The 143,854-nt window shown below is 39.7% G+C and overlaps 9 protein-coding genes across 16 annotated transcripts; 5 read left to right on the top strand and 4 right to left on the bottom strand.

Annotated features, from left to right (window-relative positions):
• The first annotated feature begins 1,615 nt into the window (after positions 1-1,615).
• On the top strand, positions 1,616-4,175 carry LOC122045315 (rop guanine nucleotide exchange factor 7-like). 3 transcript variants are annotated; one of them, XM_042605485.1, is made up of 7 exons: positions 1,616-2,169; positions 2,241-2,357; positions 2,442-2,671; positions 2,741-3,031; positions 3,121-3,468; positions 3,547-3,794; positions 3,877-4,175. In XM_042605485.1, the coding sequence occupies exons 1-7, from the start codon at positions 2,058-2,060 to the stop codon at positions 3,929-3,931; spliced, it is 1,401 nt and encodes a 466-aa protein (XP_042461419.1). In that variant the 5' UTR covers positions 1,616-2,057; the 3' UTR covers positions 3,932-4,175. The 3 variants fall into 3 exon arrangements, with proteins under 3 accessions (XP_042461419.1, XP_042461417.1, XP_042461418.1); XM_042605483.1 differs by having other exon boundaries at positions 1,617-2,169; positions 3,547-4,175; XM_042605484.1 differs by having other exon boundaries at positions 1,618-2,157; positions 3,547-4,175.
• A 131-nt stretch (positions 4,176-4,306) lies between these two features.
• LOC122045317 (mitochondrial import inner membrane translocase subunit TIM10-like) lies at positions 4,307-11,563 on the bottom strand. The gene is made up of 6 exons (XM_042605487.1): positions 11,413-11,563; positions 10,998-11,061; positions 10,276-10,328; positions 5,550-5,588; positions 5,241-5,310; positions 4,307-4,559 (listed from the first exon to the last, which is right to left on the bottom strand). Exons 2-6 carry the CDS (start codon positions 11,037-11,039, stop codon positions 4,509-4,511), a joined length of 255 nt encoding a protein of 84 aa, XP_042461421.1. The 5' UTR covers positions 11,040-11,061; positions 11,413-11,563; the 3' UTR covers positions 4,307-4,508.
• Positions 11,564-15,665: 4,102 nt separating this feature from the next.
• Positions 15,666-20,009, bottom strand: LOC122045314 (protein SSUH2 homolog). 2 transcript variants are annotated; one of them, XM_042605481.1, is made up of 7 exons: positions 19,914-20,009; positions 19,613-19,825; positions 19,085-19,163; positions 18,303-18,634; positions 17,507-17,648; positions 17,296-17,421; positions 15,666-16,169 (listed from the first exon to the last, which is right to left on the bottom strand). In XM_042605481.1, exons 1-7 carry the CDS (start codon positions 19,939-19,941, stop codon positions 15,788-15,790), a joined length of 1,302 nt encoding a protein of 433 aa, XP_042461415.1. In that variant the 5' UTR covers positions 19,942-20,009; the 3' UTR covers positions 15,666-15,787. The 2 variants fall into 2 exon arrangements, with proteins under 2 accessions (XP_042461415.1, XP_042461416.1); XM_042605482.1 differs by having other exon boundaries at positions 19,613-19,819; positions 19,914-19,994.
• Positions 20,010-30,115: 10,106 nt separating this feature from the next.
• LOC122045312 (VPS35 endosomal protein sorting factor-like) lies at positions 30,116-75,365 on the top strand. Of its 5 annotated transcripts, none has more exons than XM_042605476.1 (23): positions 30,116-30,312; positions 30,996-31,205; positions 31,970-32,000; positions 32,120-32,301; positions 32,609-32,768; positions 33,638-33,734; positions 35,177-35,346; positions 35,602-35,771; positions 44,375-44,560; positions 44,647-44,736; positions 46,383-46,463; positions 61,509-61,652; positions 62,036-62,118; positions 64,101-64,239; positions 64,380-64,463; positions 66,195-66,356; positions 66,438-66,525; positions 67,200-67,277; positions 70,512-70,578; positions 70,658-70,757; positions 74,627-74,743; positions 74,828-74,884; positions 74,996-75,365. In XM_042605476.1, the coding sequence occupies exons 1-23, from the start codon at positions 30,199-30,201 to the stop codon at positions 75,125-75,127; spliced, it is 2,742 nt and encodes a 913-aa protein (XP_042461410.1). In that variant the 5' UTR covers positions 30,116-30,198; the 3' UTR covers positions 75,128-75,365. The 5 variants fall into 5 exon arrangements, with proteins under 5 accessions (XP_042461410.1, XP_042461411.1, XP_042461408.1 ...); XM_042605477.1 differs by having other exon boundaries at positions 70,503-70,578; positions 74,838-74,884; XM_042605474.1 differs by having other exon boundaries at positions 70,503-70,578.
• An 887-nt stretch (positions 75,366-76,252) lies between these two features.
• LOC122045311 (pyridoxal phosphate homeostasis protein-like) lies at positions 76,253-81,944 on the top strand. The gene is made up of 7 exons (XM_042605473.1): positions 76,253-76,630; positions 77,352-77,418; positions 80,308-80,354; positions 80,929-81,016; positions 81,205-81,338; positions 81,427-81,525; positions 81,716-81,944. The coding sequence occupies exons 1-7, from the start codon at positions 76,409-76,411 to the stop codon at positions 81,791-81,793; spliced, it is 735 nt and encodes a 244-aa protein (XP_042461407.1). The 5' UTR covers positions 76,253-76,408; the 3' UTR covers positions 81,794-81,944.
• A 2,735-nt stretch (positions 81,945-84,679) lies between these two features.
• LOC122045310 (GDP-L-galactose phosphorylase 2-like) lies at positions 84,680-86,925 on the top strand. Its single transcript, XM_042605472.1, has 7 exons — positions 84,680-84,897; positions 85,209-85,291; positions 85,359-85,418; positions 85,480-85,704; positions 85,771-85,956; positions 86,029-86,277; positions 86,349-86,925. Exons 1-7 carry the CDS (start codon positions 84,804-84,806, stop codon positions 86,583-86,585), a joined length of 1,134 nt encoding a protein of 377 aa, XP_042461406.1. The 5' UTR covers positions 84,680-84,803; the 3' UTR covers positions 86,586-86,925.
• Positions 86,926-89,179: 2,254 nt separating this feature from the next.
• LOC122045308 lies at positions 89,180-91,274 on the top strand. Its single transcript, XM_042605470.1, has one exon. The coding sequence runs from the start codon at positions 89,517-89,519 to the stop codon at positions 91,074-91,076; it is 1,560 nt and encodes a 519-aa protein (XP_042461404.1). The 5' UTR covers positions 89,180-89,516; the 3' UTR covers positions 91,077-91,274.
• Positions 91,275-91,361: 87 nt separating this feature from the next.
• Positions 91,362-102,899, bottom strand: LOC122048151. Its single transcript, XM_042609750.1, has 13 exons — positions 102,681-102,899; positions 100,147-102,036; positions 98,586-99,443; positions 96,618-97,436; positions 93,875-93,988; positions 93,419-93,485; positions 92,990-93,376; positions 92,665-92,917; positions 92,486-92,596; positions 92,162-92,412; positions 91,883-92,082; positions 91,619-91,801; positions 91,362-91,546 (listed from the first exon to the last, which is right to left on the bottom strand). The coding sequence occupies exons 2-13, from the start codon at positions 101,829-101,831 to the stop codon at positions 91,384-91,386; spliced, it is 5,091 nt and encodes a 1,696-aa protein (XP_042465684.1). The 5' UTR covers positions 101,832-102,036; positions 102,681-102,899; the 3' UTR covers positions 91,362-91,383.
• On the bottom strand, positions 96,419-97,288 carry LOC122045309 (dehydration-responsive element-binding protein 1F-like). The gene has a single exon (XM_042605471.1). The coding sequence runs from the start codon at positions 97,244-97,246 to the stop codon at positions 96,617-96,619; it is 630 nt and encodes a 209-aa protein (XP_042461405.1). The 5' UTR covers positions 97,247-97,288; the 3' UTR covers positions 96,419-96,616.
• Positions 102,900-143,854: the final 40,955 nt, after the last annotated feature.

The raw sequence follows: 143,854 nt of genomic DNA, 5'->3' as shown, positions 1-143,854 counted from the left end.
ACTTGTCCCTCACCCAACCTATCTATTTAGCCAAAGAGTTCAATTGGACCGAGCATCTATTCTATCCAATCAAACTATAGTTTCAATTGGCTGGACTATTAGATCAAGCTAGTTAATCGTGTTATCTTCAAGTCGCAAAAGAGTCTTGGCTCTAGAGAGTGCTGATTTAGTCTTGAGTTATTCTTCAATATTGAGGGACTCGATGTCCGACTGGCCCAATGGTCCGGTCGGATAACCTATCGGTCGTTATGATTGACTGCACTATTTTCAAAGATTGACCCTTCCTTGATTTTGATCGTCATATCAGTCGACCTCCTGGACTCTAACCTGACTCGGGGGGCCCCACCTCCATCGTCGAATCAAATACTATTTATTTCAGTATTGTTATAGTAGATACTGATAGTTGTTATAATATGTAGAAATTTTCGAGTAACTACTATAACATTATTCTTTATTCTCAATATTATTGTCCTTATAGGGATGCTCAGTTGATTAGAGGATGACAAAATTGTTACAATAGGATGAGGATCAATTCCTAACGATTACATATCCTCTAGGAAAAACTCCTTCTTTTAGTAACTTAGCAGTCGACTATAAACTGACCCTATAATTTATCACTCTTCGTATAATTTAGAAATAAACTAGAAGAGATATTTGGGATGAATGTATTTATCGTTTACTATAATTTATTCTCAACGTTTCTGTAACCATTAAAATTAAACTACTTTAGACACTATCCTATAGTTACTATAATCATTATATTATTTTAACTGTTATTTAGTATCTTCTACTATTATTTTAAAATAATTTTAATTAATTTAAAATAATTTTTATAAGATTTGAATGATTTTAATTAAAGAAAATTTGAATATAATAATATTTTATAGTTTAAAATTAAGAATTTAAAATTTTAAGATTTAAAATTTAACTATAAATATAATAGTTATCTATTATCGATAACTACTACAATGTATAACTGTTATAATCTAAAAAAATCATAAATTATAAACTCTAAGTCTTAAATAAATTTAGTAGTAACTTTTATATATTATAAAAAATTGATAACTTTAATTTTTTCATTAATTATCAGGATAAATCGAGAAGTGTTCAAGATGGACGATCTAAAATTTTAACATCCTTTAATTACGCATCTCATTTAAAAAAAAATTTCTTTCAAATTTATCATAATTAAAGATTGAAATATATATATATATATATATATATATATATATATATATAAATATTTTATCATTATATCATATCATAAGCCTGGGCAACTTTTATATAACTGCTTTTATATATAGTTATAGTAGTCGTAGGTTGTTACGACAATAATACGAGGTATTTTTTTGACATAAAATATTTGATTAGTCGTATTTTTATTTATATTTAAAAAGAGAGAGAGATGCTTTTAATATATGTATAAGCTGGTACGTTTTTTCGATTTTTACTCAATTAAATTATATTTTCTTAGCCAGACCCTATGAAAATCTCACTGTAGAAAAATATACAGCAGTGAGCTGAGAATCAAATATGAATGTTTAGGAGACTACGTGGCGTCCGCTGCACCGGAGGCGCTCAATTATATTATGTTGAACAAATAAATTGTGCGACTGGCAATCAATCAATCAATGGAAGTTGGAACAATTTCCACTGCAGAGACTGGTTGCTTTAGAACAGCCTTTCAAAAAAAACTCCAAACCTTTTTGCAGTAATCCACATTGCATCTTTAAGATATTTGCAAAGCCATGGACAGTCCCCCCCTAACCCCCTTCCTCTGCAATTTGCATGTAGCTTCCATCTCTGGGAATCATGGCCACCACCATCAACCGACTCTGAGATAGTCCCTCACACCACACACGTCCTCTCCCGTTTCTCAGCTTTTCTCCATCATTGCAGAAACTGTCACCTTCTGTCGACAAGCAGGACGCGAAGAGGGCCCGAGAGGAAGCACTTTAGAGTCCCCAACGCCAACCACCATGCACCCTTAATGATGCAACGAGGATCCACAATCCTTCTCGCCTTCCTCTGCACTCCTGATCCAGCATTGTCCCTCAATGGAGGACGCTGAGAGCAAATGTGGCGAAGCGTTCAGCTGTTCGACTGGAGATGAGCGCAGTGCAAACTGTTCCAGCTTTGAGAGCAAGCCGATGAAAGGTGGAGGTTCAGGTGAAGAATTTTTACAAGTTATGCAAATTTGAAGAGCTTCTTTTGTTTAACCTGCAGTTGCATTTGTTTAGAGATCGAGTTGATGAAGGAGCGGCTCTCCAAGTTGCTGCTGGGGGAAGACATGTCAGGCTGTGGCAAAGGGGTCTGCACTGCGCTGGCCATCTCCAATGCAGTCACCAATCTCTGTGGTGATTTATATTGTTCTAGTCCTTGAAAATTTTGGGGCATATTACAGATTAAGGTCAATCTCTGTGTTCTTGTGCTTCTACCAGCTACTGTGTTTGGCCAGCTCTGGAGATTGGAACCTCTGCCTCCTGAAAAGAAGTCCCTGTGGCGAAGGGAGATGGAATGGCTACTTTGTGTCAGCGATCACATTGTGGAATTCAAACCGACTTTGCAAACGTTTCCTGATGGAAGCAAGCTTGAGGCTACGAGTTGCAGACCAAGGCCAGATTTGTACATCAATCTGCCAGCACTCAGGAAATTGGACAATATGCTTCTTGTGAGACGATGTGAATTTGCACTTGTTCATTTCAGGTTTAAATACACTTGCTGATATTGATCTTTGCAGGAAATTCTAGACAGCTTCAGTGATCCAGAATTTTGGTACGTTGATCAAGGGACACTGGCATTAGATTCTGATAGTTTGGCATCTTTCAGAAGAAGAATTAACCAGCAGGATGAGAAATGGTGGCTTCCCGTTCCTCTAGTTCCTGCCGAAGGACTTCGGGAGAGCACTAGAAAGCAGTTGCAGCACCAAAGAGGCTGTGCAAATCAGATTTTGAAGGCTTCAGTTGCAATCAATAGCACTACTTTGGCAGAAATGGAAGTTCCTGACTCTTACTTTGATTCACTTCCAAAGGTGTGTTTTCTTTCCCTTGATCTTTCCAATGCAATCGACGGCATTTCGTTCGATCAATCGAATGATCATACAATCACCCTGGATTACAGAATCTAAGAGCAAGCATGGGTGAGACGGTGTACAGTTATATTACTTCTGAACAATTCTCACCTGAGTGCCTTCTGGATTGTCTCGATTTGTCCTCCGAACACCAAGCTCTCCAAATTGCAAACCGCGTCGAAGACTCAATTCATGTTTGGTGTAGCCAAAGATCGATAAGTAGTCACCGAAATGGCACTGCCAGATCGTCTTGGGGCATTGTGAGGGGCCTGGCCATGGATACTGAAAAAAGTAGAGTATTTGCCAATAGAGCCGAGACGATCTTGCTGTGCTTGAAGCAAAGGTTCCCTAGTCTAACACAAACCAATTTGGATGTCTGCAAGATCCAATTCAACAAGGTTTGTCTGACTTGCAATTCCATTACATATCTGAATGCTGATTCTTGTCTTCTCATATCTGAAAACAAAAACAAATAGGATGTCGGAAAATCCATCCTCGAAAGCTACTCTAGAGTATTGGAGACCCTCGCGTTCAATATCGTTGCTCGAATCGATGAATTGCTATATGTAGACGACCTCTGTAAGTGTCCGAAGATCAGCTTTGTCGACCACCAGCAAGCCTCGTTTCGACACTCAGTACCTGGTTTAGACACTGCTTGTCTGACTGCTTTCTCCACACCAAGTTTCTCACCTGCAGCAGTGATTAGTCCAGCAAGAGAAGAGAGGTTTGTCATCTTAAACAGCATGTCCCGCAATCGCGGGTCAGTCATGAAGAAAATCTTGACAAGTTATTTGAATGCACAACAGGCAAAGGGAAAGAACTCGAGTTATGTTATCAAAAGTGCAGAATTTCCATGCATGAAAACTGGAGCTCAAGGAAGTTGAGGTTAAGCAGAAAGGAAGTTTAACCTATATGAAATCATGGATTGAAATCAAGAGGAGGCGTATCGTACTTCCTTGAACGCTTGATCGAACTTGTAACTATGCTAGATTTATGAATGTTGGTGATTCATATTGTATTTACTTCTAAGACAATTATGATAAAAATAACAGTTTTATAAAAAACATAATTGAAATAAATGTAACAGCACTGGCAGGTGTTTTAACACTTTGATCAATTAGGTAAATCTCCTGCAATTAGCAAATCATTACTCTTAACAAGTGGATTGAGCGTATGCAATCTCAACTACAAGGCACGAGCAAGAAACGGCAGTGTAATAGCAAAAGTAAAAAATAGTTGGCCTCTCAAATGGCATTGAAACTTTATTTGATGCCATATTTGTGAATAATGTTAAGTGATAAGAAAGAGGGAATAATTATGTTTGAATTGCCTCCAAAGGTTAAGCAAAATCTCACAAAATAATCATGTTTCAACACAAAAATTTGAGTATATTTCCAATGGGTGAGATAGCATTTTGGTCTCAATCGCATCAGATGCTTCACATTGGAGGCCGGCTCGAACCTAGTAATTGCCCAACTAAATTTGTTGCCTGAAATTAGAATAATGGAAACAGTTATGAACTCGATAAAATTCGTCAGAGAAATTGTAGTTACACAGAAACATTAGGCAAAACCAACAAAACTAGAGTTTGGGTTCCTTTCTTCCCAAGTAAAACAACTATGCTATGATCTTGTGAACTGTTAGAAAGATTGCGGTTTTAAAGTTGATCTTGTGAACTAACTGTTAAAAAGACTGCATCACTAGTATTGTAAGACTAAGGATTGGTTGGACTTGTGATTTTCGTTGTGAAGAGTTTCAAATATAATCTATCAAATTTTTTTCTCCATGTGATTCGATTTGGAATGGTTGGTTTGTATTAGCAGATGCCAAGAAAAAATGACATACAACTGTTGTGGGTTCATTGTGGCAAAAGGCGAATACGCTCGCCCCCAGCACCCCCGCCAATCCGTCCCAAGACCAACAAAGAGGAGGTAAATCACGGGCGGCTACTAACCTTTGGAATAGTGGCTAGCACATAAGGGAGGTATTTACCTCGGCTTTGCCGAAATTCGAACCCAGACCTCATTATGGGTTCATGTTACTTATGGTCGTGGAGACCCACTAATTTTGATGTACTTATTCCTTTTCATTAAAGTGAATGATATGCAGCAAGGCTATTTAAGTATACAACATTGCAAAATATTCAATGATGATAACGTTAGTGTCTTGCCTGCCAATATTTCGAAACACAGCGGTCGATGCAACTGTTTTCACCCATGTTTAGCTCAGATTCCTTATACCTGACAAAATATCATCAATTTACTTACTCAGAATAACAACAATTGAAGGGGAAAAAATATTTCCATTTTGTGGCATAAAACAATACTCATCGAGTGAACATTTATTCATCAGTAAGAATCATAAATAACAGGCACAATATGATAATTACATTACTGGAAGTAGACAAAATTTGTAAAGAGAAAAAATAAACAAAACAAAAAGTGGGCAATGTGGATTAAATGACTGAGGCATGACATACCTTTTCTCGATACACTTGTCAAAACATATCTTTGTGAGCCTGTTTCAAAAATGAAGAAAGATTAGTCAGATGGTTATTTTTTAAAACCAAAATATTGTATAATTACATGGAATTAATTGATAGCATCATTTTGAACCCTTTAGCAACATTTACTTGTCCATTGAATTTTGTTTATAAACTTGCAAGCATTTTAGGTATAACTTTAATCAAATACCAATGACAATGGTTTGTTATAAATTCATGATAACAAAATTATTAGGGATGTGGCTGGCCCCGAGTACCAACTGTCAACCTCGGCGCCATTATAAGCCATACGGGCTGCTGGATCGATGCTGGGGCAGCTCCAGACCTAGAGGGACCCATACAAAGAATGATTATACCATGCAATCCACAACTTTGCTGGGAAGCAAACAGAACCTGTTTGGAGAATCCCAAAGGCCAAATTCAAGCTGAAAGATCTTCCAAAGCTGATACAATATGCAGTACAACAAGAAACTAATTTGGCCAGATTATTTCCAGACTCAGTCAGGCATGTATCAAGTCATATATGTACAGGACGAGCTTCACTTGTGATAATTCAAGCAAGTGTTTCAACTTGGATAGATGACTCAGGAACAAGGTCAGCAAAGGCAGGGTAGCATGGCACTAGAGAAAAGCCTGCTACCCAAAAGATAAAGGACTTTTAGCCACTACATATAAACACACATATAAAAGGTGTCTCTTCAGAGACATCTGATAAAATTGGAACACACAAAAAAGGTAAACAATTAAATTTGTAGTAATCATTATAATACATATATAAAAGGTAGAGTGGGAGCTCCGTAGGGTCCTGGCAAGAAATAATTCCCTTTAATCTTAACATAGTATCAAAGCCAGGCTCATGACCGCTATCCCACCCTGACGTCTGCCATCTTTGTTAGTCAACTATGCCATATGTGTGTGTGTGTCATTCCACGGTCTGTTAGTGCACTGACATTGTTCATCACACCCTCTGCCGGCGTCTTCTTCCAAGCTCCTGTTTGCACGATACCACTGCAGCCAGATTAATCACTGACATCGATCCTCTCTCTTGATTCCTCTCCTGCTCTCCTCTCAAATCAGAGTCCAACCCTTCCTGATCATAGCATTGGGTCTTCACAATCCACCCAACCCTTGAGAACAAGCAAAATTGCTAGACCTGTCCCAGTTGTTTGAGTGTTCCTCTTCTTAGCGTGAACCTCTATTTGATTTGTCCGCGTCATCATCTCCAATGGTTGTATATCTCCCTAACCGTGAACTTCCAGACTCAATGTGAGCCTTCAAATGTGACACATCTCCCTGTCAGTATTCCGACCAAAAAATCTGCCTGCATCAGAAATTGTGTGTGCTTCCTGCGCATCCAACGAGCACAATGAGCTTCATCCTCCAAACAGTCCTGTCCAACCCTCCCTCCAAACAACCACTTCTATATTGAAGCTCTTTCCTCAACCAAAGACTTGTGTGCACAAATGTTGCACATACCCCTTATTGCAGCTTCTCTTCTGCCCTAAGTCCGACCAATTTTTGAGCCATTCCAGAGCTCTTTTGTCCGAGCTCAACCCCAATATTCAAGGCTAGTAGTGGATCTGATCCATTACACCAGCAGCAGATCTAACCCATTGTTTCTTCACCATTTTATGTCAAAATCTTGAGGAGCTCAACAGTAAAATCGAAGAAGACTCATTGTACATGCAGCACGCTCTAATTCCAATATCATTCTTCAAGTCAAGGAGTTGTGGCTCTAGTGCTTCATCTCAACTAATCACCTAATATGCCCATGGAGCTCTCTCTATTGTTTGTCTATCTCAAACCTCTAGGCTGTCTTTGACGGTTCTAGACTCAAGTGTCTATGAGCATATTTCTAGTAACATCTCTTTCTCTACTATCACACCACCAACACGTTCTACAGATTCGTGTCACTATTTTCTTTCTCAAGGGTGTGATGTATACTCTATCTATCACCATGAATTTTTAGATGCACTTACTTTGTCCACCTAGTAAGTCCACCTAGTGTACTCTGGCTAGGATAAGTTATCTCTATGATCTATCAAGTGCATCTTCCTAGATTACAATACAACAACAACAACAACAACCAAGCCTTTTCCCACTAGGTGGGGTCGGCTGTATGAATCCTTTTACAGCCATTGAGCTCTATCTCCTATTATATCATCATCTATATTTAAATAAATTTTATCTTGTTTTATTGTTGCTAACCAAGTCTTTTTTGGTCTTCCTCTTCCTCGTTTTATATGCATGTTTATCATAGCTTCACATCGCCTAACTGGAGCATTTATTGGTCGTCTAAGTACATGTCCGTACCATCTTAAACGTGTCTCTCTGAGTTTTTCCTCAATAGATACAACTCCTACTTTCTCTCTAATGCTCTCATTTCTTATTTTGTCCATCCTCGTATGTCCACACATCCACCTTAACATCCTCATCTCTGCAACTCTCATCTTCTGCTCATGTGCTCGAGTCATAGCCCAACATTCAGCTCCATATAACATAGCATTATAGAACTTACCTTTAAGTTTAAGAGGTACTTTACGGTCACATAAAACACTCGACGCTCCCCTCCATTTCACCCATCCTGCTTGTATTCTATGTAAGACATCTCTCTCAATCCCTCCATCATTTTGTAAAAATGATCCTAAATATTTAAATTTCTCGGTTCCAGGCAACTTGTCCTCTCCTATCTTAACAATTGTTTCATTACTTCTAATATTGCTAAACTTAAATTCCATATATTCCGTCTTTAATCTACTAAGCTTAAAACCTTTCCCTTCTAGTGTTTCCCTCCAAGATTCTAGCTTAGCATTTACTCCTTCACGTGTCTCATCTACCAAAATAATATCATCTGCAAACAACATGCACCACGGTACTGTGTCTTGAATGTGTGCAGTGAGTTCGTCCATAATTAATGTAAAAAGATAGGGACTTAGAGCTGATCCTTGATGTAACCCTATCTTTATTGGAAATGCTTCAGTTACTCCGCCTGAAGTCTTTACTCTGGTCGTTACATCCTCATACATATCCTTAATTAGTTCAATATATGTTACGCTAACACCTCTCTTTTCTAAAATTCTCCATATAATTTCTCTTGGGACTCTATCATATGCCTTTTCTAAGTCAATGAATACCATGTGTAGATCTTGTTTTTGCTCTCGATATTTTTCAATTAATTGTCTAAGAAGATGTATAGCTTCTATTGTCGACCTTCCAGGCATGAACCCAAATTGATTTTCTGTCACTATGGTCTCCTTCCTTAATCTTTTTTCTATTACTTTTTCCCAAAGTTTCATAGTATGACTCATTAGTTTAATACCCCTATAGTTTGCACAATTTTGTACGTCTCCCTTATCTTCCTAGATTACAATCCTCTATGAAAAAGTTGTTATTCTCCATTGACACATTGGGTCATTATCTCTCCTAACATTTTTTGAATCAACTTCTTTCTTTCCTTTTACATATCTCTATTTGAGTCAATGCAGGAAGTACTTCACTTTCCTAACCAGCTATCTTTTCCACCTCTGCCTATGGACCTCCTTTGCCACCAATCCACCATACAAGGAACCTCCCTTTATACATGTGTAATCAACTGATTGTATCTCCTAGATTTTCTGACAACTCCCTGCGACTACCCCTTTCTCTAATCATCAATTCTTTATCACCCAAACACTTTGCCTTTATGTTATCTTTATACTAGAGTTAATTCCTAAGAATGTTCCAAGGGGACTTTTAGATCCAAGGTGGCAATAGGCTATGATTGATTAGATGGATTCTCTTCACTTTAATAGCACTTGGGAGCTAATTTTGCTTCCTTTGAGAAAATCCACCAAGGATGGCAAATGAATTTCTCTAATAAGTATTCACTATTCACCAAATGACATTGTTGATTAGCTTAAAACCTACCTAGTGGGCAAAGGGTCAACTTAAAGTTGTAGTGTTGATTATCTTAGTACATTTTGTCTCTGATGGCCAAGACCATTTCAATTCACCTCTTCCTCTAAGGAAGTGCACCATGGATTGTAAATGGAATTTCCCTCTTATGTGTTCCCCATATGGTGAAGGGGAGCCTTGGCGCAACGATAAAGTTGTTGTCATATGACCTTGAGGTCACGGGTTCGAGTAGCAAAAACATCCTATTGCAAAATGCAAGGTAAGACTACATATAATAGACCCAATGTGATCCAACCCTTCCCCGGGACTCCGCACCGACGGGAGCTTCGTACACTAGGCTGCCCTTTTTTTTTAAGTGTTCCCCCTACGGTATTGTTGATTGACTTGAGATTGTCTGGTGGCAAAAAAGCACACTCAAACTTATAGTGTTGACTACCTTGGTATATTCTCTCCAATAGCCAAGATCGCTTCAGTGTGTCTCTTCCTCACACTAGTTGTTATCTTTCATGGACTTGCTCATTAGCTTGAAATCAAGAATACTTTCCTTTATTGTGATCCTACAAAGGAGGTTTATATGAAGCACTCTTTGTTACTTACAGAGAGATTAGTTTAGTGTATAAGCTACAGAAATCTCTGTTCGAGCTAAAGCAATCTCCAAGTCTAGTTTGGGAAGTTTAATTTAACTATTCTATAGTGTGGCATGACTAAGAACATCAAAATCCCATAGATGAAACTTGCAAGCGAAGAGGAATTATATTGAGGGCATGTTGATGCAAAGTTACAAAGTATTTTTATCTGAAGATAATACCTGTTAAAAAGTTCCACCCTGTACTCCATTTCACTCTTTGCTATTTCAAGTATCTGCACAATTTTAAGGTTAGGTTGACACAGTAAGTCACTTGAGAAAAAGCATAAACATACATGATAACCAAATGCAGAAACATTTCACTAGCAAATGCAAATAAAGGTAAAATATAATATCTTAATCTTTTTTATAAGGGTAAACATGAATAATTAAGAAATGAACATCATGTTGATATAAAGACAAACTGAATATGTCTATGAAATTCTATCTTGGGTGGATAGTTACATGTGATTCACCATACATCCTGGAACCGGGGTTCCTAGAATCGAATTATCATGTAAAACTTTAACTTTTCCTAGTGTTGCATAATGCAGGATGCTTCATAAGCACAACCTTAAAATAAAGTCATATGACGGTTTTGAAAGTGCCAAAACTACAAAACTTGCACCAAATTGAAACAAAAGGGTTATGTTTCTACTATGAAAAAAAAAACTACAAGTAGCACAATTCGCACCAAATTGAAGGGGCAAGGGATAATATATTCAACAAAGATAATATATTCAGAAGAAACGAAGTTACAGAAAAAAAATATATAATATAATCAGAAGAGTGAAAAGCACAAAAAATTGTTTCCACTATGGCCGTGTCTAACAATAAGAATCTATTCATTTCACGGAAGAAAATGAGGAAAATATTAAGTAATCTTCAAGTCAAGATTTGCATACCTGCTCCTTCCCAATATTATTTGCGACATTGTTAGTGGCCATTGTGGAACTCTTGTGGAAGGTCCTGGGAGAAAGATCGCCAGATAATTTTACACGTTAATTATCCAGAAGCAAATGAACGACAAATCACAAGTACGCGAAAAAAATTAAAAAGATTCAAATATATAAATTGAATAAAGTAGCGCACTTCAGCAAGCACTGCATGGAAACCAAATCGAAACCGAATTAGAGATCCAAACACAAGAATATCGCTTAGAACCAACTAATAACAATTATGAGGAGTTTGATTCAGTTCACAAATCTTATTTAGATACTGTTGATGACGATCAACGAAGAAGGATCACTGTTGTTCTACCCCATTGCAAGCAAATGTTTATTCACTCGAGAAGAGAAACTCAGATTGAATCAGACTTACCGGAGAAGAAATTACTGTCGAAGGAAGAGCAATCGCAGAGGAGCGGGCTGGAGCGTAGCTAGCTAGGACGGCGGCTTCCAAGTATTCTAGGGCATCTAACGCAGAAAAAATAAATCACAAAAAAATTGCCACCAAATTTCATATCAACCCACATTATTTACCTTTATTTTGAAAATGCTCTCCTTCCAATTTCTTACCATTGACATAGTGATTTGGGCCCATTTTTTTTTAAATACCCTTTAATTTAGTATATCAAAAGTGGAACCAAATGTTTATATACTAATTTGATATTTAATTTAGTAAAAACTTATTTATTTATATTCTTTTAATATACATAATGTCAGTTAAATAGATAAATTTGAACAGTTTATTAAATTAAGCAAACAAGCTTGAATATATATATATTCAACTTATTCATGTTCATGAACAACGTTCATAAATAATGTTTACGAATCATGTTCATTAATAAAACTCATAACAATATGCTAAATAAATTTTAAAAAATAAAATAAATAAGTTTGAGTTATCAAGTTGAATAACAAATCAAATAAGTAAAAATTTTAAATAATCAAATAAGTTTGAATTGAGAGTTTGATAACATCTAAACTAATCCTGTCCGAAAGTCGAAAAGACGGAAAGCTGGGAATGTGGTGCTCACGCTGACCTCCTGTTGACTCCACGCGGATCTGCAACACAGACTACGTCAGTGCCGAGCCAAGAAAGAGATCTCCGGCATTGGCCCTTCGACGCTCAAGTCAGTCACCAACGATAAAGTGGAAAGCGGAGCAACAAGACTACTGTAGTGTAAACAATGAATATCACATACTTCCGTTGATGCTTGGACCCTCTTTATATAGAGCTCCGGTAGCATGTGTGCATGCTTCCCAAGGTGGCACGCTTCTCAAAGCTTTTCCTGAAAAGACTTGTCAGTAAAGTGTCCCTAACACAGTACCTTAACCGGCCGAGCATATCTCTGAAGTGATAGTGGAAACTTCCGTCATACAATATTCTAGCGGGCCATGCCTAGTGTCAATAGCACCAACTCCCAAAGGATATCACCGGATATCATCAAAAGTGTACTGCTAGGCCGAGCGGATTGGCCGCTCGGTCAGAACTTCGCCTCCCTGGTGCCTCGTCTGGCCGGCCAGAACCTCGCTATTCCTTTGTGCGTGTCTGCTTGACTGAAGGTCCACTGCGTTGTTGTCGAAGCCTGCTATCGGGCCGAGCGGGGTAGTCGCTCGGCTGAAGTCTGTTGCCAAGCCGAGCGGGATAGTCGCTCGGGCAAAGTTGAACTTTGCATATTTCCATTGTCTTGCGAAGCAGGGTAGCCGCTCGGCTCGACCTTTGCACATTGTTTATCTTGAGTGTCGATTGTTTGATTACTCCCCGTGTCGGAGGCCACGGTGGATCGAGGCCTTCTCTCCCGGTCGGGGCACACTTCTCCCGACCGGCCGATGGCATCTACACGTTGACTGTCTTGACTTTGACCTCCACCGCGGCAGGGGGGGTGGGGCCCTTCATCATCATTGCATCACAAGCCTCCCCTTGAAGTATAATCGAAGGAGGTTGTAAATCTGACTGACTGGACAAATGTCTAAGTAGGTTTCCTCCCGATCGGCCCCCGACACTGTGTGGTTTTTGATCGGGATAAGACCATTCCCTGTCGATCGGCCTGTTGAAACTTATCGTTCGGCCGTAAGTATACTCCTCAATCTGATCGACACGTCAAAGGTTTGCACTTGTGAAATCTCTACTTGGATTGTCTTGGGCGAGTGCGAGCCAAGCTGACATCACCCAGATTTATAGGAAATTATGCAAATCTCAGCTCATTAAGGCTGAGCACGCTCCCACGCCTTCGTTAAGGCTGACGTCACCCAAATGTCTTGGGGGAGGTTTGTGATGTGGTGATGCCACCTCGCTGCCACGGTGGAAGTTAAAGGAGGTCAAAGTCAAGACAGTCAACGCATAGATGGCATCGGTCGGTCGGGAGAAACTTGCCCCGATCGGGAGACAAGGCCCCGATCCACCGTCGCTCCCGACACGGGGAGTAATCAAACAATCGACGCTCAAGGTAGATAATGTGCAAAGACTGAGTCGAGTGGCTACCCCACTCGGCTAGACAACGGAAATATGCAATGTTCAACTTTAGTCGAGTGGCTATCTCGCTCGGCCCGGCAACAGACTTCAGCCGAGCGGCTACCCCGCTCGCCCCAGCAACAACGCAGTGGACCTTCGGTCAAGTAGACATGTACGGAGGAACAACGAGGTTCTGGCCGCCCAAATGAGGCACCAGGGCGGCAAAGTGCCGCCCGAGCGGCCAATCCGCTCGGCCTAGCAGTACACTTCTGATGATATCAGGTGATATCCTTTTGGGAGTTAGTGCCACTGATACTGGGCATTGGTCGCTAGAAGATCGTACGACAGAAGCTTCCACTATTACTTCAGAGATATGCTCGGCCGGTTAAGGTACTATGTCAGAGACACTTTACTGACAAGTTTTTTCAGGGAAAGCTTTGAGAAGCGTATGCGCCTTGGGAAGCATGCACGAGTACAATCAGAGATATATATAAAGGGGGTCCAAGCATTAGAGGAGGTATGCGATATTCACTGTTTACATTACAGTAGTCTTGTTGCTCCGCTTTCCACTTCATCGTGGTGACTGACTTGAGCATCGGAGGGCTAACGCCGGGGACTCCTTCCCTGGCTCGGTACTGACATAGTCTGTGTTGCATGTATGCGCGGAGTCTACGAAAAGTCAGCGTGAGCGCCACATCCCTCAGCTTTCCGTCTCTTCGACTTTCAGACAGAATTATAAACGAACAAAGTTCAAGCCAAACTTGAATTGAGCATTCGATAACATCTAAATAAATCAAGCTCAAGATAACTTTCAAACAAGTTCAAGCTCATAAAAATAAACTAAACTAAATATAAATGATTATTTTAAAAGTTTGATTCATTTTAAATTCGGCTTAACTTGGCTCGATTACCTTATTAAATAAGCTCTAACATCCCAAAACTCGATTCGATTCAGCTCAATTTATTTTCAATCCTAATCAAAAGAGCATTCCGTATAAAAAAATAATATCAAAAAGGATTTTTTTTATTTTATAAATATCTTTAATGTTGTAATAGTTTTTATTAAATCATAGTAATGTTAATTAAGTTAGAATAATTTTAGCTAAGTTAAAAAAATTACATATAGTAATTTTTATTTAAATTTAAGTAATTTTATATTGTCACATCTTTTAAATATTTTTTTAATATGGGATATTATAACAAAAAAAGAAGTTATTTTAATTCTATTTTTTTTACATGATAAAAATAAACAAGTGGGCGGTGTGATCTCGGTGAAACGTATCATAATATTTTCCAATGATCATAATTTTTTCCATAAATGCTCTATTATGTCTCATTAAATTATATTTAGTCCCTAGAATACTTCTCTCTCACAAAATTATATATTATTTATTTCATAAATATTCACCATCTCTCATAAAATATATATTATATATTATTTGTTTTTTATTTTAAAAATTAAAATTAAAATTAAAATATGCATACTTGAAATTGTGTTGACTTATCTAGATAATATTAAAGAGGTATATTTGCTTTAAGTTATGCGTGATTATAAGTAAGTTCGAGTGATAACATAAATAAATTAGTTGAAATTAAATAAACCAAATATTTTCAAACTAATCGATCAAACTGAATCGATAAGTTTATTTGAATAAACTTCCAGACGATGAGTGATTTATACGTCATTAAAGTAAACCACTGACCCCTAATTATAATCACATACTAAGGACATTAAAGTAAACCACTGACCCCTAATTATAATCACATACAGGACGAACGTATTCATTTTTTATCATCATAATTAAAATTATAAAAAATAACAGATATATTATTTAATTTAATCTTTAAAATACTCATTTTAAAAAAATAATTAATTTTTTTATATTAAATCTAGAATCACATCAAATCTCACACTTCTACTATAATAAGATTCCGAATTATAATTACTCATTACTTGAATCATGATTAAATAACAAACAATAGATAACAAGGTTATCAACGTGCCTTAAGTGGTGACTCTCATGTGACAAAAGACGATTCGCTCGCCCCCAGCGTCCCCGCCTTAAGTGGTGACTCTCATGTGACAAAAGACGATTCGCTCGCCCCCAGCGTCCCCGCCTTAAGTGGTGACTCTCGTTATTACATCTGCTAATTCGATGCACAGGCAATGGGACAAATTGCCAAAAAGATAATTATTATACTAGAAAAGCATGGATAATACAAACAGACTTAGTATTTCTTAAAATACATATATGCTCAACTTATATTCCTCATTAGATCATGTTCTGCTTTAGGAATTCTAAGCTTTAAGCCAGTCAAAGCAACAACACAGTCCCCAGCAAAACTTCTTCGGGTAGTCCCTTATGAAAACCTCCCTGCTGTACCCGATTATGTAAAAGCTGAAGGACCGATTGCGCTCAGCCATTGTAACACGAGTGACGGGTACGACGGAGATAATGTGCCTCTCACAGATGACCCTTGCTGAGGGAGGAACAGGCGACCGATTAGCAATAACTTCGGAGGAGAACCTGTTTAACTGATAGGAGTCGGCAAAGAAGGCAGGAGTGCATTGGTATGCCTGGATATTGCACAGCTGAACCCCCCTTGCTCTATGGAACACCTCATCTGGCACTGATGCAGCAGAGCTGGTGGCACTAACTTTCCGATTGGAGAGTGTTCTCCTGCATATGATACAACCAATACATAGTGAATTCATTACCAGTAAACAATTGTCATCTAATTCCGTGCATTCTTGGAGCATGATAACTGATACATCCTCCAAAATGCCTCCAAGGAACCACAGGGAAAAGATGATCGAGGCGATAGGTATGTGTTCAGAATCTTGGAAGCATAGGTTAATATGAAAAGGATATCAGTATGCATCTCTTTGTTGGATTAACAAATATATAGATGAAGTAAACAGTCCTCAATTTTGATCATTGAAGACTTTCCTTTTCGATAATAATGTCAAACAAAGCAGCAGGTTTTCAGCAAGATAATACTAGAACGGGCATGTAGGTGGGATTGAGCAATTGATGTGGAATGACTACAAGTTATAGGTGTTAATTGCTTGCAAAGGATGAAAGAGTGTATTTTACTAAAAGAAAAACTAGTTAAGTGAACCAAATAAAGAATGATTTGGTTTAGTTGTCATTCCTCTCACAAGGTTAGGGGCCTATCTTAAACTTCTTTAATCAGGGTATTTTTAATGCCAACATATCTTCATACTCCTACCAGCCAATTCAATGACTACGAGCATGATTCATCCCCAATCACTTATAGCTAATAATTATGATCTTTAGTCATATTAATTAGCATAGCTTGATTTGAAACCTGGTAATACAGCATAAGGAGAAACATGAAAACTAACTTTAGATGATATTGGTCTTCGAAGACTTTATCTTGACAAAGCAATTCCTCTTCTTTTCTTGAGGAGAAAAGAATACATAGGAACAGTAGCAACTGTTATCTCTTTCACAATTAGGATGTGGCAAATCAAGGACAAGTCTCGATGTTTTAGCTCTAATATATATCTGAAGCTACCATCACTCAAGTTGTTGAGGCAGCAGCAAAATTTACCAACCAGCGATGACTGCCTAAACAACTACTTGCTATGTCAATTATTAGCACCTTTTGCTGCAATGTTTTTAAGGAAAACAACTAAAGTAATTATAAAACCAAAATACAATCACTCATGACTTGTACCAAAATGAGAATGTGATCCTTTTCAAAGATGCTTTGAGCAACCTTCACTTGAAAAAAAGAAATATATGCATTCAGATCAATTAACATCAGGAGCAAACATACCATTTGACTAGTGCAATGTTGCGTGTGATGAGAGAACCTTGTCCTACACATAATTGGCATTTTACAAGCCCACGTGAACCACATGTTGCACATGGTAATTTTCCCTTACCAGAGCATTTTGTACATCTGTGGCAATTTTCATACTAGTAAGTATTCAAAGGCTATAAAACATTAATAGATACAAGATAAGAAGAGTTCTCAGAAAACTTACATTGTATCAGATCCATCTTGATGAGCAATTAGTCCCCTTCCATAACAAGAAGGGCATTCAATCATCTGATTTTCTACGTAAAGATCACTTTTTTGACCAGCATTGCAAATAGGGCAGGCAATGTGTCCTCGACCATCGCACTCTTCCAGTTTTAACAACACATTTTAAGAATGTTATGTGAGAATTAATGCAAGTCATATCATGTAAATAACTGGAACTAGATAACTATTTCAAAAAAGCTAATATCAAGAGGGCATTTAACTAAGTTTAGTAATCTGATAAGACTTTCGAAAAGTTTAACATAATGCTTTTAGCAAGAACAACAAAAATGGCAGGAGACTAGGATTGCAGAAATAGCAGTTTCCCTACACTTTAATTGTTCTCTGACATCTGGTGGAAGATCAGAGATATTTGATCATGCATTACCATACAAAAGAAGAGGTCCATCTAGACTCTGATGATAAGATGAAATACTTAGAACGGATTGGGTAGTAAAGCAAATCACTTAAATCAAAAGGTAAACTTTATAAGAAAACTTGGTGCAAAGCATGTACTGGTTAAAAAAGGTTGAAAACTTGGCATCAAAAGAATGTGCTTAAGAATAAACTGTAGTTAAAGGAATTAACAAAATGAATTTTGGGTTTGCTAACTATGGTCTATGGGCTAATATCTAATAAAAAACTGGTGGATTAATTTTGAATTTCAAAAATACACATCTATAGGTTTTGTTCTCAATATGAATATTGACTTTCTTTAAAAGAAACCCTTAGGGCACAAGTAATATTTCAAGACTTACCAGAGCATTTCTCAACAGCTTCAGAATGGGGTATATTAACTCTGGTTTCTTTATGTGGCACAAAAAGAATTGGAAATTCAGACCTCAAATCCAGTTCCCAAACCCCACTTTTGTGGTCTTTCTCTTTTCCATCAATTTTGCCTCCCAAGTATGGCTCTTTTTCTTTAATAGTCTCTCTCTCCTCTATAAAAGTTTCTAGCGTACCAACATATACATTACAGTCATCAATAGAGCATATTTTCCACTTTCTGGCAGGTTGGCTTCCCCAACAACAGCGATGCCCAACATGATCAATAAGCAATTGCCGCACTTCCACTTCATCAAGAATTTGCCTGTAAAATTAATTAGACAGTCAGAATATCATCTATTGCTAGCATACTTTAGACATTACAATAACCAGGAAGAGGTCATAAGATGGACTTGTCAAAAATCTTACTGTGAACATAAAAGGATAAAGGTGTAAATTCTTCAGAGATATTATTTGTGTTCAGAGCTTCGTACATCAACAATAGCATAACGAAAACAGAAATTTCTGTAGAGAATAAGTAAATCTGTTGGAGACAAATGGTTGTGTATATTGATATTAGCATGTGCTTGACTTTTGGTCTAAAGGAGCAAAAAATTGATGTTTTTTGTAAGTAAAAATTTTAAAGAGAAAACAAAACAACAAGGCGCATTGATTTCTGTCCCTATCAAGTACTGGATAAGATATGCAAAATATGAAAGAAAAACAGCAACGAAACATCCTGGAAATTCTAGGGAGAAAGGTTGATGAAACTGACCTGCCAAATTCTTTTGAGCTGTAGCCACCAGAGTACCCATCGTACCCTCCCTGGGGTACAAGAGCTTGAGCTGTGATAACTGCACCAAAGGAAATAGCAGAATTAAATTTGTTCCATTTAAAAGCTCCAAAGTACGTTGGTGATATATGAAAACATAACCTTGTATCAGAGATTTCAAACATAGGCTTAATGTAGTCTTAAACTAGGAATTGGTTATGCCTCAGTATAAGAAAACAACACAGGGTAAACTGGTCTAATAAAACAGAATTTGATTGAAATAAAAATACGATCAACCTTCTCTTGGAGGCTTTTTCCAAAGGCCTTCTTTTTGGTCTTTTGGAGTTTCATTGACGAAAAATAAATAAATATAGATACCTGAATGTTCAGAGCATCCAAAAGAGAACCACAAACCCTAATTCCTGGACAGCACTGACTAAAATCCCAATCAAGGGGTTTCAATACAATTTTCCGAAATCAATGAGAACGAAAAAGTAAACAACTCCCACGGAGAGAATTGCAAACAAGTACCTTGGGGATGATCAGGCTCGGGCGATCCCACGAGGGCGCCGTGGATTGAAGGCGGGTAATAATGATCGGAAGAGAAGATGGAGGCGGCACGAATCTCGTCGACGCTCAACTCCTCTCCGGCGGCGACGGACGTGGGAGGGGCGTGCAGGGAGGGGCTCCTCCCTACGGACTGGTACGACCTCCATGACTCCTCCCCCTTCCCAGCCTCTTCTCCTTCCGACGAAGATTTCGTTGATTACTGAAGGCGTAAGGAAAAAAAAACGATCTTTGATACGATAGAAGATGAGAGAAAGAGTTGTACCTGATGCAAGAAGAGGTTGTTGCTCCATTGATGAAATCGAAGAGTATATGCTGCGCGGAACGAAGCTTGGAAGATCGAGCTGAAGTCGAAGGTAAATGGCAGGCGATGGTCGAATTTATAGCTCGTCGTCGTCCACGATATTGCCACGTCTAATCTGTGGCCCACCATTTCCAGCCTGTGATAGTCAATACTTGAGACCATAAAAGTACCTAGTTTCGACCTCCAATAGAATACTGCCAAATAGGATGACAGAAGACACAGGTGGAATTTGGGCGTGGATTATTTGGGAGCGAGTTTTCATTTTTTTCTTATTGAGATTTTTGTAATTTTCTGTTTTCTTAGAGGCGAAGCAGAAGGATGATTGCAGTGGGGCCCTCGCACGCGGTGTCGGGTACGTGTTTATTCGGAACATATCGGATTAAACCGTTTGTACCCACTATTAATGTTAATACAATTTTAAATAAATTAAATTAAAATTTTATCAATTATTTTAAAAGGTAGACGAACAAGCTAATTCGTCTAAGCCCACGATCCACCCGGGTCAATTTACAATAAACCTAGTTGATCATGTGAATTAAGAAATTTTTTATTTAAATTAAAAAAAATAATGAGCTCATATATTTGATCCACATAATCCATGACATAAAATTAAAAATTTTAATTTAGTCTATATATTTTTAAATTTAAAATTTCTAATTCTTGATGTACTCGTGCGTTGAATGCACCTTGGATTAGAAATTTACCATTCCATCGAGATAACGAATCGGCCCGTTCCGCAATTACCAACTCGTTATCGATCAATCCACCTCCCTACGGGTCAATCCGTCAGATGACGAGACTTTCTCAGACCAACGGTCAATCAGATTATGTAGCAGTTAACAAATGTCTAATGGAGATATTCGTAACTCTATTTAATATTTTACTGTCTAAAATTTTAACTAAATCCTATTTATATGTAAATAGAATTATACTATTGACATATACGATCATTCTAATTAGCCTAGTTCATTATTTTATGAGGTGATAGGTCCAATCTTCCATAAGTTTAATTCCTACAAATATACTATAGTTGAGGATCGAACTATGGGTACTTAGGTGACAGCTTAAATATTCTACCATGGTATCATAGCTCCAGGGACATGTTCTTACATATTCGTGCATATCTATTGAGGCATTTTGGGTTTTTTTTTTTTAAATACCTGATTCTGTCTGAGAGTCGAGGTGACGAATACTGGAAATGTGGCGCTCCTGTTGACTGTGCATGGACTTCTGATGAGACTAGCCTACAAACACAAAAGTATTAGTGCCAAGCCAGGGAGTGGTTCCCCGACGATGACCCTCCGACACTCAAGTCAGATCTCCGGCGAAAGCAGCAAGCAAGCAAAGAAACAAAAGTGGCAGCGTAACTGTAGCTATAGTAGAATGAGCATACCTTCGACGAAGCTTGGGGCTCCTTATATAGGACCCCAAGAGTGTGCGTGCACTCTTCTCGATGCCTTCCCTGAAAGGACATGTCAGAAAAAGTACCTCTGACGTCATACCTCAATGACCCGAGCATATCCTGACAAGGCAATGAAAGCTTCCGTCGTACGATTCTCTGCCTGATCATGTCCCCGACCATGCTGTCTGTCGACGGTACGGGTCTCGAGGAGGATATCAGTCGATCCTACTTTTGTCTGCTAGTGGGCTGAGCGGATGACCGTTCGGCTATTTCCACTGTCTGGGGCGAGCAGGGTGGCCGCTCGGCTACTTCCACTATCTAGGTTTGCTGGGTCGGGTTTGCGCTTCATTGGCCGTGATCTGATCTGTGGGCGATCCGGATGTCCGCCTGACACATGCCCAGCCGCTCGGCACATGACTTGCTTGTTGGCGCCTGCTTTGGTGATAGTCTTTGAGTGTCGAAAGCTCGGTGCGAGATCGAGCTGTAATAACGTCGGACCGGCCATTCCTTAGTCCGACCGGCTGATGGGGTCGCCCGGTCGGATGCTAGCCTGGGGGCATTGCTCGCCTTAACTTTTACCTTCCACGTGGCGCTGACCTCCTGCGGGACGGGGCCCTACCTTACCACCGGATCAATACCGTTGAGGCTTTTAGATCAAATCCAAATGGCTCAATTCTTTATAATTTTTTTAATTTATTTTTTTGGTATATTATATATTTAAAATTTTAGAATTTAGGAGTTGAGTTATAATGAGTTTGAGTTAATAAAATTTTTACTCCATGATTCATATTTCTCTCTGGATTTATAGTATTCAAAATTAACAATTTTAGATACTTACAGTATGATCCTATCCGAGCGGTGAGTTGATGGACGCTGGGGACGTGGCGCTCTCCGCTATCCTCTGATGATGGTGTAAACCTCCGGCGAACCTGCAAAGAAGCCGAGCCGGGAGGGATTTCCCGGCGACGACCCTCCGACGCTCAAGTCGGGCAGTGAAGAAGAAGAGGAACATGTTGGGACCGAAATGTAGCTAGAGGGGGGGGTGAATAGCTCGTCGCGTGCTCGTGGTCGGCATTGCTTGTTTCTTCAAAGATGTGCAGCGGAAATATACAAGAAACAACACATACAACGCTAACAAGTAGATTTACTTGGTATCCAACTCCAAATGAGGTGACTAGTCCAAGGATCCACACACTCACACATACCTCCACTAATAAACATTCCTTTTCGGTAACTACCGAAGGCGGAGAAGCCCTACAAATTCACACTACAAGAAGAAAGGGAAAGGATACACAAATACAAGCAAAAACTTACAATGAGTATAGAAAACCCTAACCCTAGCTTTTTTCCTCTTGCTGTAGATCCGCCTCTTGACTTAGAAAAACCTCCAAGAGCTTCAAAAACTGGCGGTGAGAACCCTGTGGAGAAGCTCTGTGATCGCTGGTGAGGATCGGGAGAAGTGGCCGAGAGTTCTTCCGAAGGAATCGCACGCTTGTAGCCTTTATCTGCGCCAACGGTCGGATCCCGATCGATTAGATTGCTCCCAATCGATTAGATTGCTCCCAATCGATCGGGGAGGCTTTGGATCGATCCACTGATTGATCCAGAGCGCCTCTGTGCTCTCAGGAATAGCCTGGATCGATCGGCTGATCGATCCAGCCTTTATCGCGCGAAATCGCAGCTCCCCAATCTATCCACTAATCGATTGGGGGCTCTAGATCGATCAACGGATCGATCCAGCGCTATTATGTGCGATCACGCACTTGTCTCAATCGATCCACTGATCGATTGGGAGGAGGCTTGTCGCGAAGACTCGCCCAATCGATCGGCCGATCGATTGGGCATGAGCCAATCGATCGGCTGCCCAATCGATCGGCCGATCGATCCAACTCATGATTTCTCCCAAAATCAAGTATAAAGCCTCCTAAACCAACATCTAGTCAATCATGACTCGTTGGTACATAAAACCTAGCATCCGGTCACTCTTGACCAGTTAGGACTCTCTTACCAAGTGTCTGGTCAATCCCTTTGACCGACTTGGACTTTTATCCTCTTGCCAAGTATCCGGTCAATCCCTTTGACTTACTTGGACTTTTCTCCCTCGTGCCAAGTATCCGGTCAATCCCTTTGACCTACTTGGACTTTCACCAGATGTCTTGTCAACCTTGACCCATCTGGATTTCCTCGTGTCTGGCTTCACTCACCAGGACTTCCCTTCTGCCTAGCTTCACTCACTAGGACTTCTCTTCTGCCTGGCTTCACTCACCAGGTCTTTCACCTAGCTTCACTCACCAGGTCTTTCACCTAGCTTCACTCACTAAAATTTTCACTTGGCTTCACTCACCAGGATTTTCCTCTGCCTGGCTTCACTCACCAGGACTTTCACCTAGCTTCGCTCACTAGGATTTCCTCACTGCCTAGCTTCACTCACTAGGTCTTTCACCTGGCTTCACTCACCAGGACTTTCTTCTGCCTGGCTTCACTCACCAGGACTTCCTTTGCCTAACCTCCAAGTTAGGACTTTCACCTGGCTTCACTCACCAGGATTTTCCAGTCAAGTATCCGGTCAACCTTGACCTACTTGACTCTCCATCACAATCTCTACACTTGAACAATCGCACATGCAATCTTCAAGTGTTGTCTACATGTATTGTCAACATGTATTGTCAACATGTATTGTCAAACCATCAAAACATAAACATTAAGACTCGAGCTTGACCCAATTCAAGCTCAGTCAAACTAGGTCAACCTTGACCTAGGGAATGTTGCACCAACAATCTCTCAACAGAACAAAGTAACACTACTGTGGCTACAGTGATGAGAATCGCATACCTCCGTCGAAGTCTGGGGGTCCTTATATAGGACCCCGGGGAGGCGCGGGCACGCTTCTCGATGCGTACACGCTTCCCCAACCATACCTCAATAGGGTTGTGTCAGGAAAGCATGTCTGACGCCATTCCGTAATCCTCCGAGCATATCCCTGACATGACGGTGGAAACTTCCACCGTACGATACTCTGTCCGCTCCGGCTGCCAACCATACTGTTTGTCGGCGGCAGGTGTCTCGAGGACAATGTTACCAGCTGTCCCTTTTGTCCCTTTGCGCCTCTTGCCTATTCCCGGGCCGAGTGGACCGGTTGCTCGGCGCTCATGGCCTCGGGGAATGCGCATACCTTGGACCGGGCGGGGAAGCCCTGCTCATGTGCTCGGATGAGATTGCGCCTTATTGTCCTGTGGCTCAGCCGAGCGGTCTGTCCGCTCGGCCCAGAGACTCTTTCACCTTGAGTATCGGAAACCCGACCCCTGGTCGGACTGTCTTTCGTCCGGCCAGGGAGACTCCTGGCCGGATGTTCGGTCGGCTCGCCAGTCCGCTCGGCACGACCTCTATCCGCTCGGCACGACCTTGGGGTTGGCCCTCTTGACCATTGACCTCCACGTGTCGTTGACCTCCCGCCAACGAGGGTCCCCCATCCTTACCACCGGATCACATGCCTTCCCCTCAAGTCTAGTCGAAGGAGGCGCTAAGTTCGACTGACTGGACTATGAGTTTGGCCAAGCGACAGCCATCCTGCCACTCCCGAAAGTGTACCTCTGCTTGGCCACTATGGGGTCGAATAGTGTCGGTCGGCTAATTGCCGAGGGTTGCCCGACTGGCCTATCGATGGCCTGTGATGATGTCCGCGGGATCTTCTCGGAATGCGTGTAAATCTCTGCCATTATGGCTGAGCACGCGGGTTCTACCTCGTGATGGGGCTCATTAAATGCCCTCCTCTGACCGAGTGCCACGTGGTGCTGTTGACGTCATCGTACAGCCGCTGCCTTACGCCCGATGCGACGTTCATCGGTTTGAAATGGACAGTTGGATGCGGGCCTCGGGTCATGTGACCTGCATCCGACGGCTCGGGCGGCTCGAGCCCATCCTTATAAAGCTCTCGTCGCCTTCTTCCGCCGCACTTTCACCGTTGCGTGCTCAGAAGCCTTTTCCTGTGCTCCTTGCTCCGGTGACCTCGTTCCTCGGCACTCCGGCGACCCCTTGCCCTCTTCTTTCGATCCTCATCTTTTCTGTAAGGTTCTGTCTTTATCTCCCTTCGGTCCTCGTGTTTTCTTTGCGTTCCTTGCCGCGTTCTTGCCTTTCGGTCACTGTTCCGTTCGTCTTCCCTGAACCTTTGCGTTTTCTTCCGATCCCTGCCTCCTCCACTGTTCCGGCGATGGCTAGCTCTTCCCAGCCCGCGGACCTCGCTCTCGGCCCATGGTATACTACCATGGAGTCGCGGTTCGATCGACGTGATGCCGAGAGCCTGATAAACGCTTTTGACATCCCTTCTGATTTCGAATTGATTTTACCCTCGCCAGTCACTTTTGTATTGAGAAACGTGCCCGCGCCTCCCCGGGATCCTATATAAGGACCCCCGGACTTCGACGGAGGTATGCGATTCTCATTACTGTAGCCACAGTAGCATTACTTTATTCCTCTTCTTCTTCACTGCCTGACTTGAGCGTCGGAGGGTCGTCGCCGGGAAACCCCTCCCGGCTCGGCTTCTTTGCAGGTTCGCCGGAGGTCTACACCATTATCAGAGGATAGCGGAGAGCGCCACGTCCCCAGCGTCCATCGACTCAGCGCTCGGACAGGATCAAATTGGCGCCGTCTGTGGGAACGTTCTTGAATCTGAGCAAAGACGATGGAAGAAGCTGGACGCCAACTCATGGTGACACTCTCTCCCGAAGAACTAGACGCGCTCATCCAAGCGCGGGTGGCCAAGATAGTCGAGCAACAGCAGAAGACTCAAGCTGATCGGATAGCGCAACAGGCAACGTCGGCGTCAGGCGGTCGGGTGGCACCAGATGATCGGCCGGAGCAGCTCTCAATATGGGGCCAGAACAAAGGTCCGACTGACACTCAGGTGGAAGCCCCCCCCCCGCCCCGATACCTTTCCATAGGGCTCTGTTCCAAACGCCCTCGGAGGTCGCGCAAGCCAACCTCGACCGGGGCTCTTCGTCCGATGAAGCACCCCTCCGCGACGCAAGGAAGGGCAAGGCGCCACGGATAGACTCGTCCCCCGAGCGGATCAATAGGCAGTTCTCCGAGGCCATCCTGCGCGACCCACTACCAAGGCATTACGCGCCCCCCGGCGATCAGGGAATACAACGGGACCACCGACCCGGACGACCATCTGGGTAAGTTCGACAACACAGCCACTTTGCATCAATATACAGATGGTGTGAAGTGCGGGGTGTTCCTCACCACCCTTTCTGGATCGCGCAACGATGGTTCTGGAGGCTACCAAACGAATCCATCACGAGCTTCAAAGAGTTCCGCACGACCTTCCTCCATCACTTCGCGAGTAGCAGGCGCTACCAGAAGACCAGCGTCAGTCTGTTCGCCATCAAACAAGGCTCGAAGGAGTCGCTCCGAGCCTACATCCAGCGTTTCAACCAGGTGACCATGGATATCCCGACGGTCACTTCAGAAACTATGATGAACGCGTTCACACAGGGGCTTGTGGATGGTGATTTCTTCCGTTCGCTCATCAGAAAGTCGCCTCGCAGCTACGACCACATGTTGAACAAGGCCAACGAGTACATCAACGTGGAGGAAGCTCAGATGACGAGGAAAAAGGAAGCACCATCCGAGCCACCAGCTCATGCCGAGCGGAAGTCGCCTTCCAATTATCAACCACCGAGAGGACCCCGCGCAGAGGTAGCCCGTCCTCATCAGAGGCCACACACCGTCCAACAAGTAGCGGCCGATCGGCCTAAACCGAAAGGGAAGATATGGACTCCTATGTTTTGTTCGCTCTATCAGTCAGTAACTCACAACACCCGCGACTGTCGGAGCCTCCCCCCAATCACTCATCCTACACCAAGGAGCTATCGCCGTCGATCACCTTTGCCGAATCGACGACATCAACACCAAAGCCTTGCCCGGCGTACAGAAAGGAGATCTCCCGAGCGGCAACATAACCAGCAGCACAGGGTCATTCCTTGGGCATCGCATGAACGACCCCGACCATCCACTCGGGAGGAGGAGAATAGAGGCAATGCGTCGAGGGGTGAAATCAACATCATCGGTGGAGGGCTGACCGGAGGCGACTCCAACAGGGCAAGGAAGGCGCATGCAAGGCAGCTTACGATCTATAAGGTGGGCTGCAGTCAGGAGCGGGCGAACGGGCCCGAGATCAGCTTTGAGCCTAAGGGACCTCGAAGAAGTCGAAGTCTCGCATGATGACGCCCCTCATCATCCGAGCGGTAATAGCTAACTACACTATTCATCGCATCTTTATTGATACAGGCAGCTCGGTCAACATAATCTTCTGGAAGACATTCGACCAATTGCAAATCGACCGAGCCGAGTTGCTGCCGATGACAACCCCCCTCTACGAGTTCACCGGTAATGAAGTTTTGCCGGTCGGCCAAGTCCGACTGCCATCTCGCTGGGAGAGGAGCCACTCAGAAGAATGCAGACTGCTAACTTCATTGTAGTCGACGCTCCCTTCGCGTACAATGTGATCTTGGGGCGACCGACTCTCAGCGAGTTCTGAGTGGTCGTCTCCACCTTTTGCCAAAAGGTAAAATTCCCCGTGGAGATCAGGTGGGAGAAGTCCGAGGTGATCAGCTAGCAGCCCGACGCTGTTATGTAAAGATGGTCCGATCCGAAGCCAAGGCCGCCCGGAAGGCACCACGCGTCGAGGTAAATGCTATAACTGAAAAGCCACCTCCTTTAGTTTACGAAGAAAAGGAGGAGGTAAAGATCCACCCTGTCCGACAGGATACCACTACGTTCGTCGCATCCGACCTGGAGCCAAGCTAGAAGGAGAAGCTAATCAGATGTCTCCAGCAAAACTGTGACGTCTTCGCCTGGTCGACCCACGAGCTGCCAGGGGTCTTGCCGAGCGTAGCGCAGCATGAACTCCACGTCCGGCCAGACGCTCGGGCGGTGAAGTAGAGGAAGAGGGACTTCAGCGCCGAACAGAATGTCATCATCCGAGCTGAAGTTGAGAAACTTCTGGAGGACGGCCACATACGGGAGGTGCAATTCCCGAGCTGGCTCGTCAATGTGGTATTGGTCTCCAAGCCAGACAACAAATGGAGAGTCTGCATAGATTTCCGGGATCTAAATAAGGCATGCCCGAAGGATTTTTACCCTCTACCCCGGATCGACCAACTGATAGACTCTACTGCTGGATGCGAGCTGATATGCATGCTAGATGCATATCAGGGCTACCACCAAGTGCCACTCGCCCGGGAAGATCAAGACAAAGTGAGCTTCATTACTGCGGACGACACTTACTGTTACAACGTGATGCCGTTCGGACTAAAAAACGCCGGAGCCACATACCAGCGGCTAATGAACAAAGTGTTCCGGGAGCAGATCGGGCGCAACCTAGAAGTCTACATGGATGATATACTAATCAAGTCACTCCGAGCGGCGGATCTTTGTACAGATAGAGGAAATCTTCCGAACACTGAGGAGGTATGGAGTCAAGCTGAACCCCAAAAAATGTCTGTTCGGAGCAAAAAGGCGAGCGCTTCTTGGGATATATCGTGACCGAGCGGGGCATAGAGGTGAACCCTAACAAGGTGAAAGCATTGCAAGACATGCCATCTCCCAGGAATCTGAGGGAAGTACAACGTCTCACCGGCCGGATAACGGTATTGTCGAGATTCATCTCTAAGACAGCCGACCGGAGCTTGCCATTTTTCAAGATCTTACGCCGAGAAACCAAATTCCAATGGGATCAGGAGTGCGACCGGACGTTCGAGGAGCTGAAAGCCTATCTGAATTCATTACCCGTACTGGCTAAACCGAATGTAGGCGAGCCACTCCGTATATACCTGTCATCAACTGAGCATGCCGTCGGCTCGGCGCTGGTGAGGGGAGGCGGAGAAGAGCAGCCCGTGTATTTCTTGAGCCACATCTTAAAAGATGCCAAGTCCTACTATACTGGTCTCGAGAAGCTCGCCTTCGCCCTAGTCCTGGCCGCACGGAGGTTCCGTCCCTATTTGTTGGCGCATACTATCATCGTTATGACAAACAGCCCGCTAGGAAGAATACTCTTGAACCCTGAGGCGTTCAGGCGGCTCATTAAGTGGACAACGTAGCTCAATGAATTCGACATCCAGTATCAACCCCACTCGGGGATCAAGGCGCAGTCCTTGGCGGATTTCGTAACAGAGGTACAAACTCCTGAACCCGAAGCTTTGTGGAAGGTATTTGTGGACGGGTCGTCCACTCGGCTCGGGAGTGGGATCGACATCTTGCTGCTCTCTCCTCAAGAAGAACGGATGCTTCTGTCCGTCCGGCTGGATTACCGGGCAACAAATAATGAGGCGGAATATGAGACTCTCATAGCCGGCCTACAGACCGCTCGGCATGTGGGAGCCCACCGAGTGATACTGTACTCTGACTCCCAATTGGCCGCTTAACAACTCTCGGGGTCCTTCGAGATAAACAGCGCAAGATTCGGGTTCTACGCGGAGGCCTTTGAAAAGCTCAGAACTAATTTCATCGAGGTTGTCATACAGAAGATCCCCCTAGCCGAGAACCAGACAGCGGATGAATTAGCCAAGCTCGCTAGCTCAATATCATCGATCGTAATCCAACAGCCAATGGAGCAGGTGTCCTTGGTGGCGCACATCGACCGGATCAATAATAATAATAATAATAATAATTATTATTAAATTTATAAAATTGAGATTGTATTATGTGTATGATGTTACTGTTTAATTAATTAATTTAATAGACTTGGCCGGCTAAACAGGGACCTCATAATCTTATCGTACGATCGCCGGTCCGGTTTCCGACTTTGAGAGGTTGCGGGCGACAAGGCGGAGTGAGGCGGAGGCGATGGGCATGGTATTCCGATCTCGCGATTATGGATCGGAGGAGATCGCCTGCTCTCTCGCCCGCCGAGTCACAGACGATCACCCACTAGCCTTGCGCTCTTCGACGTCTTCCCAGGTGCTCTTTCTCCTCCTTGCGTTCTGTCCCTTTTACTGAAGTCGCTGTTCATAATCGTTTGTCCTTGCCATTTGCCATTTCTCTTTACATTCCGTATCACGTCTTGAGTTTGCGGAATACGGGAACCAAAATAATTATTCCTGTGCCTATGAGTTCAGAAAAACTACTTTACGGTTTCTCACTGCATTTCCCTTTGTTTGTGGAAACTGTGGTTGGAATTTCTCTCCGTTAATGAGATCAGTCAACGTGTACGACTGTAAATGAACCAAACATATTCGCTCTTAGTTATTTTTTTTGGATTAAGTTATTTTATTGTTAAATTCTTAGTCATATTTGTTAGTAAAAATCTTTCTTCTAACAGTTTGTAGGGACAGAGAACAGGAACCTTATTCATTGTCATTTGTGTGTGTGTTTAGGTAGGGGTGCTTTACCATGAGATTGTAAGAAGACCGAAAGAGAATTCTTTTTGAGAGAGTTCTTCCTCGACATTTATCTTATTAGGACAATGCCTGATGAAACTCAGTGTTCTTAATCATATACGCTAATATTAATCTTTATTCTTACAATTTGTAGAGACCAAGAAACATAAACTTTTCATTATTGCCTTCTTGATAATGAATGAGTGCTGACATTGCTGATTAGCATATTAAAGTAGTCTGAGCATTTTATGTGATCAAATATAGGTTATTCCTGATTCTGATGTCTCTTTTGATGATCCGCTAAGAGCAAATACCGCAGATCCATCAGAATCAATGAACTGGCAGAACAACTGTAGTACATTTAAAAATAGGTGTTCGAGTGAAGCTGATAATCTATTGAAGAAAGAGTGGATTTTACTTAAAGGTTCATTGACACAAAAGTTCACCAGCAGCAATACAATAGCAGTTTCCCAAGTGAGCTTCTCAGGCTTTTTCTTATTTTGTGACTGATTGTGAAGCAATTATGGTAATCACTGTATGCAATTCTTATTTATCATATGATGTTATTTCTAATTTTTAATTGTGATATGGTGTTTGGATCATCATAACCTAGTTAGATATATTCTATCACTTGCAATTAGGGTTTATTAAATCTTGATGTGTTTCTAATACAGGCCACCATAATCATCCTCATCCTTTAGCATTACTAAACTGTAATTACACCATCCCTTGGCCTTATATCGAAAGGTAAGAGTGCCTTGTTTGTGCTCATTAGCCTTATTGATACAGAGCTTATTAGTCAAAAGAAATTAGCCTTGTTTGTAAGTGGAGCCAGTATTGATATTTAAAGTAGACACAGTAATATATTATTAAAACAAAAAGCTTTAACAAAATTAAGATGTGTAGCTATATTAGTTAGGCACAATCAACGGTCAAGAGAAATTAGTCAAATGCTTTCAAAACCACTATTTTTTCAACCTACTGTGTTAATATAAGAATATAAGGGATTCATAAGTCATTTCTTTACTATTTTAAATTCATTAGTCATGGATTACTAAGTTTTTTGCGAGGTCAATTGCAATTTGTCTATTGTACTATCTAGGGTTCAAATTGCTGTATCATTGTCTCAAAAAGATGGCGTAGCATGGTTCTTTTCATATGTACAATGGTTCATTATTTGAATCTTTTGTAATTAGATACTGCAGTATGTGATCTCAATTTTTTTTTTTTTTTTGTAGATATCAGATATGATAGCAAGGAACAACAGAGGTATGTTGCCATTGTAAGCTTGTTAGTTGCAAAGCTATTGAGCAGTGAGGTTCTATAAATGAATAAATACTGGTATGTGACTTTTTCATATCTTCTTAATTTAATTTTCTAGTGTGCAGGGGACAAGTCACTAGCAGATATCCACTTAGAGGAACAAGATTACCTAGAAACTTCTTTGGAAGAAGAGAAAATAGAAATTTCACGAAAGGAGTATTTTTTACGCTTACAAGAACTTAAAGGTGAAATTAATTTGGCATGGAGATCGGAAGATCGCATCAGAGCCTTGAAGTTCTCCATCAAGGTAATTGTTTTGTGAGTGATGCTATGGCCTGGATTTTTGAAAGTATATTGTGAAGTACTAGGATAATCTGATTTGATACTTGTCTTTTTGCAGTCTATCCAATACACTTTTGTTAACTTTTATTGTCAAATTAATGCACAATATTTTGAATTGTCTTTGTGTAGTTGTTGAAGCTTAATAAATGCTAATAAGTTATTTGGCAAGTGGTTCTTAATAATGTTTGGCATGTTTACTCGATTTCGGGTTCTCTAAGATTATGTTTTAAAGAGGATTGGTTTTGTCATAACTATTTTTGTTTTCATATCAGGTTGCAAGGCTACTTATGGACACTTCTGTCTTGCAATTTTATCCTACATTGTTTACTTTAGTGGTAGATGTGATGGATATGTTTGGTACTTTGGTGTGGGAGCGCATTAAGAAGAGGGCTGAATATGCTAATGATGGCACATTGCTACGGTGTTTGCCAGGTATTGTTACATACACTAACCTTCATGGCCTAAGACAAGTTGTTTTGGTGAAAAATTATATTGAGTTTTCCTGAGAGTCTCAAGTAGAATTTTTTAGTGTTTGAGTTCAAAAGAACTACTTTTGAGTTGAATATGATCATCACAATCACGGTGTTTTTGGGAAAATACCTGATAGCTCAAAATAAATCATTTTGGCTTCAAAAACTTTATAATAGAGACTTCCTGGGAGCGTCAAGTGTAGTATTCTAGTGTTTTCAAGTGGAAACAAAATTTTTGTGTTAAAAATTTGGCTAAAAAATTATACTGGAGTGTGAAATTGTGAATTTCAATATTTTTCAGTTGAAAACTTGAATTGAACCATTTTGATTGCCCTTGAATATGCTTTGACACAAAACACCTTGTTGGTCCTTTCTAACTTGTTTCAATTCAAAAGCAGTTTATTTCCGTTGCTCTGACTCATCTCTCCCCTTTTTTTTGTGCAAAATGATTAACTTTACGGTAAAGAAAAGCAAAAAAAAAATCATAAAATCACTGAGAGGAAAATAGAAGGTGCTTGGTTTTGCATTAACAAAATAGTCTGTGTGATTTTAATAAAGAAGAAATTTAGGTGTTCCATTGGAATGTTTGCCAATATTTTGATAAAGAAAAAACTTAGGTGATCAAAACCATGGAATTTCAACTGTGCTCACCCTTTACTACTCAACTCATAGAATTCATGTAGATTATCGGAATGCACAGGTTGTCATTGTTGCATATGGAGGTTTATTACTTTGGCTCTCTTAAGACATAAGTTTTCTGGAATATTAGCAATTTCAAAACTTCTTTTCTACCAGTTCATAATTCTTTGTTCGACCTTTTCAAATTTGCAGAGGACTTTATATCCGATGATATCTGCAGCGAGGCAAAAGAGACTTGCTATAACTGGTTTTGTAAAATTGGTTCAATTCATGAACTTGTCCCCCGTATGTAAGTATGTTTTATTTATTGCCTTTTAATTCACAAAATTTCTTCTGCATACCAACTTTAAAATATCAAGACGTCCATAATTTTTCTGAATCATAGTTACCGGGCTAATCAGATTATTTGATGCTTACATGATCTAACAGTGTGCAAGAAGAAGCATTGGATTCAATTCTTTATGTGATTCACCGAACACTTTGTTAACTCACAAATGGTGTCTATGCTATTTCCTGATTGTATAGACTAAAGAAACTGTTTTCTGAGTCATACAGTCGATGTTAACTGGTATGAAGTGGGTAGCCATTCCATCATGCTAGGATTAAACAATCTACTTTGGGAAGGCTAATGTGTCAATCCATCCTGCATGAATTAGGTGCTAGTTGGGCCAATTCTTGTATTGCTATGGATCAGTTCCCCTACTTACCATAGCAAGCATGTTGGCCCATGCTCTGTCTTGACCTGATGGTCTTAAGTCATTCCATCGATTAACTTCCATGCTTTTAGTAGTAAGTTGGGATCCTTAGCCGTCACAGCAGGTGTCTTCCTATTTAATCAGGATAACAACTATTCCTGCACCATCTACTGGTGTAAACTAGAACCTATGTTTCATTTAAAGCATCACTTTTTTGTTTGTGTATAATTTGTGAAGTTGTGGTATGTCAAACCTGGTTAATATTAAAGAATTTTTTAAAGTTATAATTTATCAGGTTCTGGAAGGTACCTTTCTCTGTCTATCTGACATCAATTCCTTCCTTTCTTTCTGTCTCCCCCTTTGCTCTCTTTAGAGTAGTTGGTAGAAAACATAATTTGTGTTGTTTATCCTAGCAGATAAATTTATTTTTTTGTTTCCTCTAAAAAAATTGTTATTAATCTCATTTCTTTTGGTGTTAATGAAGCTATTGAACTTTCTAGTCTAAATGATGCACATATTCTATACTTGAAAATAGTCGGACTTCTCATCAACGTTATTTCATTGATATGCATGTATCTCTATCAACCTCTCAGAAAACCATAAATAGGATATGAAATTATGCATGTTATGTAGTTGCTTCTGCAAAGTAATCTATTCAGATTGAATGAAGTATCTTAAAGATTCAATGCTTTAGTGTGCCACAATGATGCACATTTTCATAAGTCAAAATTGTCTTAAACAATGTTTCTGAGAAAAGAGGGAAACTCCTCTTACTTTAATCATATTTGATTGTGACTGTAAAGCTTAATTGTCGTGCATACTATGAGGCAATTGATGACATTCTGAGTGGGACCTTCCTTCCTCATCATGTTGCAGGAAGCTTGTACACATCTGCGGTCATAGTTGTAATCAGTTGGATACATTTGCTTGAAATATTAGTATAGCATATCCCTGCAGCTTTCTATATGTGCTTTCTCCATTTTTTTTGTGCACTCAAGGCAGTTATGACATTTTTAGAGCATATTTTGTATGCCAGATATTTGGAACTTGCCATTTTACGTTGTTGGCGTTTCTTAGACAATAATTTCACATCTATACTTCAGCGCTTGGTGATGATGATGAGAGGAATAGCAGATCCTCTTGCATCTGCCTATTGCCATCTTTATCTAGCTAACTCTGCAAGATTCTTGTATTCAGGAGATGATGGTAAAAATGAATTTTCATATGAATCATTCTTTTTTCTCAATATAGAACTTTACACTTTCTTCATTTTCTTGTTTTTTCTTTTTCTTTTGCTTCACCTTTACTTTTCGCAGAAGAAATTCCTTTATATATATCTGGTTTGCAGGCTTTGAAGTTCTGCCAATTATAAAAAAAAATGATTCCTTTGTTTTGTTTTTTTTTCCCTTTTCTTCATTGGATATGATTTGTTACCAAATGAAGCTCTTGACATTTTTTCAGTTGGATATTTGATCATGTCCCTTCGTCACCTTTCTATTCTACTAAGGCGGATCATTTTGGATAAGGAAGCAGTTGGGCGCCATTTTTCAAAGAATAAAAGGGTTCTGATAAGCTTAATGGAACCTTCCATCGAGTGGATTATGAAATGCATATTTTCCCTAGGTTATCAGGTTAGGACAAAAAACCTACTTTATTTGATGATTTGTAATATCTTGTTCTCATGATAATTGCCACAAGTACCCATGTATGTGCTATTATGTACTATTGCCATTACACTTCTCTATTCACTATATTTGTCATTTGAACTCAACTTGTTGGTTGGTGAAACAAATGAATGTGTTTGCTTGCTTTGTTTCATTTTCCATGTTAAGATAAACAAAAGGTGGAAATGAAGTCTTTCCTTCCCTTTTGTCATTATATATTCTATTGTAGGCTGAAGATTTTGGATAACTATGCTTGTGTTAAAGCTTTGCCAAAATCTTGAAAAAAGATTTTGGCAAAACAGACATAAGAAATGCATGATTATATTGTTTTTCTTGGTTGATCAAGTTAGCACATTGAAATGAACACTCACAACCTCAAAAATGTTCTTACTTTCATCAAATGGAAAATGTCCATGCTTTTGAATTATAATATAACTTGAAAGAGAACAACAGTCCAACATTCTGTATATTGCATAATACTGTATCCTAACTTGAAGATGATAGGGAACATATAAGTCAGAATCGAATCCAAGAAAAAAGTTAGAAGATTAGATGGGGAGGGAGCTTCCTTACAGAGTCATAAATTCCATCTCACTTGAAATTGGAAGTGAAAAAATCAATGCCATAAATTTCATCTCTCAGTTAAAATTGTGATATGGATGAACTGCAAATGCATGGTCGTGTCGTTAAGTAATAAATATTGAATCCATAGGGACTGGTGGCTGAATATACCAGCTTACTAGTCAGACTTAATTGTCCAAGACCAAATCAGTTATGTAGAGTGTCACGAACATGAAAGTCAATAGCTAAAGTGGAAAGAGAAAAGAGAGAGAAAGACAATTAGCTCAGAAAGGCAGTAAGGGCAGTAGTGGTCCAATCATAGGAAACCCACCTAGCAGTAGAAATGCAGTAAAGAAACAATAGCAAAGCAGAAGTGGATGCAGTCAAAGAGAGAGAGCAATTCTAGGACTTCGGTTTCACTTCTATGCAACTAAACAGTTGATCTATGTTTGAATTCCTATCCTCAATGCTGACTTGTGTAGATAGATTATCCTATGTATTCGGTGTAAACTTTTGGAACTACACTAATGTACTAATCTCAATTATTGCCTACTTTCGGAGTGAGCTAAATTAAGGGTTGTAACCTAAGTAGGGCCCTGTCACGAGACTCCACCACCTCTAAATGATCATTCTCTTACTATGTGACAATGAATTAAGATTAATCCATTAAACTCTATGATAGTCTAGGGTTCCTTGCGGCACATTGATCTAGTCTCGTAGCCGACTCTCCGCATCTAAGTTGTCTGCGGGTCGGAGGATTGAGTTTACCTCTAAGTCCATCCCCAAATCCCTGTGGGATACTAATCTTGTGCTTTTGGCATCGAGATCGTGTTAACATAGTAGATCTGAACCACAAATCACATATCACATAATTAGAAGGATCAAACATGCTTAGATCAAAAGAAATAGCGTTTACATCGCATGAAGCTACTCTCCAATCCTAGAATCCAGAGTTTACCCCATAAATACGGGGTTACAATCCCAAATCATGATCAGAATTCAGAAATCCAATTACAAGTTCAGAGAATCAGAGAATGAGAGAAAATGGTTGGGCTCGATCGAAGAATCTTCCTCCTTGTCGCTCTCGATCCCTCCTTGAATCGTAGATGGAGTTGGATCCACCAAGATCGCCTCCTGAAGCTTCCTAGGGGTCCTTGGATGACCCCAGATCGAGATCCCCTTTCAAAATGGCTATCAACTTAAATAGGTGCTGGAGCGCAAGCCTGACACAGGCCATGCTTGGCGGCATGGGCGCCCATGTTGGGTCTAGTTGCTTCAGAGTACGGGCGAACACGGGCCGTGCCGTCGGGCACGGGTGCCCGTGTTCGCTACTCGATATTCAGCACCCCGTGCCACTTACATGAGCACTCTGGATCAGAAGTCAACAGGAACACGGGTTGTGCCGCTGAGTACGGGTGCTTGTGTTTCGTGCTGGAAGCCTCTCAACTTGATCTTCACTCTTTATTTTCGCTCCATTCCGTGCCCTAACACAAGAAATGCACTAGAGCAATATCCCAAAATGGAAATGTATTGAAATGAAGCATAAAGAGATGAAATCACGAGATATTTGCATACAAAGTAAGTCAAGAAATGCATCAAAACTAATCAAAATCCCTATATAAAATAGATGCATCAAATTGAAAGTGAAGAAATTGATGTTCTACTTCATTTACTACTATATTACTCTAAACCTCTAAATTAGGTCACCAGAATCACAAGTTCAGTTGTGCAATTTTAGATACTTACAATCTTACATTGTCTATTTACCAAATTATTGAGACCTTCAACTTATTGTTGTTTTACGTTGATGTTGGGTCTGACACCTCATGTTTACTATCACACAACACAAGTAACCTTCTTTTGTTTAAACAAATTAATAATTGAAGATGATCTAGAAGCACAAAATGTTTTACTGTCTAAATCTTTTAGGGCAAAGTCAATCTATATCAGTGTTGTTTTATCCTAAACGTTAGCTTATTTTTGGTCAACAGTCGTATGGTTGTTAATAATGCAACTCTTTTTTAACAGTTAAACTTTAACTAAATTTGCTACATGGTTAATTTTATTTGATTTTGAAGCTTCATTATGAGGAAGTTGCAAGAAGAGGAAGGAAACATATAGATCAAGATAGTGGAATGAACAAAATGGGAAAAAAATTTCACAATTACAACAACAACAATAAGCCTTATCCCACTAGGCGGGGTCGGCTATATGGATCTTTTTATGCTATTGAACTCTATCCCCTATTATATCATCATCTATACTTAAATAAATTTTATGTTGTTTTATTATTACTAACCAAGTTTTTTTTGGTCTTCCTCGTTTGATTTGCGTATTTGTCCTAGTTTCACATCGCCTAATTAGAGCATTTATTGATCGTCTAAGTATATGTCTGTACCATATTAAACACGTCTCTTAGAGTTTTCTCTCAATAGATGCAACTCTGACTTTTTCTCTAATACTCTTATTTATTAATCTTGAAGGGGAGCCTTGGCGCAACGGTAAAGTTGTTGCCATGTGACCAAAAGGTCACGGGTTCGAATCCTGGAAACAACCTCTTGCAAAAAGCAGGGTAAGGCTGCGTACAATAGATCCTTCCCCGGGACCCCGCATGGTGGGAGCTTCGTGCACCGGGCTGCCCTTTTTTTTTTACTCTCATTTATTAATCTTCTAGCCATCCTCGTATGTCCACACATCCAACTTGTGCTCGACATGTAACACCATATAACATAACAGGTCTAACCGCCATTTTGTAGAACTTCCCAAGTTTTAGAAGTAATTTACGATTACATAAAACACTTGACACTCTCTTCCATTTCAATCATCTTACTTGTATTCTATGTAAACATCTCTCTCAATTCCTTCGCAAAAATGATTCTAAATACTTAAAGCTCTCATTTCCAGACAACTCATCATCTCCTATCTTAACAATTATCTCATTAACTCTAATATTTATAAACTTACATTTTATTTATTCTGACTTTACTTTATTAATTCTAAAACAAATTACTTCTATTATTTCCCGCTAAGATTCTAGTTTAACATTTACTCTTTCATGTATCTCATTTACCAAAATAATATTATCTGCAAATAATATATACCACGGTACTGTCTTGAATATGTCAGTTCATCCATGATTAATGTAAAAAGATAGGGACTTAAAGCTGACTCTTGATGTAACCCTATTTTTATTGGAAATGCTTCAGTTAATCCGCCTAAAGTTTTCACTCTAGTCATTACATCCTCATATATATCCTTAATTAGTTCAATATATACTATGCTAAGACTTCTTTTTTTATAATTCTCCATATAATTTCTTCTTGTGACTCTATCATAAACTTTTTCTAAGTTAATGAGTAACATGTGTAGATCTTGATTTTACTCCATGCACTTTTCAATTAGTTGTCAAAGAAGATGTATAACTTATATTATCGACCTTCCAGGTATGAACTCAAATTGATTTTCAATCACTGTGGTCTCCTTAGTTTTTTTTCTATTACTCTTTAAAAAAATTTCATGGTATAACTTATTTAGGTTAAGATATCCTTATAATATGCACAATTTTGGACATTTCCTCCCTTCTTATATCAGGAACTAGAGTGCTTACCCTCCATTGATTAGACATTTTTTTTAAAAATAATTTTATAAATAATTCAATACCTTATTTACCTAGGCATTTCTATATCTTTATCAGAATATCATCTAGTCCAACGGCTTCTTCATTTTGCATCTTATTTAAATCTTGTTCTACTTATAAAGTTTAAAATCTACGATAAAATTTTTAATTTCTATATTCATTTGACTTACTTAAATTACCCAAGTTAAGTTGGTCAACTAATTTTCATTAAAAACTTGAAAAAAAAATCTCTTCCACGTTATTTCTCCATCATTTACTAGTACCTTATTGTATTTATCTTTAATAATCTTGTTTTCATAAAATCTCTTATCTTCCTTTCTCTCACTTTAGCTATTCTCTTTCCCTTTCTTTTGTATCCAATTTTGGATATAATTGTTCAAAAGTTTTATTCTTTGCTTCATTCACTCCTTTCTTAGCCTCTTTCTTGGCTATTATATATATTTTTTTAAGTTTTGTTCGTTTTTACAAATATATAATTCCTTAGGGGTTGTTTATTTTTCATTCACTTTCTCTTGTACTTTCTCTTCTACCACCAATTGTCCCTAGGTGCCCTTTTACTTAGTGATGCATACCCCTTTGACTCACCAAGTATACTCTTGGCTACTATTTTCAACTTTGATATCATCTTATCCAATATTGTATTAGAGTTACCGTATATTTCACCTAATGCTAGTACTTCTACATTTTCCTTAAATATGTTTTGTTTTCCATCCTTTATCTTCCATATTTAATTCTAGGAGTCGTATATATTTTCCATACTATAATTGAGATGTATATCCAACATTACTAATTTATGTTGGGTAGTTAAGTTTTCCCAGGATGACATTGCAATATTTATATATCTTTCTATCTCTCTTTCTAATCATAAGAAAGTCAATTTGCGATTTATTATTTCCTTTTTTTTTACACAACCAAGTGTTTTTCTCTATTTTTTTTTAAATGTATGAGCTAGTATAAGGTTATATGCTATCGTAAAATCTAATATATTTCTCTTCTTTATTTTTTATTTCAAACTCATAACTCCTATGCACTCTTTTATATTCCTCATTTTTTACTCTGACATGTCCATTTAGATCACCTCATAATAAAATTATTTTATTTGGTGGATTGTAGGAGTGTCAAAAATGAACCCGACCCGACGACCCAACATGAGTCGACCCAAAAAAAAATCAGGTTTGGGTTGGGTATTTTCAGGTTTGGGTAGGGTTCGGGTTGAAGCATTTTTGGGTTGGGTTGGGTTCGGGTTGACCCGGGTTGACCCAAATATAGAGTTTAGTGAATTTTTTTGGGATTAAATCGAATTTTATTTTGAAAATTAAGATATTTTTATGTATATTAATATCAATGCTAATATGATAATGATGGAGTATTGAGATAAAAATGAAGAATTATAGGGAAAATAGCAAAAAAAAAAGAGTCATTTTGAATCGGGTTTTTGGGTTTTCCGGGTCGGGTTCGGGTTTAGGGGTTTTGGGTTCGGGTCGGATTCGGGTTGGTTTTTTTTTTTAAAAAAAATTCAGCCCAACCTGAACCCGAACCGACCCACCCAAATTAACACCCTGGAATGTTTTGTAATACTTCATTTATGTCGTCTCAAAACCTTGATTTGATATCTTCATCTAATTCTACTTTAGATGCATATATGTTAATTACGTTCATAGTTTCTTTCGTCACTATTATCATGAGAGCTATAATTCTAATCTCTTTCTAACTATTCTTACAACTTCATCTTTTCATGAACTAACTATAACAATACCCACCCCATTTCTTATTTTACTCTTTCCTATATAAAGGGTAGCTCGGTGCACGAAGCTCCTGTTATGCGGGGTCCGGAGAAGGATCCATTATACACAACCTTTCCCTGCTTTTTACTCTTTCCTATGTATCATAACTTAAAACCCGAATTCTTTATCATTTTTGCCTTCTCGCTTATCTATTTTGTCTCTTGTACACATAAAATACTAATTCTTCTCCTAATCATCATATTTACTATCTTCATTGCTTTGCCAGTGAGGATTCTTATGTTCCATATTCCAAATCTTAGACTATTAGTTTTCCTATAATGTTTGTTCTTATACTTATGGTATGAGAACTCTTGCCTATTTAACACTACACTCAAATTTTCATGGAAATGTAATGGTTCTTGCCAATATGTAGTCGGGCGTGCAACACGAATTCTTACATATTTAACACTACACCCGAGTTCTAGAGATGTAGCGGTTTTGACCAAGACATTACAGTCGGCCCCTGCAAAGTGCAACATAGCATTAGTACAATAGTTTAATGTTTCCATTTATTGAACATTTGTCTTAGTTTAACGCTAGCTGACAATTTAACACAATTTTCCTCCTTTATTCGAGCTTGGGACCGGCCATGATTAGGTAATTTGTCATGGGCGGAGTTCTACAACTACAACACCCAAAAAAAAAAAAACAAAATCCATAACCTATTTTTGTATTTGTGGAGAAGTATCTAACAACCTGACCTGATCTGATACACCCTGAAAATTTGGATGTTTATCAAGGCTACATGCTTGAATATTTTCCTTTAAGAAAATTCATGTTTTGGGTTTAGTTTTGGTTTTGGGTCTTGAATCGGATCTCAAAAATCAAATCCAACTTAAATTGATCAAAAATAATAACAAAATAACCATTGTGTATCAGGATTTCAAGTGCCAATTGGTCATTTTGGCTGTCAACCAATTTGATTGTATGTTGCCTGGATAAATGTCATTGTGCCACTTGTGCAGACATATTTTTGGTGGTATGAGCCAACTAGTATTGTCCACAACCATCCAAGGGAGGAAAATCTTCAACCCGTAACTCTTACTTTGATTCAGAGATGAAATACTATAAAAAGAGGTGAGGGGAAGCACCAATTGGATCACCTACATTGACAAAGAGGTTTTCCAAAGTTAAGAAACCAAGAAGCACCCATAATCTGTGTTTCTTCCCATAACTACTATATAACAAATATAAAGAAAAAGAGGGGAAGAACAAATTGGAGCACCAAGATTTCAAAGAGTTATGTCAGAGTCTAAGAAACTGAGAAACATCCATAATCTGTGTTTCTTCCGGTTTATTATGCCAATCCAAATTTAACTCCTAATGGGTAGTGAAGACATACTCATAGACACATGGGGAAACTAGTTCCAATACAAAATATCTAGGAATTGTTTACTTTGGTTCTTGAAAAGTGATGAAAAATTGGGATGCTTAAGAGTGAATGCTCTCATCTGATGTATGACAAGTATTAGTAAGGAATAATCATTAGTTGAGATGGTTGGTATATTTTTGTACTTGTTTCTCTACACTTAATTCAATTGACTTTATAACTGTCGTAGTCTTACACTTGAAGCTAGCAAAGTTAAGTGAAAGGGGGTCTCTTAGGAATAAAACTTGTTTGTGCTTATCTGAGCTTGCTGCTGTATGGAAAAACTACACTGTTCTAGTCGGGGATTCAATTCTAGTATTGAATGATGCTTTGAACTTTGCATGATTATTAGCAATCTATGAAAAGATTTTCAAATAACTGAATGTTTTTATCCAATTAAATCACTAGATGGAAAGAAAAGATACTTGATTTGGTGCAAATCTGAAATCTGATCCAACTCAGATTTGACTGGACCAGGTTTATCTCCTTATAGATGGATCGACATTGGGATCATATCTCTTTCCATAATTCCTTGCTTCCTCAAGATCTGCCCTTTTCATGTTAACACCTATTATTGTTGAGAGGGAGGAGGACTGCTATTGTTTGCCTTCATTTTGCAACCAGTAATCTGTTGCTTTTGCTTTCTTCTATCAATCTTGCGTATACCATCCACCTGCTGTAAGATAGAAGATGGTACACAGAAAGAAAAGGAGACAAAAGATAGTAGTCAATCCTTCTGAAGTAGGGAATTTAGGTCTATAATTCACTAGAAATTTTTGATTATTTAGCTTTTTTTGTTTTTTTTTTTTGAAGGGGAGCCTTGACGCAACGGTAAAGTTGTTGCCATGTGACCAAAAGAGGTTCGAATCCTGGAAACAACCTCTTGCAAAAAGCAGGGTAAGGTTGCGTACAATGGATCCTTCCCCCGGATCCCACATGACGGGAGCTTCATGCACCGGGCTGCCAAAAGCTTATTTTGGTTTTGAATTATTCGTTACTACTAATTGCATTAAATGGTAAAGAACAAAAAACCCAGTTTAGTATTCTAGCTAATCCTTATCTTTGAACACAGGTTTATAAGCTTGGACTATTTCACATGATGTTTAATAAAACTAGTTTTTGAACTAGAACAACTATGATAGTATATTGGTTCTATATTGAACATATTTTTTCTCCCATCGGCATCATATTTACCTTATTTTAAATTTCTGAAAACAAGAATACCAGGAATATACTTGAGGAGTTTGGTGTGGCAAGGGATCTCTCAGTTTCTTCTTGGAAGTTTCCATGTGTTTCCTTAGTGCTTCATTATCTGCTTAAACTACTTCCAGCTGATGTTATCAGTGACAAGGCAGTTGAGATTATAGATTTCGTTGAGCAAAACAAAGACATCTCTGTTGAATCTGTATGTTGTCTATGCACTTTTAGCTTATAGAATTGACACAGTTTTATAGCTTTCTCTTACTAAATTTAGCAACTGTTTTTCTGCAGCATTTGGTTTATAGGCGAGTGGGACATAAACTCTGTGAGAGCCGACTATCACTCAATTCCAGTTGTGCTGTAATGAACAGAATTATGCAGGTAGGTTGATCATTTCATCCAGAAAACTAGTAGTTTTACATTTTGTTCCCTGATTCTGTTAAAGATTAATATTTTTATACACGCTTTTCATTTGAGAAACTTGCATGAATTTGAGACAGAGGATAAGAGAGGAAATGTTGAGATGACAATCAGGAAAACAAATAAATGCTTGAGTCTGACAATTTTCACTATTATCATCTCTCTATTTTCTTTCCTTGAGGAATCTGTAAATTTAGTTATTCCTTCATGTTTTTGATACCTTCTCTTTCTTTGTTTCGAAAGATTCTAATTTTTGAGGCTTACTCCCTTTCAAATTGCCTGTCTTTTATAAAAATTCTAGCTTGGACATGAGCGCCACCACTTCAATGGTTGCAACATCTACAAACTAAGATATTTGAGTGCTACAATGAACATGGGGTTCTGTGGCCAACTTAATTGGATGCAAAGGTTGAGGGAATAGTATCAAAGACAGGAAGAGAGCTTAGGGGCAGAACTTGGGTGGGGGAGGGGCTTGCTATTGATATGAAAGATGAGAGTAACGTAGGAATAAATGATCAAGGATAATTCACTCTGAAGTTGTCAAGTGTTGTGTGATTGAGGAGGTTGTAACTTATAGAAAGCTATCTAATGTTGCTGGGATTTTCAAAACCGATTTAAAAAATTTAAAATTTAAAAATGTAAAATATTTTCAAGTTGAAAAATAGTTGGAGGATTATTACAATTTTTTTTTTTAGAAAAAGTTAAATATAGTTTGTATTGGGATAAACTGAGTCGCTATTTTACAAAAAATTGACTTTTATTGTGAGTGTATAAAAAAGAATTAGTATCCTATTTATCAGAAAATTTTCACAATAAATTTTCCTTTAATTCTCTACGTGAGATACTTTTTTCTGTTTGTTTTATCAATTTTGTCATGATGATTATGTGTAATTCGAGGGTTCAATTTAGTGTTGCATCAGTTAGTATTAGAGACAAAATCTGATGGTTCAGTCTTTTTATCTCTTCATTCTTCGTCATCCTTAAACTTTGACATACCAGACTATACGTATGTGAACAAAGAGCTTAAATTCATGAAAATTTAAACAAACCATTCTAATAGATTTTTAGTAGTTATTATTCTTAGACACTTCTTTATTCAAGAATAATGTGTGCACAAATCTATAATTAGGTTATTTTATGTCTAGAGAAGAATCAAACTATTTTAAAAATAATAATTGTATAAGCTTATGTGTGTCAAACAGATGGTCATGTTTTTGATATTAGAATGAACTCTTATGTATTTCTTGATTGTTTAGACGATATTAAAAAATTTTTGAAAAATATAATTTGTCTTACACTGAACAAGTGTGATTTGTCCTACACTTAGTGGATCCACTTAAAATTATTAGCGATGTGTCCACGTCATTAGGGACCCATACGCGAACCTATCACATATTGGGATGCCTCATCCACATGGATGACCAATCTGAGTTAGAAACAGCACTAAACGGGGAACAATTCAGTTCTGCATAAGTGCACATAAAACTGATTCTTAAATTCTTCTATAAAGTTAAAAACTATTTCATTTCTACATCTGTAGGTTGGTAATAAAGGACTACCCTATCCATCTCCAATATGCATCAATTTTCTCTTGTTTCTAAATGCAGGTACTTGTTCAATACAATAACTTATATGAGTACTTGATGATAGCAGATGCTCATCTAGATATTATCCTTCTGTACTCCCTGGTGAGTATTATAATTTTTTCCTCGGATATTACTTTCTTTGTGATTTATCTTGCTTAGGCTAAGTTTGATCTATATACTACAGTTCTTTTCTGTGATTTAGAGACAAAGTTGAGACAAACAAGATAGGAATTATTTTTCTCATATGACATGCCAATCTAAAAGCTGACTTTGCAAGTTCCCTTGGACACAATATCACTTTCCCCCTATATATTTATTTAGTTGGCAACCAAGTAAATCAATTTTTTCTTTAAGTTCCTCCCATGGGCATATTCCATTTATTCTGCATGTCCAGCATTTATCATTGTATATACAATAAGAAATGGAAACTTTGTTCTTCTAATGTTCACAATGTACTGGCACATTGCATTTTTTATTTGCCTCTGATTATTAATAGCTTCCTAATTGCTTTGATTCTCACGAGACCAAAACTTCAGCATATGTAATTAACAAATATTCAAATTAGTGTCCCAAAACTTCTTACGGATCTCCTTTTATGTGTCCCCACTATAGCAGCCTCCATGTATTCATATTAGTATTCTCTTTCCCGTTCTAGATTCCATCTTCAAGAGTTAATTTATTGCTTTTATTTTGCTCAAATTCATGATTTAAAATCTAGTCGTACCGAGGTTTCAGTCCTGGACCAAAATGATACGGTTTCAGTATCGTGTCGTGCCGACAGAGTTTCGGTATTCTTTAAATATAAAATATATTAATTAAAAATAAAAGATATAAAAAAATAAAAAATAAAATATTTTTTAATCTATATATATAATTAAGGGTATAATTTTATTAGGCTTTAATTAAACCTATTTAAATTATCCCAATGATAATTGCGAGTTGATTAAAACTAATAACTAAGTTTTATTAAAGCCAAAAGTTTAAACCTTCCTGTTCCGCATAGATTGGACCCCGGGCCGGGTTCGACCCGGACTCGGCCCGTAACTGGGTCAACGGGCCGGTTGCATGTTGACTTGATTCGTAGGGCCGAATCAGAATTGGCCCTGGCCAGTTCCGATTCCACAAGTCAAAAATTGGTGGACTGCTGGTTAATCGCCGGTTCACCCAATTTTTTTTTCTTATCGGGGGGGGGGGTTGGGCATTTTTTTCAACGGTTAAGATCATTTGACCGTTTTTTGATCAATGATTATGATTTAGTGTCCGTTATTATCCAAACTCTATAAATAGAGAGTTCATTTCATCATTTTCACACACATCTTCTCTATTCTTAATCTCAATTTCGTATTTTCTATACGTTTTCGTCTTCATTTCTACGCACTTTATTTCCAACTTTCAATTGCAATGGAAGGAGGTCGTGGAAGTGCATCATCTCGAGCTTGGAAGGGAAAGGAAATAGTGAATCCGCGTGAGGACCCCAACATTCAATCCACCGATGATAAGATCGAGCACCTTCCGAATCCGACACCCGAAACACAAAGAAGTATCGATGCAATTACTTTTAAGGTTCGGAAAATTCTTCATCTAAAGTCTTTTATTTTCACTAAACATTTTGAGAAGGTCACTCTTCCATCGGGAGAATTGCGTGCAAAATGTAAACATTGCAATGCTTCCTACAAATTCGAAGCTGGCGGCGGTTATGGGTCATTGAAACGATATGTAAAAATAAAGCACTCGACAGAATATGGACTCGACCGCTCTCAAACACAATTATCTAGATTTTTTTCAACTAGCGGGCGGTAGTATTGCTTCCGGTTTATTTTTATATTTGGATGATAAATTAAGAGAATCATTAGCTAAATTTGTTCTGTAGAACATCTTTCTTTTAGTTTTGGATCTAAATGCACATTTGAAGATTTTTGTAAAAAAATCTCTTAATCCATGTGCTAAATGTGTTTCTAGGACTACATTTACTCGTACAATTAACATTAGTAAAACAAAGAAAAAAAGAATTTAATTGATGAATTTAGTAAATTAGATAATAAAGTTTCTTTATGTTCTGATATTTGGAGTAATTATTGACAAACACATTTGTATACGAGTGTGACTTCCCATTGGATCGATAACTCTTGGAACTTCTAAAAAAAAAAATTGTTAGCTTATAGAGCTTTTGATGAATCACATAATGCTCATAATATCGTACAATTATTATGTTTAATTTTAAAAGAATATGGATTACCTCATAAAATATTTTCAATATCATTAGATAATGCTAGTTCCAATACCGCTTGTATAGATGATATAAAATTTATTTGTCAATCTATTATTGGTGGTTTATTTTTTCATATTCGTTGTGTATGTCATGTTTAAATTTATGTATTCAAGATGGATTAAAAATTTAAAAAAATTATATTAAACTAATTAGAATTGCAATTTCTTATTTATGGTCGCATCCATCTATAATGAAACAATGGAGTAGGTTTTGTAAAACTAATGGAATGAGACTTAAAAAATTTCCACGTGATGTACCATCACGTTGGAATTCAACATACCAATTGATCCTGTCCGAATGCTGAACCAACGGACGCTGGGCACATGGCGCTCCCCGGCTACTGGTGTGGATCTTCGACTGGCTGCACGAAGCTCCGGCGAACCTGCACAGAAGTCGGGCCGGGAAGGGGTTCCCGGCGGCGACCCTCCGACGCTCAAGTCAGGCAAGCAAGCAGTGAAAAGTGGCTCTCGAAGAATTAGAACCCGTACCTCCGGCGAAGTATGCGGCTCTTTATATAGAGCGGTGAAAGAGCTCCTGCATGTCCACCGAGGCGCATGCGTGTCCGCAGCCCATACCTCGGTATGTGTCTGTCAGAAAGCTTACCTGACGCCATACTGCTACAGTCCAAGTATGTCCTTGATGGGACAACAGAACATCTCGTTGTCAGACTTGGAGCATGGCCTAGCCATAGGACTTGACAGCTGTCAGAAGATGTTCTTGTCCTTCTCTACCCACCACAGGTCGGGACGTCCGTTCGCCCGGCCGGACGGGGAGTTCACGCGCCGGCCGGAGGACCCTCATTTCATGCGCCGGCCGGACGGCACTCCCCTCACGTCCGGACTGCCGTTGACATCGACATGTTGGGGATATTTTCGATGGGGCGCTATGTAGGGACTGTTAGCAGTATATCACCTTCTCTTAGGCCTTCTGCTCGGCTCCTTGCTACTGTTCCACTGAGCGCCGGCTCTCGACTCCTATCCGTCCGGCCGGGAGGTTGGCCCATCTTTGTCCGGTCGGACGCCCGGTCCACCTAACCCTTTGACTTCCACGTGGCGTCGACCCGTTAAAACGGGGGCCCCCTGTTCTATCCGCCGGATCACTTGCCTCCCCTTCAAGTCTAGTCGAAGGAGGCGAAGTCTGACTGACTGGACTGCCGATCTGACTGAGTAACGACCACTACCATAATCCGCTCGGCCAGGCTTAGGGATGCTCATCCGCTCGGCGGTATCTTGTCCGTGCCTTGTATTCTCTTGGAGTCCATGCCCAATGCTCTCCCCTACTGCCCATCACGTGTGCTGCGCACGGTAAGGGGCGCTCATTAAATGCGACCATTATCCTGCTGACACGTGGCGATCATGCGTTTGTCAGCGTATGGCGGTGGCGTCACTTCCGATGGGACAGCCGCCGTTTGAAATGAACGGCTGGATGATGACCTCGTTCTTCACGACCTGGATCGGACGGTGGAGGTTGCTCTCGGGCGGCGATATAAGGGCCGCGACTCCTTTTCCGCCGCATTTTTGCTTCATCCTCCTCTGGCGCCTCTCTATTCGTTTTCTTCTCCGGCGACCTTGCCCCTCAACTCTTCGGCAACCCCCAGGCCTCAGTCGATCATCTCTTTTGCTTGTAAGACCCTTTTTCTCGCTCCCTACGTTTTCTTCTTTCTGTTAATCGTTTCCTTCATTCGGTTTCCCTCCATTCCTTGATCGAACCTTCCCTTTTGGTCCCGCATTCTTGTTTTTCGACCATGACTAGCACCTCATGATCGGCCGGCACTCTGGTACATGGTACACGACCGTGGAGCCGTTTGACGAGGAGGACGTTGCGTCTCGCTTCGGACTTCGATATTCCTTCCGATCACCACATAGTATTAGCCCGACCGATCGGCCTCGTGAACCGCCGCCCGACACCGTTCTTTTTTCGATTTTTGGCCGGACTCGTTTTCCACCCATAAGTTTTTCTTGCAAGTCTGCAACTATTTCGCGTCCCGCTCGCCACTAGATTAGGTTGCTGAGCGGGGTGATAATTCTATTCAATGAGCGGTATTCCCTAGACCCCAAAGTTTTCCATTACTTCTATCAAGCAGGCCGAGTGGGGAACTTTTGTTTTCGATCTAGGATAGGCTTCGTTCTTTTTGATAACATGCCGAGCTCCAACAAACATTGGAAGGAGCACTTTTCTATGTCGTTTCCCGAGCCCGACCTTCGCGTCGAATGGCGGGGCGATGCCAGTATGACCCGAGCTCGGCGAAGTTTAGAGCGATCGGCCTACCTTCACGCAGATCGGCTGGTCGGCCAGCTATCACATCGACAATTGCTCCTTCGGGAGTAATGTCGTATATTCGGCTTGTCTTCTACCACGACCGATCTGCCTGCGGCATGAGTAAGTTCCTTATCTTCCGTTTGTTTTGTTCTAACGATTTATTTTTGCTTGAAGTCGTGTGGCGAAAGGCAACCGCCTGTCAAGGCCGCGATATTGAGTGATAAGGATAGGAGGTCGCCGGCGGGCTCGGCTTCGGCCCGGTGAAGAAGGTGAGGACACCAGTCCCCGAGCTTTACGCCCGACGGCGAGGCCACGGCGACATAGAACCCTCGGCTCGCCGAGGTAGAGGTAAGCGACGGCCCTCTGCAACTCGGAAGCGCAAACAGCCGGAGGCACCCTCTCAACCAAGTCCATCCGATGAACCACAATCCGAGCGGGGCTACGAAGCTCCAGTGTTATCCGGGACGGTCTCTATCGAGAGTACCCCGACGCCGCTCGGCTCTCCAAGGGCAACTCTGAGGTGCCGCCCTCCAGTCCTACAAGAACACTGCGACGTATTAGGCGGTTGGGCGACCGTCCTTCTTCCTCCACCGGTGAGCCGTCCGGTAAGGCTGCTGCTTCTAAAGGTGATCCGAGCGGCCCGAAATTGATAAAAATCGTCCTGCGCCTCCCGTCGGAAGAATACATGGCGGCCGCTGGGTGGTCCCCTAGCAGCAAATAACACTCACAGGTCCCCTAGCCAAAGCTTGGGAGGATGCTCGGCTCAGGATCGCAATGATGACTCCCAGTCAGCTAGCCGACAGCAATTTACAACAAGCGACCGGGGTATGTTCTCTTGCTTTGTTAATTATTTTGAGCTCGGGTTCCTAACTTGTTCATATCCGTTGGCAGAAATGGGTGGAGCAGATTGCCATCAGCGATCGACTGGCCGAACTGGAGGACGAGCTGAAAAAGCTCAAGGCCGCGGGGGGCAGCACACAATCGACGGCCGCTCTGGAGAAGGCTAAAAGGTTGCTGGAAGCCGAACGGGTTAAATCCTCCGGCTTGACGAGTGAAGTGGCCCGCCTCGAAGCCTTGGTCAAGCAGCGGGACAAGGAAGTGAAGACCGCAACCGCCCGGAAACTCAAAGCCATTGAGGACATGGATATGATGAAGGTAGAGAATCGGGGGTTAGAGCAGCGCGTCAAGGAGCTGGATGCCCTTCTGGCCACCGAGAAGGAGAGCCGCTCGGCCGATCTGCTTAAATTTGAAGGAGATTTAAAGGATCTCCATGCTTCCAATGATGCTTCCCGAACCGCGCTCAAAGAGTATCAAGATGGGGAGTAGACCCGCTCTGACGAAGTGAGGAAGGCATTTGTCCGCTCGGACGACTTCGAAGAGAAGTTTACCGATAAGATCTCCTTTACTTTCGAAGAGGCGATCAAGGCGGCGGTGGATTACTTGAAGACTAAAGGCCACCTTCCCGCCGAGCTGACCGTCCCGCCAGAGGATCTGGCTACCGTGATGGGCGCCATTCTTGATGCTCTTTTTGATTTTGACGCGTGAGGAGTTTTTTTTATCAACTTTTTTGTATCTTCGCCGTTCGGCAAAACTTTACTTTTGCTGTAACTTCTTTCGTTTGCCCAGCGTTCGGCGTAAATAGATCATCTTTCCTTCTTTGCAACTTTTGTTTTGGCAAGAAATTTTTCTTTCATGTTTAAAGTGTTTTTTAAAACTCCTCCGCTCGGCTTCGTACTCTAACATGAGCTTGAGCCGATTAAAAACAAACGTCTTTCGTCATGCGACTGCATCGTCGCTCGGCGAGCGCGCGCTAGTCGTTTATGCGCTTCCATTTTTAATTCTCATTAACCATCTTTTGATTTGCACCTTGCCTCAAAGGGTGTTTTTCATCTAATTTTGCTAAGCGAGCCGCTCGGCCGTATGTTGGCCTTAAAGAACAGGCTCTGTCGTCGGTCGACTCTCACCGACGGGATGTATCGCATGGATGGCTATCCGCCCGGACGTTTATAGACGCCGGCTCGTCTCTCGATATTTAACGTCGGAGCTTGACGGTCTTTCGCTCGGACGTTTATAGACGCCGGCTCGTCTCTCGATATTTAACGTCGGAGCTCGACGGTCTTCCGCTCGGACGATTTATAGACGCCGGCTCGTCTCTCGATATTTAACGTCGAAGCGGGCCGCTCGGCGGTATGACCAGCTCTCGTCTCGATTTCGTCGTGTGACTGGCGGTCCTCTCGGACGTTTATAGACGTCGGCTCGTCTCTCGATATTTAACGTCGGAGCTCGACGACCTTCCGCTCGGAGGATTTATAGACGCCGGCTCGTCTCTCGATATTTAACGTCGTAGCTCGACGGTCTTCCGCTCGGACGTTTATAGACGCCGGCTCGTCTCTCGATATTTAACGTCGGAGCTCGACGGTCTTCCGCTCGGAGGGTTTATAGACGCCGGCTCGTCTCTCGATATTTAACGTCGGAGTTCGACGGTCTTCCGCTCGGACGCCAGAGACTGAGGTTGCTTGCTGCTCTGGCCGCTCGGCTGTTGCCTTCTGTTTTTGATCCACAAGCTTGGCGGCCCGCAATTCGATCAGAGCGTCGAGTTCCTCCGTGGAGAGCGTTACCGTGTGTTGTCGTCCAGTCTCGTCCATTGTTTCCGTTCGGATGCAGGAGCGTTCCCACAGACGGCGCCACGGACGCTGGGCACGTGGCGCTCCCCGGCTACTGGTGTGGATCTTCGACTGGCTGCACGAAGCTCCGGCGAACCTGCACAGAAGTCGGGCCGGGAAGGGGTTCCCGGCGGCGACCCTCCGACGCTCAAGTCAGGCAAGCAAGCAGTGAAAAGTGGCTCTCGAAGAATTAGAACCCGTACCTCCGGCGAAGTATGCGGCTCTTTATATAGAGCGGTGAAAGAGCTCCTGCGTGTCCACCGAGGCGCATGCGTGTCCGCGACCCATACCTCGGTATGTGTCTGTCAGAAAGCTTACCTGACGCCATACTGCTACAGTCCAAGTATGTCCTTGATGGGACAACAGAACATCTCGTTGTCAGACTTGGAGCATGGCCTAGCCATAGGACTTGACAGCTGTCAGAAGATGTTCTTGTCCTTCTCTACCCACCACAGGTCGGGACGTCCGTTCGCCCGGCCGGACGGGGAGTTCACGCGCCGGCCGGAGGACCCTCATTTCATGCGCCGGCCGGACGGCACTCCCCTCACGTCCGGACTGCCGTTGACATCGACATGTTGGGGATATTTTCGATGGGGCGCTATGTAGGGACTGTTAGCAGTATATCACCTTCTCTTAGGCCTTCTGCTCGGCTCCTTGCTACTGTTCCACTGAGCGCCGGCTCTCGACTCCTATCCGTCCGGCCAGGAGGTTGGCCCATCTTTGTCCTGTCGGACGCCCGGTCCACCTAACCCTTTGACTTCCACGTGGCGTCGACCCGTTAAAACGGGGGCCCCCTGTTCTATCCGCCGGATCACCAATTATTACAAGATTCATTTCAATATAAAGAATTATTATGTTAATTTTTTGTACAAAATATTAATACTAATATATATTTATTTTCACGAATATTTGTAGTAGTATTTGTGAAATTTTAAAAGTATTTAATGATGTAATAGAATAACTTTCCGCTGTATATTATCCCACTGCTCAATTAGTTTTAGAAATTTTTTCTAATATATTATTAGTTTTAAATGAACATAATAATAATGAATTTTTATCTTCTTGCATATTAGCTATGAAAACTAAATGGATTTTTTTTTATTTCTGAAATTTTTTTAATTGCATTTGTTTTAGATCCTAGATTTAAATTAGAAGTTTTACAAGAAATGTTAACTTTATATTATGACGCTTTAATTCCAATTAAATATTTTTCTTCCCTTGATCCAGTTAATATTATATGTAAGGTTAGAATTTATTTATATGATATTTATAATCAATATTATGTAAAATATGGAATTCAAACTAATATTTCTGAAATACAACAAATTAGTAGTAGTAATTTAAAACTTACAAAAGCACAATTTTTATTAAAAGAACGGACAAAATGTCCATGAGGATCCTCAAGTTCCACACAGGAATTTGAGAATTATTTTATGACTTTTTTTTATTTTAATTAAACAGATAGCGAAAATTTTGATATCTTAAAGTGATGGTCACAAAAGGCTCAAAGTTTTCTCGTTCTCTCAAAGATCACCAAAGAAATTTTAACTTGTCCAGTGTTAATTGTTGCTATGGAGTAGACGTTCAGTGCCGACGACAATATATTAGATAAACGACAATCAACTTTGTCTCCCGACTCATTAGAAGCCCAAACATTACTTGACGATTGGACCAGTGCCGAAAAAATAATCTAAGGAATACAACTTTCAGATGACGAAGTTGAAAATTTTGACACCGAAGGAACGAATACTACAGGAACGGGCAATGGAAGTGAGTGACAACGCCACTTTTAAATGTGAAAGGATAAAAATGTAAAAGAACTACGTGAACTTTGATTTCCCTATATCCTAAGGGGATATGTATGCAACCATAGTTGTCAAAAGCGCAAAGCGCAAAAAAGCACTCAAAGGTCTTGGGGCCTAAAGCGCAAAGCGAAGCGCGGGCTTTACGGAAAAGAACATAATAAACAAAAGGGCTATTATATCTATTAAAAAAACTTTCAAAATGTCTTTGAAAATCCAAATAACCATAAACAAAATATTCTTTGATGAAGTTGCAGATTACTGAAAATTAAAAGTCTTTGAAAATATGATACATGAAATATCAAATATCAAAATAATCATCTTCTTCATCTTCATTGTCCAAATCTATGTCATCAGCTCCATTGCTTGATTTGTATCCATCAGTATCTTCTTCTTCAGTTTCATTATCAAGATTAATTTCTTCTTCATTTACAAACTAGTTTGAGCTGAAGACTGTTTTCTTTTTGCTAATGCAGATGATGATGTCCCTTTTGAAGAAGACGCATTTCGAGATCGAAAGCCATATGCACTTTCACCAACCCCAGATGCTTGTGCTACATCACTCCAACGCAAATCTTCACCTTCAAAGACAAAATCATTATCATCGTCTTTATTACTGTCATCCAATTTCCCAACAACCATTCATTACTATCATCTATCTCTGACAAAGTAATAGGATCAATCTTATCTCGCATGTCATATCTTCTCCTCAAAGCTCTATTGTACTTGATATATACCAAATCATTCAACCGTTGTTGAGACAACCTATTTCTTTTCTTAGAATGTATCTACAAAAAAATTAAAAAGTAAAAGGTTAAGTTCATAATATAAATTTTAATATGTATTAAAAAAAATTCAACTTACATGTTCAAAAACGCTCCAATTACGTTCACAGCCTGAAGAAGAGCACGTGAGGTTTAAAATCTTCATTGCAAATGTTTTTAATTCAGGCGTTGATGCACCATAAGAAGACCACCAATCAGCTTGAAAAACAAAAACATATAAATTATAAGATTAATTTTATTACCATCCAATATTGATATTGATTATTGCACGATATATTATTTATAAATTTACCTGGCGATTTTAAAGTTCTTTATCGGATAGCCATTGGCAAACCAAAAAGTCCTTCTGCTTTCTTGTATTTTTCCAATTGATTCGTGATCTTATCTTGTAAATCCTCACCTCTCACCAATCTAGATATGCACTTGTACAAACCCTCCATCACTTCTGTATCATTTTCTATATCAGGGTTTGAGTAAAAACACTCTGGATTCAAGAAATATCCGGCTGCGTGCAAAGGTCGATGTAGTTGAATGTTCCATCTTTTGTCAATGAATTCAAATATGCTACGATATTTCTCTTCATTATTGTTAAATGATGCAGCAATAGCTTCTTTGGCCCTGTCCATTGCCTCATAAATATAACCCATAGGAGATCGTTTTTCTCCGTCTACTAGTCGTAATACTTTTACCAATGGACCACCAACTTTTAATGCAAAAACCATATTTTTCCAAAAAGAAGGCATCAATATCACTTCTGCTACACGTTTTCTTGCGACCTCTTTGGAAAATCGACTATTTGCCCACTTTTCAGATGTAAACATTTTTCTCAGATTTGCTTGTTGTACATGAAACCGCTTTAAAGTCAAAAAAGCGGTTGCGAAACGTGTCTTTGCGGTTCTTACCACGTCTCTCTGTCTAGTAAACTCTCTCATCATGCTCAATACTTGTGGTTTGTTGTAAATATAACCATTCACCATCAATGCCCGTTCATGCAATTTTCTGAGATGAGGAATTTTGAATATATCCTCAAGCAACAAATCTAAACAACGAGCTGCACAGGGAGTCCAGTATAAGTGTGGAAATCGGTTTTCCAAAAGACGACCTAAAAAAAATATTTAATCAAAAAAATTAAAAATATAATTCAATTATTAATTGGAACTTGGAAATAACAGACTAATATTTAACAAAAATTTAAAATATTACCTGCATTGACATTGCAGCTTGCATTATCTGTTACAATCTGAACCACATTTTTTTCTCCAATGCGATACACAAATTTAGAAAGCAACTCAAACATTTTGTCCGCTGTGTGAGAATAGCCTGAAGCATCAACTGATTCGACAAATATACTTCCTTTGGGACCATTCACCAAAAAATTTATAAGAGTCCTACCCTTTTTATCTGTCCATCCATCTGCCATGATTGTGCACCCAAACTTAGCATGATCTTCTTCATGGGATTTGAGAAGTGAGTTCGTATTTGCCAACTCCTTCAAATACTTAACCCTCACTTCATGATATGATGGAGGTTTCATCCCAGATCCAAATTGTCCAATAACTTCAATACAAGGCTCAAAAGAATCATATTTAACAGCATTAAAGGGAATCCCAGCATCATACATCCATCTTGCAAATTTCTCAACTGCAATTTCTCTTAACTTCTTTTTATTTTCATCAAATTGTCCTTTGCTTTTTGCACGTCTTTGTTTGACAATTTCATCGACATCTTTCATAAAATAAAGATTAATAGGCCCGGTTTGTTTACACTTTTTACCTTGGGTCGTAGGATGGTTGCTTGAATCTAATATTGGTCGTTTCCCTTTCACTTTAGTTTGATGATCAACTTCTTCATCTTCTTCCAAATCTTCCAAATTATCAACATCATCAGAATGAGGAATTTCATCCATTTGATTCTTCAAATTATTCTTTTTTTGCATAAACTCTCTAATTTCTTCTTTAACATGCTCAGGACATTTCGGGCAAGCTTTCACATTTCTATTGCCCCCGACTAAATGTAACTTGTGTCGATAAATTCCACCGTTTGTTATTTTACCACAAAAAATACAACTGACAACATTTGGATTTTTAGGATCTGAACATGTTGCATAATTCCAAGCAATATCTTTTCGAGTGGATGAAATTGTTATATTTGACATGGTTAACTCAAGAATCAAGAGCCAAGAGCGCTGCAATTAGTAATAAACAATCAATAAGTAAAACAATATAAAACAGTAAAAAAATATCAAAATATAAATTTGATTTATACGAATTAATTATAATTTTTAATTTTAAATATATATATTTTTATATATTTAAATCTGATTTATATGTCTTAATAAAATTTATTAGATTTTTTATTTTACATATATTTTTTATATATTTAAATGATTAAATCTGATGTATATGTGCTAATAATATTTATTAGATTTTTATTTTTTATATATATTTTATATATTTAAATCTGATTTATATGTATTAGTTGAATTTATTAGATTTTTTATTTTAAATATAATTTTTATATGTTTAAATAATTAAATCTGATTTATAATTAATAAAGTTTATTAGATTTTTTTTAAAATATTAATGTTAAATTTTAAATAATTAAATCTAGTTTAAAATTAATAAGATTATTAGATTTTTAAAATATTTTTGATACATTTAATTAAAATTTAAATAATTAAATCTGATTTAGAAATTAGAATTAATAATATTTATTAGATTTTTGTTTATTTTAAATAATTTTTATATATTTAAATCTGATTTATATAAATTAATGCAATTTATTAAATTTTTTAAAATTTTAATTTATTTTTTATATCTTTAAATTAAATTTATATGAATTAATAAACTTTATCAATTTTTTTATATTTTTAATTTCGTTTATATATTTATATTTGATTTAATAAAATCAAACTTTTTCTCCTCCATTGTTTCACGCGAGTCCGACCACGGCGATGCCATCGCGATGCCCGCGACGCCGCCAGAGCCGTCGCCGGAGGCGTCGCGGGAAGCCTCCGGCGGCGTCGCAGGAAGCCTCCGGCGTCGGAGAACTCCCGAGACGCCGCTGGAGGCGTCGGGTCCCTCTCGCGACGCCGCTGGAGGCGTCGGGGCCCTCCCGCGATGCAGCTGGAGGTGTCGAAGGCCTCCCGCGACGCCTCCGACGCCGCCGAAGGCATCCTGCGACGCCGCCGGAGGCGATCGCAGAATGGCAAGGATGCTTCAAACTGAATTTAAGTAACAGAAATTGAAAACTTATGGCATGCGACGCGTGAAGAAGCAGCAGCACACGTGAAGAAGCAGCCACGACAAATCCGTCTAGTTGCAGCAGCGGCGGACGCAACGAACAGCCGCGGGAGACGAAGAGACAGGTTTAAAGAGATTAATTAGGGCTTTAAATAAAATATAAAACAAAAAAGGAATCTTTTAGGGTCGCGCAGAAGAGCTGCGCTTCGCTCATTTCTGCGCGAAGCGCAGCGACGCGCACGCTTCTTAAACCTGCTGCGCTTCCACGTTCTCGGAAGCGCAAGGGCTGCGCCTCGCTTCGCTTTGCGCTTAAGCGAGCGAAGCGAGCGCTTTTGATAACTATGTATGCAACTTAAATGAGTGCAAATACTTTTTTAAATAAATTTTAAATTTTAATTTTTTTAATATAATAATCTTAAACTGTGGCGAACCGTGAACTGAACCATGTATTAGCGGTTCCGAATCGTAAACCGTAACCATCTTGGTTGGTTAAGGTTGAGTGTTGACCTGCCAGAAACCGTTGAACCGGCAGTTCCGAACCATCGAACTTTCTGTTCCAAACCGTGATCAGGTCTAGTTCCGCGACAACCGCGAGCATGCTGGCCCACGCGACACGTCTGAAGGCGTTGCTGTGCCCACGCGACGAGTCCGGACGCGTCGTCAGGCCAACACGACACGTCGAAACTCCAAAGGCATCGCTAGATTTGCACAACACATCCAAAGGCGTAGTTGGGCTCGTGTGTTGCCGTCGGACGCGTCTCCAGGCCTGCACGACGCCTCTGGGTGCTAGCATTGTCTCGGTGCTAGTCCATGGGTAGAACGAAATATTTTGCCCGAGATAGGTAAAACGGCTCGAAATATTAATCTATGGTCAAATGTCATGTTACTATGTTAGAATTCACGATCTAAAATAAACAAAATAGAAAAATCTTATCGAGTCTCATAATATTAATATCACAAAGTAGATACTAATGCAACAATTAAGAGGTTTTGATGGAGCAAAGTTGTGATATGAAGTCAACAAATGGATTTGCCCCTCATAAGAATGTAATCATCTTCCTTCCCCTCAATTGAAGGTAGCACAAGGAGCTAAGTTTGCAAATGTTAAGAAAAATGAATTTTATGGATTACAGATGATGAGAGATAGCCCAATGACGTAAAAGGATCCATATAACTAATTCTACCTTGTGAGATAAAGCTTGATTGTTGTTGTTGTTGTTGTTGTTGTACAGAGATAGATTAGTTTTCTGATATACATTGTTAAAAGAATAAAATAGGAAAAATATTGGGAGAGAGAATTAGCTAGAGTCTGATATATTCCGAGAGATAAAGAGGGATACTAAAAAAAGCAACTGACGCCCACCTTAACTTTTCTTCTACATTTCTTGCACCATTATTCTCAAAAGTAGGCTAGTTGACTGCTTAGACGGCTTGGACAGAGACCACTTCGCCTAGCACGTATGCAGTACCCTATATGCAATGACGGGTGGGGAGATAAAGCATGCGCATAGGCAGTTTAGAAGAACTAGATTTAGTTTCTTTTACTACTTTATCTTATACCAAACCCTAACTTATCCCTCTCTCACCTGATAAATCTCTCATGCCTGGTGCGAAACCTCGAGCATACTCTTTCACATGGACAGACTGGTGATGGATTAGTGGATGGTGGCAGTTTGATGTGTTTTCTTCTCCTTTTCAAGGTAGGTTCATCACCATCTTCTCATCTTCTCTATTTCTCTATCTACTTTTTGCATTGCTGTTTTCTATTTAAAGTATATAAGAAGTTCTATAAGATTTAGTTATCTAAAAGCATATATAAGAGGCTCACTAAAGATCGACCATTTTATAAATAAAATTTATCCTGCCCTTGTTCTCTCTAACTTCTTTCTCCAGTCACTTTCATTTGATTGAGCAATGTGATTTTAACAATATAAGTGTTTAGATTCCTCTTGTTTAATTTGCCTAGGAGTGTTGTCATTTCTCTATGTGAATATAAAAATTGTGTCTCTTATTGAGGTTGTGATATCATATTCGTGATAGTATTTGTAATTTGGAATATGACATTTCCACTGTTTTCTTCCAGATGTTTATGTTCGTTAATCAGTTTATTGTTTTTTCCTATATTAGAACAACTATCTATCCATCATGCTGGATGGCATTCTGAAGAGATCTCATCAGGATAAGGTTGATGAAATTGAGCTGGACATTCTTCAGTCTATTCTTGTCAAAATTATCAATCACCTTGATAGATTGGAAGACTTGCTTGCTTTGGTAATCTATCCACCTGAAACTTATTTTTTCCTATTTTACTTCCGTTTTCTAGTCCTAGGAGTTATGAACTATTGAACTCCCTTTTGTTTGGTTATTACCTTATTTCTATTGGATTTGGTGATTGTCTGGTTGTCTTGAATCAATCCTTGCTTTCTCAATTGGTTATAGATTAGCTAGTGATGTAGATGGTTATTCAAGAACAGTGATTTTCTAATTTTATAGTCTTTTGTTATCTTTGTCCAATTTGGATTAGGGGCTATAGAATTTCTTAAGTCTTTGTCTTTTCCAATGCTTGTTGCAGAATTTGCTTAGTTTTGCTTCTTAGTCTTTGTTGTAATACTAACACTTATCTGGGGTCAACTCCTCTATTTTTACATTTGAAGGAACATTTCATGACAATTCTTGATCGTTTATATGGAAATTGGCGGAATACTGTGTATGTGAATATACTTCATAAAGGTATTAGGTGAGTCATCCTTATTTACTCTTTTTTGCTGATCTGTTTTCTACTTGAAAAGTTTCAAGATTATGTTTTTGGGTGCAATTTCCTACAGGTGATTCTTCAAATATCTCTCTAACAGATACCTCACCTATCTTCAAAAAGAGTGGAAATTGTCTAACACATTCCTAGTGTCATTTCCTTCTATTCCACCCTACTCTAGATACACTATATCTTTGTTCTGCTATCTGATCAAATCAGCATCAATGGAACATATATGCTAATGCAACCTAGGGATGCAACTGGGCTTGATTGGTCTAGTCAAATTTTTTGATTCTTTGGGAAAACTTGACCTGACCTGAGAGTTAATTCTTGTTATGGACTTGAAAAACTTGGACCCATACCCACATGTTTAGGAAAAAACTTGAACCAAGAAAATAGTTTGGTTTGTTCCGCATTAATCAGTTATTTAAAATTATTTTTTGGGTTTTTTAAATATATTAACATATACTATAGAGATAAATATATGTGATTACAAACATACATATAAATTTGGATCCCAATCCTGAATAGTGAAGAACACAAATTTTAAAGCCAGACCAGTAACTTGAAAAACTAAAGAAATAGGATTAGTTCGGGTTGATTTTCCATTTCTATTGCAAATGTCAGGATTTGTCCCTTCCTCAATTTAGTTGCCTTAAACGGTAGGTATGACATTCACTCCACCTTCTAGCATTTTGATTTGTCAAACTACCCTCTTCTTTAGCATCTATAACTGTATGCATTTTATTCTCCATTCCAAGAACGATATTTAAAACATTTTATTATTTTTAGAAAAAGGATGGGGCATGGGGTGGAGGGATGGAGTTTATAAGATATAGGGACATTTTAAAAATATTAAAACTACATGGTACATTTTGCAGAAGCAGTTAATGTGAGGAAAATGACATTTTCCTAATATTCAAATATCTATAATGCGTTAATTAAAAAAATTCCATAACTCAATCTGATAAGTGTAAATGAAAATGAAACTATTTAAATGTGGATATTAATAGTCTGATAGAATTGTACATATTTTTGTCTACTATATTTTGATATGCTTGGTCTCTGTTAGACAGGGATATGTATTTACGTATTCAAACACACCAGATTATTAAGTAGAACTTGGGGATCAAGGAATCTGACATGGTGTCCCTTAATATACCAGAGTTTGAGTAACAAAAATGAGTGTTTTTGTAGATAGATCTTTCCTAAAAAGTTATATGTAATAAAGTCCTTCGAAAGCATATTTGGAAGATTACTTATCAAAAGCTAAAGTGTTTGAAAAGTGTACTTTAGCTCAGAAACTTTTTTTGGGTGCATTTTAAAATGCCTATAAAGAGCAGCCCGGTGCACGAAGCTCCCACCATGTGGGGTTCGGGGAAGGATCCATTGTACGCAGTCTTACCTTGGTTTTTTCAAGAGGTTGTTTCCAGGATTCGAACCCGTGACCTTTTGGTCACATGACAACAATTTTACCGTTGCGCCAAGGCTCTCCTTCTGCATTTTAAAATGCCTATGCGAAACCAAAATACTCTAATTCCATTTGTAAATACAAAACTGTCGTTCTAGCTACTGTTTCATATTATAAATTATTTTTGAGACTTTTGTTCAATATTTTTTGCCTTGTGGTGGAAACCTTGGCATAATTTGTCATTTTGTAAATAATTTGATTATATCATTGGTAGAAGAAAAATTGAGAAAGAAGCTTCTAAAGTGTGATTACATGTCAAAGGAGAAAACCATCCATGACTTTGCTGATGCAAGAGGATCTAGACAATCGTTAGAAACAATAAAAGAATATTTAAATTGTCGTGGTTCAGTTAAAGGATGTCTTACATATAGCCTGATGCCGGAAAGCAAATTCTGTGGATAGATAGAACATTTCCTTGCTGCTTCTTGTTATGTCTATTCTCTTATCAATTAAAGGTGTTTCATTTTTTTTTTTAATTGGTGATTATTTGTTGCAGAGCTGGTTGTATTGGTAATCCTTGCACAATACAATTTCTTTTTGAAGTATCTCAAGTCCTTCATGAGAGCATTGATATCTCAAATATGAATGATGAGAATAAGCAAAAAGCAGATCTGATATCTAAATTTGTTGGCATGGTAAATATATCTGATTTGACTTTAATGATCCCTTTTCTTGCTTTCTTTGTTGTTTACTACAAAGATTGAACCAACTGTTCGTAGTGCAATTTTATTGTTTCCTGAAACTAGCCAGTAATGAGTTTCCTTCGAATTTATAGGTCAATTTCGGAGCTGATTTAGAACGTCATTTGTCATTTCTATGTGATTCTCGTGCAGCATTTGGAAATATTGAGGAAGTTAAGGTTAGTCTGTATGCCATGGGTGATATTAATTCTATATTTCATTTCTCAGTTCTCGATATATGCTTCTCTGCGAAACTACTTTTTTTTAATTCTAAATCTTAAGATCAAAAAAATTGTTGTAGATAAATAAATTATGTTCTAGCAACTGTTAGCAGCTCCTACTAACTTTTTGCTAGTAATTTCTCTTCATTTAAAATCCCTATGAATACAGGCACCGTTAAAAACCTTAAAAGACATTAAGAAGGAACCTTGACTTTGTTTAGCTCCCAATACCAACTTTTCAAATTTGATTGTTATGCAAAAATGAATAGCATGTAATATTTCTAGATATTTATGTTTACCCTGACATGTTCACAGTGAAATCATACACAATGTTGTTAATTTGTCCAAAAAAAAATCTAATTGAAATATAAAAATTTAAATAGGATAGACTTTAGTATCTACTTTAGTATCTAACATTGGTGATAGTTTTTCTTACATCCTAACTTTTGTAATATCGAAACCGACGGGGAGATTATGTAAGGAGGTAATACGAAATCTATAATTGATGAGATAGAGTTTGAGTTTTTTTTTCTCTTTTTATTTCTTTTCGAGCACTAGCTATGGTTCACACGTCACTTTAATTAAATCTTCATCTAGACAAGAATATTTTTTTAAAAATAATTCTATTTTCAAATTTAAATGTGATTTATCAAAAAAAAATTTCTTAAATATGAAAATTTTCAAATTTGATTTAATCGAGTCCAAATCAAGTTTTATAGATTTAATTTTTTAAAAATTCATAATTGTTAAATTAGTAAATTTAATTATAAAATTTAAAATCTATTTTAACCCTAAAATATAATCTTTTTGGTGTCAAATTTAAAAAAAAAAAAAATCTTTAGTTTTTTTGTCCACTTTAATAATTATAATTATATAGAACAAACAAAGCCAAAGAAAAATTAAATGATAGAATTTTAATTTATTTCACTACATCCAGTAGTTTCATTTAGGGTTTTATGATGCCAAATATCAAAAAATGTTATTTAATACTTTAAGTTTTTATCAAATGCTAATAAATAAATTTAACACAATTTCATAAAGTCATAAAAATATTTGTTCATTTTACAGGAAATTATATAAGATGAAGTTTAAATCTGAAATTGTTGCAGTTGTACAAAATTTGAAATCAAAGGATGCTCAAGTATATGGAGGACTAGAATTTTTTTTTCCTCATTCCAACATTTTATTGCTAAAGTTGAATAAATTACAAGTGGAAAATTATTATAAAATGAAAGAAGTATGCATTTTGCAAATAACTAATAAAAATTAAAGCTAAATAGTTACAAACATTTTTTAATTCTAAAAATTAAGGTAATCAAATTAATTGATAAAAAATAAATAGGAACTGAACATGTATAAATAATCTAATTAATTATTAAGCAAATAATTAATTAAAGTAAAAAAGTTAATTAAAGAATTACAACTTATGAGTAAAATTAATTATGTTATTATTACTAATTCAATTAACCAAGTATTCAAATTGTACTGGCATGACACGATATAGCAACGAAATCATATTGTTCTAGATATTGAAACTTCACACGGCTTGGAATTTCTTGCTTGGAACATTATCTACTGGAGTATCCATGCATTTGACTGTTAATCTGCATTTTTTGTATGCAACATTGAGGTTATTAGTTTTTCTCCTCTAGTTATGTTCCTAATTTCCTTTGGTAGTTTCTTTTATAGAGTATTCTTGTTCACTCAAGCAACAATCTGGGAATCAAATTTTTCCGAGACAAACCAAAGTTTCTTAGTTTTCTAAAGTCCTGCCTGGCTTTCAATGATGTTACACTCCCATCAGTTTCTGACAGAATTAGGCGGATGAATCTTTATCTGGAGTCTGCTGAGGTGACTACTTGGACAAATACCATGTTAATTGTAGGCTTCACAAATACTAATTGACTTATCTTCCTTTTGTTTGTTTTGCAGATTGCATTGTTTGGGGGCCTCATATCACATTCAGAAGGATTTATTATTTCGGTTATCAGTTGCTTACAATGCTTGGATATGGCAGAAGGTTTAGATGCTGATATTTTACTTTTTCTTTAGCATTCGTTTCCTACTATATCAGGGCTCTTTAGACTCTGTTCCTCCAATTACTCTAAACAAATCTTTAAGTGGTGGAAATTAATCAACATTTATAAAGATGTGAAGATACTGAAATACAAGTGTAATTGCAAAAACCACATGGAACTTGTTTCAATAGAGATGGAGGTGAGAATTCAAATACCTGTGGAAGTAATTTAACAAGAATATAACCAATCCACAAGGGAATCTTCTTTATCTCATTGTGAACTGAAAAATCTTTTATTGCATCTTGAGGACAGTTCCTTTTCTTTCTAGTAATGAAAAAGCATATGAAGTTGAATAATAGAAGCTGTTAATTAACTGTAACTAATCCTTTTTACAAGGATGAAACTTGTTTCTTCTAATTTTGGTGTTGAGTTTATGTTAAGGAGCATCCCACGCCACATGAGGTGACAGAAGATGATTTCCTGTAGAAATTCCTCTAGAATTAATGAATCCTAAAAAATTATCATACATTTGGAGATACTTTTGTGCTCGATGTTGTTTTTTTTATTTACTTTTAAAAGCAACTGTGCTACTTGTGCTAATGTCCCCGCCATTTTGTTCTTTCTTTCCGTCTTCCATGCTTCTTTTAACAAACCTAACGTATATATTGGTCTGAAGGTTCTGGCATCCCAATTGATGAAGATCAAATATGTTCCTTGACATGCAAAGTATGCAGTTTGTTACTTATCTTACCAGGTATTTCTTCTCTTTTCCTTGCCTCCTGATTATTAAATCTGTAAGATCACAAATTCACAATTACGTTGGTATTTCAAGATTCATGGAAGGAATTACTGATTAAAAGGTTTTGTACTGTATGAAATGCTTAGCTTCAATAATTCATTGAAATCCATGCTGAAATCTATGGCAATTGAAATTTGTTGAAGTCCTGTCAATGAACGTGTGAATTTCATTCCCATAGTTGTTATTGCCAGACATAGCACCGGTATGTCTGGTGCCAGACATAGCACTGGTATATCGTTCTGGCTAAGAATCAGAAGGCCAGGATTGGAGTGATATTCCATACCTTAAGATAAACTATTGTTTACTCATGGCATTGAATGAACAATGAGAAGGATCTTTTAAATTGCATTTGCATGGAAAAAATATTTTGCCAACAAAGTCATGTATGCTTCCTCATAGTAGCTGTCTTGCAAAAATTAATGGTGATAAGCTATGTTTTTTTACTCGCTTTTATACAAATAGGTTTAATAGCTTGATCCAATTATATCTTACCAATAATACTTCTAAAGGTACTCATGAAGTCTCATACACAAAATTGTTAACAATGATAAATGACTTTAGAAATTAGTGTTAATTACAAAGTTGAGAACTTGATATCTTATTGTTGTGTCAAATAAGATCATGTGATGTGGGAATAGTTACCCACTAAAAAGTGTAGGATCGAAAAGAATTTAGATATCTCTACAATGACTTGTCTACTTTGGGCCTAAGCCCTCATGGTTTTGCTCTTGGGCTCTACCCAAAAGGCCTCATGCCAAGAATTTAGATATCTCCACAATGACATGATATTGTCCACTTTGGGCCTAAGCCCTCATGGTTTTGCTCTTGGGCTCTACCCAAAAGGCCTCATGCCAATGGAGATATCTTTCTCTTTATAAACTCATGATCTTTCCCATGTGTTTTCAATGTGGGACTATGTTTGCAACCTTGCAACACCAACAATCCCCCCTCAAACAAAGGACCACAGGCTTCCCATGTCCGATCCTCGACTCACCAGGTCTTCCTGCCCCTCGGTCCATCCGACCTACTAGGACTTCCTGCCTGGTGTCTGGTCCTCTTGATCTGAACATAGGAGCCTCCACTTTCTTTGTTCGAGGTCAATATTGTACCCACATGGCTCAATCAGACTATAGCTCTTGTGCACAGTCGGCGGTTAAACCTTCTGGCAGTCCGGGCTCTGATACCAATTGTAGGATCGAAAAGAATTTAGATATCTCCACAATGACATGATATTGTTCACTTTGGGCCTAAGCCCTCATGGTTTTGCTCTTGGGCTCTACCCAAAAGGCCTCATGCCAATGGAGATATCTTTCTCTTTATAAACTCATGATCTTTCCCATGTGTTTTCAATGTGGGACTATGTTTGCAACCTTGCAACACCAACAAAAAGCACCCATTGAACTTCCACAAACTAATGTTAATTTGATTATCCTGTAGAGAGAGCTAAATAAGTTGTGGGGTATCAATGACAAACAAATATAGGCTGACTGAGGTCCCATGAAACTTTATGATTGCACCCAAATAAATTCAACCCTTGTGAAAGTAGACCTAAAGAGTTGCAAGAATAGGTTGAAGCTCAAGGGGACAGTTAGAATCACATAGCATGAATTACAATTTAATGTTGTGAAGATTGTAATATTGTATAGTATGAACTGGAACCATAATGTATGGATTAAAATCCCAAGGGTCATATAACTGTTATATTAGTTACAATGTGGCATAGGATATATTTTATTATTGTTATATATTTATTGATTTTTAATATGTGTTTTTGCAACGTTATATTGATATTAATGATATGTATAATTGTGTGTGTTTATTATTGCTTGAGAATTTATAATTGTAAACTTGAGTGTGTAATTATATTTATAATGATTTTTTAATGTTCACTGCTTAGACCCCAACCCTCTATCACCAAAAGCCAGTTTTTAATACTCAGATATTCACCGAAGAATAGCTTATTTTCTTTTTGAACATTGAGACCTATTGTTAGCTCCATATTGTCGAGAAGTCTTATGCAGATGGTAAGTGCTGAACTACACCAGCTAAATTTTTCTTTCTTGTCTGTAGTTGGAGATGTGAGATAGTGCTCTTCCCTAAAGGGTTAACAACAGTTTGAATGCTCCTGAACCATTGAGTTTGATATCAGTTCTGATTGTACTATTGGGTTTAGGGTTGGTAGGTAGAATGCCATCATGGATGAGAAGATGATGAGCAGAAATATCATGTTTTTAGGTTGTATGCAAACTATTTGGGGTCTTTGCTGAGGAGGAGAACAAAAAAAAAAGGAAAAGCTGGGATTTACTCAAGAAGCAGGGGTTGGTCTGTATTGCATGTCTTCCACACATCACATGAATCCATTGGAATCAGTCTACCACATTACGTGCAAGATGAGGAGAAATTGGCTTTCCCCAAGTGCAGGGGAGGGTGAATCAAGTAGACTTGGTCTTCAATGAGCGAAATGTAAGAGGGATTCAATCAAGGAGATACTCTGGTCTTCAGCAAGAATTAGAGGGGGGAGGGCTCTTCACGACTTGGCAATGAAATTGGGAAAACACAAAGAGAAAACACATACACTCGGGAGGGAATGGATTGGAAAGGTAAGGAAGGTTGCGGTAACATAAGATAGGATGGATGAGATATACTCAGAACCAAGTTTGTTGGATTTCTTAGTTGTAAGTAGCATACCATTGACAACTGTCCTACCAAGTATTCACATCCCTATTTATGTTAGCATTATATTCCTGTCCTAGTAAACAGACACATCATTGCAATTTCAGCATTCATGTCTGATGTTATTGTTCAACGCACTCAGTGGCTGCCTATTTGCTACTTGTCAATTAACTTGTGTAATTTGAAGAGTTGGGTCAGTTAACGTGTGAGGTGCAAGAGGTAAACAAAAACAAAAGAAATTGTTAGTCAATATAATAACGAACAAATTTATTAGTTTGAATATAATTACTGGCATAGCCTTGCATAGATCTCAATGGAGGATAAATCTCATATATGTAGACCCCAAACACTTAGGACAAACAGGATCATGAGTAACCAATTTGAAAGGGTTAAAAAGTATATTGACAATGGAAATCTGAATAACAGTTTAGGTTAAGATGCCATATATGTTTAACCTTAAAAAAGAAATTGAATTTGTACATTTTTTTATCGTTTAATGTTCCTTAGTTTATGCAGGCAACCATGAAGATAGGTCGATGTATTTGGTACAAGATGTTATTACAACTTTCAGATGTCAATCTTTGTAAGTCTTCTATAATTCTGACTTCTTTTTTATTTTACAATATGCTCAATTTGATTTCCTATCATGTGAACCACTTTAGGGTGTCACCAAGAACTAAAGTTCAGATATTTTGTGCAATTATATCCCTATCAGCAAGTTTATCTCAAAAGGAGCTTCTGTACCATGCAATAAACACTGAGGTATTTCCACTTAATCGATTTTGATTATGAAAATCTGCTTTGGAATATATACAAAGGTTTGGTTTTATCTGTGAATTATGATGCTTTGTCGTTTGCAGTGTTATAAAATTCATTTTGTCGCAATTCCCAGGGGCTAGGGTTTCTTTTTCTATCTCTACAAGAAATAATTCCAATAATGTTTTGTTGTCCCTATCCCAAAAAGAAGTGTTTTGTTTTTAAAACAAGCATTCCAGTGTCTGTTTGTAAAGTTCTGGAACATTAGGTGCAGAGCACTTGAACCCTTAAATATAAGGATCAACATTAACAATTTTTTTCGCTTACAAGGTTCTCTTCATTTTTACATTCCTAAGATTATTTACAGAATATCATGGCCAATTAGCCAATAAATCCTGTAGCTTTGCACTCACTGAGGATAGAATAGCATATCTAATGTTGACCAGATGGCATTCTTCTTTCAGAGCTTCTTAACAATGATTCATTTTATTGAGTAGAAGAAATCAATAAGTTAATTTGAAATGCATTCTCGGTGATTTGTTGACTGTGATGATACCAAAACAAAGATGAATGGAAGAAAAAGAATCATGCGGCTCTTGTTGTTTTTACCTCATCTTAAAGTTAATTGGCCAACCACATTTTAAAAACTTGCAGTTATGAAAAGGATCAATTCATATTTGTATCCTTAATAATACCAGTTCCCTTTCATGCATGGATGAGTTTATTTCAGTTGATTGGTTAAAATTTAACATGTAAATTGCTGCGGTAATATTTTTTGACATAGGCAAGATTTGAAACTTAGATCTCCTTTCAGTACCAAGTCGGTTGCATGGATTAAAGTGCTAAGCTGTGCTGGCTAGCACCATTGTTGTTTTGCCCGTTGATCAACACATGAAATGATTTCAATACCAACACTGGAGCTTCACCAGTTGATTGTTCGCCTTGCTTAAATGATTGCACATGATATTCTCGAGTGACAATGACATGCTTGTCAGAAATAGAGAAACAATAAGGAGAGAGACTAGGGGAGAGATTGAGAGCAAGAGAAGGGTTGCTGGAGAAGAGGAGTGAAGGGAATCAGGTTTATTGGTGGATGACGCATGTGACAAGTGACGAGTAAGGTAAAAAGGAAAGAGAAGTGAGGAGAGTATGCAAAGAGAAAGGGAGGAGAATATAAATAAGTCCTAACCTCTCTAAAGTTCCACTAATCTAATTACTCGATTGAACCTTCACTCACTATCCTCTAGATAAATTTGGTTCGATCTTAAGGTAGCCAAAACAACCAAATTGAGCCAATCTGAACCCACTTGATCCTAATCAGCATGTCTCTCCACCAATAGCAGACCGATTTTCACTCGACCTTAAAACCTAAAATATTAATTTAGTTCAACTTAATTAGTCATCTAAAATTTTAAAAACTAATTAAAGTTGCAACTAATTCAAATAGGATAAAATTTGATATATGACTTCTTCATGTTCTAACTTTTGTGATTTTAGGAGTGCAGGTAAGCAATAAGAAAACTAGAGTTCAACAAGATCATATTGAACTTCTTTTCCTCCACGTCTTTTCTTAGCTTTGTTCTGGACGTTGAGAAGTAGCTAGGGTTTAGCAGGACACTTGATTAGATGAAATTTTATTTAATTAAGTGGAGAAAATAATTTATTTATTCTTCTTTCACTTTTATAATTAATTTTATTAGAATATCATTGAAAATACATGATGATTGTAATAGGTGTGATTTTTTTTTTTTGAAAAAAACCTCTATTTAGTCAATTTGAAGGTTTCGAATTTAATTTTATCAGAAAAATCTTGAATTCAAAATTTTCAAAATTGATTGAATTGAGTCCAAGTCAGGGGTTTTATTTTTCATTTTTTTTATAGATTTTATATTTTAAAAAATTAAATAAAATTTAGTTATAAAATTGCAAATCTAATTTAAACCCAAAATATAATATTTTACATCCCCAAAATATAAAAAAATTTGGATTTTGGAGCTCTCATAATTGCACTTACATGTAAGAAAGAAAACCAAATTAAAAATAAATGATGAAGATTTGAATTGTTTTAGTTTTATGAAACAAAATAAAAGAAACAAAGTGATATTTAATGCTCAAAGTTTTTATCATGAGAAAATTGAAATCACAATTACACAAATCCATAAACATGTACATTCATTTTAAAAGATAAATTATGGCGATTAATTAAGCTCAATTAATAAACAAACTAAAAGGAAATATTATCAAGCTAAGAGTTTGTGGATTATCCAGAACTTAGTTAAATTAATCATGTTATCAATAATAATTCAATTAAACAAATATTAAATCCATACTAACATAGTAATATAGAAACTGAAACTATATCATTTCAATCAAAATCGAAATCTCAGTCACAACTTAAGATTTTAAACTTGGGTTGATTTGTTAACCCCTTATCTCAAATCTCTCTTGATCTTTTGGCAATCAGATTGGTCATGAGCTGTCATATACTATTGCCAGAATATAATGTCCTAGTACAACAGTAGCTCTCGATTTAGGCATGGATGCAGTGATATGCAATTCTTGGATTATTATTTATCATTTCACTTTTATTTTCAATTTTCTGTTTTTCTTAAGTTATTTCTTCTCTTAGGTAATTTTCTGAATGCTATCAACTGTGTGTCAATGTTTAAATTTTAAAGTATTGTTCCATGTTGGGGTTTTGTTCTCCAACTAGAACAATACAATTTTAGTATGCTTCAAAGTGTGTCGAGATCAACTCCAATGAGATTTGTTCTATTTTTTCTGTTTTTCTTAAGTTATTTCTTCTCTTAGGTAATTTTCTGAATGCTATCAACTGTGTGTCAATGTTTAAATTTTAAAGTATTGTTCCATGTTGGGGTTTTGTTCTCCAACTAGAACAATACAATTTTAGTATGCTTCAAAGTGTCAGGAATGATCAACTCCAATGAGATTTGTTCTATTATTCTTTTCCACTTAGTTTGTGTGCCTCTAAATATAAACTTATATCAATTAGAAAGGTAATCAAATTAAAATTTTGATATAACAAGTTACAAAAACGACAAACATCATGATTAATAATTTATACCTCACTAAGACAAAAATGAGTATCATGTATCATATGTGAGCATTTAGTTTTGTAGCATGCTAGTGAAATCAACCCATGATTTTTTAAAACTCAAACTAAATAATCATCTTAACACATTTAGTATTAGAAAAAGAAATGGTTTTTCTCCATGTTCTTTAACTTTTGAGAGGTTGACTTGAATTGACACATTTAGAATTGGAGTAGAGGATATGATGTATACATCTCGGTTTCTCTGACTCCAGCAAGACACATCATTATTGCCTTTTTGGCATTTTGCCTTTCCTCCCTTTATGGTGTTTTATCCTCTTCCATCATCAGCAGATACAAATGCAAAACGAGTTATGAGAAGAGAATCTTCATAGCTTGTCGTTTTTGTGATCAGGACTATCATTGGCTAGGATAATGACATTTGTCTGTTCCAACATAGTATCATTATTGGCTTCTTTGCTGGTCGGAATGACATTTTAGTTGTGCTGGTTAATACCTATCAACTTCAAACCATAAATCAACTTCCAATCATGATGAATTATGTTTAGTGATCTGAATACTGGAAACGGAGATGGCGTTGTAATCTTTTTTTGCACAGTTAGCATACTTACACTACAGTTCGTCCCATTATGATGAGGAATAGAATTGGAAATGAAAAAAAAAGGATTTACTTCTTGGTTTGTTATGAATAAACTACAACTTTCTTATCAATCATTTCTCTTGAATAATCCGTGGGTGTAAGAAGATTATGCTTACTGACAGCTTACAAATTCCTAACATATGGAGTCGCTTCTGTCTTCAGGTCGTTAGTAATGCCCAACTGTTTTTTGGAGACCTCTCATTCTACCAAGAGCTTTCATCTATAGCCAATCTTGCAATTCAAATCCTGGATGATGTTATTAGACAAGAGCCTAATTCAGTAAGTTCGATTCAATTTATGATTTCATATCAAGCAAAGATATAGTGCCACACATTTAGTAACAATTTTTGCTGCTTGCACAAGGCGACGCAAGGCAGATTGGCTCTGGATATTTGCAATTGTCTTCTCATATCATACACGGTATGTACCCAACTGTGCTTGTGTTTACCTCCTGCTCTATTCCATTGATTTCATTTGCCCAATTAAACAAGCATGAGAATTTGAATGCATAATTCCTTTTTGCTCGTGCAGAGAAGTCAGGAACTTTTTCTAAAATGCTCTAGTTTGATTGATATTGCAAAGGAATGCTTACATACGAGGGACAAGTATCTGCAATCAACTATGAGCCTTTTTTCTAGGTTACCATCAAATCTGGAAGGTTGAACTACTTTTCCATGGCAATATAACGACAAGATTAGTTTTCATGTGGCACAATATCCTGTGATATTAGTGAGTTTTCTTTATTGTTTGATATGCGTTTACGGAAACAGACCTTGTTGCTAATCCTTAGTGGTCATTAAGAATTGCTTTAGAAAATATGTTCTCGTGTAATATCATCCACCTGATTTTGTTAAATACTTGGAGATATTTGTGATTGGATTTTGATAGGGTAATATTGTCATTTGACCTTGTTCGTTACTTTTCGATATTTGTAATTTTGTTTTATTATGTTTTTTTGATAAAAAAAACAACACGAATGAAGTATCCTCTGTTCACAATCTATTTTCAAGATTGTGTGAGCTTAATGTAGCGACCAGAAACTATTCTCAATTCTCCATTGATATAAAAGAATTAGTAGCAAAACTAATTTGAATGCAGTCTCTAACCTGAAGCCAAAGCTAATGCAAATCTATGTTCAAGCTGTATTATCCTTGCACGACGATAAGAAGAAAATATGTTCAGAGAAGAATGAAGAAATAATAAAATTATGAGCAATTTATTGTATGGTTCATGGTAATCCAAGTAAACTGTCTACTATAAGGTCGGTTATAAGTTGACTTTGTGATTTATTTTTCTTTTATTTTGATGGCAAGTGAGAAATTTTTATGAGATTTAACTGGTATCTCTAAAATTAATTGATTTGAAAAGTTAAATAAATAAATTACCAAAAAAAAATAATGAGTTTAAAGTATAGTTGATACGCCTCATATAATGGAAAATTTCAATGCAAAAATATTTGATACACCTGATCACTAAAAAAATTTTAGGCATAACTATTCAACTTTAACGTAGAATTGTAAAAGGTTACTTGTCTATCAGGACTTATAAAGAGTCTTAATTTTTGTTTAGCAATAAAACAATATTTAATGTAACTGAACGAAAGAAAAAGAAATCAGAAAAATAAAATAAAATCAGAACAATGAATCACTTCTTTAAAATATTATTTTTCTTAAAATTATTAAATTTAGTAGTAATAATAATTTTTATGATTTTTTTTTTAAATTTAGAGATTGAGAAAGCGCTCGGCCGCCCATTGGCCTAGTTTTTATGTTTTGTATTTTGATTTAGTCGGTCGTAAATTCGTAAGCATCCCATCGCTTGAGGTCCTATCGAACACAAGCGGCTGCATCGCCACCGGCCCGATCTGTTCGTCTTCGAGCGAGGCACCATCAGAAACGGCTCAGGTCAGCCAGTCCTCCGCCTCCCACTGCTAGCTCCGACGCCATGTCTGCTCCTGCAGTCGAAGGCGCCGCAGCGACGGCCCTCCGCTCCGTGCTGTCTCGAGTCCAGCGGGCGGCGGAGCGCTCCGGTCGATCGCCCGATCAGGTTCGGGTGGTGGCGGTCAGCAAGACGAAGCCTGTCTCCCTTATTCGCCAAGTCTATGACGCCGGACACCGCTGCTTCGGTGAGAACTATGTTCAAGAGATCGTGGAGAAGGCTCCTCAGGTTTCCATCTATCTTCCGCATATTTTTCTTTTATTTTTCCTTCACCGTTGAAAACTAGCATACGGTGCGTGTATGTTTCGTTCATGATTGGTTGGGGTTGTTTAATTTGGTGATCGAAAGTGCTTAATTAGTAGCCTGCTATTTTTCTGTATGGGTGAGATCGATATGGTGTGACTTTCTATTGTTTTGCTTTTGAATAATTGGTTCTAGAGTCACCGTTAGCTCGACAAAACCATAGATAATTTAAGAAGACAATGGTCTGGTGTGCTCTTGTGAAATTCTAATTATTCCACTCTTTCAAATTCATGTTGTTTGAGAAGGCCATTAGAATTTGGTGAATTAACATTGAGAATTAATTATCTATTCTAGTAAAACAAGGGTAGACACTCAAGAACAATTGTAGCATGTTCAATTAGGATAGTCCGCATCTTCTATGTTGAGACAAAGTTCAAGTAAAGACTAGCTATTAGATTTACATATAAGATTAGATTGGATGATCATAAATGCTGCATACAGAAACTATTATTTGAGAAGCACATAAGCTCCTTGTCTAACTTAATGGCAATTTTGAGATTTTTGTCATCAGCCTTTCATATAACAGGTCTTTGCGTGAGTGTTGACTTGTATTGAAATTATTTGTATCAGCTAGATATTTATTTAAATGTTTTATAGTGTTTTATTAACCACACACAAAAATTTAAATTATTTCCCATTTCTGTAGCTTCCATCAGACATTGAGTGGCATTTCATTGGGAACTTGCAGAGCAACAAAGTGAAAACACTTCTTGGTATAAACTATTCTTTTGATATCTGAAGTTATCTTTGTTGATCTGTTTAAATAAATCACATGCATGTTTGTGCAGATGGATCAACTCACTTAGTTTATATTATATATTTTATGTCTGTCTTATATATATATATATATATATATATATATATATATTTTGCTTTTTGTTGAGTCTTATTGGGTCTTTGTTTTTTATATTCCTGAAGTTTGTAGATGCAAGAAAATCCCAGATCATTCAGGATAGGAACAACATAGGTACTAAGCACTGTCTTGTGCTTGCCCTTACAGGAAACAAACAAGCTAAATAGGAGTCTGTGAAGAGAACTTTCATTGCAAACAAAACATTGTAGTGTATATTATATCTGGAAAGTCCATGAAGACCAAAACTTAAATCCATTGGATAACTCTTTATAGCATAAGGATCTTATATTCCATAACTCTCTTAAGATTTGATTCCGTTCTTGGGAAAAGTACAGGTCTAGCACGCACAATGATGTGCTCTTCGTATTTTTTTTTTTATTTCCATCATTGGAAGAGTGTATTTAATTCTAGGTCACATATTAGCAAAGATGGACCCCTATGATTTTCCTCCATGAATTTGAGCTTCACATTTAAAACCAGCTGTTTGCTTTTCATACCACATCAAGACAATCATTCAAATTCTTTAGGTTTTTTTTTCTTTCACGACCTTGGCAACTATGGACTTCAATTTGTTTGCTTTGTAAAAATTTTATATTCTTATTCGTCCACAATTTTTCAAAAAAGTAAGCAGTTTAATCCAATCCAATTGCCTCACCATGCTTGTTTCCACATGGAAAAAAACCCCACCAGTATATTGAACTAGCAAAACAATTACAACAGTGAGAAGTTTAAGAGAAGAGAAACCCCAAGAAAGAGACTAGATGAATACCTAGAAAACCAGACAAAAAATGAATAATAGAATAAGGAGAACTGTGGATAGATCCAAAATTGCACTGCAGCAAGTAGCCAGTTGATAACTGCAACCAGAGTTTGTGATGTTTCAGTAATTGGCATTCCAGTGCCAATCACAACTTGTGGTCTAGGCTCGTTCTGTAAACACGTTTTGACAATAATCATGTGGGCAAGCTCATTTTAGCAAGATCAAGCTTGTTTATAGCTCACAGATAGAACACTGAATAAATTCATTTATAGCTTGTTAACATGCTCAATTTCAGTATACAAGCATTCTCATCACTAAACCTGTGATTAACCTCATTGATAAGCTTGTGTATTGGCTCATTTATAGGTTCGCGACTTTGCGTCAAGCTCATAAGCTGTTAAACACTTGGAAGACATTTTAAGATTGTTTCAGTAGACTACTAAAATTAACTCTATAGAGTCAAGCCTGAACTGAATTATTCATTAGCTTCAGTTGAATTCCAGCTAAGTTTAAGCTTGTGGGCTTTGAGCTTGTTTATCTATGAAAACTAGCCTTGCTCAAACCTGATGAAGCTCAATCACCTGAGCTCGAGATGAAAATTTGCAATTGAATCAAATTTGTACTCAATCAAGATTTGTTAAGCTGAACATGACCAAGGCAAATCTCAACTTGTCTTGAGTTGATTCTTTGTCTAGTTGAGTTTTTTTAGTAGATTGCTAAAAGACAAGGTTTAAAACCTCAGCTCATGTTGGAGCTTCAGTCTCTAACTCAAATGATACAGTTTTAGTACCATATCATGCTATACGGTTACGATTTCAATATTTATTTACATAGATATATAATAGAATATATATAAGCATATATCAATATATAAATATAGTATAGCAATATTTGTAAAAATATATACTAGACATATCACTAGATACATAACATAACATATATGTATATCATTTTCATGATTAATTGCTAAATCATAGTCGCTATATCATCGTCGCTGCTAGATATTTGTCACCCCGCCTTCCTCAAATTAGCCTCGAAGAATTTGCGAAAGCCTCAACCCCATCTCCATTGATTTTGACTTCTATGACCCATCTTCTTCTATCCTTGTGACCCCTGCAACTAATCCAGCACAGGTGACACGGTGATTAAACCTTATGTTGATCTTCCACAAAAACAGAATGTATTGGTCGTGCTCGGCAGCACAACTTGATGCTTAAAATTGCACTTTGTATAATGAAGCTTGAATTGAGTTAGTCTTGAGCTTCAGTTGAATTCCAACTAAGTTGCATTTGAGCTTGTATAAGCTTCTGACTTTTAAGCTTGTTTATCTATCAAAAGTAGCCATTGTCAAACTCAATGAAGTTCAATGAACTAAGCTTGAGGAGGAAATTTACAGTTGAATCAAGTTTGAACTCAATAATGATTTGTCAAGCTGAGTTGAGCAAGGCAAAGTTCAACTTGGCTTGATTTAGTTTGTTGGCCACAACCCATCAAATTGATCCAAAAAGTTCTCTTTCTATCGAGGAGTATCATTAACATGTTGTATTAGGGCAATAATGAGTTCCTTATGATCTAAATCCTAACTCTATACAAGTCTTTGGTTAAATGTGGAATCACCAATTCAAGGGACACCACAGCAAAAAGCATGACCTCTTGCTATGTATCCATGCTTGCCTATGTGGTCTGACCTCTTTAATAATACAGATTCCAGTTCTGATTATTATACCTGTTGTTTGTATGTTTTGTGGACCATATGTGAATGACTAGTCTGTGGTTTACATTTCAGACTCCCTCCATATTATGGAAATTTAAGGGAGAATTGACTGAATTCCAGTTTTCCATTCAACATCTTAGCTATTTTATTAATTTAGTAGAAATTATTAACTTCTTATTTTCTATGTTTCTAGATTTGCATATCATGATTACTTGAAAGTTGAATCACCACGCATTGCTAGTGTTTGATTAATTGAATTGTCGTTCTTATTGCAGCTGGCGTCCCAAACCTTGACATGTTTGAGAGTGTAGACGATGAGAAGGTAAATTTAATTCATGATCAGTATGTAGTTGATGAATGAATAACTGGAAGTCAAAATTTGCTTTTCTTCCTTTCACTGCATGGTCAATCTCAGTCAAAAATGTTCAGAGATTTTGGTCTTTATCTTAGGTTCTATTACTTGTTTCTAGTCCAGTAGCAATAAAGGAATAAGGAATGCCATGCTTTGTTTAAATAAACAAGGTAGTGTTTTCGATTTTTTCTTGGGAATCATTTGTTGGATCAGATTCTCAAACATGTACATCTATCACATTTTAATTATTCTGCAATGTGCAAGCTGTGGAGAAAAAGATGCTGAGCAAAATCAGATTTTTTGCAGGATGAACAAAGTGTGGAGCCATGATATCCGATCATCCGATCTTGTTGAAATTTTTTAAACCACTAGTTCTAAGAATTCAATAACGGAGCAACTATTTACAAAGTCAACCACTATAATGATCCAACAATCTATAATTAATATTTCTGTTATCTGATTGCCCCCACAATATGCTCGTGGAGAAAATTATATCTTTATCCCTGCGATATGTAGAATAAAAATTGTGCTTTATGATATGCAGATAGCTAATCATCTTGATCGGATGGTTGCTAACCTGGGAAGGAAGCCACTCAAGGTCCTCGTGCAAGTGAATACTAGTGGAGAAGAATGTACGCAATAAACTTTTAATATTCATGCAAACAGTACATATGATTGTTTTTTTTTTTCTCATTTTTTTTTCTAGAATGAGAAATTTCATATGATGAATAACTTAGTTGGCCACATTGAACCTTGATAATATTTGCCCTTGCCCAAACAGTAGATGCCTGAAACTGAAAGATCTCCCTGTATTTTGCAGCAAAATATGGTGTCAATCCTTCAGGTTGTCTCCAGCTCGTAAAACATGTGAAATTTGGATGCCCAAACCTTATTTTCTCTGGGCTAATGACGATCGGGATGCTCGACTACACCTCCACTCCAGAAAACTTCAGGGTAAGAATTCTCAAATGACTTTGAGTTCCATTTTATTTTCCCCCAAATACTTTGCTAAACCTTGATTACGTGTTCTGGGAACTCTCAGACACTATCAGATTGCAGGTCTGAGGTTTGCAGAGAACTTGGAATTCCAGAAGACCAGTGCGAGCTGTCCATGGGAATGTCAGCCGACTTTGAGCAAGCTGTAAGTGATTGTGTTTCACAAATTATTATACATGTCAGACTTTTGGTTGCAAGGATCAAAACAATACTTTGTAATGCTTTGTACTTTTATTAAATCCAACTGAAAAAGAGTGGATTCAATATTTTAGTTAATGCATTTTTTTGCAGCAAACATTCCACTAGGATCATTAACTTTTGCATGTCTCTTGCAGGTTGAGATGGGAAGCACTAACATTCGAGTTGGATCAACAATATTTGGAGCAAGAGAATACCCAAAGAAGGATAAGTAACAGTTGATCAACATAAGAAGTCATGTTTAATCAAAATAATATACATCTTTAGACTTTAAACATGGCAACCTCTGGCTAAAACATTTATACGACGAGCTCATGTGGTTCTAATGTCTTCATGAAAGTATTTAGTTTACTATTTTTTTTTGGATTATTCTATCCTAAATTGCAAATCCAGTAGTTATATTAAATTATCATAAATTATCGTAATTGTTTGAATTTGTGTTTTTCATTAAATTGTGAACACGGTGGCAAAAGATGAATACGTTCATCCTTAGTGTTCCTATCAACTCGTGTGGTAAAAGGCGATTCGCTTGTCCCCAACACCCCCGCCAATTCATCCCTAGACTAACACGGAGGAGGTAATCACGGGTGGTTACTAGTCATTAGTGCAAATGGTCAAGATATGGGGGAGGTTATGCTCGGTCACGCTGAGTTTCGACCCCTATACCTCATGTGACAACACCCCATGCCTTAACCATCGCACTGCCCCGAGGGGATGTGTTCTTGTCAACTCGTGGTCAATACGGAGGAGGTAAACATGAACGATTATTAGCATTTGGAATAGTGATTAACACATAAGGAAAATATTTATTTCGGTTTTGTCGATATTCGAATCTCAGATCTCATGATGATAACATCTTATGTGCTAGTTATTAGATCATTGCGAAGAGATTCATTAATTTGTGAACACGCACTTCTAAAAGGGTGAACAATCGGTCCAAAATTAAATTGATTATTATTATTTTTTTTTACAAACACAAACCGTCTGAACTTTGCAATCAAATGGAATGGATATAGAATTAATTAATAATATAGTAGTCGACTAATGAATCAGGGGTCCTCTGGTTATGACGTTATATTTTTTAACTGAGGTGCCAGTTCGAGCATCCTCTTGTGCAGATTTTTATCAATTAAGTGATATCATTCATCCAAAAAATCTCCTCGGGGGTTTCTGATAAGGGGTCGTTTCAGCGGTGGTGTCGGTCACTATAAAAAGTTTACCCATATAATTTTTTATCTTCGGGGCTATGGTGTCGTGATAGGACATTCAGGTTGTCTCTCAGGTACCCACGGTTCGAACCCCAGTTACAGCGTATTTGGAGGAAAAATAATCAAAGGATACTGAGTTTCTGGGCTGATCGCCATGTGCACTTCCTGATTTATCTTGATGATCGATGGAAAACTTTCGTAGGAGATAGTATAGATGATGGATGTATGATAATTTTAGTATAACAATGCACCTCTCACTATGTATAAATTTAATGTTCATTCTAAATGTCTTTCATAATTTATTCTTAAATTATATGAATAGAGAAAAATTATGAGATCAGTTTAAGCCGAGCATCGCATTACAATCTTTTACTCATTCTAGCTCTTACTTATTAGTATTACTAAAATTGACCCACAATTTAATCTTTGGTTAAACTCCGAATATAAATAAATAAATAATTTTATGGGACACAATGAACAAACTGCTCTTGTCAACTTCAATACATATGCATTCTTCCTCATTCAAAATTTTGATGGAGCAAGATTAAAATAGTAAAACTTAAAAGGATCTTTCAAAAAAATAGTAAAAGTATATGGTGCAAAAGCTGAAATGTTCTTAGATTTAGGTGACGTTTGGTTTATGGGTTTGAAAATGAGGGAATTGATTCATTCCCAAATCTTGTGTTTGGTTGATAGGAATGGAATCAAAATTTTGGAATGCAACCTAAAAATTTGGGTATGAATGAAATCCACCCTCTCCCTTGGGTTTTGATGGAATAGGAATGTGAATTAAGTTTTACACAAAAAAATACCCTTAGTATATTTGTTCAATTTTTTTAAATTTCACACTATCTCTCCTTGTTCTCTCTCATCATATTTTCTCTCTCCTTATTTTATCATTACACTTTCTCTTTCAATATACTTTCTCTCTCCTCATTCTCTCTCATCACACATTCTCCACCATTTTCTCTCTATATTCTCTCCCATCATACACTCTCTCTCCTCATTTTCTCTCTCTTTATTCTCTTCCATCACACTTTCTCTCTCATTACACACTTTCTTCTTATTTTTTCATTATACTTTCTCTCTCATCACACTTTTCTCTCATCATATTTTCTCTCCTCAATCTCTCTTAGCATACTCTCTCTCCTCATTTTCTCTCATCACACTTTCTCTCTTTTCATTCTCTCTCATCACACTCTTTCTCTGTATTTTCTCTAATCACACTTTCTCTCTCCCCAGTCTCTCATTTTCTCTCATCACACTTTCTCTCTCTTCATTTTTTTCATCACTCTTTCTCTCTCAACTCACTTTCTCTCTCATCATACTTTCTCTCTCCTCACTTTTTCATTTTCTCTTGTGGTACTTTCTCTATTTTCATTTTTTCTATTACTCTTTCTCTCTCAGGATACTTTCTCTCTCCTCATACTCTCATTTTCTCTATTACACTTTCTCTCTCTTTATTTTTTCCCATCACTCTTTCTCTCTCAACTCACTTTCTCTCTCATTGTACTTTCTCTCTCCTCACTCTTTCATTTTCTCTCATAATACTTTCTCTTTCTTCATTTTTTTTCCATCACTGTTTCTTTCTCAGCATACTTTATCTCTCACCGTACTTTTTTTCTTCTCAATCTCTCCTATCATGCACTCTCTCCTCAGTTTCTCGTATCCTACTTTCTCTCTCTTCATTTTTTCTCAACGTACTTTTTCTCTCATCATATGTTTCTCTTACATTCAATTTTCTCTCCCATCTAATTTTTTTTCTTATTTTCTTACAAGGATAAAAACAAAAAATTTAGGTTCATTCTGATTGAAAATATTTAACTAACCAAATATCATTTTTAAGAATGATACCCAAGTTCATACTCATTCTTATTCTATAATATTATTATGATATTCAGATTCCCAGGAGAAAACCAACGCCCCCCTTAGTCCTACGGCGTGTCCAGATAGCTCCGCCGCCGGGATTGTACTTGTACAGTTGTACTTCTCCAGCCTCTCAGATCGACCTCAGACGATGTCATCCGCCCACCGACCAAACGACTGCCATAATGGCGGCGATGAAAGCGGCTGCGGGCGCCACTGTCTATCCAGATGCTGCCTTCGTCTAGGTGACCCGCGATCAGATTCTGCTGTTTCCGCTTCTCTGCTTCATGGATCTTCCAGCTTCGATGTTTTGTGCGATTCTTCGTTTTTGTTTCAGAAAAAAAAATGATTTTTTAAAAAAGCTTTTGTGCTTCACGAGAGCGATTCGATCTGTTACCGAGATAGGGAAGAAAACCCACTTTTTTAGATTTGCTAAACTCGATCTGGCTGAGCGATGCCCGCCATGTGTTCGTCGTAAAGTCATAGCCAGATCTCGAACCTTATCAGCAACTCGATTCTAGAAAAAAAAATTGAGTTTGTTGAATTCATTGGCTAGGGACTAGGCTTCCTCTTTATTGTTTCAGCAAGGCGGGGAAGGTTGAGCCGCAGGCAAACTTCCTCGAAAGTCTTTTCAAACAGGTAGGAAGATCTCTTTCTGATATCTGAAACTGAAATCACTTTTGTGAGTTGAAACTTCGAAATGCAGTGGGATGATCGCAAGGTTAAAGGCTTATTCCATCATGATACCAACGCTTGTGAAACCAAGGTAGCATGCTAATTTTTGGTCACTCAATTCTCTTGAAGAATTGACTGCATTCTTCTTGCAGAGCATTCCAGGAAGATATGGTTTCATTGCACACTTAATTGAAGGGCGCGACCTCAAGAAAAGGCCGACCGAGTTTAGAATTGATGAAGTTTTACAACCCTTTGATGAGAATAAGTTCAATTTCACAAAGATTGGGCAAGAGGAAGTTCTATTTAGATTCCAAGAGAGTGATAATGGCAATGCATCAGTCATAACGTCAGAGTCTCCAAATGTTATCGCGATCAATGTTCGAGAATTTGCTCACTTGTTTTGATTACAACTAGATGTTTTAGGAACTTTCTTCTCCTTGCAGGTCAGCCCGATCGGCTACGGTCATGTGCTCCTAATTCCTTGTGTTTTGGACTGCTTACCGCAAAGGATCAATAAGGAGAGCTTCTTTCTTGCTATGTCCATGGCAAAGGAAGCCAACACTCCCTATTTCAGAGTTGGTTACAACAGTTTGGGTGCCTTTGCCACCATTAATCACCTCCATTTTCAGGTGGTTAAGCTATACCTATCGTAAACAATGTTGGTATTTTAGATAAGCTCTCATGGTTGTCGAATGCTTCAGGCTTTCTACCTTGCAGAAACATTTGCAGTCGAGAAGGCTCCAATTCAAACTATTGCAACCCTCAAAACTGGGGTCAAAATCTCTCGACTTGTAGATTATCCTGTAAGAGGTCTTCTATTTGCAGGTGGAAGCAACTTTAAGGATCTTTCAGATACCGTCTCGGCTGCCTGTATTTTCTTGCAAGATAGTGGCATCCCCTACAATGTCCTGATATCTGATTCTGGTGGAAGAATTTTCCTCCTCCTCCAGGTAAATTCCATACGATTCGCCGCTTAAAATCTAATACAATGAGTATCTTTGCATTGACACTGAGCTTGCAGTGTTTTGCCGAGAAGCGGTCTCGTGGGGAAGTTAGCCAGGAGATTGTCGAAACACAAATGAATCCAGCAGCATGGGAGCTGAGTGGCTATCTAGTGATGAAAAGAAGGAAGGATTTCGAGGAAGCATCTGAAGATACAGTATTGAGTTTCCTAAACCAGACCTCTGTGTCTGCAAGTATGTTCGGAGGAATCTCAGAAAGCATCTTGGAAGCTCTTTGTGATGGATTTCAACCATGATTGATGATTCCATCATGAACACTACTGAATTATCTTCATTTTTTCAAAACTAGAAGAACAATTCTCTCTGATCAAAACAGCTTGTCAGTAACTGGATTGTCAATGTTCATCTATCTAATCATGATTTGGTCAATAAATACCAAGCATTTGTTACTGGATTGGGGTGAAGAAGACTCCAGTGATGGCAGTAATTTGTGAATTCTATTGAACAAAACTCAAAGTGTTCCTTTTTACTTTTTGATTTATTATCAAAATGAAGCCTTTGAAATTGTCCTTAGTTTTTTGCGCTATTGTAGCCGCTACAAGATCAAAGCTGTTAACTGCTGCACAATTATTGCAAGTATGATTTAGTTATGATTCCATAACTATTATAACATAATTCATATTAATCAGAAATAAATTGTTTATACGGTGGTTGTTATAATATGATGTTAATATATATTAATTAATATTGATTACTGTTCTATATTGGGTTAATTCTCAATTTAGTCCCTCGTTATTTAACGTGGTGCTGATTTCATCCCTAATTTTTCAATTGACCAAATTTAATCCTCCAATTTTTGAACGTTTTCCCAAATTGATCCTTCCGTCTAAATCCCCGTTAAAATAAATGGGAAGACTTGTTTAACCGGTAGAAGTGACCTATGTCTTGCTGGATAATTCCTAATTTAGTCCCTCATTATTTGACGTAGTACCGATTTCGTTCCTAATTTTTCAATTAATCAAATTTATTCCTCTAATTTTTGAACATTTTCCCAAATCAATCATTCCGTCCAAATCCCAGTTAAAATAGACGGGAAGACTTATTTAACCGGTGGAAATGATCAGTTGCTTTTATTCTTGCACTATTTCCCTAATACTGACATTGATTGAGTTTGAGATTTAGAAACTTGTTTCCTTTGTTGGTTTATAAGCTGCAAAGAAGAAGCACTGACCGTATCGAAGTCTTTGTTGATTGTTCTGAGAAAATGATCGGAAGGATTGCGCAGAGAAGGGCAGGCGAAACCGTTGGAAGCAAAGAACTAGAGAAAAGTTTGAGCAAGGCTGAATTTCCATAGGCCGAAAGAGAGAATTCAAGTCTTAATTGAGCTTTGAGATTGAGTTGGTACCTCGGCAGCCACCGGAGCAGGGCCGAAGAAGACAGTGCTGTCATAGGCGAGGAGGCAGAGGCGATCGAAGAGGTCCAATACCTCGCTGTCGGGCTGGTGGACGGCGACGACGACCGTCATCCTCTCGCAGCGGGCATCGACATGGAGTCCGGCAGTTGGAGCTGCGTCGAGTAGGAGACGACCTCCATTTTAAAACTATCCTTGGACACAATCGGGACTACGTCAAATAATGAGGGACTAAATTAGGAATTCTCCAGCAAGACATAGGCCACTTCCACCGGTTAAACAAGTCTTCTCGTTTATTTTAACGGGGATTTAGACGGAAGGATCAATTTGGAAAAACGTTCGAAAATTAGAAGATTAAATTTGGTCAATTGAAAATTAAAGACAAAATCAGCACCACGTTAAATAACAAGGGACTAAATTGAGAATTAACCTGTTCTATATTACAAAAACTTCTATCATTGTTATAACACAATGGTGTTAGTGTTGATCAAAATAGAAAAGCTATTATAACATAATATTGATGAATATTGATAAAAATGAATTATTACTACAATACATACAATATAATTTATTAATACGGATTATAGTTGAATGGTTTATATTATAATGGTTATGAGCTATAACTGCTACAATACAAATTAGAGATATACATTTTTATAATACAATCCTAATAAAAAAGTATTAATTTTTACCTAAATATACTGGCCAATAAAAAGTAAATTTTAGGTGGGTTTATGGTAAAATTTTCTTAGCGACAAAGATTATGTATTCAGAGGCAAAAAGTGACTCACTCATCTCAAATATCTTCCATCGTCAATCTCATGATAAGATCGAAAGAATAAATTATGATGATCTAATGACCTCTTTAAATAATTATATTCATCCATGATAAAAGTGAAGTTATTATTTTAGCGATAGATCTAGAACGATAAATAATTTGATTCTATATGTACAGATAGTATCTTACTTAGATAGTGTCTTGTGTACAGATAGGATGATTCATCTTCTCTGTATTGATTTTAGGACGGATTATTAAGGACACTGAGATGATGACAATCGCCTTTTCTAAACTTGTGTATAAGCAGGGCTACCTCCACGGACTTATCTAAGTTGGTAAGTGACAGATTGATTGTTATATATACTCTTAGGGTAGAATCTCGGGGTGGGGGGAGGGGGTGTAAATTCCTATAACATGTGTAAATTTATCCCACATATCACTTATTTTTTTAGTCAGTATGATTTATTTTTTTCGTATTGATCTGAGATAGGTTGACGGGAGACTGAGATTAGTGTATTAACTTTTGCCATATGTGTATAGGGCCTATAGGCCGGACCTGTGGAATCCAGCGCGTCGAATCAAAACCCCTCATGCAACCTGTGGATTCCTAAACCCCGACCAAAACCAAAACCAAAACCAAAACCGTGGGCGACAGCAACTCCTCCTCCTCCCTCCGGGCCCACCCGACCTCCTCCTCGCACCCTGAGGCTCCCCCCTCCGCCTCCCACAAACACCAAACTCAGACCGAGAAGCCGCCGCCTGTTCGCTGTACGACTCACGCAAAGGGCCGCTGGTTTTCGACCCACAGGAAGGCGGAAAACATGCAGCTGGGCCCGTGTTTCCTTCCGCCATGCTTTGCCGAAACCGGCGGCACTCGCAGCTCCACGCTGACGAGAGAGATATCAACCCACGTTAGCTCGTGTTAGCTTGATTCGTCTACGGTTTTCCTTTTAATCGGGTTTCTTCGGCCAAGGGCACGAATTAAGAGCTGACGGATTAGAAGATAGAGTGAAGCTGACGGAGAGAGAGAGAGAGAGGATGGATCATGGAGGAAATGGGATGCCGAGGGGGATGTTGCAGATGGGCTCTGGGGGTTTGCTCGGGTTGGACGTCGCGCTGCCTCCGCATCAACAGCAGATGCAGCAGCAGGCGCGCCACATGCTGCCTTTCCAGGCCGCCGGCGACGTGGGAGAACATTACCCGTTTGGCCGTCACGGTCAGAACGTGCCCACGTTCGTGCGGACCAAGCAGCAGCCGGGCTCGTACGGGGAGGCTGAACCGGCGGATGACCAGGCGGCACTGCGGTCTTTGACGCAACCGGCGCCGGCAGCGTCTCCGTGGCAGAGGATGAAGTGGACGGACAGCATGGTGAGATTGCTCATCAAGGTAGTGTATCGCGTCGGCGACGACGGCAGCGGCGGCGGAGCTGAGGGTGAGCTGCAGCATGTGGCAGAGGGCAAGGGGAAGAGTAAGGCGGGGGAGGGGGCGGCGGCGACTACGGCGATGTTGCAGAAGAAGGGGAAGTGGAAGTCGGTGTCTCGGGCGATGATGGAGACGGGGTTTTCGGTGTCGCCGCAGCAGTGCGAGGACAAGTTCAACGACCTCAACAAGCGGTACAAGCGGGTGAACGACTTGCTTGGAAAGGGCACCGCCTGCCGGGTGGTGGAGAACCGGGCTCTGCTCGACACCATGGACCACCTCTCGCCCAAGGCCAAGCAGGAGGCGCGCAAACTCCTCAATTCCAAACACCTCTTCTTCCGCGAAATGTGCGCTTACCACCACGCCGGAGGCGGTGGCTCCTGCGTCTCTGCCGCCGCGCCCCTTCCTCAGCAAGTGCCCCCGCCGTCACATCAGAATCCTCAGCAGCAGCAGCAGCAGCAGCAACAACAACTCTGTTTCCACCACTCTCAGTGTAGCCGCTCCGACGCGAAAGGCGTGGTCTCTAGCCGAGCCATGGCGGCGCCGGTCGCCGCTGACGAAGAAGGAATGATGATGGATGAAGAAGTGGACGACGACGACGACGTCGACAGCGACGACGAGGAGGATTTCGGCGACAGTGACTACGCGGACAAGGACTATTTGGAAGAGGGGCACCGCAGCAAGCGCCGCCATCACCCGCAGCACAAGCACGAGGAGGGAGAGGAGGACGTGGACAGCAAGGAGTTGGTGTCGCCGGGGAGAAAGAAGCGGAGGGTGTCATCCCAAATGTCGGCTTCTCCGTCGCTTTCGCTGACTCTCTCGTCGCAGTCCGGCGCAATGCAGCAGCTGCAGTCGGAGCTGATGGCCGCCATGCCGTCCGGCGACGGCGGCGGAGGGGAGCATCAGCTGCAGCAGTGGCTGCAGAAGAAGGCGGCGGAGCTAGAGGAGCAACGGGTGGCATACCGTTGCCGCGCCTTCCAGCTCGAGCGGCAGCGCTTCAATTGGCTCCGCTTCTGCACCAACAAAGAGCGCGAGATGGAGCGCTCGAAGCTGGAGAACGATCGCCGCCGCCTCGAGAACGATCGCATGCTGCTGCTGCTCCGCCAAAAGGAGCTAGAGCTGATTCAAGCCGGCGGTGGCTTCGCCAATGCAGATCACCTTCCTTCCACCGCCGCCTAAAGATCGACTTTATCAAACCATTTGACGACGATCTTTACAATCACTCATCTCCAAGAAAAAGGGAAAAAATCTTCATCTTTTACTCTGTAATCCTTATCAGTCAAAGCAAATCCGAACAATTTAGTTTTGTATTCGATTATTACTTTGTTGAAAACTAGCCGTTAAATTATTACAACAACAGCCCGATTCTTCTCTCGAGTGTCATCGTCTTCAACATCTCCTCCAAAAGATTGACCAAAACAAGAAAGAACTCCTGATTCATTCTTTCTTGTTCTAACTATTCACACAATGATTCTACTGCGGCCTCCTAGGAGCTTGGAACGCAGATGCCAACATAACCGAAGCCAACTACAAAGAAAGCGAGTGCCTGGAGGAAGAGGAAGATGTAGAAGTGGTTCCTGCCGAACGCCACGTCGCAACACCCACAGAAGACGAGGTACGCCCCTGTCCATATCTCCAAGAGATGCATCCTGGTTTCAACCGAGAAATGTCACAGGATCCATCGAAGAAGAAGAAGATGCATCTATGTATGATTCTGGTACCTTTCACCAATTCTGGTTCTTGGCTTCTTTGCTGCTTTAGTCTTCATGGCCACTCCGAGCTTCTCAGTGACTACCCATTCGTTCACTCTCCCAGCTTCCAGCAGCCCAATGAAGGTCGCTTTCGTCCTGTGCAACGACATGGCGTTCTCGAACAAGATCCAAAACACGAGCAAGTGAAGGGACCTGCAACAGCTCGATGATTGAGGAAATAGACGAGGAGTTAATTCAGTAACGAATTGATTGATTGATTGATTATATATATACCGAGGGGATCCGACGACGTTGAGAATAGTGATGATCGAAGGGATGTAGATTGCGCCCCATTTCGGTATTTCCACCTCAGGAACTAAGACAGTGGCGGGGATGATGACGCAGAAGAAGATGAAGGTGACGACGTGAGCTATGACCTTCCGGACGAAGAAGAAACTGTAGATCAAGTGAACTTTCTTCCAGAGAGTGACTTTCTGAATTGCAACGGAGAAATAAATTAACAAGCTCGATGGATCAGTGTTAATTTGAGAGAGGAGATTGAGAACTACTGACCTTGTTACTGGCTATTTCCATCAGCATTTTTCTGAAGAGATTTGCAGGGCCGCAAGACCAGCGGTGTTGCTGATAGCGATAGGCCTTGAAGGTACTCGGCAGCTCGTTCTGAACCTTGAGATCTCCGAGGAAGATGAACTTCCAGCCTTTGAGGCTTGCTCGAACAGCCAAATCCATGTCCTCTACTGTGGTTCGATCCTTCCAACCTCCGGCTTCGTCGAGAGCTGCTATTCTCCATATTCCGGCGGTCCCTGAACGCCGGTGATGTAATTGGGAGTTAAATTATCCTTGAAATTATTGAGATTAGAGAAGTGGAAGGCTTGCCGTTGAAGCCGAAGAAAGCGTGGGTGGAAGATCCAACTTCCTGCTCCACCGTGAAGTGGTAGTCGAGCGATATCTCCTGCATCCTCGTCAACAAGCATTCATCTGAATTCACTGCAGAGTCGATGAATCAAGTTAACTTCTTTTGTTTCGTGATACTGATTGATTGTTAAATTAGCTACCGAATTTCCAACGAGCTTGGACGAGAGCGACGTCAGGATTGTGGAGGAGGAAGGGGACGGCGCGGCAGAGGAAGTCGGGCTCCGGCTGGAAGTCGGCGTCGAAGATGACGACGTAGTCGCAGTGCTTGACGTAGCTCCGCTTCATGCCCTCCTTGAGCGCGCCGGCCTTGTACCCGTTCCGGTTGTCCCTGATCTCGTAGTTTATGTTCACGCCCTTGCTCGCCCACCGCCGGCACTCCGCCGCCACCAATTCCTGCGATCCCGACGACGCCCGATCAATCCTACTCATTGAGGCTAGTTAATTAGTCTTCGATTCAGTAATTACCTTGACGAGTGGGTCGGTGGAATCGTCGAGCACTTGGATGATGATGCGGTCGGCGGGCCAGGAGAGGCCGCAGGCCGCGCCGATGGACAGATTGTACACCTCCTTCTCGTTGAACATCGGGATTTGGACGAGCACGGTGGGGTAGGAGGCCGAGCCGCCGAGCTCGACGTCGTCGTCGCGCATGGGCTCCCACTTATACTGCTTCTCCGGCCGGCGGCCCGTCGCCTTGATGAGCACGAAGACGACGGCCATGTACGCTTTCTCTACGACCAGCATCGCCGACATCGCCAGACAGACCGCCACCGCGGCCTGCAGCAGCGGAACCACCACCGACGCCTTGATCACCCGCCAAACCGTCGCCACATGCGCCGCCACGGCCTCCCGCCTCTCCATTTCGACCAAACAAATGCAAAATCAATCGACGCTCGCCTGAAGATAAACCAGAGCACCGCCGGTATTTATAAAGCGGAAATCAATGGCATCGCCATGGATCCATCTATGAATTATAAGAAAAAGATTAAGAATTCAAGATTCGCCAAGGGGACACGCAGCTTTATCATTCGATCTCCGTCCCTCGCCCAAAACCACAAAGACAAAAAGAGAATCACCAACCAACAGCAAACAAGAGCACGTGAGAGGTGCGAGAGTGTGGCTTCGTATTTATCCTCTTCTTCAGTCGCCGGATTCTGCCATGAACGTAACTTCGCGTCTTGTTAACCCAACGTGAGGTGTCGAGGAGAGAGCGGGCGACAGAAGGAACGGCCGCCTACGCCAGCGAGTGAGGGAGGGAGGAGCGAGGAGGAGAAATGGCAGGACCATGAAGAGCCTCGATCGAGAGGTTGTAACCACGTTCCGGAAATAAACAGCGCCAGCTTAATACGTCACCTACCTCCAACAGCAAGGAGGAAGAATATGGCTAGCTCGGTGTAAATCTCGGCGCTGCCATTGATGGAGTGCGCTGGAATCCTACAGTTGCTAACGCTGCAACCAACAACCTCGCTGATGCCGGTGAAGTGCAATCAATCTACAACTTTGTGGTTCAGAACCTGGTTGAGCAAAGTTTTTTTTTTTTAAATTAATTTTTTTAATTGATAATTGGCCTAATAACTTTAAAGTCTTTCTTAAGCGAGTTAAAAGGCTCTGCAGTTCGAACCTTTTTTTAAAAAATTTTGAAATTAGATTGACTGAATTTCTAGATTTACCTAGGTAACTTTGAAATATTCATCCATATTGAAATTGGAACTGTGATACCCTTAATTATTTCTCTAAATATTTTTTTTACCACCGGACCATATTTGTAGGGATCAATTTGGTTTTTCCGTGTTTATGTTATTGGAGGTAGATTATACGTGTAAAACTAAGGGCTTTTAAAATATATATATTGCACATCTTTATTTTGAATGACGAGACATCTCATGTGAACGATTTGACATGACTAAAATTTAATTTTTGATTTCCCCTATTATCTCATGCAATAACTCCTTTTTCTCTCATACAAAGTGGTGTAAATTTTTAGTGATGGTTCGTAGAATCAAACATCACCTTTGAAACCAACATCAATATGATGCTGGTGGTACTTATATCATCTTAGTGCTGATTTGTATAAATCAGTACTAAGATAATAGGTATTGGCACAACTAAATCAATGTTGTCCACCTTGGCGTCGATGCTAGTGTTGGTGCTAGTTTCTATAAACCAATACCTACAAACTAGCACCAATGTACTGATTTGTAGTGTTGATTTTTATAAACTAGCGCCAAGATGAATGATGTTAATTTAGAATATCTCTAATGTAAGATTTTTAAAGAGGTTTATGAAATGAAAAAGTTGAACAAAAAAGTTTTAATCATTATGGATACAAAATTTGAAGTTTATAGTTTAAGAGCAATAGTGAAATATCAAAATTATTTTTTTGTCTTGAAATTGATGTAATATGCATGTAGTCATGTAATTACATGTTATGAATTGGATCACACAAAAATCATTTAAAACTTTAATTATTTGAGATGTTTCATTAGGTTTTTAGAATATTGATGTGGCATGATGTGATATATTGGAATAATGGAATCATAAAAAAAAACTTTTGTAAAATTCTAATCATAGGAGATGCCTTTAGTAGTGCCAGCACTATCAACATCACCTTAATATTGATTTTTACAAACCAGTACTAAGGTGAATAGTGTTGGTTTGGCGGTGTCAGCACCAAGATGGTGCTGATTTTTATAAATCAGTACTGCCTTACATGCAATCAAAGAAGAGAGAAGAGGAGTTTTCTTGGGCCGGTGTTGTGATTAAGGCACGGGGTGTTACCACATATGTCATGGGGTCAAAACTTGACACGTCCAAGCATGTCTTCCCCCATGCCTTGACCACTTCACTAATGGCTGGTAACCACCCATGATTTACCTCCTCCGAGTTGTCCTAGGGATGTGTTGGTGGGGCGTTGGGGAAAGCGAATCACTTTTTGCCACTGATAGAGGATGCAGGATAGAACTTAGACAGTGATGATGCTGAGCCACGAGTAGAATGGACAGAGATCATGGGCGATGTTGTTTGATACCTCAACTTCGGTACCTCGTATGGAGAATGAGTAGGCAACCAACATGTGTTGTAGAGAAAGTGAGAGATGGTACACGAGTTAGTACATGTACGGTATTATGTTTTTCCTTTTAGATTTGAAAGTTCATCAAACATGACATAAGGGGTTTCATGATTATTTTTATATGATTATACATATTTTGATGATATATATTTACTTTTTCATTAAAAAAAAAAAGAGAAGAGAGTTGTTACATGCAAATTATAGAGAGAAATTAAAAAAAAAAAAATTGGTCATGACAGATCGCTCACGTTAGATGTCGCCCACATTCACTATATATATATATATATATATGATTTTTCCATTAACAACGAAGATGAGGATGTCTATAATAGAGGGTGAGAGATATTTTTTTTTTCTTTACAACATATGTCTATAGAAAATTGACCAATTAACCCCGACTGTAATTCTCTAACTGGCAGTTCTTATGCATTAGCAAGATCATATAAAGAATTGAAAATAGTTTAACCAAATTAACATTTCCTTGGATCCCTGTTTAAGCTCACTTGTCATGGGCCGAGTGCTGAGTTTTATTCCACTTCGATTGTGGGTCCATCCTCTAAGGATAGCCTCTAGCCTTTCTTAGGGACTTAGATTTTGTTTTTTTTGTTTTACTAATAAATCAACAAATATTATAATTTAATTTTTTGTCTCTCTTTTGCTAGTCCTAGCTCTCTAGTATCTATATATGAAAATTTAGTTCTCTCCACTTAAAACTAAGCTACATAAATCTTCCACTTTCTCTAATTGATCTATCAATAAATATTTACACACGAGGATATTTACACATAAACAAATATTGTAACTTATACTTTCTCAAACTTATAAAGTGAATAACTACATCAGTAAATATTATTACACATTTTCATTGGGACTTTGAGAAAAAAATTAATCTCAAACAGACAAAAAAAAATTACATTTGAATGGATCACAAATAATTACTAATTAACTAATTACGGAAGAAAAATGAATGAAATGATATAAAGGGTGTCATTTTCATTTTCACCCCCAAAAAATTTACTAATTAACTAATCCATCGTCCATAGGGAGATGACGTCACCGGCCACGTAACCGTCGTCCTCCAGCTCCAGTGTCTCCCAATCGAACGCCCTGTGCATCGCCGGCGGCGTCACCAGCATCCCCCTCGCCATGTCCTCCAGCAACCCAGGCAGGTTGAACACCGCCTCCTCGTCCAGGAACACCTGCATCGGAGCCGCGGCCGACGACGATTGCGGAGAGCGGTCGACGGCAGCGCCGGCCATCATACCGGCTGCCTCTGCCGCTGCGCGGCGGACGTCCTCGGGCGCGGCGGAGCGCGCCCGAGGCAGCGACGCAGCGGAGTCGGGGAAGTTGAGGCGGGCGGAGTCAGGTCCGCGGAGGGCGATGGCGGCGACGTCGTGGGCCCGGGCGGCCATCTCCGGGTTGGGGAAGGTGCCGAGCCAGATGCGGGTCTTCTTCCGCGGCTCGCGCACCTCCGACACCCACTTCCTGCCGCCGCCACGCGAGCGCACGCCGTGGTACACCGGGTGGCGCGTCTCCCGGAACTTCTTCCGCCCGTCCTTGCGCTTCGGCGAGGGGGCGAAAGGTCTGGCGGAAGAAGAGGAGGAAGAGGACGACGGCGAAGAAGAGGAGGAGCAGTCGTCGACGTCCATGAGCATTGTGCAAGAAGAGGAGGAGGAGGAGCAGGAGCGATTGAGGCGCAGAGTAAAAAGAGTGTGCGGGCTATAAATCGAGGGCGCAGCGCGAACTGTGTACGACGCATCGTATGCGGCGAAGGCAACCTGACCACCGCGGAGTTGACGCGCGGGGACCAGGTCAACGCAAGATTCAAAGGAAAAGGCGTGGAAACTAAAAAGAAAACGTTTTTGGAAAAGTAAAAAATTAGGCTGGGTTAAGCAAGGACGGAAACGGAAACCATCTCACGCGACGCTGAGATCACGCCGCCGTCGCTGTCGCCGCCGCCGCCATCGGCCACGTGAAATGTGTCGCCTGGGAGACTACGTGTCGTGCGACGGGTCCGTGATTGCCCCCTGTTGGGAGTTCGTTCGGTCCCAGAGAAATAAAAAAAATAATAGAAAACGATAAAGGGGAGAAAAGGTAAGTCACCCTCCATGTCATTTGATAGGTCGGTAAAAGATAGTGTGCCCGTTCTTATCGTCCTGTCAATTTATCTCGTCAGAAGAAGATGAATTATGAGTAACTATTATATTTTAGAAATAGTATTTGACCTATGAAAAAAATATTTACCTTAGCTATATTAAAATTTAAATTTTAAATCTTAAATTAATAATATCTCATACACTAGGCCCATTAGATCATCTCAAGGAGATCATAATTCAATTTATAATCAAAAGTGGTGGAAGTCTAAAGGAGATTTTTTTAACGAGACATATCTTCGTTGAGAATAATAAATCTGTACTCTCTAGCCAATTTAACAAAAGTAGAAACAATAGAAAATAATCAAATGGTTCATTATTAAAAAGTCCAAGGTACATTTGTCAACCCAGAACAAGAAACATGGATATTGTCAGCTGGAAAATTTTAATCGTTAAGCTAGAGGCCAATGTCCACAATCAACTACAAAAGAACCACATTTGTGGAAATTATGATGATTAATCAAGTCTAGACCCAAAACCCTAAACCTCCTTCCAGAATATAGAAGGGTGTGTCTGTTCTCTGATCCTGTAGTCGACTGAACTTGAAACATAAAGCTGGTGTTAATACAATAAGATTCCGGTTGTGGACAAACAGGATATATATAGAGAGAACACACTTAGTGGTGCCAAACATATCCGCCAAGCTTTAGTTGGCTTGGGTGAAGAAATCAAAATGAGAATTAGAAGCTACAAGAGGTTATTTCTTCTGAATCATATTCTCGTTATTAACAAGGAATGGAAATTTAAGCCTACATTTACAAGTACTATATGGTCACAACAGGTAGGAAATTAAGGACACCACGACCAAGCATATTACACTCTTCCACAGAATGTATATCACTAAAAGAGCTCAAATTCTACATTCTCTCCATTTGTCCTAAAATCAAGACACTTACCTTCTTTTTTCTTGCGAAACACCACAGGAGTGCCAATGTCATGACTTCTTGGTGTCTCAGGAGGTGCAGCGCATCGTATTAGAGCCCAATTTAATCCCTCGAAGAAGGGGTGCAGCTTAATCTCAGCAGCACCTTTCACTGATCCCAATCTATGCTCTGGCTCTTTTACTAGCAGCCCTCTGATCAAATCCCTAGCGTGAGAGCTGACATATGGATTCTCAGGAAATTTCAAGCTCTGTGAAATCACATTCATCAATGTTTCATCATTTCCAGGTCCCTTGAATGGTGTTCTACCAAAAAGTAGTTCATACAATAAGATCCCATAGGTCCACCAATCAACAGCACTACCATGTCCATCTCCTCTGATGATCTCAGGCGCCAAGTACTCATGGGTCCCCACAAATGAGTTGGAACGTGCATCCGTGGGTTCCACCACAAGCTGGGGAAGTGGCCTGACCTGCCCACTGACTTCAGATCTTTGCTTCCTTGCTTTACCTTCTGAAGACGATACCAAACGGGGTGTGAAACAAGAAACTTGAACCCATGATGGTTGAAGACAAAGAGGATCAATGCAGTTATTTTCAGCACAAGGCCCTGAGTGTTTCTTGGATGATTCTTCTGTGCCTGATGATGATGATCTGAGAAGGATCGGGCTTACTGAGCATCTGAGAGACAAGTCAAAATCTGAGAGCATAATATGGCCATCTTCACGAACCAAAATGTTCTCTGGTTTGAGATCCCGGTATATAACGCCTTGCATATGTAGGTACTCCAATGCAAGGAGGATTTCTGCGACATAAAACCTGCAGAAGCCATAGCTAACAATTAGTTTGTAACCGAACATCATAGTAACCGGCCAACATATATGGAACTTTATAAAGAAAGAAGTAAACATAATTTTGTTACAGCCAGAGCTGGAATACACATATGGGTACTGGAATCTCTGACAGCCACTATCAAAACTTATGTACAATGTGTTTCATTTAAACTTTAGTTAATCATAAATCAATAATTCTCATATCTAAAACCTAATTATAAATCTCAATTATTAAGAAACATAACATTTAGGTGGAAAAATAAACCAGCAAAGGATATTGCACATCTCTAGGTAGTCTAATCTCTTTCGTCTGAAGATTCTCTTGAATTATTTTGCACCTTGAAAATATTGCACTCTCCCTCACTTTGAAATGAATTTGGAGTAACAAATACAATTCTCTCAATTAGCTTGCTCATCTGGAATAAACAGAAAGAGTGACATAGTGAACCAGCATCAATTGGATGTCATGCTGTCAGAATATATATATTTGACCTATTAACTGCTTAAATTATGAAAGAAGTCCATTTCCATTTTCTACTTTAGCACATGCAGTAAAATAGCAACTCCAGAGGAATATAATTTGAGTATCATGGATTGGATGGGACTTGAAAGACAGAATTTAACAACAACAACAAATGCTTCCTAAGGCGCCATAATCCAGCTAAATAAAAACTAATTTTCCAATGTACCTGGCAGCTGGCTCACAAAAATTCTTGCCAGATTGCTTCTGTCGAAGCACATGTAGGTCACCACCTGGGCAATACTCCATGACTAAACATGAAAGGTTATCTGTCGTAAAATGAGCAAAGAGGGTTGGAAGGAAGGGATGATCTAACATTTGTAATATCTCTCTTTCGGTTTGTGCTCTCAGCATCTTTTTCCTGCTAACCAGGAAATCAATATCCATGACCTTCAATGCAAACAAGCATTCCGAATCAACCAACTCTGCAAGATAAACCGTTCCAATATCTCCACAACCAAGTCTTTTGAGAAGCTTAAAATTCTTTAAGCCTAAGCTTCCTTGTTGGATTAAGTTGTGCCGGATTGCTATCCATCTTGAATCCTTTGACATGTGAGGCCTACATCCTTTGCCACTAGCAATGCTCAGATGACTTTCTTCACTGATGCTGGTGTTGCTACTATAGTCCCCAATGCTGCTTTTTGAACTGTGAGAGCATTCACCCTTTTCTCTAGGTCTAGAGAATTCACTTGATTTTGCACTGATGGCCTTGCTGCTGCCATGGATATTTAGGGTAGAAAGTGTTTTGCTTTCTGCACTAACTGCAGCAGCATGTTTCGTAGTGCTAGATGCAGGAGTGACAAGTTCTTTAGGAAACGATTTGGTCACAGGTATGCTGCATGGAGGGGTGACATGTTCCTTTGGACGACACGATTTGGTAGTAGGCGTAGTACATGAAGGAGTGGCAGGCTCCTTGGAGCAAGAAGGATTAGCAGCAGATGAAGTTGCACAACTTCTGTTCACATCACCGTGTTTGATGGATTTATTTGATGCTGATGCTGATTCAGACTTTCCTTTCTTTCTGACATTCTTGTTCAGATGCACTGGCTTGTTTGAATGTGGGTTCACTACAGTCTTGCACGAAGCAGCAACTGGCCTTGAGCTAGATTTGGTTGCTCTTGAAAATGATCTCCCTTTCTTCTCCATCTCAACTGCAGTCGATTGATTATCACAGGACCCTTCTGATGTGTGTTTAATTACATCTTGGATTCTAATCTTAGTTAACTTGGGTGTAGGTACAGCAGAAAGAGGAGATGAAACAGTGCTCTGAGTAGACAATTCTGCATTTTTGCCTTGACCAAATACAATTGTCTTTCTTGATAAATCTCTTGAGGCTTTATCAGGCAAGATGGATATTTCAACTAAATTTCTCTTTTCTCCATTTAGAGAGAGAGCAGAGTCACTTGATTGAACCACCACAGATGCATAAAGACTTTTGATTGTCCCAGCCTCAGAAGTTCTAGATAAGCTAATGGGTTTCGACATTCTCTTCATAGCAGCCATCTCTGATGCCTGGGTAATGCATAGCTTTCTCAAGGCTTGTTTTAAAGTGACAGATTCTGATATCCCTATTCCTGACGATCTAGATACTCCAACTTCAACTGGCTTCTTCATAGCATTCTTCCGCACCAAATCAACAGCAGGATGACTTGTAGGACCAAGAATCCTGGATGAAGTCCTGCGATCGATTACCCTCAATAACTTTTCAATGTTGTCTTCAACATCCACGTATTTACCATCTTGCAGATTTGGTTTGAGTTTAATTCGTAAAGTCTTCGATCCGCCAAAGTAACTATCCAAGTTTGGCAAGTCGTCGTCTTCAACAATCTCAGAAATGCCACTAGTTGAGCCCATTGATAGGTAATGACTGAATTGAATCCGAGAATCTACCCTAACAACACTAGATATGAAGTGACTATCCCATCTCTCAAAGAACCATCAAATGGAAATGGAGCAATAAAATAAGAGACAAAAGCTGCCTTCATTCCATGACAATATTTATTATCTAACTTAAACAACTTCCACTAATGCCTTCCCCAAATCACTACCAACCATGATCCTGCGACAGAAATAAAACTGATTACATGAATAGTATTCTTTCAACCACAACTTCACATAGTAAACCAAATGCCATCAAGAACATGAAGAAGCCAAAATCATTTGTATGTTTTACCCAAAATGAGAAAAATCCAACCAAAATATCTTCAGATAGAGCTACCGATAACTTTTTTTTTTTCTTCTAGACCAAAATATGAGCACGACACATACTAACCGCTCTACCAAACTAACTGAAAAATCCTCCCATAAAAACCTTTCGTAATAGCAAAAGAAATATTTCACGTTCTTCTCTATATAGTCCTCCAACTGTAGCTCAAAAATTTGAAAGCACAGATTCAGAAGATCAACCTGAGGACTCACCACACGGAAAATCAACCCGTTCCCATTTCTGCCTTTCCGAGACAAGTTTAATCATGGCAACACACGGAACTCATCGTAGAACACAAAAATAAAATCCTAATAAAAAAAAAATGGTTGAGCAAAAACAACAGTTCAAATCGCCCGCTGGCACTATCATTAAATCGAGTAGAAAACGACCGAGACAGAAAAGACATCTCCCAAACCAAATCGCACAGCGAAACAAGTTAGAGTCGCTCAGGAGTTGACCGCCGTGGGTCAAGGAAGAACAAGAATTAGCAGCCGTACCGTGAAAAGATCCACCGCCAACGCCCGGCGCCGGTCCAGATCGACGGACAAATCCCCTTATCTCACTGGAGGAGAGAAGCGAGGACGGAGATTAGGGTTAGGGTTTTGGAGGCGGAGAGGAGGGAGGAGGAGGAGGAGGAGGAGGAGAAAGCGGCCGCAGAGCAGCGGCAGGAACGAAATGTGGCATCACGATTCACGAGGAAGAGCTCGGACGATAGAAAAAGAACAAAAACAAAAAAACGACCGTAAGATATAATTACGGAAAGAAAGAGGGTGACTTCGAAAAAGGGCCACCGTTTTGCCGAGTTAAATTTCACTTTAGCCCATGTGTTTTATCTTATTTCTTTTAGAAGCATGAGGGCCCGGCCGATGAGTTGGCTTCCAACGTCTAATAGTGATGCGTGTGTGCATTATTAAGAGAAGCTGTTCTTCCTATGAGCTCAATTCTCATTGTGGAAATGAGGCACAATGCAATTTCGTAGACTAATGCCAAATTCTTGATGATCATGACTAATGATGGATTTGGTGTAACAAACAAGATGTACCCTTATATCTCAAGGTCGCAATCGATCAAATTAGCCTTCCGTAACAAGGAGCCCTACGCTACGATATACTACGCGACGCTACTCGGGGCCGCATTAGCTTTGGAGTTAAGTTAGCCTTCCGCGGAACATGGTTGCTTTTGTATTATCATAATTGACCTTTTGATTTAGAGGGCAGCTTGGTCTCGATAGGTAATGGGTCGTTGTTGTCCGTATGAGATAAGATCAAACTTTGTTGATTATGTCTTTATTGAGTGAGGAGGGGAGTGAAGTTTTTGGTCATTGTACAATGGAGTTTTCGATAATTCTAGTGTTCAGTTGGTGATTTTCCATTCTAAAGTTGGCTATCAGATCAATTTAAAATACAATTTATACACAATCGACCTCTAGAATATTCGTTTGTATTAAAATTCAAATTTCATTCTCTGATTGATTCTCTTGAATATTTTATCAGTGCGTTACACGCATAGGGCTGACAACACTCTTTTACCACAATGTTCAAGTTAATTTATTATGCCTCACTCAAATGAAGAGAAATAGTAAGTGGGCGTCCTTAATGGGCACTTTATCTATAATTTAATCTTAAATATACCCTCGACGTAGTGTTGTTATAAAAACTAACAACTAATTTCTATTTATATTATCTGATCACATGATTAATTGTGATTAGATAACACTCATTTTAAATGTACTGAGTGTGACTAAGATCTTTAGTTTGTTTTGTTTATTATAGAAGTTAACATGTATCTTTTACATTGTATAGAAATTAACAATTAATTTCTATAAGTTGTAGAAGCTACATACTTAATTTTTATATGACCAAATGATTAGATAATATAAAAATATTGTAAAAAGTTTGTGTTAAATGCGTCGCACATTTGACTTTAATTGAAAATGGAATGTCTATCAGATGATTTTACAAAATGACGGATGTCCTTTTGAATTTTACCTATATATAAATGTAAGTTATGCTATGCATCGCATAGTGCGCAACAGTCTGTGACTGTATGGTGTGCAGTTTTTTCTTTTTATTAGTTTGTGATTAAATCATTTAGGATTTAGGAATTAAGATATAATATTAAGTATAAAAAAAAAATTGAGATATACACGGGTGGAAGGCGAGCAATTATATATATATATAATATAAAATTATATATATATATATATATATATATATATATATATATATATATATATATATATATATAAAATGATATATTGCACGACGCTACAGTGCGTGACTGTACGCGTCATGTAGTATATCAGATTTTTTTATATTTTTTTAAATTTAAAAATAATTAAAAAATATTTTTAAGATTTTATTGGTAAGGTTCAGACTTCCTAAATATTTTAATATAAGGAAATGTTGAATTTTTTAAATTTAAAATATTAAAAAATAATTAAAAAAAAAAAAGAATGTTGATACGGCTACAGCGTCGCGTAACATATCACAACACTCTCACTCTATATATATATATTATGAGAAAAGGCTGAATGAGAAAATATCAAGTTTGGTGTGCTAGATTATATATATTTATTTATTTATAGTTTTTAGGGTAATTTAGTTTTTTTTTTTCCTTTTCTATTTAGGGTTTAAGATTTCTTAACTTAGCCATATAAGGATTTATACTTTGTATTTCTAATATTCTTTTTGGATTTGATAATACAATTAGCTTTTTCCTCTTGTTAATTTCTATATGACATCAGAGCGAGATTCTTCTTCTCTAAATTTTTCTATCACCTCCTATTACTGCTTCTTGTTGTTGCTATCGCATCTGCTATTGTCGATTTCGACGCCAACGTTCTTTTTTGCCGATTTCGACGTCGACGTCTTATACTGTCGATTTCGACGCTGATGCCTTATACTGCCGATTTCGGCGCTGATGCCCTGTGTTGCCGATTTCGACACCGATGTCATTTTTTATCGATTTTGGCACCGACGCCTTATGCTGTTGATTTTTACATTGATATCCATTTTTGCCTCGGATTCTTCGTGTGACCACGGATCGTCCTAACACTAGTTTTCACGGATTGTCACCATGCCCGATCATTATTCTTATCAAGGTATTTGTACAATTTGATTATTTTAAGCGCTATTGATTTTGTGACCATGCCTGGTTGTACATATGCTTTATGAAAATCTGATCCGTATATACTAAAGCAGTTTTAACAACTCCTTATTTCACAACACTCTGCCATGTCAACTTCCTCTCAACAGGTTTATCATCATATAGTATTTTAGGTATATCTTCATCCTTATGGATTTTGGACTATGGTATCTTCCATCATATGTTATTTAATTTATCATCTATTATGACTACTGATGGTACTCCTATGCCATGAGTAAGTATTGGTTCAATTGTTATATCTTGTTTATCTCTTACTGATGTTTATTATATTCTGAGTCTTACTTTAAATATTGTTTATGTTAATCAATTATGTGAGTTTGAATACCTAGTTTTTTTTCTTTATCCAATTATTATATTCAGGATCTGCGATCTCAGAGATTGATTAGGACATGTCGTACGCAAGGAGGACTCTGTGTTTTGGATCAACTCAAAGTACTAGAAGTTGTAGCTTAGAGTGTGGGTTTATCATCTTTCCGTCTGAGTTGTTTATATTCTAATTTTTATTTGTGGCGCTCTTGTTTAGGTTGTTTCAACATCTCGTTTGCATATTTTAGCTTCTACATAAGTGATGCAGCGATGGAGGGAGGCCTACCTGGCACGAGGTCAATTGCCAGGGTGGAGGTCAAACTCAAGGCGGTTAACGCCCGGGTGTAAAAGGGTCGAACAGAGGATCATTTCAATAGACAGTCGGGCGGTCATGCCCCGACTGGCAGGAGTGTTGGTTACTACTCGGAAAACCTAAAGGTTCCACTGTACAAAATTTTGTACAAAGGTCTGAACCTTTTCCTAGCTACCATGTGTTCTTTTAAATTAAATTTTGGATCGCCTGCGGAACTTAACACGTTTGATCCAAAACTTAATCTATTTGTTCTTTTAGGTTTTGACTTGGATCTCCTGCGGAACTTTACACGTTTGATCCAAATCACCTAAGTTATTAATTCCATTAAATATTAATTTTCAAAATTGGTTCCCAGTACTGACGTGGCGAGGCACATGACCTTCTTGGATATGGGAGCAGCCACCACCGACTAGACAAAACCTTTTAAGGAAAGCTAATATTTAATTTCCTAAAATAACTTTAGGTTAACCGAAAGGAACAATCAAATCACAAGGAAAAGAAAAAACAAAAGAACACAACATCGAAAAATATATTCGAAATACTAGAATCGCATGCCTCTTGTATTTGATATTATTTCCAAAAATAACTAGTATGATGCGGAAAGGAAAAATTACTAGTTATACCTTTTAGAAAGACCTCTTGATCTTCTACCGTATTCCTCTTCTAAGCTTGGACGTTGTGTGGGCAACGATCTTCCAAGATGAGAAAACACCTAAGCACCTTCTTCTCCTCCTTGCTAGGTTCGGCCAAAACAAAAGCTTCACCAAGGATGAAGAATAACACCAACCAAGCTCCAAGGGATGCAAGCTTTCTCTCCTTCTTCTTCTTCTTCTCCAAGTAGTATCCGGCCACCACAAAAGCTCCAAGCAAGAGATAGGTTTCGGCCACCACAAAGAGGAAGAGAGGGAGGGAGGATGGCCGGCCACAACACCAAGGAAAAGAGGGAGAAAACAATATAAGTTGTAACCCATGAAGGCACCCCAACCCCTTCTTTTATATTCCTTGGCTTTGGCAAATAAGGAAATTTATTTATAATAAAATTTCCTTAACTTCCCTTGACAACAATTAATTAAGAAAAATTAAATAAAATTTCCTAATTAATTGTATGTGGTCGGCCACCTCATGTAGAGCAAATAAGATAATTTTAATCAACAATTAAAACTTCCTTATTTGTCTTTAGAAATTTTAAAAAATAAAATTTCCCTTTAAAATCCCTTCATGGTTGATAAAAAGAAATTTCTATAATTTTAATTTTTCAACATGTGAATAATTTTCAAAAAGAAAAAATAAAATATCATTCCAATCTACAAATAAGGAAAGAGATCTAATCTCTTTCTTTAATCTTTTGTAGATCCTTTTAAGAGAGATATTTTAATTTTAATTCTCTTTAATAAATTATATCTTCCACATAATAAAAATTAAAAATTAAAATTCTTTTTAATTTAATGGGAGCCGGCCACCTAAGCTTGGGTTCAAGCTAGGGCCGACCACCCATGAATTAAGGCTTGGCCGGCCCTAGCTTGAACCACAAGCTAGCTTGGCCGGCCCCTTTATCATGGATATGAATGTGGGTATAGGTGAGTATAGTACTCTATAAATAAGAGGGTACGATAGGGACCGAGAGGAGGAATTGGTTTTGGACTCCCGATAAAATTAAGCATCCCGTGTTCGCCCCGAACACACAACTTAATTTTATCAATAATAATTCATTCCACTAGAGAATTATTATTGAACTACCGCACCAATCCCAAATTACATTTTTGGGCTCCTTCTTATTATGAGTGTGTTAGTCTCCCTGTGTTTAAGATGTCGAATGCCCACTAATTAAGTGAGTTACTGACAACTCATTTAATTAATATCTTAATCCAAGAATAGTACCACTTAACCTTATCGTCATGTTGGACTAAGTCCACCTACAGGGTTTAACATGACAATCTTTATGAGCTCATCTTGGGGACATTATCAACCTAGATTACTAAGACACAGTTTCCTTCTATAATCAACAACACACACTATAAGTGATATCATTTCCCAACTTATCGGGCTTATTGATTCATCGAACTAAATCTCACCCATTGATAAATTAAAGAAATAAATATCAAATATATGTGCTTGTTATTATATTAGGATTAAGAGTACACACTTCCATAATAACTGAGGTCTTTGTTCCTTTATAAAGTAAGTATAAAAGAAATGACCTCTAATGGTCCTACTCAATACACTCTAAGTGTACTAGTGTAATTATATAGTCAAGATAAACTTATACCTAATTACACTACGACCTTCCAATGGTTTGTTCCTTTCCATTTCGGTCGTGAGCTACTGTTTATAATTTATAAGGTACTGATAACATCCTCTTCTGTATGTGGCACCACATACTATATTATCTACAATATAAATTAATTGAACAACTACAACTAAATGTAGACAATTTGACCAAATGTGATTCTTTATTCAAAATAAATGTTTACAAAAGCTTAGGCTTTCAGTATACATTCCAACAAGGAGATGGGTCCGAGCCGACCCCCATTCCAGATCGGGATGATACGCAAGACAGCCGATACTCAATACAGAGCAGTAGGACGCCGAGGGAGACCGCATAGCTGGTTTGAACGGGGGAAGATATGTTACTACACGGTCACCGCATAGAAGAACCACGGAGGCCGATAGAGTGGAGGAGTCCCGACCGAGTGGCTACCCCACTCGGCCAAGCAACTGGACCACTGTAGTATCTCTCGACATCCTTTTGGGAGATAGTGCCGCTGACACGAGGCATGGTCGACAGGCGAATCGTACGACAGAAGCTTCTACTGTAGCATTAAGGATATGCATGCCGAGTTAAGGTATGGTGTTAGAGGTACTTTCCTGACAAGGCCCTTTCATATGACATATGGGAGAGCGTGCCCATGCCTTGAGAAGCGTGCACGTTGCCCACCATGACTCTATATAAAGGGGGTCCATCACCGGCGGAGGTACGCGTTATTCTTAAGTTCTACTGTTGCTATTGTTGCTCCACTTTTTTCCACATTCCGATGACTGACTTAAGCATCGGAGGGCCAACATCAGGGACTCCTTCCCTGGCCAAGTACCGACGTCGTTTGTTTTGCAGAGTGGAGCAAAGCCCACGTTCGATCAGTGAAGCCACCACCTCCCAGCTTTCCAGCTTCACGCTTTCGAATAGAATCATTTTGGCACTGTCTGTGGGAATGCAACCTACATCCGAATAGGAAGATGGAAGACGCTGGTCGATTCACAACGGTAACGCTGACACAAGAGGAGCCCGACATTCTGATATAAGTCCAAGCGGTGAAGATAGTGGAGCAATAACAACAACAGGCGCTGACTGAGAGCCATCAGGCAATGGCTGAACGCCAAGCGCAGGAGCTTGAGGCCTCAGCTGTAGGTCACCCGGCTGAGCGGACAAGAACCGGGGGTCATCCTCAGACGACGCACTCGTTCGGGTCGCAAGGAAAGGGAAGGCACCCAAAGAGGATGATTCTCCCGAGAAGGTCAATCAACAGTTTTCGGAGGGGATTCTGAACGGCCCTCTGCCAAAACACTACACTTCGCTGGCGATCGAAGAGTACAACAGAACCACTTGTTGGAACCCCAAGGTTATTTTGATGTGATCAACAAGTTAAGTTAGGTCCTGTGTGTTTCTAACCTTGTGTCTAAGTGTGCAGGAGCTTAGGAGCACAGGTATTCGAGCGGAAGGCGCATCTAGCGAGAAGGATGGCGCGTCCAAGGGATGAGGTGCTGCGGAAGAGTACACCGGCGGACGAGAAGGAAGCGTGCGGTGGTTCCGAGGGACGAAAGCCAGAATGGAAGATTGCTCGGGGAGCAAGAGACGCAGCTAGCGAGAAGGTCGGCATGGGGTGCGACCGAGGGACGAAGACTGCGGATGAGTACGCTGGTGGACGAGAAGGAAACACGCGGTGATTCCGAGGGACAAGAAGCCGGAGGGAAGCCTACTCGAGAATACCGGAAGTTGGGTTCGGGTGAGCCCTTTTTCGGATGGAAGAAATCACTCAAGTGAGCGCATCCGGAGTAGAAGACTCGGACCGAGGCAGACCAAACCGAAGCAAAGGTCCCGACGGAGAAAAGTCAACATCTGTTGACTTAGGGGTCCGGGGCGCTCGGAACAGTCCGGGGCGCCCGGACCGTGAAGTTTGACCAGATCGAGTCAATCTCGATATGAACGTTGGGGGATAAAGTTTTATCCCCCCAGAGCGCCCGGAACCCTTCTAGGCGCCCCGACCAAGGCTATAAATATAGCCTTGGTCCAGAAGCTTTTGAACGAACTCCAAGTAATCATTTTCAACGCTTGTGTGCTTTAGAGTTGTAGTTGAGCTTCTGTTTCTGCGCGTCAACATTGTAAGAGGATTCTCTACCTAAAGGAGTATTCTAGTGCTTTTAACTTCCTTAGATTAACAACCACATCGGTTATAACCAAGTAAATATCTTGTGCCTCGTTCTTTATATTTTTAATTTACTGCTTTGCTTTATTTATGCAAGTGTTAGCTTAAAGAGTTCGAGGAAGGGTTGTTCGATTTTATTTTACAGGGCTATCCGACAACCCCCTCCTAGCCGGCCGCAACGGTCCTACACCACTGACCCGGACGACCACTTGGCCAAATTCGACAATGCGACCATACTTCATTAGTACACTGATGGAGTTAAATGTCGGGTCTTCCTCACCACTCTCTCCAGATCGGCACAACGCTGGTTTAAGAGATTGCTAGAGGGATCAATCCATAGCTTCAAGGACTTTTGGGCGGCATTCCTTCACCACTTCGCCAGCAGCTGCCGCCACCAAAAGACGAGCGTGAACTTGTTCTCGCTCAAGCAAGGGCCTAGAGAGGCATTGAGGGCCTACATCCATCGCTTTAATTGGGTGGTGATGGACATCCCAACCATCTCCTCAGACGTGTTAGTAAACGACTTTACCCAAGAACTCACCGAAGGAGAGTTCTTCCGATCGCTCATTTGAAAGCCGTTGAGGGACTTCGGCCATCTATAAAAGAAGGCCAATGAATATATCAACGTGGAAGAAGCTCAAGCGGCAAGGAATAAGGAGACGCATGTCGAGCCCGTAAGAGCGTCTGAACGGCGGCAGCCAAGCAGTCATCAAACCCCTAAGGGGCCTCGGTCGAGAGGAGCCCCGCCACACCACGAGCCCAGGACACATATCGTGCAGCATGTGGTAGTCGCTCGCCCAAAGGCTGCAAAAGGAAAGATGTGGACGCCAATGTTCTGCTCCTTTCACCAAAAGCCTTTATTTTTCTTTTTCTCTAGTTGATCTTATCCATTCTGATGTGTAGTGACCTTCTCCTATTCCTACAAAGGGGGGGGGGGGTCAGCATTATGTTTCATTTATTGATGATTGCACTCATTACTCTTGGGTCTATCTTATAAACATAGATCTGATTATCTTATCATTTTTAACAACTTTAGAACTCTTGTGAAAACTCAACATTCTAGTGTCATAAAGTATTTTTGTTGTGATTTGGGGAGTGATTATACTTTGAATTATTTTTCACATTTACTTACTTCTGATGGTACTATTCATTAAACGGTACACAATTGTGTGTGTGACTGTATGGTGTGCAGTTTTTTCTATTTTTTTGTTTTAGCTTGTTATTAAATTATTAAGGGTTTTGCATTTAGGCTTTAGGAGTTGAGTTATAATATTAAGTATAAAAAAAATTTAAGGTACACACGGGGTGGAGGGTGAGCGATATATATATATATATATATATAGGGTAATTTAATGTTTTTTTCCTTTTCTATTTAGAGTTTAGGGTTTCTTAACTTAGCTATATAAAGCTTTATACTCTATATTTCTAATTTTCTTTTTGAATTTGATAATACAACTAGTTTTTCCCTCTTGTTAATTTCTATATGGTATCAGAGCGAGGTTCTCATTCTCTAACCTAATTTTTATATCACCCCCTATTGTTGCTTCTTGTTGCTGCTACCGTATCTGACTGTTGTTGTTGATTTTGGTGCCAACGTCCTTTTCTGCCAATTTTAGCACCGACGCCTTGTGCTGCTAATTTTTACATTGATATCCTTTTTTGCCTCGGGTTATTTGTGTGACCATGGATTGTCCTAACACTAGTTTTCATGGATCGTCACTGATCCTGTCCGAGCGCTGAGTCGACGGACGCTGGGGACGTGGCACGCTCCGCTGTCTCTGACTGGTGGTGTAGTTCTCCGACGAACCTGCAAAGAAGCCGAGCCGGGGGGGGTTTCCCAGCGACGGCCCTCCGACGCTCAAGTCAGGCAATGAGAGAGGTAGCGTAATGTGGCTACAGTAAAGAGTTGTGCATACCTTCGTCGACGTCTGGGGGTCCTTATATAGGACCTCGGGGAAACGCGGACATGTTTCCCGATGCGTGCACGCTTCCCCAAAGATACCTTAACGAGCTTGTGTCAGAAAAGTACCTCTGGCGCCATTCCACAATCGTCCGAGCATATTCCGGATGTGACGGTGGAAGCTTCCACCGTATAATCCTGTGTATGGCTCGGTCGCCAACTCTGCCGCTTGTCGGCGGCAGGTGTCTCGAGGATGATGTTATCCTCTGTCTCCTTTGTCCTCTTGCGATTCTTGTCTGTTCTAGGGCCGAGTGGTTCGGCCACTCAGCGAGTATGTCACTTCTACCTCGGTCGTATGCTCGGATGAGATTGCTCTTGCCTCTATTGCCGAGTGCCACGGCCGAACGGACGCCCCGCTTGGACTTAACAACTTTTTACCTTGAGCATCGGAAACCCGACCCCCAGTCGGGTTGTCTTCGTTCGGTTCGGGGGATTCATGGCCGGTCGGCCTGCATAGCCCGAACGGTCGGTCCGCTTTGTCCGGTCGGCCAGTCTCAGGATTGAATTTCTTGACCTTTGACCTCCACGTGTCGTTGACCTTCCGCCAACGAGGATCCCCCGTCCTTATCACCGGATCACATGCCTCCCCTTCAAGTCTAGTCGAAGGAGGCGCTAAGTCCGACTGACTGGACTATGAGTTTGGTTGAGCGATATTCACTTTGCCGCTCCTGAAGGTGTATTTTCGATCGGCTCTAGGAGGCCCCTTAGGTCGATCAGCGAGTTGATGGCTGTGCCTTGTAGTTTTGATTTCCATTCGTTGCCTGTTGCTCTACTGTTTTGGGGGTGGTCGGAGTCATCGGGTCTCCTCGGAATGCGTGCCCATCCTCATTAAGCTGCCTACGCGCGGGTAATGGCGCTCATTAAATGCCGCCCAATTGCTGATCGCCACCTGGCAAGTCCGCCGTCATCGTACGGCGGGGGCATCAGCTTCGATTGGGCAGGCGTTGGTTCAAATCCGACGGTCCGATGTCATTGCTCCTTTCGATGACCTAGATCGGACGGTTGTGATGGACTGAGCCCGGGGTTTATGAAGCGCCGACGCTGACCCTCCTTCCATCTTTCTTGCCTTCGCGTTTTTGGTGATTCCTCTCGCGACCATCTTCCCGTCGAGCGCTTGCCTCGGTGCTCCGACGAACTTCCGACCTTCTCCTTCACGCTTTGCTCCTAGTAAACTTTCTCCTATCTCTACTTTCTTCCATTTTCTCCTTTCTGGTGGTCTTTGCATTCGTTCAATATAGTTTCAGTTTCCTCCATCAACCCTTCCATTTTTCTTTCGTCGATCCTTCCTTCCTCGCTACTGTTCCGGCGATGGCTAGCGCCTCGCAACCTTCTGATCCTCCTCTTGGCCTATGGTATATGACCATGGTAAGCCGGTTTGATGAGACTGACACGGGACGCTTCCTCAACGAATTTGAACTCCCTCCTGACCATAGACTGGTTTTAGCCACCTCTTCCGATCGGCCCCACAATCTGCCGATCGGCACTGTTTGCTTCTTCCGCGACCAATTCGTGGTCGGTCTGCGCTTCCCTCTACATTCTTTTATCAGGGAGGTTTGTAATTATTTCCGCATCCCGCTCGGCCAACTTGTCCCCAACTCTTTTAGGTTGCTGTGCGGCGTAGTTATCCTGTCTGAGCGCTGAGTCGATGGACGCTGGGGACGTGGCACGCTCCGCTGTCTCCAACTGGTGGTGTAGTTCTCCGACGAACATGAAAAGAAGCCGACCCGGGGGGGTTTCCCGGTGACGACCCTCCGACGCTCAAGTCAGGCAACGAGAGAGGCAGCGTAATGTGGCTACAGTAAAGAGTTGCGCATACCTTCGTCGACGTCTGGGGGTCCTTATATAGGACCTCGGGGAAACGCGGGCATGTTTCCCGATGCGTGCACGCTTCCCCAAGCATACCTTAACGAGCCTGTGTCAGAAAAGTACGTCTGGCGCCATTCCGCAATCGTCCGAGCATATCCCGGATGTGACGGTGGAAGCTTCCATCGTATAATCCTGTGTACGGCTCGACCGCCAACTCTGCCGCTTGTCGGCGGCAGGTGTCTCGAGGATGATGTTATCCTCTGTCTCCTTTGTCCTCTTGCGATTCCTGTCTGTTCCAGGGCCGAGCGGTTCGGTCGCTCGGCGAGTATGTCACTTCTACCTCGGCCGTATGCTCGGTTGAGATTGCTCTTGCCTCTATTGCCGGGTGCCACGGCCGAACGGACGTCCCGCTTGGCCTTAAAACCTTTTTACCTTGAGCATCAGAAACCCGACCCCCAGTCGGGTTGTCTTCGTTCGGTTCGGGGGATTCACGGCCGGTCGGCCTGCATAGCCCGAACGGTCGGCCCGCTTTGTCCGGTCGGCTAGTCTCAGGGTTGAATTTCTTGACCTTTGACCTCCACGTGCCGTTGACCTTCCGCCAACGAGGATCCCCCGTCCTTATCACCGGATCAGTCACCATGCCCGGTCATTATTCTTATCAAGGTATCGGTACAATTTGATTATTTTAAACACTATTGATTCTGTGACCATGCCTAGTCATACATATGCTTTATGGAAATATGATCCGTATATACTAGAGCAGTTTTAACAACTCCTTATTTCACAACACTCTACCATGTCAGCTTCCTCTCATATAGATTTGTCATCGTTTGGTATTTCAAGTATATCTTTATTCTTATAGATTTTAGACTCTGGTATCTCCCACATATGTCATCTAATTTATCATCTATTATGACTACTGATGGTACTCCTATGCTATGAGTAAGTATTGGTTCAATTGTTATACCTTGTTTATCTCTTATTGATGTTTATTATATTCTGAATTTTACTTTAAATCTTATTTCTGTTAGTCAATTATGTGAGTCTGGATACCTAGTTTTTTTATCCAATTATTATATTCAGGATCTGTGATCTCAGAGGCTGATTAGGACATATCGTAGGCAAGGAGGACTCTGTATTTTTGATCAACTCAAAGTACTAGAAGTTGTAACTTTAAGTGTGGATTTATCATCTTTTCGTCTGAGTTGTTTATCTTCTGATTTTTATTTGTGACACTCTCGTTTAGGTCATATTTAAATGTCTCATTTGCATATTTTTACTTCTACAGAAGTATTAGGACATTTAAAAAATTCTTATATTTCTGATCATAGTGGTTGTTAACTAGTCAAATTTTTTGTCTTACCATTTTCTAAAAGTCTTTTTTTTCTTTTGCACTATTTGATCTTATCCATTCTGATGTGTGGTGGCTCTCTCCTATTCCTTCAAAGGGGGGGTTAGTATTATGTTTCATTTATTTATGATTGCACTCATTACTCTTTAGTCTATCTTATAAACACAGGTCTGATTATCTTATCATTTTTTGTTGGTGCGGTTAACACTAACGGTCTAACCCAGGTTTTGATGAATGACAAAATATGATAAGTTAGTTTTGTTGTTGATCTAACACTCTGACCGAGTGTGCAGGAGAAGTCCAGACAGGTCGACGGATTGATCGGATGTCTGGCACGAAGCCCAGCTAGGTCGACGGGCCGACTGGATAGCTGGCACGAAGTTCAAACGGGTCGACGGGCTGACCGGACGTTTGACACGAAGTCCAGCTAGGTCGACGGGCTGACCGGATAGCTGGCACGAAGTCTAGACGGGTCGAAGGACTGACCGGACGTCTGGCAGGTAAGTGGAGGTAAGTCACTGGAGGGGAGTGACTGTGAGGACGCGTTCCCGGGAAGGGAACTTAGGCACATATCCGACTTAGAACCATCTCGGAACTCTAAGTCGAGATCTTGACTAGATTCCAGTCTCAGAGAGATGGAATCTAATTACTATTTTTCTTATCTATAAAACTGTGCTTACAATCTGTGTTGCAGGGTATAATTGCCTCGGACTAAAGTTTTTCTTGCATGAAGGAGTCTGCTGGAAACTTGGGTCCGGGTGCCCGGGAGGTACCCAGGTGCCCGGAGGTCTGGGCGCCCGGGAGGTACCCGGGCGCTCGGAGGCAAATTCTATAATCTTCATGTAACGTCTCGGCCTGGGCGGGTCCCACCCGAACTGAACCAAGAACGCCACCAGAATTGCCCATCGGGTTGACGACTAGCTCCACAGACCACCGAATGTCCTTTCAACGTGCTTTGTCCTCACTCGCACACACCCTGGGAAAACTTCCCAGGAGGTCACCCATCCTAAGATTACTCCAAGCCAAGGACGCTTAACTTTGGAGTTCTTAAGTTTGGGCTTCCTAAAAGGAAGGTGCACCTTGGTGATATGGATAGTACCATCTAACCTTTTAAGTCATACTTAACCAGAATCTCAGAATCAGGGTATTACAATCACCCCCACTTAAAGACACAACATCCTCGTTGTGTAACCACGAATCACACCACAGATAAATCCCAGAATCTCCCTCGCTAAGTGGTGCCCTGGGTGCTCCTGCCACAGGCACACTCACGGTCGCAAGGTCGCTCTGATACCATTTGTATGATCGAAATGAATTTAGATATCTCCACAATTACATGATATTGTCCACTTTGGGCTTAAGCCCTCATGGTTTTGCTCTTGGGTTCTACCCAAAAGGCCTCATGCTAATGGAGATATCTTTTCTCTTATAAACCCATGATCTTTTCCATGTGTTTTCAATGTGGGACTATGCCCTCTTTCTTTATTCGAGGTCAATATTGTACCCACATGGCTCAATCAAATCATAGCTCTTGTACATAGTCGGCGGTTAAACCCTCTGGCAGTCCAGGCTCTTATACCATTTGTAACGTCTCGGCCTGGGCGGGTCCCACCCGAACTGAACCAAGAACGCCACCAGAATTGCCCATCGGGTTGACGACTAGCTCCACAGACCACCGAATGTCCTTTCAACGTGCTTTGTCCTCACTCGCACACACCCTGGGAAAACTTCCCAGGAGGTCACCCATCCTAAGATTAATCCAAGCCAAGGACGCTTAACTTTGGAGTTCTTAAGTTTGGGCTTCCTAAAAGGAAGGTGCACCTTGGTGATATGGATAGTACCATCTAACCTTTTAAGTCATACTTAACCAGAATCTCAGAATCGGGGTATTACACTTCACGTCGCCGCCACGTGGAGCCTCCTAGTTGGGTCGGCTACGTCATGGTCGAGGCGCCCTGAAGGTTCCAGGCACCCCGAGCCTCCTATATAAGGAGGGTCAAAGGCGGAGCTCCCACAACAACTCACGATCTGCTCTTCTGCGCTCCTGCGACGCTGCAAAAGCTCTCCGACAAATTGCTAGTTTGTTTGTAATTATTTTTTATTGTCGGTTCTTTCATTCTCTAATAATTCTTGTACTTGTTTTGTAATCTATATTTCGAATTATTAGTGATTGGCCATCGAAATCACCTTTGTGTGCGACCCTTGGAGTAGAAGTCGACACAGGCTCCGAACCAAGTAAAAAATTACTTGTGTCATTTCCTTTTTGCTTTACTTATTTCGCTGCGTATTCTCGATAATTTTTTTTAATCGATATTCACCCCCCCTCTATCGAACGTCTACAATCCAACATTTTTAGCAACTTTAGAACTGTTGTGAAAACTCAACATTCTAGTATCATAAAGTATTTTTGTTGTGATTTAGAGAGTGATTATACTTCAAATCATTTTTCACATTTACTTACTTCTGATGGTACTATTCATTAAACCTCATGTACAGACTCCTGAATAGAATGATGTGGTTGAACGAAAACATAGACATCCTGTTAAAATAGTCCGTTTATTTTTATTGTTTGTCAGTGTTCCTAGTGCCTTTTGTGGAGAAGCAATCCTTACCGCTGCTCACGTGATTAATAGAGTTCCAACCTCACACAATTCAAGTTTGTCACCTTATGAAAAATTGTATCGGCATGCTCTTGTCTATTCCTCTTTGCGTATTTTTTGTTGTACTTGCTCATCCTTCATCCACATGTTGAGCATAATAAGTTAACCTCTCGGTCTGCTCTTTGTGTCTTTTTGAGTTATGGTGTTAGCAAAAAAAGATATCGTTGCTTTGATCCCGTTAATAAAAAATTATATGTCTTTCATCATGTTATGTTTTTAAGTATATTTCATTCTTTTCTATTCATACTAGTTCACATAATATGACAAAGTCATATCTATTTTGCATTGATCCTTTCAATACCAACACTGAGAAAGCATCACCCACAACTCCTATTGGTAGCTCAATTGAATTTGGTACTTTGGTTAATGAGATATCCGCTCCACATGCTCCTCCTTTTGCCACAACTCAATCATCTCCTGAGATTACAGATGATCCTTCTCTCTACAGTCGTCAGTCCACTTGTGTTCGGAAGTCTACTAAACTACCAGATTTTGCTTACTCTTGTTATTCTTATTCTTTTATTTGCTCATTGTCTTTTTGAGTCTGTATCCTATAGAGAAGCTGTTTGAAACCTATTATGGCAGAATGTTATAGCTAAGAAATTAACTGCTCTGCATCAGACTTATACATGAGATTTAGTACTATTGCCACTAGGAAAATACACTATTGGTTTTCGTTGGGTATATAAGATCAAAATTAAATCTGATGGATCTATCAAACGATACAAAACTTATCGTGTTGCTAAAAGTTATTCTCAGGAGTATGACATGAATTATGAGGAAATATTTACTCCTGTTGTAAAAATGACGACTATTCATATTTTGATTATTGTTGCTTCTGTTTACTGATGGAGAATATGTCAGATGGATGTCAAGAATGTATTTTTAAATAGTGATTTTCATGAAAAAGTTTAGATGACACCTCCTTGATGTGAGCTCGAGTGTCGTGCTACGGGAGCTTATCAAATTACAATTTAAAGTTTACCGAACCCCTCTACACTAAAGTAGTATAGAGATGACTCGGGTCGTCTCCCAAAGAATGTAACGGTAAATGACAAAATTAGGATTGATTATTGCATTGAATTTTTAACATGAAAATGGAGGGGTTGGGTTTTGAATTTTGAACTACGATATGAAATAATAAAACAAATATGAAATTAAACCTAAGGAACAAAAGAGCAATGCAAGTATGAAATCTAATCCTAATTAATAAAAGACATCCTATCTATCAATTAGTAGTGATCTCATAGCGCATTGTCACTCTACGCTACGATTTCACTAATAATAGAATTAAACTAAGGAATGAAATAGAAAAGCATTAAATGAACCTAACCTAGTAAATGAAAGACGATGCAAATAAGAAAACCTAGTCTAACTTAAACTATGATTGCAAGGAAATTAAAGACAACATAAAGTAGCAACTAAAGAAGTTAAGCATAGAACGTAATCTAGAGCATTCAAAAAATCTAATCCTAATTACATTCAAACGAAGAACAAAACTTATAGCAATTGAAAGGGACAAGACAAGAAAACATTAAGTAAAATAAAGTGCACGAATTTAAACCTACTGTTGTAAGAAACATTTTGTCGAACACCTTACGAGCATGAGTCAAAATAGCATGAGTACGTGCACTAAAACATGGGAGAACAATTTAGTACAAGCATCAAACAATCAACCAAAAGAAACATCAACAAACAATTTGAATCAAGTGAAAAACTACAACAATCCAAAACTGTCCAGATCTATGTGAAGACGAACGTGTTGCTCTGAATTGAAAGCTGCTGTGGAGAAAAAAATCTGCTGCTGGAAAAAGATCTGCTGCTTGCTTCAACAACGATGGGATGAACGCAAACTTCCAACGAAGAACCCCTTTGGATGGAAGCTGAACGGAAGATGGAGGTGCTGTGAAATTGGATTAACTGCCGCTCCTTCTTGCTCTGCCGCCTGAACCCCAGTTGGTAGAAGCTTCGGAAGGAAGTCGGAAGATGGAGGTCACACCGGAGAAACCCTCTCCGGTGAGGTGAATGATCGGAGCTGAAGTTTGCCGCCTGGAATTGCTTGTCGTCGTTGCTGCCCTAGCCCGTGCGCCACTGGAAATCCCGAACAAAGGAGGTCGTGAAGAGGTGGAGGAGAAGTCTGACCGGCGGCGGTGAATAAGAAGAGTATCCGTTGGCCAGTGGAAGAAGAGAGGAGAAGGAAGTTGTGGTTGTGCCCTAGCCGCGCCAAAAAAAAAAAAAGGAAGAAGTCGTGATCTGTGCTTGGCAAAGAAAAGCTTCTTAACAGGTTACCGGATCCGGATTGAAAAAGTAGATCCATTAGGGATTGAATCCGGATCCCTTAAGAATAAAATTGAGTTCTAAATTGGGCTCCAAATTGGATGAGTTGGGCTTTTGTGATTGGGCTTGAAGAGTGGAGCTCTACTTCTTTCTTGATCCAAATTGGAAGGAAATGAGCCAAGCTCCATTTGTTGGATGAATCTTGGATGCCTTGATCTCGATCAACGACCTAGATGCTTCAAATTGCTTCCCTACAAATTAAGATGCGCATTTTTAGATAAAATATCAGAAAATATAGGAAGGATTATATCAAGACTCTAAATAAATATCAACTCGTAAAATGTGATATAAAACAAGATTTAAGTATACGAGATGATAAAAATATTAAGTATAAGAGCCAAAATAATATATAAAAATGCTCATTATCAACTCCCCCACACTTATTCTTACACGTCTCGAGCAAATAAAATAAAACTAGGAAGCAACCAAAAATCTTATCTCGCTATCAATTCCCTAACAATACTCTGAAATTAGTAAAAGAAAGTTATTTAGGATGATCAAGTTTTAAGAATCAAGGTATTCATGATTCCAATTCTCACATAAGTCAACAAGCATGGTAATTTCAATCAACTTGAATAGACTAATCATGATAAAGCCTCACAAGGTGGGTATATGCACTAATGCTCACATAAATAATAGACATGAAAGTGGAGCTCTCTTCAAAGCAACTCATGATATTGCACTACCATATGCTTGCTTATTTTCTAGTTCTCCACTAATGTAAACATAAGTACACATAAATCAAGAGAACTTTTCATGAATAATAATGAAACCACACATGTAAACAATAGAACAAGAAGGATAGACATAAAGGAATTCAAAGAGAATATGAAAGCATTGGGGTAATCAACATGAAGAATACAATCAAATAATATGCTCAAAAACTCACCCAAACATCCAACACTCAACTCTCTTTACACATTCTCAATACGATATACATCAACCACTATAACATCTCCAAAATGCATGTATGTATTAACAACTTAACTCATGAGAATCTCTCAATAACAATGTAAAATGAGTATACATCAATCTTTCCATGGAGACGTTCCTTCTTGTTCATCACTAACAAAATAACAAATGCTTGAGAAATTTTTTTTCCTCTCTTTTTATTATTTTTCAACTTTTTTTTTCTTCTTTGTTTTTTTTTTTTTTTGCAACAAGCATAGAGAGATTTTTTTTTTCAACAAGCATAGAGAGATTTTTTTTTCAACAAGCATTCGTCCATACATATTTGCCTCCCCCACACTTAAACTTGTCCGTCTTGGACAATACAACAAATCATGATATTATCTAAAACTCAACAATAGGGGGCTTAAAAAAAATAATAATAATAAAGATATGCCAAAGAAAATGTAACTCTTCATGCAATCACCCAATGCTCTCATCAAAGGACTAGGGAATGAATGAATCGATAAAGATATGATAGTGAAAATATAACGACAATAAGAAGATATGACAAGGGAAGTACAATGATAATGATAATGAAAATATAATGACAATGAGAAGATATGACAAAGGAAGTACAATGAAACATGAAAGCAATAGGTGAAATGCTTACTGGTAAGAACAACGAAGTAGAGGAACAACTAAGAGATGAATAAGAAAATTTGCCTCTATCATATTCATGCAAGCTTATGTTACCATAATTTCACAAAGAATCAAAGCAAGTTCTAGAGTGTCAAGTATCACTAGTGCTATCACACACAAGAGGATTAAGGATAAGTATGGAAAAAATCTCACTAGGTAAATAACAAAATATCATGCATAATCTAACAAGATAGAGTCCATCACCACAATAAATGACTAATGCAATTAATGTACCCAAATATACCAAGGAAACCAAAACTTGATAGTCAAACTTAACTGTCTTTTTCGATTCTCAAAGAATTATAAAGGGACATCTAGGGAGATATGACTCAAAATCAAGCAAGGTATAAAAAAAACAAAAAAAATGCAAAACAAGAAAGCAAAGTATAGAAACAAACAAACATGCAAGTATAAAGATAAAGAAGCAAGAAAACGAAGGGAAAGGAACAAACTCCCCTTTATTCCTGGCGATTGAAGACGATTCAGAAGTAGTATCCACGCCGGTAGTGGGGTGGTACGAGTAGAAGAGAGTGCCTTCTTCATATGATCAATGTAGTGAAGCATCCCTCCCACACTTATTGTCTCATCAATGGCACTCCCAGGTGGTTGGAGATTGTTTAGGTGCATAATCCACTTTGGAAGTGGAATTACTTGAGCTGGGGTCAGCACTTCTCCTACAACCAATTGCTCTTTAAAAATTCTTCCCGAAGGTAGGAGGCGGTTTAGATGGAGCAACTAATTTGGAAGCCTACGGCGACCTACAAAGTCAAAGAAAGAGAGCACCTCCCGCATGCACGCGGCGTAAGAAACAGATGAAATAATATCAGTCTCTACAAAGCATGTATCCAAAAATACATCACATCCAATAAAATCAATAATAGGTACCTCAATGAAATTTTCTGAAAGATCACAAAACTTACTAACCTTGCAATTTTGAAAGGTACCTGAAGGTTTTAGAAGAGTGGATGTGACTTCCTCTTCATCAAATAATAACTCAGACTCCGGTTCTGGTGAATGTACAACCTCATGTGGTGATTCTTGGGTACTTGGCTCCCTTGCACAAGACCCTACACTTACATCCTCTATTCTTGGTGATCCTTGAGGTAATGCTTCCAGTAAGCATTCCCCTACACTTTCCTTATCGATAGATGCATAATCTAGCTCATCTAGCTCCTCAACATCACCAACAACACCTGTGTCAACAATATCTGCAGCAACAATATTAGAAGAAGCAAAATCATCTACAACTACAACTTCATCACATAAAAAGGTAGAGGAGTCCTGTATAGGAGTAGAATCAGGGTCAGGGCTATGACATTCTCTAGAATCCATCTCCTCACTAGATAATTGGGCTTGTCGCTGGCTGATGGATGCTGCAATTTGATCTAGATACATCTGACAATTCTGTAGTGACGCTTCATTTCTTTGTTGAGATTGAGTGTATGCATCTTGTTGCTGCTGCATATGCTACATTACATCCTTCAAATCTTGAAATATTGATTGACTAGCGGCATAAACTTCTTCAGTGCTTTCTTGAAATGTCCCCCAAGGTATTGGATCGATCTGCTGGACTGAATGTGACCATGTGGGCACAGAATCATCCTGAAATCCTTGTGGCTTCTAGTATGCTAAAAAAGATTGATTCAATTGTTGTTGTTCGTTCCCATGCATAAAATTTGGATGGTTCATCCAGTCTGAATTGTAACACTGAGGATGCTCAATAGCCTGTTGTTGTGTATTTCCATATTGCTCAGGAATTTGTTGGGGTTGATAGCCTTGAGATTGTAAGTATCCATGCTGCTCTGGAATCTGGGGTCGAAAGTACTGAGTCGAATAATTGCCCCAGTCATGACTATAGGTACTAGGAGCTGGATCATATGCCTGTTGATATTGATGTTAGAAATACTGGGGTTCCATAGGAAATCTAGCAGTCTTTTGAATGAGATGACATATAGCAACTGGATGAGAAGGACTGCCACAATTACTACATATGTGTCTCACTTGCCAAGTATCCAAATTATGAAATTCATTGAAACCTCCAAATTGCTGAGAATAAAGATCCATGTTGAACTGAAAGAATTGTCCTGGTCTTACACTGAAACACTAACAGACAAGATTAGAAGACACAGGAATATATGATATCAAGTTATCAACAATGAATCTATGAACATGAAAGCATTTGACAATTTTTTTTTAAAAAAATTTTGTAGAAAAATAAGAAAGCAATCCTAAAATTATCAAACACCACTACAAGATTCTCCGGCAATGACGCCAAAATTTGATGTGAGCTCGAGTGTCGTGCTACGAGAGCTTATCAAATTACAATTTAAAGTTTACCGAACCCTCTACACTAAAGTAGTATAGAGATGACTCGGGTCGTCTCCCAAAGAATGTAACGGTAAATGACAAAATTAGGATTGATTATTGCATTGAATTTTTAACATGAAAATGGAGGGGTTGGGTTTTGAATTTTGAACTATGATATGAAATAACAAAACAAATATGAAATTAAACCTAAGGAACAAAAGAGCAATGCAAGTATGAAATCTAATCCTAATTAATAAAAGACATCCTATCTATCAATTAGTAGTGATCTCATAGTGCATTGTCACTCTACGCTACGATTTCACTAATAATAGAATTAAACTAAGGAATGAAATAGAAAAGCATTAAATGAACCTAACCTAGTAAATGAAAGACGATGCAAATAAGAAAACCTAGTCTAACTTAAACTATGATTGCAAGGAAATTAAAGACAACATAAAGTAGCAACTAAAGAAGATAAGCATAGAACGTAATCTAGAGTATTCAAGAAATCTAATCCTAATTGCATTCAAACGAAGAACAAAACTTATAGAAATTGAAAGGGACAAGACAAGCAAACATTAAGTAAAATAAAGTGCACGAATTTAAACCTACTGTTGTAAGAAACATTTTGTCGAACACCTTACGAGCATGAGTCAAAATAGCATGAGTACGTGCACTAAAACATGGGAGAACAATTTAGTACAAGCATCAAACAATCAACCAAAAGAAACATCAACAAACAATTTGATCAAGTGAAAAACTACAACAATCCAAAACTGTCCAGATCTATGTGAAGACGAACGTGTTGCTTTGAATTGAAAGCTGCCGTGGAGAAAAAAATCTGTTGCTGGAAAAAGATCTGCTGCTTGCTTCAACAACGATGGGATGAACGCAAACTTCCAATGAAGAACCCCTTCGGATGGAAGTTGAACGGAAGATGGAGGTGCTGTGAAATTGGATTAACTGTCGCTCCTTCTTGCTCTGCCGCCTGAACCCCAGTTGGTAGAAGCTTCGGAAGGAAGTCGGAAGATGGAGGTCACACCGGAGAAACCCTCTCCGGTGAGGTGAATGATCAGAGCTGAAGTTTGCCGCCTGGAATTGCTTGTCGTTGTTGCTGCCCTAGCCCGTGCGCCATTGGAAATCCCGAATAGAGGAGGCCGTGAAGAGGTGGAGGAGAAGTCCGGCCGGCGGCGGTGAATAAGAAGAGTAGCCGTCGGCCAGTGGAAGAAGAGAGGAGAAGGAAGTTGTGGCAGTGCCCTAGCCGCGCAAAATAAAAAAGAAAACCAGGAAGAAGTCGCGATCTGTGCTTGGCAAAGAAAAACTTCTTAACGGGTTACCGGATCCTGATTGAAAAGGTAGATCCATTAGGGATTGAATCTGGATCCCTTAAGAATAAAATTGAGTTCTAAATTGGGCTCCAAATTGGATGAGTTGGGCTTTTGTGATTGGGCTTGAAGAGTGGAGCTCTACTTCTTTCTTGATCCAAATTGGAAGGAAATGAGCCAAGCTCCATTTGTTGGATGAATCTTGGATGCCTTGATCTCGATCAACGGCCTAGATGCTCCAAATTGCTTCCCTACAAATTAAGATGCGCATTTTTAGATAAAATACCAGAAAATATAGGAAGAATTATATCAAGACTCTAAATAAATATCAACTCGTAAAATGTGATATAAAACAAGATTTAAGTATACGAGATGATAAAAATATTAAGTATAAGAGCCAAAATAATATATAAAAATGCTCATTATCACTCCTCCTGACATTTTACACTAATCTAGTGAAGTTTACAGACTTTGTAAAACGCTTTATGGTCTCAAACAAGCATCTTGTGCTTGGTTTTAGAAGGTCTCTACAATAATTAGTTTACTTGGTTTTTATCTTAGTAATCATGATTCAACATTATTTGTTAGATATACGAGTGTAGGTCATATTCTTTTATCATTATATGTTGAAGATATGATTATTATTAGTGATGATTCGAATGGAATTGATTCCTTGAAGTCTGAGTTGACTCGTTGTTTTGCTATGAAAGACTTGAGTGTATTATGCTACTTTCTGAGCATTGAGGTCACTATTCACCAAAAGATTATCTTTTATCCAATCAAAGTATATATTTGATTTGTTTGAGCGTGCACGTCTTACTGGTAATAAAGTCGTTGATACTCCTATTGGGCATTTTATTCGTTGTCTCCCTGCACACACGGGACATACATTCATACAATTGTATCTAAATTTAATCATGCACCTCTCACCCAACCCTATAGGGCTGGAGATGGTTTGCGCTCTAGGGCCGATCTAGCTTTCTCCCATCTCCCATCTCCATCTTGTAGATAGTAGGCTTTCGAACAGAGCTTCTGATCAATGACTTTGTAGGATCTTCTCCATGGGGCTTCTAGCTTGGTGATGTCACGGACTGACTTCACTCTCTTCCAAACTAAGTCACCAACCTGGAATGACCTTGAAATTACCCTTCGGTTGTAGTTCTACTTCATGCGCTGCCTGTGTATGCCATGAGCCGAACAACAGCTTTATCCCATGCTTCATCTACCAAGTCGAGCTCCATGAGTCTCCGCTCGGCGTTTCCATCACCATAGAGTTGCACATGGTCAGACTCTACTCCAACTTCCACCGGAACCACTTCTTCCCCTCTGTACACTAGATGGAACGGATGACGCCGGTCGTCTCTCTTGGTGTGGTGCGATGGGCCCACAATATGCTGGGGAGTTTATCGATCCAGCTGCCTCTAGTATGGTTGAGCCGAGCGAGCAACCCTTTGAGGATTTCCCTGTTAGTGACTTCCGCCTGACCGTTGCTCTAGGGATAGGCCACTGAGGTGAAATCTTGTAGAATGTCATAGCCTTCGCACCACTCCTTGAGCCTCCGTTCTGCAAACTGTCTTCCGTTGTCCAAGACGAGCAGACGAGGGATGCCGAACCAATATAAGATATTTTGCCATATAAATTTGATCACCATATGCTCGGTTATCTTGGCTAGCAGCTCTACCTCCACCCACTTTGAGAAATAATCTACTGCAATGAATAGAAATCTTTGCTGATCGATTGTCATTGGAAATGGTCCAACGATGTCCATGCCCCACTGGTCGAATGGGAAAGACACCATGGACTCTTTCATCTCCTTGGTGGGTCGGTCCGGAATGTTATAATACTTTTGACATGATAAGCAAGTGACTATTGTCCAAGCGGCTTCATCTTGCAATGTGGGTCAAAAGTATCCGGCTAACAGGATCTTTCAGGCCAGTGATCTGCCGCCCGGGTGACTTTCGCAGGAGCTCTTATGCACTTCTTATAGGATGTATTCAACATCCTCCGATTCGACACACTTGAGCGATGATCTTGAGAAAGCTCTTTTATATAGCTTATCCCCAATCATGGTGAATCACCCGACCCTATTTTTCAACAAGCGAGCTTCCTCCTCATCGGCTGGTGTGACGCCCAATCGGAGAAACTCTATCAGTGATGTCCTTCAGTCGCTCTGGAAGCTTATTCTATCCATCCTATTGATGTGTGCCACCAGCGAAACCTATTCGACCAGCTGATATATTACAATCGGCGATAATGAACTGGCTAACTTAGTCAGCTTGTCTACGACCTGGTTGTCCGATCGGGGGATCTTCTGTATAACCACTTCTTGGAAGTTTGCCTTCAACTTCTCGAAAGCTTCGACATATAGGTTGAGTCGGTCGTTGCTTATCTCGAACGTGCCTAATAGCTATTGAGCTGCCAGTTGAGAATCCGAGTGGATGAGGACTCTCGTAGCTCCTACATGTCAAGCTGCCTGTAAACCGACTATCAAGGCCTCATATTTAGCTTCGTTATTTGTAGTCCGATAATCCAGCCGCACAGACACTTGCATCCTATCTGTTGGTGCAACCTTAGGTCAAGGTTGACCTGGTTGACCTGACTCGAGTTGACCTGACTCGAGTTGTATTTTGATGTTTGACTTAGGAAGATTGTCGGTGCAACCTTAGGTCAAGGTTGACCTAGTTGAGTTGCATGTTGATGTTTGACACTCGTGGAAGAGTTGTATTCTTGATATGGGACAAGAATAGATGTTTGGGAGATTATTGGGGCAACCGTAGGTCAAGGTTGACCTGGTTGACCTGATTCGGGAAAAAGTCCAAGTATGGAGACTTGGCAACGGAGAAGTCCAAGCAGGGAGCTTGGCACTAGAAAAGTCCAAGTATGGAGACTTGGCACTGGAAAAGTCCAAGCAGGGAGCTTGGCACGCAAAAAGTCCAAGTATGGAGACTTGGCACGGGAAAAGTCCAAGTATGGAGACTTGGCACTAGAAAAGTCCAAGTATGGAGACTTGGCACTGGAAAAGTCCAAGCAGGGAGCTTGGCACGCAAAAAGTCCAAGTATGGAGACTTGGCACGGGAAAAGTCCAAGTATGGAGACTTGGCACTGGAAAAGTCCAAGTATGGAGACTTGGCACGGAAAAGTCCTAACTGGGATGTTAGGCAGTGTGGAAAGTCCTGGTGAGTGAAGCCAGCTGGATGTTAGGCGTTTGGAAAGTCCTGAGTAAAGGTCAGGTGAGAAAGTCCTAACTGGGATGTTAGGCAGTGTGAAAACCCTAGTGAGTGAAGCTAGGTGAAAGTCCTGGTGAGTGAAGCCGGGCAAGGGAAAATCCAGATGGATCAAGGGTGATCGGACATCTGGTGATGGGAAGTCCAAGTAGGTCATAGGAGTGACCGGATACTTGGCACGAAGAGGAAAGTCCAAGTGGGTCAAAGGGATTGACCAGACACTTGGTGGGGAGTCTTAGCAGGTCAAGGGAGTGACCGGATGCTAAGCATGATGTACCAATAGGTCAAGGTTAACCGGATATTGGTTTGAAGGTTTGGGACTTGGTTTGGGCAAAAACCAAGCTCTGGATCGGTCTGCAGACCGATCCAGGGTACTGATCGGTCAGCATGAAGCCTGATCGGTCTCCACGACCGATCAGAGACGCAGCCGAGAGAGGTGGGATCGGTCTGTGGACCGATCCCAGACCGATCCAGCTGTGGCCTGATCGGTCCACAGACCGATCAGGAAACGAACAGAAAGTTGGGCACTTTCTGTGGAGCAATCTGATCGGTCTAGGGACCGATCAGGCCCTGGGCTGATCGGTCCCCAGACCGATCAGAAGGGTTCTGGACCGATCAGGGTGGAACCTGATCGGTCCACGATTCGACCGTTGAGTCACAACGGGTCGCTCCGTCTTCTCCGCTGGCTTCTATCTTCGCTGTGCAGGTTCGCAGGTTATAAAAGGAGATCAAGGCTTTGGTGCAACTTCTTCTTTTCTTCTTTCTACTCTTCTGCTGAAGATTTGTGGGCTGCGATCTGAGCTTTGTTGAGCTCTCCCCAGTAAGCTTCGTGTGAGCTTCCAGTCGACGGTCAGCTGCTGCTGTTGTCCTAGAAGTTGTTGCTTCACAGGCAGTCGACGAGAAGGCGAGTTAGTGTTTGTACATTGTTCTTGTCTTTCTACTTGTATTTCTTGTTATTGCAAGTTTTTGTGGCGAGGTTTCTCCACCCAGAAGGAGTATATTGTATTAGCCGGTTCTCCGGGGACTCATCCACCGACGGATTGACTGGACTCGTCCACCTTACGGACACGCCGAGGAGTAGGAGCCCTAATCTCCGAACCTCGTTACATCCTTGTGTTAAGGTTTGGTCATCTTCTCTTTCGTTTCTTTGTATTTTCCGCTGCGCTAACACGTTTTGTAGAAAGAAACGACGATTTGGGGTCGGCTATTCACACCCCCCCTCTCTAGCCGAGTACGAACGATCCTAACACTATCCTCCCATGGCAAAATCAAAAGAATGTCGATCTCACTGCCTTGCCAAGTGGATGAAGAATATATATATATATCTTTGAAGTCACGTCTAACTCGGTGTTTTGGACCTCGGTGAAAAAATCAGCTAAGGTATGGGCTTTGATCGCCGTCCATGGTTGATATTGTATATCAAACTTGCTCAGCTTGGTGGTCCATTTGATCAACCATCTGGATGCTTCTGGGTTAAGGAGGACTCTTTCCAGTGCGTTGTTGGTAATCACCACGATCGGATGTGATAGAAAATATGGTCAGAATCTCCAAGCGACGAGTATTAGCGCGTAGGCTAATTTTTCGAGACTGGTGTAGAGGGATTCTACATCTTTTAATATATCTTAGAAAATATACAGACTGTTGCTCAAGATCATTTTGTCGCACCAACACTAGCCAACCACATACTTTGTTAATGATAAGTAAATTCAGAGTGATTCGCCGACGTTGGGTTTCGCCAGTACAGGTAGGGAGGTAAGGTACTCCTTAAGCTCCTCTAGCGCCTTGTCGCACTCAGCGTCCCACGAGAACTTCGTTGCTCGGCATAGTATCTTGAAGAACGGGTGACTCCGGTTAGACGATTTAGAGATGAATCTCGATAATGTGGTGATTCGTCCGATCAACTGTTGGGCCTCTTTTAAGTTATGGGACGGGGGCATGTCCTACAATGCCTTCACCTTGCTTGGATTCGCCTCAATCCCCTGTTCGGTGATGATATAGTCCAAGAAGTGGCCACTCCTTGCTCTGAAGAGGTACTTGTTTGGATTCAGCTTGATTCCATATGGCCTCAAAGTTTGACAGGTTTCTTCAATACCTGTATAGAGGTCAGTAGCTCAGAGAGATTTTATCAAGATATCATCAACATATACTTCTATGTTACGTCCGATCTGTCGTCGGAACACCTTGTTCATCAATCTTTGATAGGTGGTGTTGGTGTTTTTCAATCCGAATGGCATGACATTGTACAATTATGTCCCATCGATTGTGATGAAGATGACCTTCTCTTGATCTTCCTGGGCGAGTGGTACTTGGTGGTAACCTTGGTATGTGTCAAGCATGCAGATCAGCTCGCAACCCGCCATGGAGTCCACCATTTGGTCTATCCAGGGCAAGGGATAGAAGTCTTTTGGGCAGGCCTTGTTCAAATCACGGAAGTCGATGCAGACTCGCCACTTGTTGCCCAGCTTGGAGACTAACACGATGTTGGCAAGCCAACTTAGGAATTGCACCTCGCGGATGCTGCCAGATTCCAACAATTTTTCTATCTCCGCTCGGATGATTTGGTTCTGCTCCATGTTGAAGTATCTCTTCCTCTATTTCACCAACCGAGTATCCGGTCGGACATGAAGCTCATGTTGAGCTACGCTTGGCGAGATGCCTGGGAGCTCGTGTGTCAACCAGGCGAACACATCATGGTTTCACCTAAGGCAGGTGACTAGCTCTGCCTTCTTGTCCTCTATCAAGTCAGCGATGACAAATGTAGCAGCTTCCGACCGGATGGAATGAATCTGAACCTCCTCCTTTTCCTCATAGATCAACGCGGGAGGTTCTTCCATGATAATGTTCACCTCCAAACGCTGCATCTTCCATGCAGCCTTTGCTTTTGATTTGACCATCTTGACGTAGCACCGTCGAGCGGCTAACTAGTCGCCTTTAACTTCGCCCACCTCGTTGTCTACTGGAAACTTGATCTTCTAGCAAAAAGTGGACACTACCGCTTGGAACTCATTCAAGGTCAATCAGCCTAATATGACATTATATACGGACGACATGTCCACCACAATGAAGTTTGTGGTCCTTGTCCTCTTAAGAGGCTCCTCTCCAAGCGATATGGCTAGCTGTGCTTGGCCAATCGGCGATACTTCATTGCCTGTGAACCCGTAGAGCGGGATTGTTATGGGTTGCAGTTCGCTCCAGTCGATTTGCAGCTGATTGAATGTCTTCTTAAAGATTATGTTCATCGAGCCTCTTGTATCAACAAAAGTTCAGTGAATAGTATAGTTAGCTATTACCACCCGGATGATCAAAGCGTCGTCGTGAGGGATCTCCACTCCCTCTAGGTCTCAGGGGCCGAAACTGATCTCAGGTCCTTCGACCTTCTACTTGCTGCACCTAACAGCATGTATTTCTAGCCGCCGAGCGTGTGACTTCCTCGCTCGGTTGGAATCGCCATCGGTCGGCCCACCAGCGATCATTCCGATTTCATCTCGAGCGGCGTTATTTTGGTTCTCCTCTTCCCGAGTCGAGGACCTAGTCCGCTTAGCAGAAGTTCAGGTGGGACTTGTGTTATTTCTTCTTTGAGGTGGACAGTGACGTCGTTCGTCTGCCTGCTTCTCCTCTTCTCTTTGCCCGTCTGACTGGCGTCGATGTTGTCGATCTGGAGTTGGTGAGCGATGATGGTATCCGAGAGGAGCTGATCTTCTTGAAATTGGTGTCAGGTCGTAGTAGTCACGCGTGTTGTGCGTCACCGACTGATGGAAGGAGCAAAACAGTAGCATCCACAACTTGCCTTTTGTAGCTCTCAGGCAACCTGCTGTTACATGCTACATGGCATGTGTTCTTGGTTCCTGATGAGGTTGCGCTACTCCCGATCGGGGGCCCTTGGGTGGTTGATGATTGGTGGCAGGCCACCGTTTTGGGAGACGAGTATGCTCAGCCGACGCTTCCTTCCTCCGTGTCGCTTGGGCTTCCTCCATATTTATGTATTCAGTGGCCCGTCTAAGTAGGTGGTTGAAGTCTTTTGGCAACCTCCGGATGAGGGAACGGAAGAACTCCCCTTTGGTAAGCCCTTGGGAAAAGACATTTACCAATATCTCTAAGGTGGAATATCCATGGTCACCTGGTTGAACCGCTTAATGTAGGCCCTCAGTGCCTCCTTAGGCCCCTGCTTCAACGAGAACAGATTAACACTTGTTTTCTGGTAGCGGTGACTGCTGGTGAAGTGGTGCAAAAATGTCACTCAAAAATCTTTGAAACTATGAATTGATCCGATCGGTAGTTGTCTGAACCAACGTTGCGCTGATCCGGAAAAGGGTGGTGAGGAAGACCCTGCACTTCACTCCATCAGTGTACTGATGGAGTGTGGTCGCATTATCGAACTTGGTCAGGTGGTCATCCAGATCGGTAGTTTCATTGTATTCCTCAATCATCAATGGTGTGTAATGTCGGGGCAGGGGGTCGTCTAGGATCCCCTGAGAGAACTGTTGGTTCATCTGTTTAGGTGAATCATCATTTCTTGGTGTTTTCCCTTTCTGTGCATCCCGAACGGGTGCGTCGTCTGATGAGGATCCTGGTTCCCTATTCACTTGACATTATTCCTCTGATGGAGTTTGGAACAACGCATAATGAAAGGGGATCAACGCATTGGGAGCATCCCCGTATGTGTCAGTAGGCTTCTTATTCTACCTCCGAATGAATACATGTTCCACTCGGTCTCTGTATCCAGCTTATAGACCCGTCGTTGATGCTGCGGACTCATGTACCTGGCGCTCAGCCAACACCTATTGTTGTTGTTGCTCCACAATTTTTGCTACTCAGACTTGTATCAACATATCTAATTCTTCCTTCGTTAATGTCACCATCGTGAATCGTCTAGCATCCTCCATTTTCGCGTTTCGGATACAAACTACGTTCCCACAGACTGCACTAATATGATCCTGTCCGAAAATCATGAAGAAGGCTAGCTGGGGATGTGACTTTTGGGTTGACCCCGTGTAAACCTCGCTCCGCCCTGCAACACAAGAAACGTCAGTGCCGAGCTAGAGAAGGAGTCCCCGACGTTGGCCCTCTAGCATTTAAATCAATCACTGGAAAGATGGAAGGAAACGAATCAACAACAATCACAGGCATGAATAGTGAATAATGCATACCCCCGTCGGTGCATAGACCCCCTTTATATAGCAGCCCATGGGGCGATGTGCACGCTCCTCAAGACGTTGGCACATTCTCTAAATTGTCCTATGAAAGGACATGCCAAATAAATGACTCTGACATCATACCTTAACAGGGTATGCAAATCCCTGATGCGACAGTATAAGCTTCCGTTGTATGATCCGTCTGTTGGTCATGCCTCGTTGTCAGTGGCATTATCTCCCAAAGGGATATTAAGAGATATGAGATGGGTCCCACTATTTGGCTGAGCAGGGGAGCCGCTCGGCCGAGGATCCCCGCCCGATCGACTTCAGTTGATTTTCTCTCTAATCCTTTAGCTTAGTTGATTGTTACCGCTCGACCGGCCCAGCGCTCTGGTCGCCTAAGCGTTCCTCTGCTTCGTAATGAGCATATGATGCTCTTGCCGTAGTGCTCTTGGTTGTACGGGCGTTCTACTCGAACAAGCTACTTACCGATCAGACACTTCATTCTCGATCGACAACTGCCATAGACCTCCGCTCGGTCCACCTTTGGTGAACCCATTGGTTCTATGACGTTAATTACCTTAACTTTGACCTCCACGTCAGCCTTGACTTTGACCTCCACGTCATCTATTATCTCCGTCCTTAATCCATATTTAGTGGAGTTCTTATCATCACAACAGACATGTTAAATTATATATATATATTTATTTATATTTTTTACGATAATTTAATCTCTTTTTTCCTTTTCAATTTTAAATTTAAGATTTTTTTAAATTTAACTAGATAGGACAAATTTTTATACACTGTATTTCTAATATTCTTTTTAATTTAATAATACGATTAATTTTTTATCACTTCTTAATTTCTATTCGGCGTTTCACATGTGTACCCCATCGCTTGACACAACAATGTTTACTTTTCGTCGGCTGTCCCTCGCCATTTCACTATTGGCTGGTTAGCCGTCGTCCATATTAACGAGTTAAATTATTCATAGGTAATTTTGAGTCTCATAAATACAGATCAATTTCAAATAGACTCCTCGATTTTCCTCTTAATGCATAGGGTTGAGTTTTGTTAGATTTATCATGAACCGTACGTGTTGGGCATGACCTATGACTTTAGATCAGTCGTTCAAAAAATTAGTTAGTTGAACCTTTGTTTTTTTCTGAGTGTTTTTTTTTTTACTTTAATAAGTTGATTTTGAAAATCAAATAGAAATACAATAATAATAAAGTAAATTTTATATTCTCAGTTTATTTTAAAAACTGAGAAAAGCTGAGAAAAACGGTAGAGCGTATTCTCAGTTTGTTTATATTTTCAATTTTTAAACATCTAAGATGGAATGTATAGTTGTGATACAATGATAAAACAGTAAAAAGAATAATAAAAGGACCAGAATAATGAGGCGTAGGGACTGAGGTTGGATCTGAACGAGCTCTAATGATGCGATTTGGATGAGATGAAGATGCAAACCCGCAAAAGATGATTTGGGTTTAAATTCAAATAATAAGAAGAGAGACTAAATTTGAGAGCTTCCACTAGATATAATTTATTACAAAAATTTACTTGCAAACTCTTCTCTAGTACAATATATAAATCCACATCAACAATTATTATCTAACAAGTTCGATAGAGGTAAACTTACTTTTGTGACCATACTCCAATTTAGAAAATTAATAACTAGTTAACTAAGAAAAACTTAAACTCTCATGTATCTTCCTAATATTGCCGACGGAGTTATGTTTCTTTGAAGGCCCCGATGGTGGAATAGCAGCCCTCAATTGTCTCTCAAAATCAAGAACTATCATCTTCCTCCAAATTCTAATGGAGGATTCTTCCTTGAATCCTTCTTCCGAGCTATGGCAACTAGGACAGAACGCGAATAACAACAGAAAAAGAAGAACGAAAATTCGCATGGTGAAAGTCGAGTACCTTGTGAGACGACTCATTCGATGGAGATACTCGTCGTGGCTGAAGATACACTGGTGGAGACCTTTTAAAGAACTATAAATCACATTAAATATATCACAGGGAGAAGAAGACAAAATAAATTGATGGGAGAAGAAGACAAAGACAGCAACTAAAATGTTTTTATACGTGGTTTAAAAGATTTTACTTATGATCTATGAAACTCGAACTCCTTCAATCACCCTCTCCTATACCCGCGTGTATGATACCTGACACACGACATTAACGCTTCAGGTGGTTCCACTCAGATTTCATACTCTCATCGGTAACTTGTATCCGTTAACCAATATGCAATATGTACTGAACACTTATATAGAAAGAGATGATCAGACTCATTATATAAGTTATTCATAATTTATCTTTAAATTATATAAAAAGTGATAAATAATTAAATTAATTTATAGTCGAATGTTAAGTTGACTAGGGGTGGAATAAATTTTTTTCCCCTAAAACATATATGGTATGTCCGTTTGAATTTAATCTATTACTTTATTATAGTAAGTCTATCATCCTTTAACTAACTGAATATTAGATGGAGACCTAACCTTTCTTGAACAAGTAAAGATTCGATTAAATCTCATTAATTGATGATCAAATTTAAAATTTTGATTCGAAATTTTATTTAAAAAAAATAATTATTTTTGAAATTAGAGTTGTGCTTACGATTACTTATTAATTATGGAGATGATCAATTTAATCCTACGAAAATTAAATCGGGAAGGATAGATGAGTCCTAGTCGACGACCCAACCAGTTCGGCCCTGTAGAAATTTCCAACCAATTACCAGGATAAATCGAGAATGGCAGATGAGTCCTAATCAACGGTCCAACGTCCCAAAATTTTCAAAATCTCCCGGTGCAATGTATCCTAGGTGAGATTTGAACTCTCATTACCTAGAGAGTCTGTCTCACCTCTTACCATCACACTATGGTCTTGGGCCCCCTCGGGACAGTCAAGTGGCTAGGACTTGAGGTGTTGCCACCATGAGGTATGGGGTTCGAATCTCAGCAAAGCCAAAGTAACTGCCTTCCTTATGTGCTAGTCACTATTCCAAAAGCTAGTAGTCGTATGTGATTTACCTACTCCGTGTTGACCCTGGGACGAGTTGGCGGGGGCACTGGGGGCGAACGTATTCACCTTTTGCCACTATGGGGGCTAATTAGAGCGGGTTTTTTTTTTTAAGTTGCACTACATATCCAGCTTACGCCAACCAATCCTAGGTGACCAACCAGGTCTCATGAATATTTTCCACTGGTCATCAGAATAAGAAGCACTTGCAGCGGACTGTCTATCAGCCCAATGTTCTAAGGTCAATCGTTCATTGCCCCTTGGATGTAGTGCAAATGATGTATGATATTTTTGACGTAATGACCAGAGATCATATCTCCTAGGAACTCATGACTTGACATTCACCCCACCATACACCTCCCATCTGTGTACTTGAATTAACCTCTCTCTATATCCGTGGGGTCGACTCTAGGGGTCGTTAAGATAGCGGATCTACATTTAAGGACAACTGTCCATTAAAGAAAATTCATCCGTTAATTAGTTGAAGTTGAAACTCTAGAATCATCAATTTGGGTTGGATTAGTCGAATTGGCCCACCCTGCTAAATATTTTAAGTTGACGGAATTGAAATTTTATCAATTTATTTAAAGATAAATTAAGGCAGGCTGATACATTTGAGCCCATAACCTCTGTAGATTGACCCACAACGGGCTTGAATTAACTCGTTGGTTTATAAAAACATAAGCTCGTAGGAAATGGGAGAAGAGTAGGGCTGTAAATGAATTAAGTATTCATGAATAAGCTAGGTATTCAACTTGGTAAGAGCTTTTTTATGTTTGTTCAATATATACAAGATTAATTAAATAAACAAGCTTGAACATCTCATTAAACTAAACAAACAAGCTTGAACACATATGTATTCAACTCGATAACGTTTGTAAACAATGTTCGTGAACAATGTTCACAAATCATATTCATTAATAACTCTTTTCAATATGCTAAATAAATAATAAAATAAAATAAAATAAATAAGTTCAAATTATCAAGTTCAATAACCAATCAAACAACTAAAGTTTTCAAATAATTAAACAAACTTAAATTGAGAGCTCGATAACATCTAAACAAACCAAGCTTGAATTAAGCTCAAGCCAAGCTTGAATTGAGAGCTCAATAACATCTAAATAAGTCAAGCTCAAGCCAAGCTTCAAACAAACTCAAACTCATAAAAAATAAACCAAGATAAGCTTGAACAATCATTTCAAAAGCTTAGTTCATTTTAAGCTTAGCTCGATTACCTTATCAAATAAGTTTGAACACTCTAAATTTTAACTCAGCTCGACTCGGCTCATTTATAGCCTAGAGAAGAGGAAGAGGAAGAGCGAGAGATAGGAAATAGGGACAGGATGGTTTATTTTATAAATACATTTGATAAAATAATAAAATTTAAATTAAGTTTTATTTGTGGATGCTATTGAACGTTATTTATTTATTTTTATATATTTTTAATATCCAATAAACAAAAATAAGTTTGATAATAAATGACCTCTTATGAATGTGCTCAAAACTTGTCCAATAAGTCTGGGGCTATGGTTGAACAATAAGAATGTTCAATTATCTCTTAAATATTTATGGTTTGATTTTTAGTTACGGTATATTTATACGGATTTTTCTTTTAAATGAGACTTACAATTAAGAAATGCTCGGCTTCTGGGCTGCCCGCCACTAGTACTTCTCGATTTATCCTGGTGGTCGGTGTAAAACTTCCATGGGGTTGAGCTAGCCTTAGGGTTGACAATGGAACGGGTTCAAATCCAGCCCCGTAATAAATCTGCCCCGGCAGGGCGGATTTAGACCCTCCTAAACGAGTCTAAGGCGGGTCCGGGGCGGGTCCTGGGTTTAACCTGACCCGCCCTGAACCCATATATTTATAATAAATATATAGTTTATTAATATAATTATAATTTTCTTATATTTAATAATTAAAATTTTATTTTATAATATTTTAATATTAAAATAAATATATTTTAAATATGACGGGTCTAACCCGGACCCGCCCCGCCCGGTTCCAGGGCGAGGTGGGGCGGGTTCCGGGTTTGGCCAAACCCGCCCTAACCTAGACCCGTTGTCATCCCTAGCTAGGCTGGTTATCCCATGCTCGATGTTACCCAGTCTAATTAATTATTTTTTTTTCAAACCTTATTCAATAAGCATTTTACAGGAATTTTTCCTTCAAATGGAACTCACAACTAATGGATTATGGGTTTTTGGACCAACCGCCGCGAGCACTTCAATAAGAGGTTCAGTCATACCAGATTCAACGTTACCTGACATGATTAATCATTTTTTTTTTCAAAATATGTTCAACAAGTGGTCGCAGTCCATTATGAAATTATTGTCAAACTATTGTGATAGGTGGTCACTATCTTAGATGTCATTAGGGTTTTACCCATTTAATTTGTAACTCAAATTTTAAATTTTTATTTCTTTTATATTTTATTTTATTTATTTTAGTGGGCTTGTGATTTGGTCTGTCTAATTCATAAGTAGTCTTTAATTGGGTTGGCAGGTTAGCTCGCCCCGTCTCATCATGGGTTGGCCCGTCTGACAACTATAGACTCAATCCTTAGATGTTTGAAAAACTAAGAATACACTCTACCACCACACCATTGTCCCAGGGCAATTAGAGTCGCTTCTTTTTTTTTAGTTGACACTGGGTATCCATCTTACGTCAACTAATCCTAGGGGTGATCAATCCTGCCTCGGTCCAAGGAAGTTTTACACCAGCCAAGTAAAATCAAGTCCAAGTGGCCCATCAACCTAACGTTCTTAAGTCAACCGCTCATTAAAAAAATCATCTGTTAGTTCACCGAAATTGAGACTCGGTCCTTAGATGTATGAACAACTGAAAATGCGCCCTACCGCTACACGATTGGCCCGAGGGAAATTAAAGTTGCTTCTTTGGTAGCAAAGGTGAAATCATCACCTCGGTGGCCCTTTCAGGATGACCCTCCATTATCTGGAAGGTAGGTAAATTAAGGGTGACTGTATTCAGCAACAATAATGAATGAAGGAGAGGTTGAGGCCAGGGGTGGAGCTAGGATATTAATTTAGTGTAGGTGTGGTCACTCATGCTACTTGACAAGGTAACAACGTGATAGTCTCACAAGTGACTACTGCCCCACCCTGCAATGATGCAGGAGTATATCTAACCGTTGTACGACCAATATCACAAGCCTAACCCATGGTGTTTGAGCAAGAGCCGAGCTTGAGGCTATCTATGGTAGTTTCTAACTTGTCTTCCAATTTTAAAAACTTTTTGGTTTCATTTTATAATGTGAGCTATGGAGCTACTATTTTAGTTTTTTTTTTCAAATCTTTTTTTGGCTTTCCCTTCACAACGTGTAATGTTGTAATTTGTTGCTCAATGTGGGCAATTTGTAATGAGAGCTTGGCTTTCCCTTCACAACGTGTAATGTTGTGTTATGTGGTCCAGTGTGGGCAACTGCCCACACTGGGCCTATGTTGGCTCCGCCCCCGGTTGAGACAACCAACGGGGCATTCCAAACTCACTGGGAATCGACCCTAGGCCTATGGACAGCAATACACTTGCATGAAATAACTATTGGATCGAAACACACATCATGGGGGAAGGGTGAATTATGTGGGTTTAAAAACTTTTCTTTTTTATTTAAACAAAGTAAGTGCGCACAACGGAAAAAGTGAAAACAGGAAAGTATAAGAACGCAAGCAGTTTTACTCAGTTCGGACCCTTCGGTGACTCCTACTCCAAGATCTAGATCCTGTAGACCTATTGATGGGTAATCTACTAATAGGATCTTCTGGAACAGGGGAAGCGGAGATCAAGTATAAAAGAAAGAATAGGAAAGTGTAACAAGCTACATTTCCTTTATACAAATTTAAGTATAGAAATCAAACTTCGTTACCCAACACTCTTTATAGACAGTCGGCTCAAGCTCAGTGTTAGATGGCTCCTTAGTAGTAGTTGGGTGTAGCAGAGTCATAGCAGAGCAGCAGCACAAAGTTGGAGCAGTCGGAATGTCAAACGAATGCATAAAAACTTGTAGAAAAGATGATTTCAAAGCCTTGGTCGAATGAATCTTTTATAAGGGATGGAAGACACCTTACATAGGCAAACTTTTATCCTCACAAATCTACTCCTTATCGTCGACAAAGACTTTTGTCTTATCCGATTAAAGGCACCTTCCAAGCTCCTGAAGGCGCCTTCTATAAATAGTACTCAAGGCGCCTTCTATCGCTTGGAATGCGCCTCAGGTACTGTGCACCCGAGGCATTTTGTGCTCTTTTGCCCTGCAAAATATGTTAGTCCAACACAAATAAAATAGACCCTGCAATACAAAGTTAGTACAGTAAAATTAAGCAGTAATAATTAGTTCCTATCCTTCTAAGACCAGGAACTAGTCAATATCTCAATTTATGTTTTCGAAATGGACCTAAATTAGACCGACACCCACTATTCCCACAATTGTGACGCGTCCTCACTGAATCACTCTCCCCGAATGACTTACCTCCACTTACCAAGTGTCAAGTTATTTTCTTGACATTCAATCTGACCTACTAGGTTTTCTTGTCGAAATTGCACATCCGGACTTCACTTATCGAGAATCGAACATCCCTACCTCATACCAAAATCGCACATCCGGACTTCAACCCATCGGGAATCGTACATACCGACCTCTTGCCAGAATCCACATCTAGACTTCGCTAATCGGGAATCGCATATCCCGACTGGACTTCCTGCTTGGTGTCTGGTCCTCTTGACTTGTCAAGTTAGTCAACCTTGTACACTCAGTAACAAGGTTAGATCACAAACACATCTAAGTTTAATCCATTTGTCATTCATCAAAACTCAAGTTTGACCATTGGTGCCAACTACGTCAACAATTTTTTCGTTTTTGATGTAATGACAACTTGGGTTAAAGTTAGAAAAAAAATATGCATAACATGTAAAGAAAAAAATTATTATAAGAGAAATCTAAAATAAAACAGTTAAGTTTTATTCTCTTAATCGTTTTTAGGTTTAAGTTTGTTAGATTTTTTCTGGTTTTCTATGGTTTTTCTTACTTAAACTCTAACTCTCCCGTTTTGACATTCATAGAAAAATTATGCATATAAGTGTACCAAATTATGAAAATGTAAATACACACGCAAGCATAGCAAGTAAAAAAATATTTCAAAGTATAATAACTTGTAGGCTTATTGTAGGGAGGGGTTAAGAAAAATTTCTAAAGTAATTTAAAAATTTTCAGAAGGTTTTTAAAATTTTAAAAATTAGATTTGCAAAATAAATCATTTTGCAAAGTTGAATTTTGTAAGAATTTTACAAACTATGTTTCAAGATAGATTTCAAAACTTAGGTTAGGTGTTATACCTGACAGATCATCCTGAGTTGCCGCTAGTCATACCCAGATGGGGTAGAAGGTGCTATGCGACAACAAGGTCAGAGAATCGTAACCGTCTGTCAGAGAATAACTGTTGTATGTCAAGGAATATTCTAATGGTATGCGGTCATCTGCGAATGGAACCTTCTTCTAGTCCACGAGAGGGTACCACGCGTCCTCCATCACTAGATAGGTCCTGACACCAAACATTCCCTGATATCGATCAAGCTCCAGAGGTACGCACTATCATATAAAAAGGGAAGTCCTCTCCTTTGAGCAGGTACGCTTTCTCGCACATTCGCACTTGTCTTCTACTTTTTTTTCTCATCCGTACACTATTCATCTAGGGAAAAAGTACTTGACTTGAGTGTCGGAGGGCCTACTCCGGGGACTTTTTCCCTGGTTTCTGGCCTCTAACATCCCGTGTGCTTATCTGAGTGTGCACAAAGCTTCAAGTATCGAAATACCGCCACCTCAGTGATCGTCGTTCGTCAGCGCCGTGTAAGGGTCCATTCTCTTGGGCACGTGCGATAAGGATCTCCTAGTCGTCTCTCCGTCAACACCAGCAATAGTTCATCCGGCTTTCGTTTGACTCAAATTTCGGATAGGATCATGATCAAAACTTTATTTTAATTAAAAGATGAAAAATGTTAAATGAAATAATGAACTCATTCATTTAGCAACTAACAATAAATATAATAAATAAAACTAATCTCCACAGAAGTGATACAATGGTAAAATAGTAAAAAGAATAATAAAAGGACTAGAATAATTAGGCGTAGGGACAGAGGTTGGATCTGAACGAGCTCTAATGATTCCGGTGGCGAAGCCAAAGGTGTAGGTAGGGGATGAGACAAGAGATGCAAACCCGCAAAAGATGATTTGGATTTAAATTCCAACACTAAGAAGAGACTAAACTTGAGAGCTTCCACTAGATATAATTTTTTACAAATATTTACTTGCAAACTCTTCTCTAGTACAGTAAATCCACATCAACAATTATTATCTAACAAGTTCAATAGAGGCAAACTTACTTTTGTGACCATACTCCAATTTAGAAAATTAATAACTAGTTGACTAACAAAAACTAAAACTCTCATGTATCTTCCTTGAATCCTTCTTCGAGCTATGGCAACTCGGACAGAACACGAATAACAAAAGGAGAAGGAGAAGAAGAATGAAAATTCGCATTGTGAAAGTCGAGTACCTTGTGAGACGACTCATTAGATTAGATGGAGATACTCATTGCTGAAGATGCAATGGTGGATACCTTTTAAAGAACTACAACTTACTTTAAATATTTCACATGGAGAAGAAGACATTAATGGGAGAAAAGACAAAATAAATTGATGGAAGAAGAAGACAAAGACAGTGACTA

This window comes from Zingiber officinale, chromosome 2B (assembly GCF_018446385.1).
Source record: "Zingiber officinale cultivar Zhangliang chromosome 2B, Zo_v1.1, whole genome shotgun sequence".
Lineage (NCBI taxonomy): Eukaryota > Viridiplantae > Streptophyta > Magnoliopsida > Zingiberales > Zingiberaceae > Zingiber > Zingiber officinale.
The sequence above is the reverse complement of the archived record's forward strand: the minus strand, read 5'-3'. Positions and strand labels throughout refer to the sequence as shown.

Excerpts from the sequence above, each read along its gene's own strand:
- LOC122045312 (XM_042605474.1), top strand. The coding sequence starts at position 30,199 with ATGGGCATGGTATTCCGATCTCGCGATTATGGATCGGAGGAGATCGCC. Across the intron at positions 44,561-44,646 it reads AAGACATCTCTGTTGAATCT|CATTTGGTTTATAGGCGAGT; the intron begins GTATGTTGTCTA and ends GTTTTTCTGCAG. Across the intron at positions 46,464-61,508 it reads TTATCCTTCTGTACTCCCTG|AACAACTATCTATCCATCAT; the intron begins GTGAGTATTATA and ends TTCCTATATTAG.
- LOC122045317 (XM_042605487.1), bottom strand. The coding sequence starts at position 11,039 with ATGGCCACTAACAATGTCGCAAATAATATTGGGAAGGAGCAG. Across the intron at positions 10,329-10,997 it reads ATAATATTGGGAAGGAGCAG|ATACTTGAAATAGCAAAGAG; the intron begins GTATGCAAATCT and ends AAAATTGTGCAG. Across the intron at positions 5,589-10,275 it reads AGGGTGGAACTTTTTAACAG|GCTCACAAAGATATGTTTTG; the intron begins GTATTATCTTCA and ends TTTTTGAAACAG.
- LOC122045309 (XM_042605471.1), bottom strand. The coding sequence starts at position 97,246 with ATGCTCATGGACGTCGACGACTGCTCCTCCTCTTCTTCGCCGTCGTCC.
- LOC122045315 (XM_042605483.1), top strand. The coding sequence starts at position 2,058 with ATGGAGGACGCTGAGAGCAAATGTGGCGAAGCGTTCAGCTGTTCGACT. Across the intron at positions 2,672-2,740 it reads AATTGGACAATATGCTTCTT|GAAATTCTAGACAGCTTCAG; the intron begins GTGAGACGATGT and ends TGATCTTTGCAG. Across the intron at positions 3,032-3,120 it reads ACTTTGATTCACTTCCAAAG|AATCTAAGAGCAAGCATGGG; the intron begins GTGTGTTTTCTT and ends CCTGGATTACAG.
- LOC122045314 (XM_042605481.1), bottom strand. The coding sequence starts at position 19,941 with ATGGAGCAACAACCTCTTCTTGCATCAG. Across the intron at positions 17,649-18,302 it reads AGCTGTTGAGAAATGCTCTG|AGTGCGATGGTCGAGGACAC; the intron begins GTAAGTCTTGAA and ends TAAAACTGGAAG. Across the intron at positions 17,422-17,506 it reads CAAGATGGATCTGATACAAT|ATGTACAAAATGCTCTGGTA; the intron begins GTAAGTTTTCTG and ends AAATTGCCACAG.
- LOC122045311 (XM_042605473.1), top strand. The coding sequence starts at position 76,409 with ATGTCTGCTCCTGCAGTCGAAGGCGCCGCAGCGACGGCCCTCCGCTCC. Across the intron at positions 77,419-80,307 it reads CAAAGTGAAAACACTTCTTG|CTGGCGTCCCAAACCTTGAC; the intron begins GTATAAACTATT and ends TTCTTATTGCAG. Across the intron at positions 81,017-81,204 it reads GAATACTAGTGGAGAAGAAT|CAAAATATGGTGTCAATCCT; the intron begins GTACGCAATAAA and ends TGTATTTTGCAG.
- LOC122048151 (XM_042609750.1), bottom strand. The coding sequence starts at position 101,831 with ATGGGCTCAACTAGTGGCATTTCTGAGATTGTTGAAGACGACGACTTG. Across the intron at positions 93,377-93,418 it reads GTGCTCTGGTTTATCTTCAG|AGGCGGGAGGCCGTGGCGGC; the intron begins GCGAGCGTCGAT and ends GTCGAAATGGAG. Across the intron at positions 92,918-92,989 it reads CCACCGACCCACTCGTCAAG|GAATTGGTGGCGGCGGAGTG; the intron begins GTAATTACTGAA and ends TCGGGATCGCAG.
- LOC122045310 (XM_042605472.1), top strand. The coding sequence starts at position 84,804 with ATGTCATCCGCCCACCGACCAAACGACTGCCATAATGGCGGCGATGAA. Across the intron at positions 84,898-85,208 it reads CAGATGCTGCCTTCGTCTAG|GGACTAGGCTTCCTCTTTAT; the intron begins GTGACCCGCGAT and ends TTCATTGGCTAG. Across the intron at positions 85,292-85,358 it reads TCGAAAGTCTTTTCAAACAG|TGGGATGATCGCAAGGTTAA; the intron begins GTAGGAAGATCT and ends TTCGAAATGCAG.
- LOC122045308 (XM_042605470.1), top strand. The coding sequence starts at position 89,517 with ATGGATCATGGAGGAAATGGGATGCCGAGGGGGATGTTGCAGATGGGC.